The sequence below is a fragment of the Puma concolor genome, chromosome E1 (assembly GCF_028749965.1).
Source record: "Puma concolor isolate L17-30 chromosome E1, mPumCon1.1.hap2, whole genome shotgun sequence".
In the NCBI taxonomy this organism is placed as follows: Eukaryota; Metazoa; Chordata; class Mammalia; order Carnivora; family Felidae; genus Puma; species Puma concolor.
Genome location: NC_141680.1, coordinates 18,805,996 through 18,944,250, shown reverse-complemented (window position 1 = coordinate 18,944,250; position 138,255 = coordinate 18,805,996). Strand labels below are relative to the sequence as shown.

Here is a 138,255-nt window from a genome sequence, read left to right as displayed (position 1 = left end):
TGGTCTCCTCAAAGTAGTTGTAGACCCCGTACTCATCTTCTGGCAGAGTGAATACATCCCCACGCGTCACTGTGGGCACAGTGGGTGGTGGTGAGTCTCCAGCTGCAGAGGGGACCCCGGGCCCATCCAGCCCCTCCGGACGCACCTTGGGGTTTGCACTCAGCCACGTAGTCCTCACAGCAGCTCTGGTAGTATGAGCAGAGCTCGTCACACTGACACTTCCTGTCAGCGTTGAAGCCCTCTGTGCAGCGGCCCTTGCACGACTCTGTGGGGAGGAGATAGAGGGGATATCAGTTGGCACGGCCAAGCCCAGACCGCCCTCGCCCACCCTTCGTTGACCCAAACGACCACCAACACCCTCTTGCACCTTGGTCAGCCAGAACAACCCATGCCAGCAGGGCAAGTATCAGTAGGGGCCTTGGGGATGCCATGGCAGGGCCTCCAGCCTCTAGCCTGGCTGGCGAACTGGGCTCTGGGCTCCCTGCAATCTCCACTGTGATGCGGGAGAGCGGGGGACAGGGAGGGAAGGAGCCAGAGGAGAGGAGCTGCCTTCTCTGCTGCTCTATTTGCTCAGTCTCTGGCCCAGCCCCCAGTGCCCCAGACCCCAGTGACTGCAAAGGTCACATTCCTGGAACTCTGGACCCGAGAGAACAGTGAATAGGATCCTTGCCAAGCTCGGTCGGTGTCATGTCAGAAGGGGACTAGCACCATGGATCTGAAGGTCAGAAAGAAGGCCCACTGTGCCACTCAGAGGCTGCGTGACCTTGGGCAAACTGTTTTGCCTGCCTTGGTATTCTTTTTGGTAAAGTGAGACTATTAATACTTGCCTCATGATGTGTTGGGGGTTACATGAGCTAAAGCAGACAAAATGCCTCATGCCTGGAGTAGCGCCAACTTCATTCTCCATAAATGGTTGTTTATCTGCGATCTGTTTGAACAGGCACATCCCTGGCTGAGTGTGTCACCCACCCGTTGTGTATGTAGGGCAGTGAAAGGGGGGTTGAAGGAATGCTGGTAAGCACCCTGGGGGGAATTTTTTAAAACTCTGTTTAAAAAAACAATAACAGAGTTTCGTGTTTAGGTTCACCTCTTGGGTGCATTGATTTCCCCAAGCTGGTCTTCACAGCACAGCAAATTGGGTGAATATTAACCATTTGGACTGGATTTGATTCCTCGGTCTCCTGCTCATTCACTGCTCCCTGTCTCCACCTTCAGTCTCCCCATCCGCAAAGAATAGCCTAGTTCTTGGCACTTTTAGACTCTCTTGAGAAGTAGCATCCCTCTTTCCAGAAAACGCCCCTGGCACAGAACGCCTGATTTTGTGCCAAGGGTTGGGGTCCACAGGCTTCCTGAAACCCTCCCACTACCTGGAAGAAATGATTCTGAGTTTCCAACTGAATTTTTCTCTTCCGTAACCAGAGAGGTGGGTGACTTGGGGGAATCTCTTTTCTATGAGCTTCAGTCGGTTCAGCTGTTAAAATGGGAACACTAATCTCGACCCCCTAAAGCATGTTGCAAGGCTTGAGAAACGGGCCTAAAGGGTCTCGAGAGTTGTACCGAATCGTTATTATGGTTGATTTGACCACAGTTCGGGCAGGGCGCACGCTCCACGGTGTTGCCTTCTCGTTGCAGTGTCGGGGGCACGGGGGTCGGCGGGGGGGGGGGGGGGGGGTGCGTTGTGGGATAGTGAGGCTGTCCTATCGCTCTGCACCCTCTTCCCCAGTCGCCTAGCCCACCCCTCCGCAGGGCGTGGGCGTGGCTGGGGAAGCTCGGGTGCAGGCTACGCAGGCGGCAAGGGAGGAGTCCCACGTGACCGAGGGGCGGAGTGTCGGCTCCCTTGCTGCGGCTTGTCCGAGGCGGGGCTGCTGCAGAGCATCTTCTGGCTGGAGCCGCGCTTTGTTCTTGTTGCTGCCTCCCAGACCTGCTGACGTCTGGGTCCATCCCTCGCTCCCCTCTGGCTCCTCCTGCCCACCCTCTACATCTGAGCCTGCATCCTTTTACCCAAAAGCTCCTTTCCAGATCCCGCCCTCGCCCCTCCCCCAAACTTCTGGCCAGCGCCCCTGCCTGATACCCTTTTATCCATCCCTCTCTCCTGCACCTTCTACCTGGTCCCCATCTCCTGTCCTCTTCCCAAGTTCCGGCGCTCTGCCCGGCCCCGCCCCTCCGGACCGGGGATGTACCCCGCAGCCCCGCGCCCATGGTCCTGACGCTGCTCCTCTCCGCCTATAAGCTGTGCCGCTTCTTCACCATGTCGGGCCCAAGGCCAGGCTCTGAGCGTCTAGCGGTGCCGGGGCCAGACGGGGGCGGCGGTGCGGGCCCATGGTGGACCGCGGGCGGCCGCGGGCCCCGCGAGGTGTCGCCCGGGGCGGGCGCCGAGGTGCAGGGCGCCCTGGAGCGCGCGCTGCCCGAGCTGCAGCAGGCGCTGTCTGAGCTGAAGCAGGCGGGGGGCGCGAGGGCCGTGGGCGCCGGCCTGGCCGAGGTCTTCCAACTAGTGGAGGAGGCCTGGTTGCTGCCGGCCGTGGGCCGAGAAGTAGCCCAGGGTCTGTGCGACGCCATCCGCCTGGACGGCGGCCTCGACCTGCTGCTGCGACTGCTGCAGGCGCCGGAGCTGGAGACGCGCGTGCAGGCCGCCCGCCTGCTGGAGCAGATCCTGGTGGCTGAGAACCGGTAGGGTGCTCACGGGCTGAAGGGAGAGCGCGGGGTGCTGTGGGGCAGCAAGTGTGGTCGACAGCCCGGGTCTCTCGTGCCACTCTCTGTGCCTTTTCCTCCCTCACCTCACCACATCCCTGTACTACACCCCCTCTGGGGATCAGCGTGTCCATTTCACAAATGAGGCAAATGAGACTTCGGAAAGTTTAATGATTTGCCACAACAGGTAAACTAATAGTGCAACCAGGATTCACTCCCCAGACTGGTGACGTGAGGAATGAGACAGGGAGAGGAAGAATAGAGTAGTTGGACAGGAATCTGTTCCTGGTTCAGCATGGAGCTGCCAGTGCCCTCTAAACCCACAGACCTCCTCCCCACAGGCCCAGATGCCCTCCTTTGCTACCTTCACTCTGCCACTGAGAAAGGAAGAGAAAACAGTGCTCAGGAAATCGGGTAGGAGGAGGAGAAATGATTGCTGAAATGAGTGCTGACCTAAGGGTTACTTGCCCCCTTCGTGCCACCCCCAATCCACCAGCTGCTTCCTCCCTCTTCATTTTGGCCCATGTAACAGGCCAGACATGATCTCATTCTGCAGCTGCTAATGGGGAACAGAAGGTTTTCTACTGGGATGAATGGGCAAGAGAAGAGGAAACAGGTGCAGAGCTAGGCAGGGGCTGGAGTATGTGTTCTCTGCCGCCCCCCCCCCCCTTAGTGCCAAGATCCAGTAGGTGGGGTCCAACTGAGGCCTGGCTGCGACTCTCTTGTCTGCCTCTTGGGATCTCCCCTGGACTATGAGGACCCTCGCACTCATTTTCTCTCTCATCTGATGTCAGAGCAGACCAAACTGTCACGCAGCAGTCTCATGCTGAATTCTCAGGCCTCTCAGGTGTAGAAGGGTCTTGCAAGGGTCACTTTGAATTCATGCAGCTGTCACAAGTGTGAGGCCATGGGTTAGAGGTGCTTTCCTTGCCATTTTCAAAAATGAAAAATAACTTTGTGGATGGTGGAAATAGTACAGTCCACGAATGAAGCAAGTTAAGCTGGGAGAGCAAGTTAGGGTTCTGCTTGCTCAGAAAGTCATTGATTTCCCATCTAACATCAGTGAATTTGGAGGGCTAGCAAACGGAGTGGGTGCTCACTGGATGTGGTGCACACAGGTTGGCGGGTGTACCCTGTAGGTCTGATATGTAAGATGTGGCAGCTATAATGAGAACTCTTGGGGAGTGGGTGCAGCCAACACCCGAGGAAGAGGAGGGCTGCAAGATGCAAATTGCACTGACGTTTTTAAAGGTTGAAACTAACAACACTCCTCTGGTTTAGAATTACTAACTCCTGGTCTCAGGAAACAACGTGGTGGTGCTGACAGCCCTTCAGGACCAAGGACAGCGTCTAGCACGTCCTGTCACCCTCGAAATTTTGAGAGATGATACACTGAGAATTTGAGTTTATGAAATCTTGCCCTTCCTTCACCAACCAACCTCCTCTTAAAGAAAGTTCCTCAATCAATGCACACACTCCTTTTCCCATTCCCTTCTTCCCATAGTGCTGCCACACCCACTGCCTGGGAGCCTCCATCACAGTGTCCCTCACTCCCAAATGCCAAGAAAAACCCAACAGCGGAGGAACTTTTGAACTTGGTCCCATGACACCCAGTGAGGGTGTGACTGCTAGCCTTTGCAATTTACAGTGTAGCCCCTTCAGGGGACCATAATTAGGTTAAATGGCTTAACTCAGGTTAAATGGCTTTCCCAGAAATACACAGTAAATAAGGGAGGAGACAAGTCTTAAAAAAAAAAAAAAATCAGGAGTGCCTGGGTGGCTGTCATTTAAACCTCTGACTCTTGATCTCAGCTCAGGTCATGATCTCACGGTTTGTGAGTTCGAATCCGACATGGGGCTCTGCATTGACGGGGAACCTGCTTGGGTTCTCTCTCTCTCTCTCTCTCTCTCTCTCTCTCTCTCTCTCTTTCTCTCTCTCTGTCCCTCCCAGCTTGCACTATCTCTCTCTCTCAAAATAAATAAATAAACTCAAAAAAAAACCCCACAAAACCCAGAAAGCTATTGCATATAAATTCAAAAAGTGCAAAGATACAAAAAGATACACGCTTTCTACCCAGACCCCCTCCCTAGAGACAAACCAGGAAGCAAAACAAGTTTCTTGCACAGTATATCCTTCCAGAGAAATTCTGTGCATTTACAAGGATTTACACACATATGTATATTATATATACCTGCTTGTATGTGTATCTGTGTATGTGTACAATTTCCACCCTCCTTTGGAGTTGGGATTTGAACCACAGCCTCTGGGGCTGCAGAAGCTGGGATCTGAGTCAATAGTTCTCACAACAAGCACACAGTTCAAGTTCTCTGAGGGTGTCAAGTGCATAGGGAAAGGGGAGGGCTGGGAATTAAGAGACTAAGAATGAAGTCCTCTCTCTGAACTGATGTTCCTGAGCAAGACTTTCTCTTCAGTGGTTCTCAGGAAATGAAGGTGTTGGATCAGATGACTGCTTAGACACACTCTGGTCCTGATATTCTCAGAGTTTATGTAGTCAGATTGTTCTGGAAGCACAAAGTAGAGATCAAGGATCATGACCTCTGATCATCCTCTGAGCAAAGTTGTGTTGGCCTTATGCCATGTTAAGGGTTCAGCTGGGACCTGCAATGGACACAAAGTCACAAGCACTGTGGTCATTGTGGTGCTCATGGGGCAAGGACTCCATGGCTGGAATCTTCGGGGGTCATGTCACTTGTGGAGGACATCATTTGTGGAGGTCAGGAAAACAGAAAACTCTCACCTCTGCCTGGAGTGTGGCAACTCTCCTGCCTGCCCTGCTGGCATCCAGGCTCCCTCCCTGGGATCCTTCCTCCCTATAGCAGCCAGAGTGAGTTTCCTATGCAACTATGCAACCCAAGCAAGAGCAGACCACTCCCCTTCCTGAAGCCTTTCCGTGGCTCCCCATTTTTGATCAAGATGTGCACTTCACAAATGCCTCTAGATGGTTCAGAAGGCCCCCACCACTCTCCCTACTCCCTCCCACCTTGAAACTTCCACCTCAGCCACTAGAAATGGCTTCACTTCACTGTGGCTGCAGTGGGGACAGGTCCCCAAGTGCACCAGTTCTCAGATACCTCCTAGCGTTTGTATACATACATGCCTAGAATACAGTCTCCACAATCTTCCCTTCTCCTCTTCATTAATGTCCCACTACCTACCTTTCTTCCTTCCTTCCTTCCTTTACTTTTCCTTTCTTTTCCTTTCTTTCTTTCTCCTTTTCTTTTCTTTCTTTCTTTTTTCTTTCTTTCTTTCTTTCTTTCTTTCTTTCTTTCTTTCTTTCTTTCTTTCTTTCTTTCTTTCCTATATTTTATTTTTAAGTAATCTCTGCTCCCAACGTGGGATTCAAACTCACAACCCCGAGATCAAGAGTCTCATGCGCCACTGACTGAGCCAGCTAGGTACCCCTGTCCCACCATTTTTCTGATTTAATGCCATAGGCACCCATTCAGTATATTTAATGCATATCTTTATATCCTTATCCTGGTAAAATCTTTATTTTCTTGTTTGGTGTTCATATATTTTTAGTTTACTCAAATAGTGCTGTGTTACAAAGCACATTTCATTTCTTACTTTCACCCACTCATTAATATGTTTTTAATATTGTTGTTTTATCATCTGTTCAGTCACTTGTAACTGCTCCATAGTCCTCCAGAGTGGTCACCTGCCCGTGTTACCTCTCCACTCTCCAAGGCTTGACACCAGCCTGCTGCCATCTTCCCCCACCAAAAACAATCCTGCAGTGAACCTTTTCCACAGACTTTTGTGGACTGTGATACTTTCTTTGGCTATAAGCTTAAGAGCTCCAATTCCTGGCTTGTAGGATGTATATCTCCTTAATTTCACCATGCATCCCAGCCTGTTTTCCAAGTTGACTGCCCTAGTGTGCACCTCCACCCAGAGAGTGTCAGCATGTTCATGGCCCCACACCTCATCAACCTTCTGTGTTACCCAGCTTTGCTTTTTGCCTGTCCAATAGGTGTAAAGTGATAGGTGATTTTTATTTATTTGTTTGTTTATATTTTAGAGAGAGGGAAAGTGTGCGCATGTGCATTGGGGAGAGGGAGAGAGCAAGAGAATCCCAAGGAGGCTCAGTGCAGAGCTCCACAGGGCTCAATCCCACAACCCTGGGATCACGACCTGAGCTGAAATCAAGAGTCAGACGCTCAATCGACTGAGCCACTCCAGCGCCCCCATGTGATAGCTGATTTAATTTTCACTTCTCTGATTACTAAGGATTACAAATTATTTTGTTTGTTAACACTTTGGATTTTCTCTTTTATAAATTGCCATTTATATCCTTTGCCATTCCCTATTGAATTTGCTGCCTTTTTCTTGTTGATGTGAATATTTATATATTCTATATATGAATCCTTGCTGATTTTGTTTTCTTCCTTGTCGGTTATAAACATTGCAGATCTCTCTGGCCTTCTTTCTATTCCTCAAACATGCCAGACTCCCCAGCCCTCAGGGCTTTTGTCCTCGCTGTTCACTCTGCCTGTCATGCCCTTTTCCCAGACACTTTCAGGCAGGAGTCTCCAGATACTGAACTCTCTGATGTCACCTCCTCAGACATATCCCTCCACCCATGCACTATCCATTACATCACCCGGTTTTGCTAGCATTACGGCCACATCAGTATCAACCTGTTCATTCATTGTTCACCTGCTTATTATTTGTCTCCATATTAGCTGTGTGTAAGTTCCAAGCACTGTTAATTAGCCTCTAGCACAGCCTGGCACACAGTAGCTCCTCAATGAACATCTGTTGGGTGAATGAATAAATACACCCCAGTCACACTGCATGGAGTGAAGAGAAAGGTTTGAGGGCAAGGCTAAGAGTGCTGTACTTCAAGTGATACTTCAACTGATGACAAGTTAACGTCTAGTGAGTCTTCCGTATGTGCCAGGCACTGTGCAGAGCACTTTACGTGGATTATCACATTCGTTCTCATAATGACCCTATGGGGTAGGTATTCCTTTTATTTATGAGATGAGGAACAAAGGTAGAAAGATAAAGGAAGGCACTCAAGTCCCCACAACTTTCTAGAAGAAACTAGGACCCAGGGAATCTTCTCCAGAGTTAGGGTCCTTAACGGCTATATGCACTGTGGGGGAGGAGGTTAGTGGTAAGGGAGGAGGTGGGGCGGCCAGGATGGAGCATCCTTATAATCCGAGAAATCTGCTCCTCCCCAGACAGGAGATGAAAGGCAGAGGCAGGGAGGATAATGCTCTCCCTCATGTCCTATATGACACTAGTGAGGCCAGAGAGGTTAAGTGACCAGACCGTGGCCCCCAGGGGACAAGCCACCCCCTCCCCGGGACCGCAGCCACTCCACCGTCCCAGTGCCACTTTTTCTCGGCAGGGACCGCGTGGCGCGCATCGGGTTGGGCGTGATCCTGAATTTGGCAAAAGAGCGTGAGCCGGTGGAGCTGGCGCGGAGCGTGGCAGGCATCTTGGAGCACATGTTCAAGCACTCGGAAGAGACGTGCCAGCGGCTGGTGGCGGCCGGTGGCTTGGACGCGGTGCTGTACTGGTGCCGCCGCACGGACCCGGCGCTGCTCCGCCACTGCGCGCTGGCGCTGGGCAACTGCGCGCTGCACGGGGGCCAGGCGGCGCAGAGGCGCATGGTGGAGAAGCGCGCTGCAGAGTGGCTCTTCCCGCTCGCCTTCTCCAAAGAGGACGAGCTGCTGCGGCTGCACGCCTGCCTCGCGGTGGCGGTGCTGGCAACCAACAAGGAGGTGGAGCGGGAGGTGGAGCGCTCCGGCACCCTGGCGCTCGTGGAGCCGCTCGTGGCCTCGCTAGACCCCGGTCGCTTCGCCCGCTGCCTGGTGGATGCCAGTGACACGAGCCAGGGACGCGGGCCCGACGACCTGCAGCGCCTCGTGCCGCTGCTGGATTCGTCGCGCTTGGAGGCCCAGTGCATCGGGGCTTTCTACCTCTGTGCTGAAGCGGCCATCAAGAGCCTCCAGGGCAAGACTAAGGTGGGTGTGGGGTGAGGGGGAGGACCCGGGGTTAGAGAGAGTCTGGACCAGCTTCCCAGAGGGAGTGACAGGGACTTGAAGTACATGTTAAGAGTTAGGTGAAGCAAGGAGAAGGATGAGAGACCAGTCATTCTGGCCTTGAAGGCAAAAGCAAGGATTTTCAGCAGGAAACATGCATTTCACAAAGATTATCCTGGCTGCAATTGTAGAGATGGAATTGGCAAGGGTGAGGTCAGAGGCAAGGGAGCCAGATAGGAGGCCATGATGGGGACAGTTGGGAAGGTGGGCTGGGGTATGACAGCAGAGGCAGAGAAAAGCAGACAGATCTCAGAGGGGCTGAAGAGATAGAATTAGGACTTGGCGTGAGGTGGGGGTGAAGGAGAGGGAAGAGCTGAGGATGACTCCTGGCTTTGGACACAGACAGCTGGGTGCCTGGTGGCACCTGGTACTGAATTAAGGGTAACTGGAGAGAGGTTGTGGTGGGGGAGTGGAAGAAAGTGAGTTCACTGGGACAGGTTGGGCTTGGAGTGCATGAACGATGACCAGCTGGGGTACCTCAGTGGGCCATTTTGTCACATGGGTCTGGAGTGCAGGAAGGAGAGGGAATGCAGAGACAGGGGCTTGGCGGGGCAGAACATCAGTGCGTTGACCAGATAACTCCCACCTGTGTCCCAAGAGCTCCCTATGCCTAGGGCCTGATCTGAAGCTTTTGCCCTCTGCTTTAACTTGCTGTGTGACCTTGGCTAGCTGGCTTCCCCTTTCTGGGCCTCTCTATACTTCTTTTTTTATCCTGGAAAACTGAGGAAGCGAACCACGGCAGCAGTTCTTATCCTGCATGTGAAGCTACTAATAGCTAAATTATCAAAAGTTTGTGTTTTTGTTTTTTAAATATTGGAGAATCAAAATTATCCCTACAACACCCCTCTCCTCCTTTGCATTCCTCTGGGGGGTTGGAGTTGGTGACAGCTGGTGTAAGGGAGTTGTGGGCACAGTGTGGGCCATCCTGTCTGTACCACAGCTGTCATCTGGGCTGCTCGGAGGAGAGTGTCTCAGATCATTGTCACCTACTGTGTGTGTCCCCACAGATTAAAAAGAGACTGTTGTGTTGGGGGGTTCTTGGAGGCCTCTTCCAGGGTCTGGGGTTCTAGAAGCTTCTGATTTTCCCCTCTATGCCCCAGAGGTGGGCCATGGGAGGACTGGCTTTATAAATCAGGTCATTCTGCTTTGGGAGAAGGGACTTGAAGGGAAGTAGGGAGTGAGGCCCCAAGGATTGGGTCTGGGCAGCAGGCATGACCACCAGCTATGGCACCCCCTTTCCAACAAGGCCAAGTGAATGCAGTTCAGTAAAGAGATCGTCAGCCACCACTCTGTACCCTGCAATGTGCCAGGTACAGGACTCCAAAGGTGACTAAAACATGACGTCAGCTTATCATCCAGTGGAAGGTGCATTATCTATTAACAACAGTGGCATGTAGAGTACAAGGCCTAATTGGAGGTATGGGCCAAACTGTGGGTAAATCAAAGTAGGCTGCATGGAGGGGGTGCTAATCAATTTGAATTCCGATGGATGACTAGGATTCCCACAAGCAGGCCAGAAGAACTAAGGGTCTGGGAAAGCCATGACTGAGCCCAGAGATTGGAGAGCCTTAGTGGGTGGGTGTCAGCCAAGTGTGGGATTGTGAAAGGGCAGTTGAGCTGAGAAGGGTGGGCAGGGGCTACACTGTGCCAGGCCCGGCCTCCACACTGAGAGCTCAGACTTCATCCCAGGGAGATGGAAGCTGTTAGAGGGGAGACATGAGGTCAAGAGTCGAGAGAGCTTCGGGAGGCAGAATCCACAGAACTAGGTGATATATTGGATGCAGGCAGGGCTAGGGTAGATGATGGGAGTTTCAGCGCTGAGAAGAGGGGAAGGGAGGGACTGGGCACGTTTGGGGATGGCTGGAGAGCTGGTGGACCCAAGACACCCTCTCCCCATCCCTGCCTAGGTATTCAGCGACATCGGAGCCATCCAGAGCCTGAAACGCCTGGTTTCCTATTCCACCAACGGCACCACGTCGGCGCTGGCGAAGCGTGCGCTACGTCTGCTGGGTGAGGAGGTGCCGCGGCCCATTCTGCCCTGCGTGGCCAGCTGGAAGGAGGCCGAGGTCCAGACGTGGCTGCAGCAGATCGGCTTCTCCCACTACTGCGAGAGCTTCCGGGTAGAGCGGCGCATCCCAAAGGCGCGCGGCCGCTAGGGGCGCCCTGCACAGAGGCCACCGCGCCCCTCTTCCGCCTGCACGCCCGCGGCGCCAGGGGGCCATATTGGGGATGGGAGTCTGTACTCAGCCACTTTCGGGGTCATTCGGCTCTGAGTCCCATCCGCCTCACCAATCGCCCTCTACAGTTCCCTTTCCTTGCATGTTATGCTTGGGGTCCAAGGGCTGAGGAGGAGAGCCCTTCTTTACATCTGACCCCTCCCTCAGGAGCAGCAGGTGGATGGTGACCTACTTCTGCGACTCACGGAGGAAGAGCTCCAGACCGACCTGGGCATGAAATCGGGCATCACCCGCAAAAGGTACGGAGCCTCCTGCCTGTCAGCCCTCGCCCTCCACCACTAGCCAGTCCCAGGTTAGGACCTCAGCGTCCTCTTCTCCCCCCGGGGTACAGATTCTTTAGGGAGCTCACGGAGCTCAAGACCTTCGCCAACTACGCTACGTGCGACCGCAGCAACCTGGCCGACTGGCTGGGCAGCCTGGACCCGCGCTTCCGCCAGTACACGTACGGCCTGGTCAGCTGCGGCCTGGACCGCTCCCTGCTGCACCGCGTGTCTGAGCAACAGCTCCTGGAGGACTGCGGCATCAGCCTGGGCGTGCACCGCGCCCGCATCCTCACGGCCGCCAGAGGTCAGCCTGCCCACCCGGGCCCCTACCCCTGCCTAACCCAGCCCTGCAGGGTGAGGGGAGACACACGGTAGATGGTCTGAACACATCCCCGGTGCCAGACTGGATTCTGAGGATGCAAAGACCAATATGCTGCACTTTGCCCTCAAGAAGTTCCCAGTCTGAGCTGAATCGGGGGGGTGGAAGTAAGTCAGCTGTATAAGCAGGTCGGTGACCACAGTAGGAAGCATGTCCGGGATTCCAATGGGGGCTGCGAGGAAGCGCTGGCTGTCCACCCAGGTCTGGGCATTTAGAGGATGTCTGACCAGGTCTTGAAGGATGTATTGGGGAGGACATGCAGCAGAAAGAGCAGCTCAGGAGGAGGGAGCAGATATGCAAATGTGGAGGTAAGACAAGAAGGAGGGGGTCACATGGGGAGGGAGGCTTATGCCACTAGCCAGCAGCCTGCAGAGTATGGGTTCTGGAGGTGCTTTGGGGAGGTCATGAGGGCAGAATGGATTCTAGGGCTCTAGCAACCCTTTTCACTTACTACTTTGATTTGCTAATTTACTATTTAGCTGATATTTATCGTCAATTGTTATATGTACTAGGTTTTAAACAGATATTATCTCATTAATCTCTACATCCATTCTGCGCAGTGGGTGTTAATTTTTTAAATCAACTTAAAAAAATTGGAAGTAATAAAAGAGGTATAACTTAAAAGTGTCCCAATTTCAGGGCTCCTGGGTGGCTCAGTAGGTTGAGCATCCAACTCTTTATCTTAGCTCAGGTCTTGATCTCAGGGTCATTGAGTTCAAGCCTGGCATTGGGTCCCACACTGGGAGTGGAGCTTCCTGAAAAAAAAAAAAAGAAAAGAAAAGAAAAAATAGTGTCCAATTTGAAGAGTTTTGAAAAATGCTTATATGTGTAACTACCATCGTAATCCAAGATGAACATGGTCCTTGAGGGTGTTAATTGAAAAGATGATGAAACTAAGTTTTAAAGAATTTAAATACATTTCCCAACGTTATCCCTTGGGAAATCCCAAATACATATCTCAAAGCCCTTAAAATAACAGAACTGGGATTTGAACCTCTGTCTTTCTGCTTCATAAACAGACAAATGCTGTCTGTGAGTGTTAGGGCCGAATATTACATGAAGATGGATTCTTTGCATTCAGCAAGTTTAACTAAAGCAGATCAAGCCTTTATCATTTTTACATCGCAGTGTCCAATAAAACCCTAAGATTTCATTTTTTAAAAACAGGGAAGTCCTACTGCAAAGATAGCTTACACGTTTTTTAAAAAGAGCCGTGCACGTTTTTTTAAGTGGGGGCAATGACACACTCAGACTTAGATTTTAGAAAAATCCCTCTGGTTGCTGTACAAACAGATTAGACCGAGTAAGTGTGGATTTGGGGAGACCACTGAGAAGGCGGAGTTGGGAGCCTGGACATCAGGAGGGCCCTGGGAAGTAGGAAGGATACAGAGCTCGGAGTCAGGGGTTGTGAAGACTTGTCTGTTCTGTTCACTGCAGTAGCCCAAGCACAAGGGATAGTGTGAGGCATACAGTAAATGCTTAGCAAATACTTGTTGAATGAATGAGTGAGAGGTAGGGGTTCAGGCCAATACCCAGGTGCTGGCTGTGGTGGGAACTAGGAAGGGAGGGTCCCGGGAAGGACTTGGGACGTATTGGGTTTGCCATGTGTGGGGGCAGCTGGCCGTGTAGGTCTGAAGCTCCGGAGAGAGGGCAGGGCTGGAGGTGCAAATCCACGTCCCTAAAACACAATGCCCGCCTCCTGAGACGCGCTCACTAAGAGTTAGCAGCCCTCCTTCCCATAGGCCCATCTCGCTATCTTAGTGACCCTTTTTTGAAGCAAGCCACCCTGCCTGGGCTGGGCGGGGTTGGGCCGGGCTGAGAAGGCGGGTGTGCAGGAGATGATGTACCTCATGGTGAACCAAGCTGTCTCTTGTCTGCTTCAGAAATGCTACACTCCCCACTGCCCTGCACTGGCTGCAAGCCCAGTGGGGACATCCCAGATGTCTTCATCAGCTACCGCCGGAACTCAGGCTCCCAGCTGGCCAGGTGAGAAGGGGTGGGCAGGCGGACAGGCTGGGGCCTCGGGGCAAGGCCAAGGCAGTGACACGGGACCTCTTTACAGCCTCCTGAAGGTGCACCTGCAGCTGCACGGCTTCAGTGTCTTCATTGATGTGGAGAAGCTGGAAGCAGGCAAGTTCGAGGACAAGCTCATCCAGAGTGTCATAGGTGCCCGCAACTTTGTGCTGGTGCTGTCAGCTGGGGCACTGGACAAGTGCATGCAGGACCACGACTGCAAGGACTGGGTGCACAAGGTAGGCGCTGGCCTCTGTGGTCCCAGCCCTGGCCTGTGTCCAGGGCACAAGGTCCTCCTCCCGTTCCTCCTCCCCTGCGTCCACCAGCAACCTCCATGGCCTAGCCGGAAGTCAGGAGCCACAGCTCTGACTGTAATTGGTCGTTAGCAAGTCACTCAGGCTCTCTGAGTCTCAGTTTCCTCATTTAGAAAATGGGGATAACTTCTCTGTGTTCTTCGCCTTGTAGGATTGTTGTGAGAAGGATGAAAATGCTTTGAAAAATAACCTCTGTGAGGGGAGAGGGGCCAGAGAGCCTAGTGCCAGACGCAGCGGAATCATGAAGAGCACAAAGCTGAGTTTGAATGCTGGCTCTGGCCTTGGACAAGTTACTTAATTCCAGTGAGCTTCGTGATTGTTACTGGAAAGTGGGATAAGTGTAGTCTCTAACTCCCTAGGATGTTGTTATAAAAATTAAAAGAGCTAAAATGTGTGAACTGCTCAGCAGAATGCCTAGCTCTATAGTAATTGCTTTATAATGGTAGCAATTATTATTGCAATTATTATGAGTACTACCACTGTTTAATTAATACCGTTGTATTTTCAGTGCCTGACACATGGTAGAAACTTATTAAATACTTGTAGAATGGAGGGATGGATCCATATCACATCTGCAGGTTATTAATAATTAATCAGTGAGTAGGAACTGGGGGCCTGGGCTGAGAGATAAAGCAGTCATCTGAGATGGAGCCCTTGTCCTAAAACAGCTAAGAAGACAAAAATATGCCCAGAACGACCAGATCATATGTAGGGTGGTACCAGTGCTAAGCTAGGTAGGTGAACCTCCTACTTGCCATAGGAGTATGGAGAAGGGAGAAAACATTAAGGGCCAGAGTAACCAGGGAAGGCTTCACGGAGGAGGCAGAATTTGAGAAGAGTCTTAAGAATTTAGGTGAGTGGAAGAGAAGGCATCCCAGGCAGGAGAACTGCGTGAGCAAAAGAACAAAAGTGGGGGTGAGGAAGGTGCATCACTGGTAACTGCTTACAGATGAAGAAACGGAGACTCAGAGAGGTACAATATTTTTTCCCATGACCACACTGGTGTTGAAATCAGAAAAGCTGGGCTCTGAACTCCATCTGTCTGACTCCAAAGCCCACGCTCTTTCCCAGGACCTGACTGCGTTCCATGGCACAGATCTGAGGGGGTGTGAGGGGAGGTGGTGGGATAGGGCTGGGTTCAGCCGGCACCAGAAATGATTGTCTGCATCTCTTCCCAACTCCACGTTCAGTGACGTCGTGTTGGTACCTCGAAATCAGCCACGGTGGGAGCATCAACACTAAGGAAGTTGATAAACACTACGAATCAGGGTTTTATTTGGTTGATTGTCCCCCCCCACCCCACCCCCCGCCTCCCAGAGAGCTCATTGTTAAACATTGACCAGTACACCACTGGCTGGATAAGAACTACAGAACCAGTTTGCAGAGTACCTAAAGGCCAGGAGAAGACCCATGTTTAAAGCACAGGGAAGAGGGATCCCCTGAGGGCAGTGACGCCAGGCCAGGGGTTGTTGGGAGAAGGCTCTGACACCAGAGTGCATCCAGACTGACAGTGGGGAAGAGGGTCAGGCCCCAGAAGCCATGTCTTAGGGGCTGAGTATTGGGCTTGGTTTGGTGTTGGGCCAAAGAGACGCCTGGAGGATCATGGTTGATGGCCCAGCTTAGGTGGCAGGTGGCCTGCTCCATGGGAGTTCAGACCTTGCCGTGTTTACTCCATATCCCCGATGCCCACAACCACGCAAGCTGCAAAGTAGGCTCTTGAGTTTATGGAGTGATTGAATCAAAGATTACACAGGTGGAGCTGAGATTACTGGGAAAAGCAGACATGTCCACCAGGTTTACCAGGTCAACTCTAATCAAGTTTTCGTTCTGAACCTGCTGGGTGACCTTGAACAAGCCATTATTCCTCTCTTGGCCAGACTCTGAATCTGTGCCATGAGCAGTGTGCTGTCTTCAGTTGTGTGTAATTTTGGATAAAACAAATGTCTAAAGGCTCCCAAATAAATTTCTTCAGGGTCTGAATTCATACAGGTCCTCAGCAGAGAGGCAGAGGGCTTGGTTGAAAGAGCCCTGGACTTGGAATTTGAAGGCTTGATTCAGACACCTGGCCCCTCCTGGTCTGGGCATTTGTGTGACTTGGGAGCAAGTCCCTTCCCTTCTCTGGGCTTCCTGCTTCTCATTCATAAAATGGAGAGGTTCCCCCAAAGCCAACCAAGGTGGAAGCTCCTCAGGTTCTTTCCCCAGGAAGGCTCTGCTCCACAAGGGTACTGGACATCCAGCCTTGTCCCAGCAGATTGTAAGGAGGGAGGAGGCAGGCGGGGTGGCGGAAGCCTTTGCACTGGACCAGTCCCAAAGGCTCCATCAGCCTTCCTTGGTTGTTGTTAGTGCTTGATTGCCTCTGGTTTTAAAATTTCTTTCCCTGAAGCCACATTTAGTGAGTAATCAATATGGAAAACCACAAGTGAACTGCACTCAAAAAAGGCCAATCCCTGAGGTTCTCCCTTGAAAGGAGAAAAACATTCAATAAGCACTTACCAGAGCACCCATTAATAGTAAGTAATATCCTCAGAACAACCTTGTGAAATAGGTTTATTATTCTCCTTTACAGAGGAGGAAATAATAACACCTGTTATTTATTAAGCACCCACTGCATGCTGGGCACTGTTCTAACCACTTGTCGTGGGACATTGCAGGTATCCCCAACCATCCCACCAGACAGGGACTGTCATGAACCCTATTTTGAACCTTATTTTATATATGAGAAAACAGAGGCTTTGAGAGCCTGTTGTTTGCCTCAGGCCACAAAGCCTGTGTCAGAGATTCGATGTGAACCCCCATCTGATGATTCCAGAGTTCAGTCCCCACCTGCTATGCTATGTTATTTATTTTTCTTCCTTCCTTCCTCTTCCTTCCTTTTTTCTTTCTTCCTTTCTTTCCCTTCCTTCCTTCATTCTAACCAGTCTGCCTGCCTTCCTTCTTTCTTTCTTCTCTTTCTCTTTCTTTCTCTCTTTTGCTTGCTTGTTTTCTTTCTTTCTCTTTCTTTCCTTCCTTCCTTCCTTCCTTCCCTCCTTCCTTCCTTCCTTCCTTCCTTCCTTCCAACCATCCAGCCATCCATTAAGTATTTGGCAAGGGCTGACTTTGTGAAAGATGCTGAGATGTAAGATGGGTAAAAACCAGACATGTGGGGAAGACAGGTATTAAGCAAATCACTCATTAACTAATTTAAGTTTGCAACTGTAGCATATGCTGAAGGGCCTATTACAAGAGCCTACAATAGGGAGAACTGGCCTAGTCAGAGAAGTGAGGGAAGACTTCCCTGGGAAAGTATGGATTGAGCTCAGATCAGAAAAATGAGTAGACATTAGTTACGGGAAGGGGCAGGGAAGAGCATTCCAGACTGAGGAAACAGCATGTGCAAAGGCCCTGTGCAGGGAGGGAGGATGGCAAATCTAAGGGGCTACAAGATCTGTGTGGCTGGGAGAACAGTACAGGGGTAGAGTCTGAGAAGTGAGCTGTGGTCAACCACACAGGGCCTTCAGACCACATTAAGGAGTTTGAATTTTATTCTAAGAGCCATGTAAAATCCTGAAGAGTTTTAAGCAGGGGATGACATGATCAGATTTGCATTTTGCAAACAGCAGCCAGGTGAAAGGGCAACGCAGAGAACAAGTTAGAGGGGGCAAGAGTGGATGAGGAGAGACCTGGCAGGGGATAAAGATGAGGGGGGTCGGAGCAGGGTGGTGGTGGGGTGGAAGAAGAGAAAAATGGGTGGATTTGAGAAAAAAGTAAGAAGTACAAATTGCCAGGGCTGGTGACAGATCAGTTTGGCTGCAGCAGGTCATGTTTTTCTTCTGGCACCAAATCGTGTGGGTTTTTTCTAACACCAACAAACCAATTCTTGCAATTTGCCAACACCAACTGGGTGTTCCACAATTCAGTTCAATTCTGATGTTGACTTACCCAGAGCAAGTGTCAGACTCCAGAGGGTTAAGGACTCTGCCCCACAAGTCTGCCCTCACTTCAGATGCCAGTTGAAAGTCCTGGGTTCCCAGGCTACCCGCATTTGTCTGACTTGACTACCAATTCAGGAGTTCCCGGGACATACACATCCCTCCCCCGGCCAGTTCAATAATTTGCTAGAATGACATGCAGAACTCAGAAAGGACTCAACTATTACTGGTTCATTGTAGAGGATACGACTCAGGAACATCCAAATGTGAGAGAGGCCTAGGGCAAGGTACAGGGCATGCGGGCATGGGCAGGGGAGGCCCAGAGCTCCCATGCCCTCTCCAGGCCACCCTCTCAACACCTAGATGTGTTCACCAACCCATCTCATCCTTGGGGGGTTTTACGGAGTTTCATTATGTGGGCATGATTAAGTCATTGGCCACCGGCGAGTGAACTCAATCTCTGCCCCTCTCCCCTCCTAGGCAGTGTGTGTGTGTGTGTGTGTGTGTGTGTGTGTGTGTGTGTGTGAATGTTTGTTGGGTACTTAAAAGTTCCAACCTTTTCAACAGCTTGGTCTTCCTGGCAACCAGTCCCCATCCAGAAGCTGTCTAGGCACCCCCAACCCATCCTCCAGTCATCTGGGGATTCCCAGGGTTTCAGGAGCTCTATATCAAGGATCTGGGGCAAAGACCAAATATATACCACAAGTGGTGAGGGAGAAGTCAAGGTAGACTTCAGCACCAGCACCCCACCCCAGGCTTGGCCTTGGGTGGTTGGCCCTCCCAGCGTCTGCCTGGCCTCCCAGGTCCCTAGATGGGGACCTGTGTCTCTTTCCGCCTCCCCTCTTTTCTTTCTTCAGGAGATCGTGACTGCTTTGAGCTACGGCAAGAACATTGTGCCCGTCATTGATGGCTTCGAGTGGCCAGAGCCCCAGGACCTGCCCGAGGACATGCAGGCTGTGCTCACCTTCAATGGCATCAAGTGAGGAGGGTGGTGGGTATCCAGCCCCCAGCCAGCAGCTCCCTCCGGCAGGCCCTCTGACCCACCAGCCTCTGTGCCCACAGGTGGTCCCACGAGTACCAAGAGGCCACAATAGAGAAGATCATCCGCTTCCTGCAGGGCCGTTCCTCCCGGGACTCATCTGCAGGTTCTGACACCAGTTTGGAGGGTGCTGCACCCATGGGCCCAACTTAACCAGTCCTTCGTTCCCAAGCCCTGCCGTGACCCCCATTTCCATCGTCCCTCCTGAAGAAGCAGCTCCTCAAACCGGCCTCCCTCAGCCTGGGCCCTTCTCAGGAAATGACTGTCCCTCTCTCCCCACCCTCATGGGCCACCTCAAACCCAGCTTCCTCAGTGTCTGGAAAGGGAAGGGAAGCCAGGCATTGGGGGTGGTAAGGGTCAGACCCTCCCCCCACCCAAGGCCCTGCCACCAGGTTTTCTATCTCCGGTGTGGGAAAGGCACTGGAGATTGAGGGTTCACAGCACACTACACCCCGTCCTGCCCTGACAGCAGCAGCCAGCTTGCATAGGGGGAAGGCAGGCAGTCTCTGACAAGGGTTAGGGCCATGCCCACCTTCTCAGCTAACCCAGGGCCTGGGCCCAGCAGTCAGCCAGCACGAGGGTCCAGCGATGGCTCTCCGCCTAAATCATGCCTGGCTCTCACCACTTCCTGCCACCCTGTGGCCTTGACCTGTAACCACTCAGTGTCCTTAGCTGGCCTGGCCTGGTCCCAAGTCCCCTCTCAGCCTTTCTGAGGTGCAGCCCCCTTAGCCACATCCAAGGTCAGCGTTGAGCTGAACCTGCCCTCACTCTGGCTGGTCTGTGGCTACGGCCAGTTTCGCTGCACCCAGTGGTGCAAAGGAGTCCCATGCTTGGGCCTGCGCAGCCGAGGCCATCTCAGTGGGCAGCTAGCCACCCTACTTAGCCTTGTTGCCGTGCCTCAGGTTCCTACTGGCCTGGCTCAGCTGGCTTCCCTGGCCCCTCCCCCACCCACATGCTCAGGGGGAGGCCGGGGGAGGCAGCACTCTGGGGCAGCGGCAATAGCCTGGGCAGAACCTGCAGCAACACGTTGGAGAGGCAAGATCCTGAAGAAGGGCAAGGAGTGCAGTTGAATCTCCCCCGGGAATTTTGCTAAAATTGCATTCAAGAGACCTGGGCAGGGCCTGGGTTTCTGCATTTCTCACTAATTCCCAGGTGAGTGGATGCGGTGGTCAAGGAATGACCCACTTGAACTAAGCAAGGCTCTAAAACACAAATCCCTCACAAATATTTGCCATTTCCCAGAACCACCGGAGCAACCCTCCCCGGTATTATCTCCATTTTACAGATAAGGAAGAGAATGATGTGCCATTTCCCAAATCATTAGTGGCAGCCCCACGATCCAGACCTGGCCGCCTGGTGCTCCACCCACTGCCTGTCCTGAGAATCATCCTGGAGGTTGTGCCCTGGGCAGGGCTTCGGACTGACAGCTGGCTTCTCCTTTGTCCCAAGAGGCTAGCAGGGGGAGACAGGTTTGCACCAAGAAAAGCTGACCCAGGAGCTGTACAGAAATAAATGAGCAGGAATGTCCCTCAGCCCCTGTCTCCACTAAGGTAGGAGAGCAAAAAAGTATCCTCCCCCCAGTAAACCCAGGCTTCAGCTAATAGGGTCAGCTACAGCCTGCCCTGCCTCTTCCCTCCCTGGGGCAGTGAGTTCACACCAGGCTGCCTCAGCTTCCAGAACCACCTCCCACAGGTGCTGGCCGGGTGTAGCTCTTGAGCCACATCATCAGAAAGTCAAAGGTCTTCAGGCTTGGGACTCGTTCCTTCCACTCCCCCTCCTGCAGGAGACACTGTCTTTAGCGGGTCCTGGCCCCAGCTCTGGCCTTCACTGCTCTTGATGCCTTCATGCCACACGAGTGCCCTTCAGTGCCAGGCCCTGGGTGTGGTGGTGACTGAGGCAGACTGGACGCTGCCTTTGCAGAGCAGAGACAGTAACAATACAGTGGGATGACTACCCTCCAGAAGAAACTTTCTGTCTCTTTGTCCCCATCAATCCCACCCCGTCCTGAGGTGCCCTGTGGGCAGTATTCAGAGAGGTTGCGGGCTGTCTGGACACCCTCTACTGCTGCCCCATCCTGTCTCTGGGGAATCAGAGCCCAGCCGCCAATCCCACCAGAGCAGCCCAGGTGATGACCCCCCAGCCAGGCCAGTGTGTTCAGTGGATTGCCTCTCCTGCCATGACCAACGTTGCGCGGGTTACAGCCAGGACAGGCACCTGGACCTCGTCTTCCACCTGGGCCTGGCCCCATGGAGCTGGTCCTGAAACAGAGGGCTGGGAAATAGTCTTTCCCAAGCCTGCTCTGACGTAGGTCTGCAGGGTTGGGCTTTTCCGCTTGGCTGGGCATCAGCTAGGTCCCTACCCACCTCACCCCACCCCTCCCCAGGGACTAAGGACTGCATGCCAATGAAGAGGAATCCCATATTAGCATGTAGGAGGTGGGAAAGGTCTCAGAACATTATCTAATCTAGTGTTTCCTAACTTGTCCACCGGCAATCAGATAATTTGGGGCATTGCTGATCTAGACCTACATAGGAGGGCTTGCTCATGATCACAAGCAAGCCAGAGGCAGTGCCCAGAGTAGAGCCCAGGCCTGAGACCAGCCCAGAGCCTCTTCCTGACCCTCCTCACTGCCTCATGCTGGGATAGTCAGTGGAAGGCCCTCTCCTTGCTTTGGTCTTCCAAGGACAGAGACGGTGAGATGGGAATCTGGAAACAGGCCCAGGCTACAGACGCCACAGCTGACCATGCTTTGTTCTGCACCCACCCCCCACCTCCCCCCCCTCCCGCTTCACCTGTGATTTCTGGGGCAGGGGACAGAGAATGAGGGTAGCAGGAGCCAAGCACTATGGCCAATGCACGCCTGCAGTCAAGTGCCACCTGCTCTGGTCTGTGCAGGGGCTTGCAGCTCTCATCAAAGCTGGTGCCTGGATACTGAATCCAGTTCTGACTTCCAGCTTCCAGTCCAGGCTTTCCTAACACCCTAGAAACAAGCCCCTCATTCTCTGAGAAGCTGGGGCCCCTGGATCATATCGAGGAGTCACATCTCCAGGTTCCTATTGACCTACAGATAAAGGATGGCCCTGCTGAAATGGGTGGCAACAAGAGTGCTGGAGGGCTGAGCAGTGACAAAACCTGACCCTGCTTGGGCTGGTACAGCCGGGTCGACCAGTACAGGTGCCTTCAGGGACTGGATCTCTGACCCTCAGGAATGGGCTCCTGCCCGGATCTCCCCACGAGCCTGATGCAAGTCTGGCAGGCCTCTGCCCCGCAGCTCAGGGGAAGAGAATGAGCAGTCAGATGGAGGGGGAGGCGGGGGGCTGGCCATGCCCAGTACAATCCCATGGCAGCTCAGGGACTCCTGCCCAGCCCAGAGGCTGCTGCTATCTGACCTATGGTGGGCAGGCCAGGAACAGGAAAGCAGAGAGCCCCACAGCCCAATGCCTTGGGGGCCAGAAGGTTCACTTCAGTGTGATTATATGGATTTATTGTGATTGGCACTGTGAAGCCCAGAGGATGGATTCCAGCCAGAGACAGCAGCACTTTCCAGAAGGGACCCAGCCCCTCCCACCCCCCTCCCCTCAGAATCGCATCCAACCCCAGAAGTGACTGGTGGCTGCACACCAGGAACTGAGCCCTGTGAGCTGTGCAGTGTGGGCTGGAAGCACAGATGCCAGCCCTCATGCTTCAACTGGTCCCTGAGGCTTCACCTGCATTAGGGACCTCTCCTCTCCCCTGGAGGGTTCTATACGACTGATGGCATCAAGGGTAAACAGTCCAGATGGCTCCCCCGCTACCTCCTGGAGTGGGGCTGTGTGGGTTACAATTCTAGATTAGAGTCATAGGCTGGCACAGCAGTGTAGCTTGACCACTTTTTCCAAGGCAGACACTTGCCCTTTGCGGGGTGGTGCTGGCGTTGCTGGGAGCCAGATGCATGCTTTCAGCTAGTTAGTGTTCACTTTGCTCCCACTGCCCTCTGTCCTCGGGTCCAGGCAGATCAGGGGCTCTGAGGAAACTGCTGGAATTCAGGACGAGGATTAGCCTTTTCCAGCACCCTGTGAGAGACCAGAGAAAGGATTCAGATTTGACATGGGGGGACACCCTCAACTCTTACGAGATGTGACAAGATGTATCAAGGCCTTATTGGGTGGGCCGGTATAGGTCTTTCTCCCACAGTGGGGAGGAGGAAGACAAGGCAATGTACAGAGACACAGGACTCTGGAAAGCAACTCTTATGGCTATGGGGGAGGAAGTCAGTAGTTCAGGCTAGCCTGTGGCCCAGACATAACTAGCTGAGGAAGTTTCCAGGCTTCCCTTTAGAACATTTCTGCCACCATATTTCCATCTGCAAAATGGTAATGGAGGACCGGGGTTGCTGAGGGAGAGAACACAGCCTTGCCAACAAGCAGTGTTAGCCTGACCCTTCCTCTGCTGCCCCTCTGCCTTGCCCTTGGGCAATGGTTCTCAGATGATTAAAGCAGCTGTCTGCAAGGCAAGAATCAAGCAGAATGGTTCCAGGAGTGTTCGTTCTGGTTGGGAGGAGGAGAAAGAGGACAACTTTGGGGCAAAGCATTATGAGCATGGGTCAGAGCCCTACATTACCCAATCAGAATGGCCGGGATGAAGAGGAGACCAGCTCCCAGGAGGAAGGGGAACCCCTTCATAAAGTTCAGGGTGGCCGGGTAGAGCGAGTTGAAAATGCCAGAAGCCATCAGCATGGCCAAGCCATTGACGCAGGCCACAGCAGAAAAGAGAGCACCTGTGAAGAAATAAACATCACACACTGAGGTCTGAAAGGCCTAGATTCAAATCCTAGCACCCCTAGCTCGCTGTTGTCTGACCTGGGGCAAGTCACTTAACTTCTCTGAGTCTCATCTTCCTCAACAATAAATCCTACATCATGTGTTGTGGTAAGGATTCAGTGAGGTCATGCACAGAAAGCACTTCGCGCATGGGACTACAGAACAAATGGCTGGTATTAAATCCATGTATTAAAAGTACATGTGATATCTTCTACCAAAAAGCCTGATAAAGTGGTTTTTGGTTTATCTCCTTTTGAAATCATCTCCTGTTTGAGATTAATTGCTGGGTTAATTCCCAGTTCTAACACTTATTATCTGTGTGATCACTGAATCAGCTGCTTATCCTTCTGGGTTTCTGTTCCCCTTCTGTTAAATAAGGCTAATACCTATTTTTCATAGACTGCTGGCAACATTAAATTCACACGTAAATTATCCACCACAGGCCCCCTGGAGGTAGTAAGTTAGTAAGTGCTGTTCTTCTCTCCTGTTCCCCTTGGCATCTCAGGGCACAGTGAAGGTGCTAGAAAAAAAAGCTTACTGAGTGAATGAATGAAGGTACATGGGTTTTGGGAGGCAAGAAAACAAACCTCTACTGGGCTACATATGGCACCAGATCCTCCTTCCAGGGCAGATGGGGAAAAGTGCATGAGCCAGGTGTTTCCAGACTAGGGTCTAAGGACCCAGAGGCCTGAGGCTATTCTTTATAGATATGCCAGCAGAACCCAAATTTTGCAAAATGAGCAACAACCCAAGAGAAGTTGAGTTTGAACTCTGTCCGACCGTCAAGAGCTGGAAGGCCCTTGTCATCAAGAGCAAACCACTCATGTAACAGAGAACGGGTGCAGAGACAGAAAGGGACCTGCCCAAGATCTCACAGCCAGTGGTACCAGAGTCAGGACCCAAACCACATCCCAAGACCTGCTGCTCTTAAAAACAGACCCAGGTTTGCATCCCAGCTCCACCACTTACTGAGTGACTTTGCGTGACCCAATTTAACCCTCTGGGTCTCTGCTTCTTCAACTGTCACTCGGGGACAAGGAAATATCGAAAGGTTGTCTGCTTCCTCTAAGCTTACACACTGACCCTAGTGAAACATCATCTCATTCATTCTGCAGCTGGAAAAGCTGAGTTCTAGAGAGTAAATCCTGCACTTGGGATTTACCTGAAGGAGCAAGTGTGCTCCGCGAACTGCAAATTCCAACCCTGTGATCTGAAAATCCAAGGCACTGTGGCCCTCTGCCAATCCCAGGCAATTTGACACAAGTGCATTTGTCTCGGCTACTAACGTCTCCTGGGTGGAGGGGAGGAAGGTACGCAGCCTCCTGGCTCACAGCTGCCCTCTGCCCAGTTCAGGCAACACTGGGTATGAGGGACCAGATACAGGGTGACCCTGACACTCACCCTGCTCTGACTCGCCCACCAGCTTGGAGAGCTTGGCCCGGATGATGGGTGTGGTAACCAATGACAGGAATAGGAGCCCGTACCCTGCAGAGAAAGAAACAATCATCAAGGAAATGGAGTCAGGGAGAGGAGCACCCAAGCACCCTATGTAGCAGAACTCCTATACATACCTCATGTGGGACTCAGGTTGGACACAGGAAGGACTTCCTTACTGGTGATGGAGACAAAGACCAAGGAGGAAGGGAGACTACCTTTCTCAAAGCTTGACCTACCTGCTACCTGTTTCATGAATGAATGCTGATTCCCCACCAATTGTGTTCTTGTCGCAACACCTCTTGTGGTCGCAGCAGGCATCACCCAACCATCTTGCACTTAGAAGGGAGATGGCATGGTCCAGAAAACAAGCATGGGCTTTGGAGTCGGCCCCGAGTTCTAAATCTGACACCATCGCTTCCTAACTGTGTGGCCTTGGACATGACTCCTATCTGTGAAAGGATAACAAAGCCCTCCTCACAGGATGGCTCTGGGGTGTAGAAGCCCCCTAAGATTTCAGGGCCGAATCCCTGAAATTTGTAAATGTTGCCTTATTTGGAAAATGGGTCTCTGAAGACATGTTTAAATTACGGATCTTGAGGGGCGCCTGGGTGGCGCAGTCGGTTAAGCGTCCGACTTCAGCCAGGTCACGATCTCGCGGTCCGGGAGTTCGAGCCCCGCGTCGGGCTCTGGGCTGATGGCTCGGAGCCTGGAGCCTGTTTCCGATTCTGTGTCTCCCTCTCTCTCTGCCCCTCCCCCGTTCATGCTCTGTCTCTCTCTGTCCCAAAAATAAATAAACGTTGAAAAAAAAAAATTAAAAAAAAAAATAAATTACGGATCTTGAGATGAAGGGATTTTTCCAGGATTACCAGACTGGGCCCTAAATACAATCACACGAATCCTTAGATGAGGGAAACAGAGGGAGATGTGACACGGAACAGAGAAGGCACATGGAAGAGGAAGAGACCATGTCACCACTGAGACAGAGACTAGGGTGACATGGCCACAAGCCAGGAACTCCAGCAGCCACTGGAAGCTGGAAGAAGCAAGGGAGATTCCCTCCAAGAGACTCTGGAGCTGGAAGCAGCCAGGAGCGTGGCTCTGCTGCCCCCTTGATTTTGACCCCAGTGATACTGATGCTTGACTTCTGGCCTCCAGAACTGTGCCAGAATAAATTTCCATGGTCTTAAGCCATCCAGTTTGTGGTCATTTGTTACAGCAGCCCCAGGAAACGGTACATGAGGTAACATTTGTGGAGGATACACAGCAAATGCAAGTTCTTTTTCCCTTTGTATCTGTTACTCATAAGCTCACACTGCTTCTTCCATAACGATTTCTCTCCCTGTGGGACTGTTGCCTCCTAGAAGACAGTAGATCCTCCAAAGTGGGTTTATGAGGCAACCCAGGGCCCGTTTAGGTGTCAGGCCCTCGAACCCCACTCTGCTGAGGCTCCCCAGAGCAATGACAGTGCCTTCATCATCTCTGCACCCCTGAGGGCACTGAGCCCAGCACTGAGGCCAGGGGAGATGCTGTGGGCAGAAGAGGAAGGTCCCCGGTCCCCTTCGGCCTCGCTCTCCAGGCAAGCAGCCAAGTTAAGAAATCGGTGATTACTGGTCGGCTGACTTTGTAAACAACGTATTTTAGGACTCAATCAAAATTAATCTGTTCCTTTATTTTATTTTTTTAAGGTTTATTTATTTATTTTGAGAGTATGAGAGAGAGAGAGAAAGAGGGAGCATGTGTGCACACAAGTTGGGGAGGGGCGGAGAGGGAGAGAGAGAGAGAGAGAGAGAGAGAGAAAGAGAATCCCAAGCAGGCTCCACACTGTCAGTGCAGAGCCCTACACGAAGCTCCATCTCAAGAACCGAGAGATCATGACCTGAGCCGAAACAAAGAGGCAAGTGTGTAACTGACTGAGCCACCCAGGCACCCCTAATCTGTTCCTTTAAAAAAGTTAACTTCCTCATTTCCAGCTACCCCTCTCCTACCAGGAAAAAAAAAAAAAAAAAAAGAGGAACAAGAAAAAGAACTAACGCAGGCAGGAATCTGTTATCTGTGGTCTGAGAAGACTGGCTTTTTAAAAAACCCAAAGAAGCTGACCAAAGATACCGAGGTAGGGCCTGTGATTCTTATCAGAGAAGTGAGTGGCATTAGTGGCATGGACTTTGCTTAAGAACACCATAAATACTGGCTGTGGGAGGCCAAGAAGTGAAGCAATTAGCCTATGAGCCATACTTTTGTCTTTTGTCCCATCTTACTAACAACAATTTATTGATAATGTGGATTAACTACTGAGGCTACTGAAGGTCTGTCTTCTCCATTTGACAAAGATGGCATTTTTATGGAAGTTTCTTCGTCTGTCCTCCAGTGCAGGCAAGGAGCACAACAATGTTTCCAGACACAGGCCTGAACCTGCAGGGGCAGGGAGTGTCTGACCCCCAGTTTTCACCCAGTGCCTCTGGGACACACTGTCCCCAAGCCCACGCATTTTACCTGTGAACATGAGGGGTGTGATGGTAGCAAACGCAAAGACCACCATCCCCAGAATGTTGAAGGCCAGGCCAATCTCGGCCACCCAGGCGTCAGCCAGGCAGTGCTGCAGAAGCCGCAGGCCCAGCAGGCTGGTGAGGTACGGGAGGTGCTGAGCTGCAGAACCGTAGCCGATCAGCTTGGAGTCCCAGCAGAGGGGTTTGCTCAGTTCATAGAGGGTCAGGATGTCCTGGGCCCCAAAGTGCACAGTGACCACCATAAAGATGGCCAAGGAATACAGGGCTAAATGCCTCCTGGACTTCTCTGGGGCGGGAGTCACGTAGAGCCGGACAATGGATCGGTGGTGACGGACCGTGAAGAGCCGGGCAGGCATTGGCTCCTTCACCGTCTCACCAAAGCAGAATGCTGCATAGAGAGTCATGGCTATCAACAAGGCCAAGGCCAGCCAGAAGGGGTTGGCGTAACCCTGGGCCCGGAGCCAGTGGCCCCCGAGAAGGCTCGCCAACATCCCCGCCACCCCGATGCACGATTCCAGCAGGGCCATTCGCATGGTGCGGCTGCGGCTGGAGCTGACATCTGCCACGGAGGCAAAGCCAGCAGCCAGGAGGCCACTGAAGTCCCCAAAGAGAGCGCAAAGAATGCGGCCCAGCACGAAGTAGCCGACGTGGAGTTGCAGCTGCACGACAAAGATGGACACCAGGGCCTGCAGCAACAGGCCCAGTGAGGCCAGCACCAGCAGTGGACGGCGGCCCACACAGTCACTCCAGGCACCCAGCAGGGTGAATGAGAAGAGCCCCACAAGGAAGCCGCCCAGGTTCATGTAGAGGGTCCAGTGGGAGGTAAGGGTCTCCACTTCCTGTGGGGACATGAATCTTACCAGGGTGCTGTTCCTCACTCTGGGTTGCCCAACTCCCAACCGTCACCATCCTGGGAGAGACGGGGATGGGGACTATCTTTGGAGCCCTAAACCTCAGAGAACCGGTGCTGGGTTAAGTGGAATGGACTACGGTCCCAGGCCCTTACTTTTACTCCCTTTGCTAATCCTCCCGGCCTTGCTCTAGACCTAGAGGAACTTTAAGCACCCCCCACACTGCAGGGGTCGGTCCGGCGCCAACTAGGCTCTGGCCCCGCCCACTACCCAATCTCCATACCCACCCACCCCCCGCCCCCGCAGCTTGCCCGGACCCAGACGCAGGCCCCGCCCCATCGGCTGCCCAGCGCTCCAGCCCGGGGCCCACCCGGTGCCACGCTCCGCGCCCCTCCGGCGCCGCTACCTTCATGATGGGGTCCGCGCTGTGGTTGCTGCAGCTGCCTCTGTCGCGGGTGCCATTGTAGCCGAGGTCGGCACTGAAGCGGTGCCACAAGTACTGCGTGGTGAGCGGGCCCTGCAGGACTAAAGCGAAGTTGGCGAGGAATATAAGCGGCTCCACGGGGCCGCGGCACAGCACGGCCGCCGCGGGGCGGCCGCGGGCCTCGTCCGGGGGGCTCGCGCGCCCCTCCATGCGCGTGCGCGTCGGGGCCGGCGCGAGACAGATGGCTGGACGATTCTGCGCCTGCGCCCAGCGTCCCCTTTTTTAAAAAGCCTGGCGGGGCGGGGCCGCCGTTCCCTTCACTCTCGCCCCGCCTGCTCCGGCCGGTAAGGGAGGGAGAGGGGCCGCGCACCCCTGCCTCACTGGATGACCTCACCTGTAGTCTGCAAGGGTGCCGCCCTACAGCCCTCCATTCCAGGCCCAGAAACACTCCTAACAATAACAAAAAGTATCAATAATTAACATTTATTGATCGTTTCCTGTGCGCTGGGCACCGTACTAAACTGCGTGCATTGGTCTTCCGACAACCCTATAGGCTAGCCATTATTAATGCTCACGGTCTACAGATGAGGAAACGAGGACATGGGGCACCCAAGGCAGAGCTCGAAGAACACTTGACCTCTGACGCCTATGCTGATGTTCGGCGCTGCAGCAGAGGCAACTCAGTGCAGCCTCACGCTCTCGGCCTCGCTTCCCCGACCTAGACTCTGCTACTGGGTCGGGCAGTTACCTCCCTGTGCCCCATTTCTTCATCTTTAAAGTGAGGGTGCCAATACAACCTGCCTCAAAGAGCTGCTGTGGAAGAAGAGTGTCTGGTACATTCTAAGTGCTGTTATTGTTATTAATAGGCTGTTACCTGCTCCACTCCTGCCCTAGGGTTTTTTTCCTTGGGAAACCGGTCTTGTTGGGGGGCTCAGGACTGGCTCCGCAGTGACTGCGGAGGAGCAGAGGAGAAGACTGTGGAGGGCCCAGGAGACCATGGGTGTGGCCCTGTGCTCCTGGGTGCTCCAGCTATAGGAACTGGGCCAGAAGGCAGTCATACCTCCTGTCTGGGCATGTTTTATTGCCTGTAAAAGGGAAAAGCATTACCTGCCTTTCTCCTTTATCATTTACTCTTTCAGCCTATTTCTTGAGCACCCCTTATATGTCAGGGACCATGCCGGGGGTGCCTCTAGAACACAGCGGTGAAGGACACGGACAAAGCCTTTACCAGGCCCTGTAGTTCTTAGAATGGTGGGGTGGGGAGAGACCTCAAAGAATCCTACTAATCTGTGTAAGAGCTCAACTGTGGAAAGTCCTTTAAAGGAGAGGAGCCGTGGGACTCCAAGGCTGCTCATTCAGGAGCCTGGCCAGACCTAGGAGGAGCAGGGCCAGAAAAGGCTGCTTGCCTTGACAATAGAGCAGTAGAATGAATTTCCAGAGGTAAGCTCTGTGCCATGACCCACAGGCCTGAATTTGGGGATGGTGGGGACTACCCATTTCTGGCTACCATGACTGTGCATAGTCTTGTTGATGGCTTATTGACCATCCCCCACCTCCCCTGAGGCAGAAAGAGTCCTAGGCTCCCAAAAGATGGGTGCTGGCTAGATACTGGTGGACCGAATGAGGTCTGCACCCCCATGGGACCATTACCAACCTGTCTAGAAAATTCCACATTAAACACGCAAGCCCCTGGAGTTGACTCCCTCCCCTCTCCATCGCCTACACAAAAGTTTGGCCCAGTTATGTCAGCTGCAGGCAGGAAAGGGTGCCCAGCTGAAATTTTATTGTTATTTCCTGTAGAACCAAGAATGGGAGACAGAATGCCAAGGCCCCTCAGCTGGGAATGGGTCAGGGTGTAGCTCATCCCAGAGCTGAAGCCTGTGGTGCTCTTAAAAGAGGTCTCTCTTCCACCTCTTTTAAGACCTAGCTACAGTCAGGTCACTGCTCTGCGCAAAACCTTCCGGTGGTTTCCATTTCATTCGGTGAAAGCCACATCATTAAGAGGGCCCTAAGACCGTGTGCCCTCTCTGATCCCTTCCCTACATTATCCCTTTTGCTCCTTTGCTCTAGCCACAGTGGCCTCCTAGCTCCTTCGATTTGTCTAGCAGGCCCCTGCCTCAGGGTTTTTGCATTTGCTGTTCCCTCTGCCTAGAATGGTCTCCTACCAGATATCCGTCTGACTGGCTTCCTCACTTCACCAGCACTTCTGCGGTACTTCCTTTTCACAAGTCACCAACCACAGCTCCTGACGAGCTGTTCATGTTTTTGGATATTGAGAGGAAGGGCAGAGAGAGCCTGAGGGGAAAGCCATTTCCTGTTTTGAGTGTGTTCCTCACATGCCAGCTCTAAAAGTCAAAGCGGCATCCATGTCACAACCACCGGTGTCCAGAGCCCTGAGGTGGAAGCTGCAATTACATCTCCCTCGCTGCGAGACTTTGGCCAAGTGCCTTTTTGGCCTCCGCTTTCTCATCTGTGAAGGAATTTCTGGCCTCTGTTTCCTTGTCTGTGAAGAGTGAAGTCATGACATCTGTCTCTGGGGTGAGTGTCAGGATCAAATGAGAAGAAACCCCTGTGTGGCTGTGTCCAGGTGCCAGAGATGGTGGTTTCTGCTGAGCTGAGCTTGACGGTGGGGAGGGACCTCACCAGAAAGAAGTGAGGCGGTTGCAGGTGAGGGGATCAGCTGAGTCTTAGAGAGCAATGCTGGCCAGAGTCCAGAGAAGGGCAGGGCTGCCCAACCACTTACCCCACAGGAGCGAGTTCCCAAAGCACTTCCTGTCTTGGAGCTCCTGCTCTTGGACTCATTATTTTTAAAGCTTTTTGGGGTCCTTAACGCTTTCTTTTTTTAAGTTTATTGATTTGTTTTGACAGAGAGAGAGAGAGAGAGAGCGCGCGCACGAGCACGAGCAGGGGAGGGGCAAAGAGAGAGAATCCCAAGCAGGTTCCATGCTGTCTGCGCAAGCCCAACGTGGGGCTCGATCTCACAAAAGAGTTTACTCCGGTCCCTCCCCCTAGAGGATTTCCCAGGCCAGTGGAAGGTGCACCACAAATCCCAAATCACAATAATAAAAGTATGCAGCGGCATAAATCGGTTCAGAGGTTCCTCAAGAGGAAGTCAGAGGATTCTCAGCAGAGGAGCTGAATTTGAAGCAGGAAATGATGAAGAGAAGTCAGCAGGAGAACAGAGAGGAAGTGAAGAAGGGCTTTCTGTAGATAAGGTAGGTCATCTAATTACCCATGAATTGCAGTTAAGTAGTATTCTATTGTGTGCATGTGTGTGTGTGTGTGTGTGTGTGTGTGCATTTGTTAAATGGAAATGTTTAAAATATACTATAAAAACCTATCCTGGCAACTGTTCATTTTTAATTTGTCTGGATCCTCAAGGGATGCGGCCCCAGGCCTCTTGACCTCTGGGAGACCTTGCAGGCACTCCTCATGGCTGACACAGTTTTGGGGGTGACAATGTGGGTAATGTCTAGGGGTTCTCAGGAAGGATGTCTTTTGGCCAAGTCCTCCCTCTAGTTCCAGACTCAGAACCCCAGCTGTGATGGTCTGGGGCACCAGGCTTTTCTAAGTGCATCAGAGAGCTAAACACAAACCAGACTGGGGCATAAATCAGAAGGTTGTGCACAGACTGGCCACATGGCTCGTGTAGAGCTGCCCATTTCCAGTACAGGGGAAACGAGCAATGGAATTACTGAGCTGTGAGGGTTTGTGACTCAGTCTCCCCTTCCTTGGTGGTGCTCATATTCCCTATTGTCCTATGCTGACCAGGTAAACATGTCCTTTTTATAGATGTGTCAGTCGTGCTGATTAAGTGGCAATTGACTTCCATTTAGGGACTGCTCTGTGCTGGCCATTTTACAAATATGACCTCTCATCCTCGTTACAACTCAGAGAACTATTTGAGTTGGTGTCTGTCTGACTCCAAAGCCTCCACACCTTCTATTCTTTCTAGTTCACAGACCCATAACCCACAGGCTAGATATGGATATGGTTTTGAGTGATTCACGCAGTGTTCTTAAACAGCGCACATAGTGTATTTTGAATTTTGCATTTGTTGCTGACATTTCACAGTTGGAAGATTCACGTGAAAATCCAGATTTCTGGATTCTCTTGGAAACTCAGAGACTGTGGCAACATTCACGTGAGCATACACCGGGTAATGCTAGGAAGGAACTGTGTGTTTCAGTTCATCACCGCCCCGCCACTCACCTTCACTCAGAGGAAGGACTCCTGATCCTGGAAGTCATGGAGCTTGGGGCCCCTTTAGGGGCCCTGCTGTTGTCTGGGAATGGGATCCCAACGTTTCTATAGGTTCTATACTGAGGCTTTCTGAACATAGAGCAGATGGGACCACTGTGACGCAATGCCAAGCTGCTATTCTAAGGGTCTGAAAACATTCTGCTTCCTCCCATATTAGGTTGATTTAATTAGCTATAAGGCCACCTTAGGGTGGAGCCCACCACAATCTGGTATTGCTGTGGAGAGAGGGTGTGAAGCCAGAGAAGTCGGGAGGGACCAGATTATGCCCGTAAGGAGTTGAGTTCAGATCTTACTGAGTTTGAGGTGCCTGTGTGACATCGAGGGGGAGGGGGGCTCCCATGGGCAGCGGTACCCAGATTCATGAAGGGTAGGCCTGGGGGGCACCTGCATTTGTGTGATGTAACCATGGGAATGCACAGACCTTCCAGAGAGGACCCAAGTGACAGAGAGCCCCCGTCAGTGGGGAACACTGGACAGAGGAAGAAGAGGGAGGAGGAGGAGAAGCCGAAGAGAGTGTTGAAGAAGCCAAGAGAAGAGAATTCGTAGTCAAGAGTGGTGATGTGCTGGTTACTAAAGAGACGTCTAGGGAAGTGTCAGCAATTAGGGGGTCAGTGCTGGGCACGCTGGAAGTTCTAGCAACTTCCAGGGAAGGGAAGGAAATCGGATCACAATGGGCTAAGTATCAACTGGACGTTTAAGACAGAGGAACAAAGCAGAGGTGCCCCTTGAGAAGCTCACCCTTAGAGAATGTAACAAGCAAGATACAGCGCGCTCCGGCGTGAGGTCAGCTCCTCTCTCAAAGGCGCAGCTGAGGAGCCTCAGGGAGGGACAGGCAGGCCTCATCTCAGTGACCAATGCGATCTCAGAGAAGCATAGCTGAGGCTGAAACCTAGCCAGGGGGAGCGAGAAAGCGAAAAATGCATCCCTAGCTGATTACATGGATGACAGCAGCAGATGCCTTCTCGAATTCTCCACGGCATTAACCTGTCCAGGCAGCCAGCTGCCCTCCAGGGTCTGCTTTCCTACTTATGCTCCAACCCTCCTGGGTCACCGGTCGGGGGCTAAGCCGGGACACCTTCACAGCCCTGCCAAACCAATACTTCAGGCTGTCCCACGGTACCTTCCCCACTTTTAGCTTTTCTATGTGCTTATTTTGACATTTGCTTGGCATTTGCTCTTGTTCTGTAAGACTGGCTCGGAAAAGGGAAAACACAGGGCTAACCCCAGTGCCGTGTGCTTCGGATAAAGATGGAGATACTGGAAAGGCATTTTGGGCCACAGGTGAGTGCTCATTGCCCTGAGGGTGAGTGAGGGGTGCAAAGGCAAATTTAAAGAACATTTGTGAAGGGTGCCTGGGCGGCTCAGTCAGTTGAGCATCCGTCTCTTGATGTGGGCTCAGGTCATGATCTCAGGATCTTGAGATCAAGCCCTGAGTCAGGCTCCATGGAGCCTGCTGAAGATTCTCTGTTTCTTTCCCCCACAAACACACTCTCTTTCTCTCTCAAAACAAAACAAAGCAAAACAAAACACAAAAACAAAAACACGCGTGTGAAATGACGGGCCTGCCTTTCCAAGGGTGTGTCTGAAACATAACGAAATGGGATGTCTCTAAAAACGATGGATTAAGGATCAAAACACCCACCTGGATAAACCACTTCGATGATTAATGCCAAAAGAGGGTTCTTGCAGGATTCCTCATTTTTTTCCCCGGCTTTGAGATATAATTGACATACAGCATTGTGTAAATTTAAGCTGTATGACATGATGATTTGATATATGGATATATTACAAAATGATCACCACAATAAGGTTAGTTAACACATCAGTCTCCTCACATAGTTACCTTTTGTGTGGGTACGGTGAGAACTTTCCAGATCTATTCTCTTAGCGACTTTCAAGTATATCATACAGTGTTAACTATAGTCACCACACTATACATTACATCCCAGAATTTACTATTTTTTTTAAAAAGATTCCAATTTTAAGTAATCTCTCCATCCAACATGAGGCCAGAACTCGCAACCCCGAGACCAAGAGTCACATCCTCCACTGACCGAGCCAGGCAGGTGCCCCTGGAACTTATTCATCTTAAAAATACTTATTCATTGGCATGCCTGGGTGGCTCAGGCAGTTAAGCATCCAACTCTTGGTTTCGGCTCAGGTCATGATCTCACGGTTCGTGAGTTCAAGCCCTGCATTGGGCTCTGCGCTGACCGCGCGGAGCCTGCTTGGGATTCTCCTTCCCTCTCTGCCCTTCCTCTGTTAGCGCGCACACACTCTCTCTCTCTCCCTCTCAAAATAAATAAACATATAAAAAATACTTAATCATCTGGAAGTTTGTACCCTTTAACCACCCATTTCTCCAACGCCCCAGCCTTTGGCAACCACCAGTCTACTTTCTGTCCCTGTGAGTTTGGTTTTATAGATTCCACATATAGGTGAGATCATACAGTGTTTGTCTTTTCTCTGTTTGACTTATTTCGCTTAGCGTAATGTCCTCAAGGTCCATCCCTGTTGTCGCAAATGGCAGGATTTCCCTCCTATTTATGGATGATATTCCATAGCCTATGAATACCACATCTTCTTCATCCATTTTTTAAAAAGTGTTTATTTTTTCTTTCTATAATTTATTTACTTTTTATAATTTACACCAAGTTAGCGCATGGTGCAACAATGATTTCAAGATGTTTATTTATCTATTTTTTGAGAGAGAGAGAGAGAATGCACAAGCAGGGGAGGGGCAGAGAGAGGGAGAGGGAAACAGAATCCAAATCAGGCTCCAGGCTCCAAGCTGTCAGCACAAAGCTCGACATGGGGCTCGAACCCACGAATCGTGAGATCATGGCCTGAGCTGAAGTTAGACACCTGGGCCACCTGGGCGCCCCTCTTCTTCATCCGTTTATCCATCGATGGACACTTAGCTTGCTTCCACATCTTGGCTATTGTAAACAATACTGCAGTGAACATAGGGGTACAGATATCTCTTTGAGACAGTGGTTTCATTTCTTCAGGCAGATACCCAGAAAGGGAGGACCTGCCAGGATTCCTAGTTCTTGACCTTGTTTGCAGCTGCAGTTTGTGATGGCTATTGCCAGTGTCTCCCCACGTCCCTCTCTTCCCGGGGTCTCTCGGTGTCTTTAGAGCCTATCGAATGGACAGGTATAAACATGGGGCTTGTGTATCCTCAGGGAGAGGAAGATGAGCTTCCCATAATCACAAGCAAATGATATCAGACCTTCTGAATGTTAACAACACTGAGCGAAAACCGTGACTTTCTCTTTAAACGTGTATCTGAATTTCCTTTCAGGTACGTACTTTGCGCGCTGTAATTCCTCTTGTTTGCAAAATGTATATTTGAATCTCTTTTTAAGTCTACAGTTTCTTTATTTCCTCTGTTGTCAAAGTGTGCACTTGAATCGCTTCCCAAATATGTACTCTAAGTGTGTCCACCGAGAGTGCAAGGGGAGTGTAAGATCCCTCCCCGTGGATCTTACACCGATTTCTGGCAAGGTGGCTGTGGCGTGGAGAAATCGCGGGTGATTCCCGCGAGGGAGAGAGAACCCGAAAACGTGATATAGGCAGTCCAGCTTCTAGATAGTGGAATCTAACCCCACTTTTTCCTGTATCCATATTTTTTGAGAAAGTCATATTACCAAAAAAAAAAAAAAATTAATAATGACAAAGAAATGTCAGTGACCCAAATGTAGCAAGAATAATAACAGTAGCTAATGGTTCATGAGCATTTAGCATATGCCAAGCATAGAAAGAACTCATTCTAATAAAATTTTACAAGGTGGTTGTCAACATTCCCATTTATAGAGGGGGAGACTGAGGCTTTTTGAGGTTCAGTGATTTACCAAAGATCCTGTGGCTTATGAAGGCTCAGAGTCAGGACTGGAACTTCATGTGTCTGATTCCAAAGCCAGACTTCTCAGCCCTGCCCTCAGCCTCCTCCCAGGTCTGTAAAGCTGTTGGTGACAGCCAGCTCATTAGAGAATCTGTTCTCAAGAGAAGAAATAAATATTCAATTTCCTCTTGGAAATTTTCAAGAAAAGCCACTAAAACCCACCCACATCAGACTCTCCAGCACTATCTTGTGCAAAATTTCTGTTGAAAAATCAGCATCAGCAAGGCTTTAAAATGAATTTTTCCCGGGGCACCTGGCTGGCTCGGTCAGTGGAGCGTGTGGCTCTTGATTTCAGGATTGTGAGTTCAAGCCCCACGTTGGGCATAGAGATTACTTAAAAATAAAATATAAGAGGCACCTGGGTGGCTCAGTTGCTTAAGCGTCTGACTTCAGTTCAGGTCATGATCTCACAGCCTGTGGGTTCGAGCCTCGTGTTGGGCTCTGTGCTGACAGCTCAGAGCCCAGAGCCTGCTTCAGATTCTGTGTCTCCCTCTCTCTCTGCCCCTCTCCCGCTTGTGCTCTACCTCTCTCTCTCAAAAATAAATATTTAAAATTTTTTTAAATAAAAATAAATAAAATTTAAAAAATAATTTTTCTCGTCTCTTAAGTGAGGTGAGAGAATAAGAGTTGGGTGGTAAGAAAAACTTTAATTTTATGGCTACTTATATTTAATGTTACTATGTGATCTGTCTTTAACTTTTTTATGATTATGAAAATGTGCACACACGCACACACACAAAATAGAATGGTGCAACGAACCCCCATATACTCATAACTTCAACGATGATCAAATTTTGCCATAGATTCATCTATTTCTGTCCTTTGCTAAAGTATTTTAAAACAAATTCTAGACATTATGATATTCTGTCATTTCTAAAATATATAGACATTTTCTCACATAAGCACCATGTTATTATCACCCCTTAAAATTGAACAGTTCTGGGCGACTGGGTGGCTCAGTCAGTTGAGCATCTGACTTCAGCTCAGGTCATGATCTCACGGTTTGTGGGTTGGAGCCCTGCATCGGGCTGTGACAGCTCAGAGCCTGGAGCCTGCTTTGAATTCTGTGTCTCCCCCAACCCTCTCTCTCTGCCCCTTCCCCACTCACTCTCTGTCTATCTCTCTGTCTCTCTCAAAAATAAATAAACATTAAAAAATTTAAAATTTAACAATTCTTTGACATGATCTAATACTGAGTATTCAATAATTGTTCCCAAGAAATGTCTTTTTATAACAGCTGTGCTTGAATTCGACTTCAGATAAGCCCACACCATGCATTTTCGGGGCATGTTATGGCTCTTAAATCTCTTTTGTTCCAGAACAGTCTCTTCATTCCCCACCGTCCCCTGTGACTGCTTTTACTGAGTCGTACAAGAAAATACCCATAAACATTTACATAATAAATAGGGGTTTTATAGCACTTGTGGGTTCCAGGAACAGACTCCACCATATGACAGGTAAATCTATTTCCCACCTTTTGCATCCTTAACTGCCACAATGTGTGAGAAATAAGGCACTGCTTGTAGTGGGAAGATGTATCAACAGGAAAAAGTGGCCCAAAGTAGGGTGGGAGAGATGTCCAGAAAACGGAGACCAAAGGGAGAGATGGAATTTGGTAACTTACCCACTCCAGGGCGAGAGGCGTTGAATCCAGTGGGTGTGAGCCTTCCCTTCACAAGCATCATCGATGCATCAGTGGACAGCAGTCCTCACAGCAAGTTGCTCGTGGTCGTCATAAATAGCCTCGCAGTGTCCCCACACACCTATACCCATACCCACGTTTCATTCTCCTTCTCCCTTGGTGACCTCTGATGACCCTCCAGCCTCCAGGGTCCTTGACGAGTGGGTAGAGATGCCTGGTGAGTGACCCATGCACTCGGTCCCTCTGGGAAGATCTATTTAGGTTTTCTGAAGTTCGCTTTTCTTTTCTTTTCTTTTTAACATCTTATTTGTCTTGAGAGAGAGAGAGGGAGAGACAGTGCATGCGTGAGCAGGGGAGGGGCAGAGAGAGGGAGACAGAGAATCCCAAGCAGGCTCCACGCTGTCAGCACAGAGCCTGATGAGGAGCTCGATCCCACGAACCGTGAGATCGTGACCTGACCTGAGATTAAGAGCCAGACGCTTGACCAGACGCTTGACCTACAGGTGCCTCTTAAGTTTGATTTTCTACTGGGAGTTAACGCATCGGTACTTGAAACTATGAAGCGGTCCCTTATGGGTTTCCTTACTGCGTGTCAGCCTCTGACAACCAGACGGTCTGGCTGTTCTGATAAAGTGGCACTTGGCTGCCCAAGGTTCTGTTGCCACGGCCAGGATGGCTCTTTGGAAGACCACCTGCCAATCCTCATCACTAAATGTCTTACCTGCTGGACAGGCCTTCTGTGACCTCATCTTTTCCTTTCCTCCCCTTATGCTGCCACCCCCGTAACCTTCCAACGATTCCTTCCCTGTCCCCACTGCCACTGCACCAGCCCAGACCCTTCCCTCCTCAGACTATTCCAACCAACTCCTGACTTGTCTCATGTATTCTAGTCTTGCTCAGCTTCCAGATCTTTTCCACAGTGATTTTCTTTCATGTCGATTTCATTTGGTTTCTTCCTTCTTTAAAACCTTCAATGGTGGGGTGCCTGGGTGGCTCAGTCGGTTCAACATCCGACTCTTGGTTTTGGCTCCGGTCATGACCTCACAGTTTGTGGATTCAAGCCCCACGCTGGGCTCCACACTGATAGCATGAAGCCTGCTTGGGATTCTGTCCCTCCCTCTCTCTCTGTCCCTCCCCTGCACACGTGTGCACGCCCTCTCTCTCACACACAATAAATAAATAAAATCTTAAAAAAAAAACAAACCTTCAGTGGTTCCCTTGGCATGACATGACATCTAAGGCTTTTTCTGATCTGATGCCAACTCCCTCACACTCAGTCCCCACTCCATGAAAGACACCATGCCCGCTCCCCATACAGCCCTGGAATCAGCTACTGCCCTTGCCTAGAAGGCCCCACTCCCGTGCCCACCCCACCTGTCCATCTGCTGAAGTGACTCCTTCCTGCACATCTTTCTAGACTCACCTTAGATAGCCCCTCCTCCAAGAAGTCCACTCCCCATCCGGAGACGGCACTGCCACAGAGCCCTGTACCCCCCCACAACCCCATCAGGGTACTAGACTGTTAGTTTTCCAAAGGAGAGTATGTCTTGCCTTACCTAGCAATGCCCAACAAGCCAGGAATTATTGTCAGAGGACTGAAAAAGTGACATTTTAAGATTGCGTGCCTTCTTGGCTCCAGGCTTAACTCCTGGAGTTCAGCTCCTTCCACTACTCCTCCTTTGATGGGATTTCCAGATTCTTCCCCATAGTGGCTTTTCTCTTTTCTTTTCTTTTCTTTACTTTTCTTTTCGAGTCTGTTTATTTTGAGAGAGAGAGAAAGCTCATGAGCAGAGTGCAAGCAAAGGAGGGACAGAGAGAGAGAGGGAGAGAGAATCCCAAACAGGCTCCACACTGTCAGCGTGGAGCCTGACACGGGGCTTGATCCCATGAACCGCGATATCATGACCTAAGCCAAAACCATGACCTGAGTGGAAACCAAGAGTCAGATGCTTAACCAGCTGAGCCACCCAGGTGCTCCAAGTGGCCTGTCTTGCAGGGACAGAGCACTCTGCAGGAGCCACATGAGCATCATTTGGCTTGTCCAAATAAATGCCATCTTAAATGAAACCATAATTTGGAGGGAGAAAGGGCATTCTCACTGCCTTGCTGGCTTCTGCTGTGTTGTTCCTGAGAACCCCCCAACTCCCATCCCATGCTCTACTCCTGGGTCCATTTTTACCACCAGGCCCACATGCAGGTGGTTTGGGACCCTTGTCAGTCCCATACAAGTATCCCTTGCATGTGATGTCACCTTGTTAGATTCGGCCCATCTGTGTCACTTAGCATTCTCTAGTCTCAAGGAAAAAGAAATACATTCTGGCTATCTATTTTTTTTTAATGTTTATTCATTTTTTGAGAGAGAGAGAGAGACAGAGAGAGATACAGAGCGCGAGTGGGGGAGGGGCAGAGAGAGAGGGAGACACAGAATCCGAAGCAGGCTCCAGGCTCTGAGTGGTCAGCCCAGAGCCCGATGTGAGGCTCGAACTCACTGACCACAAGATTATGACTTGAGCTGAAGTTGAACGCTTAACCGACTGAGCCACCCAGGTGCCCCTCTGGGTGCCTTTTTAAAATGAATTTGTTTGAAGTCCTTGGAAGGGAAACTCTCAGAATAAAAGGATGCTGAACAGCCAGGTCACAATTAGGACAAGACACAGGACAGTTCTGGGAATCCGGGCAGTAGGAATAATCAGACACCTTTTACAGGGCGTCACCGTAACCCATTTCTATCATTCTCAAGATTCCGCTTCCCAGGAAACCCGCTGCTGGCCTGGCTGGGTCACATGCCCGCCCCCTGACAAGGAAGGAGGGAGGCGCCTTGATTCTTCCATGGCTGCACCCAGTGGGTGCAAGATGCTGTTATCAGAAGGTGAGTTAGGGGAAAACAATTATCTCCATGCTGCTGGCCTTTTGTTACAACTTGGATAAATTCTAGAGATCGAGGAAGCCAGGATGGGGAAGATTCCGTGCAATGCTTAAAGGATACTTGGGTCAGGCTTCACCAGGGTCCACCCAAGTTTCTCTTCTGAGTAGCTTAACACCGTGGCAAGTGGTCCTGAGGGCAGCTGGGCAGCCGTGTGGCTCTAGGACACCAGTCTACTCAGAGCCAAGCCCACCAAGGGACAAGCTAGGACTTCAGGAGTGTGCCTGGGCTCAGTGCTCACCACTCCACGGTTAGCACCAGGAACCAGGCTTCAGTAGCATGACAGTTCCAATCTCCACAGCCTAGGAGGTTTTCCGGCTTAGCTGCCTCCTTCTTCCTTCTCTCAGCGGGTCCTGCTTCTAATGGATTTACTCTTCAGACCCGATTCCAGCTGCTCTTGCCTGCTTCCTGGTGGCCATGCCTGGTATGACAATGCCCTCTGGTCTCAAAGAAAAAGTCCCCAACCATTTTGAAAGTGAGCCTAGCTGATGAGGCAAGCATACTTTCCCAAAAAAGAACTGTCAAGACAGAAGATTTTTTTTTTTTTTTGATGGATTGATTTGTGTAATGAAGGACAGTCCTATAAAGGTACGAATGAACAATTACATCCAGCAAGCCACAGTTTAGTCACCTACAAACAAGAAGCGCGTGACACCAGGACTCTCCTGGAGCGTTGCAACTGTCAGAGAGACCAGCCCTCTTGGCTCCACGGGGCTTTATACTGGGGAGAATGGTGCACACATCGAAATGTTAACCTATCAACACGTCGCATGCTCTTCTACAGAAACTTCTTTCTCAGCACACACAGCTCGTTTCCCAGGCTTCCTTGATCGCACAACCCCTCTTCCCCGCTCCAGGCTTGACTGCCAGTATTTCTTCTCTAGATCCCATCAGCCTTTGATTCATCCCATCTCGTCGCCAGCCCCCGTGTATTAGGCATGTCCGGAAGGTGGGTTATACCTCATCCTCAAAGAGAAGAAAAAGAAGGAAGATGAGGAAGAAAAGGAGGAGTAGAAACAAATATGTCACCAAAGAGAATATTCAAATGCCTGATAAACATATGAATAATTGGACAACTTCATACGTCACCAAGGAAGCACACATTGAAGCCACAACGCAGCCTCACCACACCGGAATAGCTCAAAGGAAAAAGAAAATAAATATAGGGGCACCTGGGTGGCTCAGTTGGTTGAGCGGCCGACTTCGGCTCAGGTCACAATCTCGCAGTCCGTGAGTTCGAGCCCCGCATCGGGCTCTGTGCTGACAGCTCGGATCCTGGAGCCTGTTTCGGATTCTGTGTCTCCCTCTCTCTGACCCTCCCCCGTTCATGTTCTGTCTCTCTCTGTCTCAAAAATAAATAAACGTTAAAAAAAATTTTTTTTAAAAGAAGATAAATATCAAGTCTTGACTTGAGTAGCCAACCTCTCTGGAAACAACTCAAATGTTCGTCAGTCGGACAGAGAAGTTGTGGGCATTCACACAAGTGAATATTAAATAGCAAGAACTACGAGGACATGTGACAACGTAGTGTTGAGTGAAAGAAGTCAGATACTGTACATGGTCTACAAAGAGCCAGTAAAAAATCTATTAACTATTAGGCCACTGGTTACTCTTGGCAGGAAGATGGCGGGCGGTGGTAACTGGGAGGCAGTTTGAGGGCAACTGGGAGGTGCTGCTAACGTCCCTTGATGTGAGTGCTGCTTACGTGTGTTCACTCTGTGGCAAGGCATTCAGTTGTGCACCCTTTATGGATATTTGATCTCAAGGGAAAAACATTTAATTCTCTTTCCTCCATTACTCTGTACCTTTCAATTGCCCCGATGTGTCTCCATTTCTGCCTCCCAGACCCCTCCTCCCCCATTCTCCTTGACACCAGTCACCCACTCAGGGCCTTCTCTTTCCTCCCCTCTCTCTCTCTTTTTAAAATGTTGGTTTGTGGGGCGCCTGGGTGGCTCAGTCGGTTGGGCGGCCGACTTCGGCTCAGGTCACGATCTTGCGGTCCATGGGTTCGAGCCCCGCTTCGGGCTCTGTGCTGACAGCTCGGAGCCTGGAGCCTGTTTCGGATTCTGTGTCTCTCTCTCTCTCAGACCCTCTCCCACTCATGCTCTGTCTCTCTCTGTCTCAAAAATAAATAAATGTTAAAAAAAATTTTTTTTAAATGTTTGTTTAATTTATTTTTGAGACAGAGAGTGTAAGCAGGAGAGAGGCAGAAAGAGAGGGAGACAGAGGATCCCCAAGCAGGCCCCGCGCGTTTAGCGCAGAACCTGATGAGGGGCTTGAAATCGTGAGTGGTGAGATCAAGACCTGAGCCAAAACCAGGAGTCGGATGCTTAACTGACTGAGCTGTCCAGGCACCCCCAAGATAACTAGCTGTTCCAAAGTAAGGAAGGGAAGAAGAATTGGAGAGAAGGGAACAAGAACAGCAACATTTCACAGGACAATGAGCATATGGGCCAAGTGACTTAGCAGAACAGAGACGCAGAATTTTGACATAGCAGCGGGGAAGCAATTTCACCGTAGGATTCTCACAATCGTTCCTGATCAGAAGCTGAAATTATGTCTGGAATTGAAGATGGAGTGAAATTTAAAATAAGGAGGATTGGGACGCCTGGGTGGCTCAGTCGGTTCAGGGTCCAAATTCAGCTCACATCCTGATTTCGTGGTTCGTGAGTTTGAGCCCCGCATCGGGCTCTGTCCTGACAGCTTGGAGCCTGCCTCAGATTCTGTGTCTCTCTCTGTCTCTGCCCTCCCCTCCCACTCATGCCCTCTCTCTTTCTCTGTGTGTGTGTGTGCGTATATATATATATATGTATATGTATAATAAAAATATATATCCATAACAAATAAATAAAATAAATAAATAAACTAAGGAGGATTGGGTGAAAGCTGAGAAGTGTCAAATTTCCTCTGCTACTCTAAACCATTGGGGTAACTCTCCGGCACCCCAGCTGATGAATGGGGGATTATTCTTTTTTTTAAATGTTTGTTTATTTTTGAGAGAGAGACAGCTTGGGGGAGGGGCAGGGAGAGAAGGAGACAGAGGATCTGAAGCGGGCTTGATGCTGTCAGCACAGAGCCTGATGCGGGGCTCAAACTCACAGACCACGAGATCATGACCTGAGCTGAAGTCGGACACTTAACCGACTGAGCCACCCAGGCGCCCCTGATTCAATTTTCAATTATAATCACACTTGATTTGAGAGAGCAAAATCTTCCCAATATAGTTGTATTGTAGTTTAAATTGTTCTCTAATAGGAAGCTGGTAGATAACATTCAAAATTGATGAATAAAATATGGGTGTATGAGGATACCTGGGTGGCTTTGGTTAAGTGTCTAAGTCTTGAACTCAGCTCAGGTCTTTTTTTTTTTTTTTTTTTTAATATTTATTTTTGACAGAGACAGAGCAGAGGAGGAGCAGAGAGAGAGGGAGACACAGAATCTGAAGCAGGCTCCAGGCTCCGAGCCGTCAGCACAGAGCCCAACGCGGGGCTCCAACACACAGACTGTGAGATCATGACCTGAGCCAAAGTCAAGAGTTGGATGCTTAACCGGCTGAGCCACTCAGGCTGTCCTCAGCTCAGGTCTTGATCTCGGGGCTGTGAGTTCAAGCTCCACATCGGGCTCTGTGCTGGGTGTGGAGCCTACTTTAAAAAAAAATTTTTTTTAATCCATGTACGCATTCCATTTAGAAACAGGGATCATATAAATACCAAAACAAATGGCTAAAAGATTTGAAAATGTCAGATGCTGAGGAGGGATACTAGGAAAGTGAGAAGGAGTGGGGCCAGAAACCTCTATATTTTGTTTTTAGCCTTTCAGAATATTTGGCTATTTGAATGTGTTATTTTGTATTTTGCTATTGAGATGTGTTATTTTGATAAAATAAAAATTAACTTGGAAACTCTATTCAATCCTAAAGAAAGCAGGAAAACATAAAAATTAAGCGTAGAAAAATCAAGAAAAGGGCGTCTGGCTGGCTCAGTCTGTAAGGCATGTGACTCTTGATCTCAGGGTTGAGAGCTTGAGCCCCATGTTGGGTGTGGAGATTACTTAAAATCTTAAAAAAATTTTTTTTAATGTTTATTTTTGACAGAGAGAGAGAGAGAGAGCGCGAGCATGAGCGGGGGAGGGGCAGAGAGGGGGAGACATAGAATCCGAAGCAGAATCCAGGCTCTGAGCTGTCAGCACAGAGCCTGACCCGGGGCTCGAACTCACAGACCGCGAGATCATGACCTGAGCCAAAGCCAGACGCTCAACCAACGGAGCCACCGAGGCACCCCTACTTAAAATCTTTAAAAAATAAAAATAAAAATCAAGAAAAATGGAATTGCAAAAGTAATATGATAGGAATATTTCCAAGTGTATTTTAAAAATATGTTTGTATCTAATAACAGATTCAAAATATATGAAGAAAAAAATATATAAGGGGTACCTGGCTGGCTCCCTCAGTAGAGTATGTGACTCTTGATCTCGGGGTCATGAGTTCAAGCCCCATGTTGGGCATGCAGCCTACTTAAAATAAAAATAAATAGGGGTGCCTGGGTGGTTCGGGCTTGATTTCAGCTCAGGTTGGTGAGTTCAAGCCCCAAATCGGGCTCTGTGCTGACAGCAGGGAACCTGCTTCTCTCTCTCTGTGTCCCTCCCCCACTCTCTATTAATTAATGAATTAATTAATTAAAATATGAAGAACTAAAGGTAGAAATAAATCCACAGCCATAGTTGGAGTTTTTCACCCTTCTCTCAGTAATTGATTAGAACAAGCAGTTACTAACAACGTGGATGGAACTGGAGGGAGCACGTAGGGCCCAAACTCAAGAACCATGAGATCATGACCTGAGACAAAGTTGGATGCTCAACCGACTGAGCCACCCAGGTGCCTCTAAAAAGATTTCTTTAATCTATACCCAGTGTGGGGCTCGAACCCACAACCCCGAGATCAAGAGTCAAATGCTCCACCGACTGAGCCAGACAGGTGCCCCAACTTATTATTTTTTTAATTTTTTTAAGTAATCCCTACACCCAACATGGGGCTCAAATGCACGACCTCAAGGGTAAGAGTAGCATATTCTGACTGAGCCAGCCAGGCATCAGAAGACCTTTTAAAACACATATGATAGGGGCGCCTGGGTGGCGCAGTCGGTTAAGCGTCCGGCTTCAGCCAGGTCACGATCTCGCGGTCTGTGAGTTCGAGCCCCGCGTCAGGCTCTGGGCTGATGGCTCAGAGCCTGGAGCCTGTTTCCGATTCTATGTCTCCCTCTCTCTCTACCCCTCCCCCATTCATGCTCTGTCTCTCTCTGTCCCAAAAATAAATAAACGTTGAAAAAAAAAAAAAACACATATGATAAAGCCAACATGGCCCTCCCAGGGAAATATATAAGTTTAAGTGCCTATACTGGGAAGCAAACGGGCTTATACTAAGCTAGGTCTTAAACTAAGAAATTAGGAAAAGAACATTGAAAAACATCCAAAGGAAGGGAGAAATGCTTCCATCAGAGAACACAGAGCGATTGCACTGAATTGGAAGTGAAACTGTCCCCTGGACTTTGTGGGCTTTTATGCCACCAATTGATCAGGCAAAAGATGGGATTTCAATGTTAGCTTAGACCATCGAATCTGTTTTCCAAGGAGAAATTGGTTGTGCAATGTGAGCAAAAAAGAACTGTCAGAATCCAGAGGAATTTCTGGGAGATGCCTCCTGATACTGCATGAAGGAGATCCTGGTAACTACTGCTCAGTGTTATTGGCGTAAACTGTCATGCCTGTGCCCAGGAATTGTGACAGCGTGCTCTGCTCGAGGAATCTTCTGGTCTGGTTTGAGTCTTCTTACCAGTGGCAGAGCCTCTGAACCTGACCTCTGGCCGTCCCAGGGACTTATCAAAGGCCTTTAATGAATTATTTTCTGCTAAAACAACCTACTTAAGAACGTTGATACGCACTCAAAAGTTGTTGTTGGGGTGCCTGGGTGGCGCAGTCGGTTGAGCGTCCGACTTCAGCCAGGTCACGATCTCGCGGTCTGTGAGTTCGAGCCCCGCGTCAGGCTCTGGGCTGCTGGCTCAGAGCCTGGAGCCTGTTTCCGATTCTGTGTCTCCCTCTCTCTCTGCCCCTCCCCCGTTCATGTTCTGTCTCTCTCTGTCCCAAAAATAAATAAAAATGTTGAAAAAGAAAAGAAAAAAAAATTAAAAAAAAAAGTTGTTGTTGTTTTTAATTACAAAAATAGGATCACCTTGCTTTGTTCATTTCATAGTAGACAGTGAACATTTTTCTATGTTCATTCATATGGGTCATTCTTTTTAATGGCTGCAAAGTATGTCATTGTATGATTACTTCATAATTTACCTATGTAATCATTAGTTCTTAAAAATGAAGTTTCAGGACGCCTGGGTGGCTCAGTCAGTTAAGCGTTCGACTTCAGCTCAGGTCATGATCTCCTGATTCGTGAGTTCAAGACCCGCATCGGGCTCTGTTCTGACAGCCCAGAGCCTGGAGCCTGCTTCAGATTCTGTGTCTCCCTCTCTTTCTTCCCCTCCCCTACTCTCGCTCTGTCTCTCTCTCTCTCAAAAATAAATAAACATTTTAAAAAACTGAAGTTTCAATGAATATCCTTGTACAAAAATGTTTGGACGCTTGAATAATTCTGTAGGATAGATTTCCTAGAAGGAACATTCTTGAGTTGAAGGGATTTGCATTTAAAATTTGGAAGGTTACTGCTACATTACTTCCACAGACAAGTTGTACAAGTTTATACTCCCACTCCTCACTCTTACAATTAAAACATTTTTCCAGGAAGTAAAAAAAAAAGAGGTTAGAGTGGGAGAGAGCCAAAGCATAAGAGACTCTTAAAAACAGAGAACAAACTGAGGGTTGATGGGGGGTGGGAGGGAGGGGAGGGTGGGTGATGGGTACTGAGGTGGGCACCTTTTGGGATGAGCACTGGGTGTTGTATGGAAACCAATTTGACAATAAACTTCATATATTGAAAAAAAATTTTTTTTCCAATCTGATGGGCAAATGGTGCTTTCTTTGACTATTTGCCTATTGCTGAAATTTCGTCTTTTTCATGTTTTTTGGTCATTTGCTTTGTTCTGCAAAGTGCTGGGTCTTTTTCTTAGTGATTTGTAGGAATTTAAAATACTTTTTAATTTTTTTTTTAATTTTGAGAGAGAGAGCACACATGCTCGTGCACAATCACGGGAGGGGCAGGGCGAGAGGAGAGAGAGAGAGAGAGAGAATCCCAAGCAGGATTTGTGCCGTCAGCACAGAGCCCAATGTAGGGCTCGAACTCATGAAGCATGAGATCATGACCTGAGCCCAAACCAAGAGTTGGGTGCTTAACTGACTGAGCCACCCAGGCGCCTCACTAAAATACTTTTATGTAGCAACTGGTGTTTGTTATGGATGTTCCATATATTTTTCTTCATAGCCAGTCATGGTCTCTCCTTTGTTTCTAGTCTTTAGCCTTAGAGAATTTTTGTTAAGAATTTTTGTCTTGAGTTCAAGCCCTGTGTTTGGCTCTGCACTGGGCGTGAAGCCTACTTAAAAAAGAAAAAAAGAAAAAAAGACTGTATGTCATAGGCTAAAAATCGAGAATAAGATCAGACCAAGGAGGACTAAAGGTGGAATATAAAGATGTGACCACAAGACAACTTAAGAGCCACAAATGCCTACAGTCAGTGGCAACCCAAGTCCACAAATGGTCCAAAAACATTCACACCTTTGTCAGGGAGTCGTGCTTAGGGCTGGCATTGTGGGGCAAGACCCCCCTCCCCAGTACTTACACTTTCCTGTTCGGTGGAGAGACTGCCTGTCCCCCCGCCTCCACCCCACCCCAGAGCTGCCCTGGGCGGGGAATTCTGTGGTGGCCCCTGCCTCTGGCCTGTGCCTCTGCAAAGTGACTCTGCGATCTGGGGTGACGGTGTGTCCCAGGAATCTCCCGATTCTTGCATGGGCCCCTGGAATACAAGCAGGTCACCTCTTGGAGGGAACACAACATGGAGACTTGGCCCTGGAGGAAGTGACCTCTGGGGTCCTGTCCCGCCCAGCACAGTGATGTTTGTCTGACAAGGCTGGCTCATCCTTTTTTTTTTTTTTTAAATATGTTTATTTATTTTTGAGAGAGAGACAGGCAGAGTGTGAGAGGGGGAGGAACAGAGAGAGAGGGAGACACAGAATCCAAAGCAGGCTCCAGGCCCTGAGCTGTCAGCACAGAGCCTGATGCAGGGCTCTAACTCACAAACCACGAGATCGTGACCTGAGCCAAAGTCGGATGCTTAACTGACTGAGCCACCCAGGTGCCCCAAGGCTGGCTCATCCTACTTGGGTGGGCTAGTTGACTCTAATGGCAACCAAGGTCACAGGGGCCCCAGCAACAGGGCCAGTTTAAGGCCCTCCTAGGGCCAGGACTTCCTAATTTCTGCTGTCCCACTTGACATCCCTAGTAAGTAAGATGTGCATCCCACATTAAGCAAACTTTGCACATTGAATTGAATTGCCCTGACAGGTTACTTTGGGGGGCAACATATAATTAATTATTAAATTGTTAATTTTTATTCTGCAATTTGATTTTTGTAAATTTTCTAGTGTTTTTATTTATTTTTGAGAGAGACAGAGACAGAGCATGAGTGGGGGAGGAGCAGAGAGAGAGGGAGACACAGCATCCAAAGCGGGCTCCAGGCTCCGAGCCGTCAGCACAAAGCCCCACGTGGGGCTCAAACCCATGAACCGCGAGATCATGATCTGAGCCGAAGTCAGATGCTTAACTGACTGAGCCACCCAGGCATCCCATGGATTATCTTTTTTTTTTTTTTTTTTTTTTTTTTTAGTAGGCTCCACACCCAACATGGGACTTGAACTCATGACCCTGGGATCAAAAGTCAGATGCTCTACTGACTGAACCAGCTGGGTGCCCCAGGGCTTATGGATAGTTTATATTCAGCCAGGTGGCTGTGGGCCCTTTTGCTTTGCTCTACATTGCACCGCTCAAGCCTGTTGTCTAAAAACAGCCTATACAGAAGAGTCACCAGCAAATTGGGACAACTGGTCACCCTATAGGCCAGCCACCAGCTGTCACAATTTTTTCTTTCTCACTGGGTGCGATGATACTTCATGGAATGCTGGTCAAATCCTCCCCCCGTCATTGGAATATATACATGCAGACACGCATTCTAACAGCACATTCTACCCACCATACACGCTAACATTTATAAATGCATTCACATAAGCACATACATTCCAGACAAATACAGACACACTATACTCACTGTGCATACATATATACATACACATATATATCACAGATCCCACATATATATAAATACATGCTATCTAAACATGTATAATAAAATACGTGTAAATACACCCCCCCCCCCCGCAAACACAAGCGTGTACATTTAGGCCATTGGGGAGATGGGGAAAAAAGCAAAGGTGACCAGTAAGTGGGCTCGTGTGGATGGAACCGGGATTGCAAAGGGAAGTGAGGCTGGTTACGGAGGAAGGACTTTGAATAGCAAATAACAAGAATGTTGCAATGCACGGAAAGAGCCCTCGACTTGGAGTTGGATAATCCTGAAATTAAATCTCCGCTCTGCCATTTACTAGAGGCGTGGCTAGAGCAACTGACCTAACTTCTCTGTGCTGCATTTTTCCCATCTGTAAAATGGGATGTTATAAAGATGTAACTAAGTTCCAGAACATTGCAGGTGCTTAAGTCCCAACTGTTGTTATTATGAGGCGTATGGGGGGACTAAAGGTATTTGAAGGGAGCCCTGATCCCCAGGAAGTGGTGTTTCGGGGCTGGGTGGGGGGACCTTCATAGAGATCATTATTTGCACCATCCCGTTCGAGACCAAGAAGTCAAGGCCCAAAGCAATTAAAATGGTTGGCCCTAGAACGGGGTGTGGAGGATGCTTGCACCGTAGGGGCATGTCCAGCAGATGTGAGCCACGTGAGCCAGGCCTGGGCCGGGCTGGGCACATGGGACCCAGCTGCTACCAGGAAGCCCTGATCGTCTGGACGGCCCAGTCACAGCCCTCCTGAGCCGTCTGGCAGCATTCCTGAGGACTTTGACGCCTGGTTTGCATGTTATGCAAAGCAGGGCCATATTCTGCCAGAAGGCCACTGTTCTGGACCCTTGCCATCATCGGTGGCACCCAATGTCTCCAATGGGCCTAAAACTTTACCCTTTCCACTGGGCATGGTGCCAACTCCCCTAGCTGCCTGTCAGTAGCAGAAAGGAGGGACTGCAGCCTTGGAGGAAAGGGCACTAAACTGGGGAATCCAGTTGAAGGGTCTGGATTCGAGTCCTAACTTGGCTACTCACTAGCTGTGAGGTGTTGGGCCAGTCATTTCCCTTTTCTGAGGCCTGAGGTTTGCTCCTCTGCCCAATGATAATAATATAACCTCAAACAGCATGGTAGAAGTTAATATGAGATGTGAAAATCCTAGCTTGGGGCTCCTGGGTGGCTCAGTCAGTTAAGTGTTGGACTTTGGCTCAGGTCATGATCTCACGGTGTGTGGGTTCGAACCCCGCGTCGGGCTTTGTGCTGACAGCTCAGAGCCTGGAGCCTGCTTCGGATTCTGTGTCTCCCTCTCTGTCTGCTCCTTTCCTGCTTACACTCTGTCTCTCTCTCTCTCTCAAAAATAAACATTTAAAAAAGAAGGAAGGAAGGAAGGAAGGAAGGAAGGAAGGAAGGAAGGAAGGAAGGAAGGAAGGAAGGAGAAAGAAAAAAAGAGAGAAAAAGAAAGAAAGAAAGAAAGAAAGAAAGAAAGAAAGAAAGAAAGAAAGAGAAAGAAAGAAAGAAAATGCTAGGTAGATCTGGGCCCACAGAGGGGACTCATTAATGTTGGCTGAATATGTGGAGTAAAACTGATCAAGGAAGAGACCTGAGTTCCGGTGTGGGATGTGCTGGCTGTGTGCAAGCCATGGGCCTCAGTTTTCTCAGCATGAAATGAGAAAATTGGCCCAGATAATCTCCAGCATCCTTTCCAGCAGTTCTGTTCTTTGATCTGAAACGGTCAGGATGGATGTCTTCTTATGATCCCTTAAGGGCACACATGTAGAGTGTGAATACGTCAAGGTTGGAGACAGACACAGAGGGCGGCCCCTCTTCGGGAGAGACCTGTATGCTTGGCAGATTACATGGTAAGGGGCTCTGCTTTGACATCTGCTTTGGCATCTGGGTGCTTGATAAGGGAAGCCAGTTGGTCTGTCTGGCCCGTACTGACTGCCAGCCATCACCGTCTTTCAGACCTCTGTTCCGAGAAGAGCGTGGGGCTACACACGGAACAAGTACCAGAGGTGGGCGAGTCGGATCCCTGCTCTGCTCCCCAGGCTCTCACAGTCTAGTGACACATGCCAGGCACAAATGGTACCACTAAAGGTACAGTTTATGCAGGAAACCAGAGCAGCCGATATATCCCAGAAGGAGTTCTGGGGACAATGATCAAGATGGGCCATGAACATCTGGCAAGGGTGACAGGTGCGATCTGGTCTTTTGGGATGGGGAGAGTTTTCATGGAGTGGAAATGGGGGGGGGGGGTGGGGGGGGGGAGGGGTGGGAGGCATATTCCAGAAGTTAAGTCTCTATTCTGCCCGGTGAGGGGTAGGGGTGTGCGGTGTCTGGTGTCCTGAGAATGTTTAACCAGGCAGGGTGTGCACCACATCCTCATTGCCATCCCTGCCATCCCCGTTTGAGAGCCCAGCAGGAAGCAGAGGCTCAAGAGGAAAGGGAGGAGGAAGGCAGTCTTTGCCTCAGGACCTCCCGTGTGCCGCATGTCCTCTCACATAAACTCCACACCAACACTTCCGGGCAGGTTTCTCTTGCGCTCATGTTGCAGATGGGACAACTGAGACTCACCGAGACCGAGCACCAGTTGTACTGCTGGTGAGGGGGCAGAGCTGGGATTGGAAGTTGGGTCCAGAACGCACAGCCCCTCCTCCTACCCCATCCTCTTGGAAGCTGCTTTCTAGGCTTTGAAAAGCTGAGGATTCTTTCACAAGGAGGGAACACAGTTTCTCCCCCTGGAGGACCAATCAGGCCTCGCTCCTCTTCTGGGCAGCTTTCCAGTTGAGGTCCTAGTCAGAGAGTTCTATGATCCAAACAAACGCTGTGACCAGCTCTATTAACCTTATCACCACTCCCCACCCAGGACAATCTGATTAAATACTGCTGTCACCAGTGAAAGGTCTTTTATAAAAAAAGTCTTCGCTTTCCACAAACACAGTCAACCCGCTTCCTCGCCAGCACACTCTCTACCTCCCAGCTTTCAAGGTCAGGACACAAGATGGGAGGGAAACTTTGTCATTGTCACAGCAGGGAAGAGGCTTGGTCAGCCAGAGTCCCGCTTAGATTTGTCAACAAGTAATGATCTCTTGAGCAAATAAACTGAAGTTGAACCCTAAGGGAGTGTTGGTTCCTTGATTCTGAGACTCAAGGGACCCTGGAGAAGGATTGCATTCACCCAGTACTAGCCAAGAAATACTAGTGACTACCATTTGTTTTTTTTTTTTAATTTTTTTTTTAACGTTTATTTATTTTTGAGACAGAGAGAGACAGAGCATGAACGGGGGAGGGGCAGAGAGAGAGGGAGACACAGAATCGGAAGCAGGCTCCAGGCTCTGAGCCATCAGCCCAGAGCCCGACACAGGGCTCGAACTCACGGACCGCGAGATCGTGACCTGAGCTGAAGTCAGCAGCCCAACTGACTGAGCCACCCAGGCGCCCCTAGTGACTACCATTTGTTGAGTGCCCACCCCGCTTGGCCTGTTTGCACACAGTGTTTCTAGTTCTTCCAACAATCCAGCAAGGTAAGTTCAAGTGTTCTCTTCTGGCTACATTTCCACTTTCTTTTCTGCTTTATAGAGAGAGAACTAAAGCTCAGAGAGGGTTTTCTGTCCAAGGTCATGTAGGTACTAAGCTTACAAAGCCAGGATTCAAACCCAGGTCTGTTTGATTCAAAAACTGCCATGCTCCTGTGTTTGCTGAATGAATGAACGAATGAATGAATAAATGAATGAATGTATACTGGATGGACAATGAATGGATGGGATCAGGTTCAGAGACCCAAAGATTGGAAGCTAGGATTAATCTTACCATCTCCTCCCAACTCTGTGGCCTCCTGAGATAGGTGAAATCAGGTTAAAATAAATGTCAAAACAAAGTTTAAATGAGAAAACAGGCCTCAAAAGAGCGGGGTATATGTATCTAAGGACACAATCAACAGAGTGAAAAGACAACCTATGGAATGGAAGAAAAATATTTGCAAACCATATATCTGATAAAGGGTTAATATCCAGAATAAGTAAAGGACTCCTACAACTCATCATCAACAAAACAGCAACAAAAACCAAATAACTTGATTCAAAATTGGGGAAAGGGTCAATAGACATTTCTCCAAAGAAAATGCACAAATGGCCAACAAGCATATGAAGAGTTGTTCAACATCACTAATCACTAGGGAAATGCAAATTAAAACTGCAAGGAGATATCGCCTCATATCCATTAAGATAGCTGCTATTAAAAAAAAAAAAAACCCAAAAACAGAAAATAACAAGTGTTGGCGAGGATGTGGGGAAATTGGAACCCTTGTGCGCTATTGGTTGGAATGTAAAATGGTACGGCCACTAAGGAAAACAGCATAGAATTTCATCAAAAAACGAAGAACTAGAATTATCATATGACCCAGCAATCCCGTCTCTGGGTATACAGCTAAAAGAATTGAAATCAAGGTCTTCAAGTGATTTGTTTGTATCAGCGTGATTCGCAATAGCCAAAAAAGTGGAAGCAACTCAAGTGTCCATGGATGAATGGACATATGCATATGCACACATATGCATACAATGGAATATTAGCCTTAAAAAGGAAGGGAGTTCTGACACATGGTATAACATAGATGAACCTAGAGAACATTCTGCTGAGTGAAATACACCAGTCACAAAAAAACAAATACTGGGGCACCTGGGTGGCTCAGTCGGTTCAGCATTTGACTCTTGATCTTGGCTCAGGTCATGATCTCACGGTTCGTGAGACTGAGCCCCATGGCGGGCTCTGGGCTGACAGTGTGGAACCTTCCTGGGATTCTCCCTCTTCCTCTCTCTGCCCCTCCCCTGCTCATTCTCTTTCTCTCTCTCAAAATAAACAAGCAAGCAAATAAATAAATAAACAAATGAATAAATAGATAGGTGCTTGAAAAAAACCTGAAAAGACAAATTTCACTTGTCTTGATTTCATTTATATGAGGTGTCAAGAGAAGAACCATAATGGGTGCCTGGGTGGCTTCGTCCCTAGAGCATGTGACTCTTGACCTTGGAGTCATGAGTTGGAGCCCCATGTTGGGGGTGGAGCCTACTAAAAAAAAAAAAAAAAAAAAAAAAAAAGAAGAAGAGTAGAACCCATAGAACCAGAAAGTAGAATGGTGGCTTCCAGGGCCTGGGGGAAGGGGAATTGGGAGTTAATGCTTAATGGGTGTGGAGTTTCAGTTTTGCAAGATGAAAAAGTTCTGGAGACTGGTTGCAAAACAATGTGATTACACTTAACAGTACTAGACTGTACACATAAAAATGATTAAGATGGTAACTTTATGTTATGTATATGATCTTACAATTTTTATTTTTTTATTTTATTTTTTTTTAAATTTTTTTTTCAACGTTTATTTATTTTTGGGACAGAGAGAGACAGAGCATGAACGGGGGAGGGGCAGAGAGAGAGGGAGACACAGAATCGGAAACAGGCTCCAGGCTCTGAGCCATCAGCCCAGAGCCCGACGCGGGGCTCGAACCCACGGACCGCGAGATCGTGACCTGGCTGAAGTCGGACGCTTAACCGACTGCGCCACCCAGGCGCCCCTGATCTTACAATTTTTAAAAAGAGCTAGGCATGGAAACTTGGAAGACAAGGAGAAAGGCTTGCTGCTCAGTAATGCAGGGAGAAGGTTTGTGGGTTGACTATATCAAAATGAACCTCAGGTCTCTATTAGCATCAGAATATTCCCTAGATTCTTGCCTAGGCTCAGACTCCAGAGTAGATGGGCAGGGCCAAATCCAGAAGGGTTATTCCCTATCTCCTCGTCATAGTCCTGATGGTGGTGAAACCCTGTTCACTTCTTTGCCTTGTTACCTGACCAATGGCCCCCTGTATCTTATCTAAAGATCCAGGGACCAGCTCCATAACATGATGGAAAGAGGGCTTGGTTCTCTGGCATGAAACTTATAAACTATAATATGGGCAGTCTATGCACCCATCCATCCATCTGTTTTTTTCAACCTGTATTTGTTGGGTATTAGCTCAAGAGGCTGAAGAGGTATATAGGTCTGTCATACAGACAGACCCTGCCCTCACAGAACTTGTAGTCTGGTGGGAGAGAATGAAATGCAGTGAGCCGTGTGTTGTGATAAGGTCTTCTAGAGCACTTAGCAGGGGGCCTGTTCCAGTTGGTGACGAATGTTCACAAAGGAAGTTCAGTCTTAGGCTGAGACTTGAAAAGTAAATAAGATTCAACCAGTAGCATGGGGAGGGGGAGGAAGGGAGAGTATGCTTAAGGGAAGCAAGAGCATAGGCACGTCCTGGAGATTTTAGTAAATGCAGGGCCAGGTGAGGATCTGGAAAGAGCTGAGGCAAAGAGGAAAGCAAGTGAGACGGGGAAACTTCAGGGACCCCATGAAAAACTGCTTTTATGGCTCCTTTTCCTTCTTCTATTCTTCCTAGGACCTACACCGCACCCCCCACCCCTTACACCTGCCTGATCGCCCAGATAATGTCTGTCCTTCTTCGAAAGGCCAAGGAGTGAATGATGTCTCTGGAGTCTTCCATGCAATAAATAACATCTAAGGAGTGACCTGGCGAGGTCATCACGAACGTTTTCCAAGACCACTGACTCGTCAAGACCCCTGGCTCCAGGGCACAAGTGACTTACAGAGAATACCCAAACACTCCTCTTTGTTCCTGAATTACTGAGAAGACAGGTGCATGGGATCGCCATCCTCAACAAAAACCCCGGACCCCAAGCAAAGACAAGACTCACTCTCCTATCTTTCAGAGTCTCCCTGACACTCTATGCCTACACTTTCTCCATATCTTTAATACACTGCTCCCACTTCTTGGCTTATGTAGATTTCTATCCTGCCAGAAGCCAAGGAACTTCTTGGATGGTTGAGCAGGACCCGTTCTGCATCCTCAGATAAGCCAGCCTGTGTCACAGGGATGGGGTCTTGTAGGGTCACTTAAGCACCTTGTGAGCAGCCTGCAAAATGCTGTGAGGGGATATGAACATGTAGAAGATAAGATGAACACACCCGGTTGGAGAGGCAGTGGAAGACAAGGGCCCCTGGAGTCAGATTCCGGGTCTGGGATTCTCAGAACTCTGAGCAGGATGCCTGTCCTCTGACTTAGTGTAGGATCCCTTCCACCTCTCCCTCCTGCCTCAGGGCAAGCTCGCCACCCAGGAGGGGCATTTCCAGTGCTGGGACACATGGCCCTTGAACAAGCTGTCGTGTGCCTTCTTACCTTGCTCTCTGTGGTTCTCTCTGTCCACGAGGACACCCCTGCCCTCTTCAATCAAGGATTTGACACCCTGTCTTCTCTCCTTTTAGGTCAGGCGGCTCCAGGTCTTATAAATCATTCCTGGTGCTCCCTGCCATGTCCAGCCTTTCCCGCCCTTCCAGAACCACTTGGATGGTGTCCCTGTGGGTTCCAAGCCCCACCTGCTCAATCCCAGTTGCCTCGAGGGCCTTTGTCTGAATACCTGCCCACGCGTCTATGTCTGAACTTCCTAAAAGCCACCTTTGGGCCCTGTCCCAGCCTTGGCTTTATCTCCAGGTTATCTGCCTCTTGATTTTTTTTTAAGTTTATTTATTTATTTTGAGAGAGAGAGAGAGAGAGAGAGTGAGAGCATGTGCTCATGAGTGGGGGAGGGGCAGAGAGAGAGGGAGAGAGAGAATCCCAAGCTGGCTTCTCACTGTCAGTGCAGAGCCTGACATGGGGCTCGAACCCACAAACCGTGAGATCATGACCTGAGCCGAAATCAAGACTTGGATACTCAACCGACTAAGCCACCACCCAGGCACCCCTATCTGCCTCTCGATTCTGAGGATGGGCTGGTTCTTGCAAGTTGGGGACCATCTCCTGCCCCACTTGGACTTTCTCAGCTGTTCTCAGGTGGCCCTCTCCAGGAGGGTCAATGGTCAAAGTACAATGTAGGTATTTCCTGGTCAGGACTCCTCCCGGAGATAATGCCTGTCACAGGAGGGGTGCCAACGAGGACTGAAGAAGGATAGCCACAACATCCTGCCACGAGTTGTTTACAGCCCACGAGAAGCCATGAAGAAAAAAAAAAACACAGCTATTGAAGCATTCATTGAAGGAAATAGAGGTGGGGCAAACTGTAGAACTGAACAAGGCCTGGGAGAATGAGGCCGTGGCTGTGACTGCCACGTGAGGGGAAAGTTCTTATACTGTAAGTGTTGGCTGGAGGCTTCCTGCCAGTCTTAGGACTCTGCCTTTGAAATGAATTGATCAGTGATGGGGCCTGCCTCCTGAGGATGCAATACCACCAACCTGCCATTGCTTCTCAAAAGAGGGTCAGCAAGGATCCCAAGAGTCTAGGACTCCAAAGGGAAGCCTGGGTATGTGTGTGTGGGGGGGGGGGGTGGGGGGGTGTCTCAGGGAAAGACTAGCCATCTAATTTGGAATAACTGAGTTTTGTCCCAGTGCTGTCCTAGAGGCCCAGGACATGGAGGGCTGTGCAGATGATAAGAGAGCATAAGGCAAGCTGAGGGCAAAGTACAAGCTAACAACACCCTCCCCATCCCCCCCCCCCAGGTGAAATAAGGGTGACATTCCTTTGGCACTCCTGGCTGCCCAAGAACAAAGAAAAGGATAACAAAACAAATGGTTGAACTGATAGAGATCACAGGACATGAGTCTCTATCACTTTACAAATATCTTAGTAAATTACAAGGAAAAAGCAAGCTTATCAATAGCCTAATCTCCAGAAACCTATAGCCCCAACATCATCCTCCCCTCCATAGTGATGTGGGGAACAAAGGCAAGAAGGAAATGGCAGGTAAAATTAAATTTCCTTATAACCCGCAGCCCATTGACAAATACTTGAGGCAAATACAGAGTATAACATTTCTCCAGGAACTCTTAATGTTAATGTTTTGCTAGAGGGAAAAACAGCCTTAGCTTGACAATATCTAGGCCTCCAGTAATCTGTGAGTCTTCCTTAGCATGTGGAAATCCCTTTAAGAAACTTCCTCTTGATTTTATCTCCTCCAACTCCATAGTATATAACTAGTCACTCTTCATAACCCCAGTGCAGCTCTTTCTGCCCAGGGGTCCTGTCCCTGCGCTTTAATAAAACCACCTCTTTGCACCAAAGACCTCTTGAGAATTCTTTCTTGGCCATCAGCTCCAGACCCCCACCACTCCTGAACAACCACACCATTTGGCAACCAATGTGGGGCTTTGAGTCTTTTCATCAGGACTCAGCTTTGGCGCAAACTTGGTGAGTACTTTCTCTTTTCTTCCTTTACTTTCATTTCAGGGGCTTTTTAAGGAGTAGGGTCTTATTGGAACACTTTCCATCGCTCAGGCTGCAATCCTCTGGTCCATCGCTACTCTACTTGGAGGAGAAAGCCTGCCTTTTGGCTGGAAGTTAGGGATGTGGAAAACAAAGGCAGAAGGAAATGGTAGATAAAATTACATTTCCTTATAACCTGCAGGTGACAGATAAATAACTTGAGGCTGGCAGAGTAAAACATTTCTGCCTTAACGTTAATGCTTTGCTACAGGGAAAAACAACCTTAACTTGGCAATAGCTAGACGTCCAGTCGTCTGTGAGTCTTCTTTAGCATATGAAAATCCCTTTGGAAACTTCCCCTTGACTTTACCTCCCCCAACTCCATAGCATATAACCAGTCTCTCCTCCTAGTCCCGGGTCAGCTCTTTCTGCCCAGGGGTCCTATCCCGGTGCTTTAATAAAATCATCTTTTTGCACCTAAGACATCTCAAGAATTCTTTCTTGGCCATCGGCTCCAAACCGCCACCACTCCAAAGTCCCATCAGTTAGTACCCTGGCCAGAATAGCAATAAGACCTAGAAACTTGATGCCCTCTCTTTATTTCTGTCCTTATAAAAGTTGTCTTGGGCACGGGACACCTGAGTCACCGGGATGCCTGCCAATCTTAAGACTCGTGTAAGGTTCCCTCCTCCTTGGTCTAATGTGTTCCCCTTCACATTTCTTGTCTAGCTGCTTCTGGCAGCGGAATCTCCACTGAGAGCCAGCCAAAACGATTACACAATTGAATTAAAACTCAACCAGAACCATTTCCTATCAAGTTGGCCGTAAGGACTACATTCTAAGCAATGTCGCTTAGATCACGGTGGATTTCTATCTTTACTTTTTTTGGTTAATGTTCTTGATGAAGTTTTAGGGTGATGAGGGATCACGTGGGGTCCAGAGCCATTGACCAAGAAAGAATTCTTGAAGATGTCTCTAGTGCATAAAGGTGATTTTATTAAAGCATGGGGTCAGGACCCATTGGCAGGAGGAGCTGCACTGGGGTTGTGATGGGTATCTCGTTATATACCCTCAGGTTGGGAGGGGGTCAGAGATAGAGTTAAGTCTCTAAGGAATTTTGGAAGCAAGGTTTCTAGGACCCTGAGGGGCTACGTGTTGCTAGGGAAACACCATTTATCGACGTTTAATAAAACCTCAGTCATGAGCCCCTTCAGATGCATATCGAGGGGCCATAAGCTTGGAGTATAATTGCCAGCATAAATCTTGGGGCAGTTAAGATAAAGGAAGTAGACTCACAGGATCCTTACAGTGAGGATCCTTAACATTGGACAACGTTAAGCTAAGGTTCTCTTTTGCCTCCAGCAAAGTGTCATCATCTAGGCAGCTGAGCTCCTGGAGGGAGGTCACCCTGCCGGTTTCAAGGACTTGTCAATGGGCTGTAGGCAGTAAAGGAATTTAGTTTTTCATTTGCCTTAGTTTCCCACATTACCATGGCAAGCACTTGAACCCCTTTCCTTTGTTCTTGGGTACCTGGGAGTGTCTGAGGAATCACACAGATCCCACCCGGGGTGTAGGGGTGAGCGCTAGCTTGTGCTTTGCTCCTCAGCCTGCCTCATGATCCCTCATCATCCTCTACTAACTACTTAAATTACAAAATTGGGTAATTTCACCTTGAAAAACTTTTCTAGTGCTTTCCATGGGTTAAAAACAGCAGGTTCTTCAAAACACTAAAGCATGGCCTCCACAGAATGCTCTTCAAAGACTAGGTAAGCCAAGGCATGACCATCAGGGCATGTTCTTTAAGGCACAGACTTTTATGGCACAACTTTCAAGGTACGGTATTTCGGTTCATATGCCAGGCACCCATTTAGCCTAGGATGCAATGGGGAAGTGGAGGGATGCCGGTGTCCCTTCCTCGAGGGCCTTTTACAGGACAGGACCTTCCCTGGGGCAGGACTGTTTTCAGTGGTAAGGTAGTATGGTGATCCATATTGATTTTCGTTCAAGGGATGCCTTGGGTCACTTTTGACACCAGGAACCTCTGACATATCCTGCACGGAATGCCACCCAGGAGTCAAAGGGGGTGATTTTTGGTAATGGACCCTAAGAAACACTGGGGCTTATTCTTCAGTCCCCAAGGGCTCTCTCTTGGGATGCCTTTTAACCCACTGGAAATAATTCAGATTGCAAAATTTAGGAAAGAACTGATCTCCTGTAACACTGCATGGCATTAGTAGGATCTGACAGTCAGATCTCTTCTGCACAAAACAGGGCAAATGGTCAGAGATACCTTAAGTCCAGGTCTTCAGGGCTCTAAATCAGCACCTGGACCTAAGGGCTTCTTGCGGAATGTGTTTGCCCAAATGTATTTGGCTAGTAGACTCCCTCCTGACATATTGGATGATAATTATCTAACTAGGCCTCCTCCTGATAGAACTCAGGTTGCTGAGGAAACCCAGGCCATCCCTGACAATGGGGACACTGACTTTCTCTCTCTGTTCCTCCTAATAGATGTGAGGGCTTCTCCCTCATTCATTTCCTGGGTTAATGGCTATGACAATTGGAGCCAACTGCGGTTAGTCTAACTCAGGACAGGGACGTTAAGGAATATTCCCGAGCAGCTGCCAAAACTCCCTTTGTTTCAGGGAAATTCCCTGTCTTCTCTGGCCCGACATGGACTTCATATTTCCGCTTTGGTGGAAAAAAAGAAAGAAAAAATAAGTAAACATGCCATCCACTCCCCTGTCTGAGCTGACGAGGTTTAGAACTGGAAATCCTCTTTCTTGGCCTTCTGCTAGCACCTTGCCTCTTCTGCCTTCCCCTCCCCCTCCTCCTATTTCTGCACCACCTTGGGTGCAGCCTGCATAACTGGTTCCTACAGCATCTTCAGTGCCTCAGAACCATTGGCTCCTCCTCTTCCCGCCCTCAATATCAAGGAGCAGAGAGCAACCCCCTTGGAGCGCCCACTTCAGATTTCCCTTCCTGTGTCCCAGGTAAACACGGACCATGGGGAATAATTGATTAACTTTTAAGTGGATGCAGGTGGGACATATTCGGTGTTTGAACTGATTTAAGTTTGTTGGCTTAATTAAGACAGACATGTCTTTAGAGTTATCAGCATTAAATATGAAACATATTTTCTCCAGATTTGCTGAAGGTCAAAGAAGCTCATGTTATCTCTGTTGCCATTTGTTAGCAAAAAAGATAACTTCAAGCAATGGTTAATTTTGTCTGCCTCAAAGTTTTCATGGGTAATTGTTAAGATAGCTCTCAAAGTCTTTGGTAACCTGAAGCTTTAAAGCTTTGCTTGCATGATAAATGGGATTTAATTCACTGGACATCTACGTCCTTTTGAAATAGAATGGAGTGCTAAAGCATTGATTACTAAACATAGGTTTGTGATTTTAACTTCTTGTTGCAGAGAAACTAAGCCTATTTGGATCTGTTGGTAAACATGCTTAGTACTTGATTCATTCATAAATTTGCCATCAAAAGTTTACCATTGGTAACTACTTAGTTTTCACCAGAGACTAAGGTTTCTAAGAGTTAAAATTTTGCTAAATGTAGTTAAGACTGATGAAAAGAAGAGAAGCATTCTATGTAAAAAAAAGTTGGAGATGTGTAAGAAAGTTATAAAGAATGGAAATGATGAAGTTTTGGGGCGATGGTGGGGTGGTCCGGAGCCAATGACCAAGAAAGAATTCTTGAAGATGTCTGGTGCATAAAGGTGATTTTATTAAAGCACAGGGACAGAGGGGCGCCTGGGTGGCTCAGTCAGTTGGGCGTCTGACTTCGGCTCAGGTCATGATCTCACAGCTTGTGAGTTCAAGCCCCGCATTGGGCTGTGTGCTGACAGCTAGGAGCCTGGAGCCTGCTTCGAATTGTGTCTCCCTCTCTCTCTCTGCCCCTCCCCGGCTCACACTGTCTCTCTCTCAAAAAATAAATAAGCATTAAAAAAATTTTTTTTATTAAAGCACGGGGACAGGACCCATGGGCAGGAAGAGCTGCACTGGGGTCCTGACAGGTAACTCATCACATACCCTCAGGTTGGGAGGGGGTCAGGGATAGAGTAAGTCTCTAAGGAATTTTGGAAGCAAGGTTTCTAGGACCCTGAGGGGCTAGCTGTTGCTAGGTTAATAAAACCTCAGTCATGAGATCCTTCAGATGGACATCGGGCCCATGAGCTTGGAGCATGATTGCCAGCACAGATCTTGGGGCAGTTGAGATAAAGGAAGTAGACTTACAGGATCCTCCAGGTTGGACAATGTTAAGCTAAGGTTCTGTTTTGCCCCCAGCAAAGTGTCATCATCGAAGCAGCTGAGCTCCTAGAGGGAGGTCACTCTGCTGGTTTCAAGGACTTGTCAGTGGGTTTTAGGCAGTAAGGGAATTTAGTTTTTCATTTGCCCTAGTTTCCAACATTACTATGGCAAGCACTTAAACCCCTTTCCTTTGTTCTTGGGTACCAGGGAGCATCCGAGGACTATCACACTTATTCTACCTTGGGGAGTGGGGGGTGGTGGCAGCCTGTATTTTGCCCTCATCTTGCCCCATGCTCCCCCATCAGAAATACATTTTTGTTGAAGGTAAAAGAAAGTAACTCTGTCCTAAATTAGATTGGTCGTTTGGAGACAAATGGCTTGGGAGAACATCGAAATGCAAAGGAAAGTTGTAGAAGGTTCGTGATGGAAAAATCTTAAAAAGGAATTGTGTTTGTGGTCTCAGGAAGGACTAAGGTTAAAATGAGTGGATTTTTAAAGTTACACTGGTATAAGATTGACATTCTGTTTTTCTCTCTGTTAAAAAAAAGTTTTCTTGGATTGTTGATCTGCTCTTGATAAAAAAAAAAAACATATGCAAAGGTTTTTTTTTTCTCTTTTGACAGCCAAGAAAACCATAGCTTATGCTTTGTCTTTATCAACTCTTTTTTTTTTATTTTTTATTTTATTTTTATTTTTTTTTCAACGTTTTTTATTTATTTTTGGGACAGAGAGAGACAGAGCATGAACGGGGGAGGGGCAGAGAGAGAGGGAGACACAGAATGGGAAACAGGCTCCAGGTTCTGAGCCATCAGCCCAGAGCCCGACGCGGGGCTCGAACTCACGGACCGCGAGATCGTGACCTGGCTGAAGTCGGACGCTTAACCGACTGCGCCACCCAGGCGCCCCTATCAACTCTTTAATCACTTAAAGTTAAAACTTCTCGGGGCGCCTAGGTGGCTCAGTCGGGTAAGCGGCCGACTTTGGCTCAGGTCATGATCTCGCGGTCCGTGAGTTCGAGCCTCGCGTCGGGCTCTGTGCTGACCGCTTAGAGCCTGGAGCCTGTTTCCGATTCTGTGTCTCCCTCTCTCTCTGCCCCTCCCCCGTTCATGCTCTGTCTCTCTCTGTCTCAAAAATAAATAAACGTTAAAAAAAAAATTAAAAAAAAAAATTCTCAATGTTGGGGCACCTGGGTGGCTCAGTCGGTTAAGCGTCCAACTTTGGCTCAGGTCATGATTTCGCGGTTTGTGGGTTCAAGCCCCGTGTTGGACTCTGCTGACAGCTCAGAGCCTTGAGCCTGCTTCACATTCTGTGTCTCCCTCTCTCTCTCTCTGCCCCCCCGTCTGTCTCCCAAAAATAAATAAACGTTAAAAAAAATATTTTAATAATCCCTCAGTGTTAAAGGAGCTAAGTTTTGCTAACAGTTATATCACCCTACATATTTGCCTTTGGAATCTTTTATTGACACCTTTGTTAAACAAATAATTAAGATTTTTAATGATCTGTAACCCTGTTTAGGATGTGCTTTATAACTTTCTAAGGTTTTAACAAACTTCCCAAGATTTAAATTGTAAATGAAGTCTCTGAGTCCTTTTTATCTGGTAGGTTAAGTTACTCCGGAAGCACTGTCAAACAAATAATGGTAAACCTTAGGTTGTATTGCTTGGGCAAATCCTCTAACTGTACATATATATAAATGCAATTCCTAAAGTTTTAATGTGTTTTGGTAATAAGGTCGTCACTTGATATTCTGTGTATCGAAGTGTTATGTGTCACAGAAATAACTGCATTTGCTGGTCAATTGCATCGTCATGAACTCTCACCAGATCTTTCACCATGCTCATTTTTTTAGTCTTTTTGTCTTTTATATTTTTGTGACTCTTGCTTAAAATACTGCTGGTTGTCGGGGCGCCTGGGTGGCTCAGCCGGTTAAGTGCCCGGCTTCAGCTCAGGTCATGATCCCACGGTTTGTGAGTTCCAGCCCTACGGGCTCTGTGCTGACAGCTCAGAGCCTGGAGCCTGCTTCGGATTCTGTGTCTCCCCCTCTCTCCCTGCCCCTCCTCTGCTCATACTCTGTCTGTCTCTCAAAAGTAATTAAACATTTAAAAAAAATTTTTTTTTAAGTAAAATAAAACACTGCTGGTTCTCTAATGTTTGCTTTTCCCAGATTAAGGAAACTAAGATACCCGTGCTATACAATAAGAGGGTCGAGTATCTCTCTGTAAACAAACTAAAGTGTTTAACTTTTCTCTCTGCCTGAACCCTCTGAAATTCACAACCTCTCAACGAGTTTTCCCTTGGCAATCACACTTATTTGCATAAATTCAAGAAGAATCTGTTCTCCTTGTAACAGGACACCATTGAAAATACTGGTCACTTCACCAAGGCTTTGACTGGAATGTCCTATTGGAGAGTGACATTCATAGACTCAGATATGACCAGACAGCTCTAAGGAACTAAGGTTGACTTTATGAAACATGGAGCCATTAAGCCCTTGGAAATGGTGGGCTGATACCTTACAGGGTTCCCAGCAGCCTTACCAGGTGAATAAAGAATGTCACTTCCTGGCAGGTGCAGGAATCTCAGGACACTTTAGGGACCTCGTGAAGAGGAATTTGCTAAACTCTACAGGCATTGCAGGCATGAGTGGCAAGTACTTGCCTTGGCTCCTGGCCTGGAGAGGGTACTATTCAATCTAGAGATTCCTTATAAAAAGTTCCGGCAAAGCAAATTTTAAGATCTATAGGACCGACCAATTGCTGTTCTTGCTGAGCTTATGTAAAGAATTAGGTCGGGGCGCCTGGGTGGCTCAGTCAGTTAAGCGTCCGACTTCGGCTCAGGTCATGATCTCACGGTTCATGAGTTCGAGCCCCGCGTTGGGCTCTGTGCTGACAGCTCAGAGCCTGAAGCCTGTTTCAGATTCTGTGTCTCCCTCTCTCTGACCCTCCCCCGTTCATGCTCTGTCTCTCTCTGTCTCAAAAATAAATAAACATTAAAAAATACGGGGCGCCTGGGTGGCTCAGTCGGTTAAGCGTCCGACTTTGGCTCAGGTCATGATCTCGCGGTCCGTGAGTTCAAGCCCCGCATCGGGCTCTCTGCTGACAGCTCAGAGCCTGGAGCCTGTTTCAGATTCTGTGTCTCCCTCTCTCTCTGCCCCTCCCCCGCTTGCGCTCTGTCTGTCTCTCTCTCTCTCTCTCTCTCTCTCAAAAATAAACATTAAAAAAAATTAAAAAAAAAAAAAAAGTTTGGCAGTCTAACACAGAAGGGGATTTAACCCCAGAGTGGAAGGGCCCCTAGCGGGTCATATTATGTACTCCCACTGCAGTAGTACAGGGGCTCTCTTCATGGGCTTGTATATCTAGAATAAAGCCTTCTTTATTACTCCTTCACAGGAAACCAGTGAGCAAACAAATGTGCCTTCTTATTCGTTTATAGGAATAAAGTTTATAGCTATGGAAGATCCCAAACTTCTCTTCAAACAAAATTGATGGTTGCACCTTTCCTTTTCATTCTCCTTTCCTCAACTTATATTAACAGATGATCCTTTCTCCTCCAGGAGGTTCAGGCATGTTGTCCACATTGGATTCAGCTGCCTCCGCCTTCGTAACTTCTCTACACCTTCCCCGACTGACCAATGTTGACCCATAGGTAGGGACAACTCTACACCCCTACTCAGCAGGAAGAAGCTGCGGAAGATGAGACCTTCCACCTTCAGCAACTGTAGAGACTTAAGGGTCAAAATTATGCAGGGGGGATATGATGAGGGAGCATAAGGCAGGCTGAGGGCAAAGCACCCCACCCCAGGTGGGACAGGGGTGATATTCCTCAGGTAGTCCTGGCTGCCCCAGAACAAAGGAAAGGACAGAAAACAAATGGTTGAACTGATAGCGATCACAGGACCTGAGTCTCCATCAGTTTACAAATAGCTTAGTAAATGACAAGAAAAAGGCAATCTTATCAATAGCTTAATCTCCAGAAGCCTCTAGCCCCAACACCACCCTCCCCTCTGTAGCGATGTGCGGAACAAAGGCAAGAAGGAAATGGCAGGTAAAATTGAATTTGCTTATAATCTGCTGCCCGCGGGACCTATCCCCGGGCTTTAATAAAACCACCTTTTTCCACCAAAGACGTCTCAATAATTCTTTCTTGGCCGTGGGCTCCAGATCCCCACCACTCCAAACACCACATCACAGAGAGCACAGACGGGCCTCGAATATGAATCTGGGTTCTCTCTTAGTTACTCACAAGCTGTTTGACCCTGGGTGAGTGTTTTCACTGCCCTGAGCCCAAATCACAGCTTGGTCTGGAGAGCTGTGGAGAGGGTAAATTGGGATGTAGATTATACACATACAGAATGTCTTCCCTCTGCAGGAGTCCCAGGTCTGCTCCCTCGGTGACTCCTCCATAGCCCCAGGCCACAGGAGAGGCCACCTGCCGGTTGAGACTGAATTCTGGTATTGTCCTGAGTATCTGAAACCTTTTGTCTATCCCTGTGCCTCCAGACTGCTCCTCACCTTGCCCTAAGCAGGTGGCGGGTTGGCTGAGTGGGAGTGGAGAAGCCATAACCTGAATAGGGCTGTAGGGAAGGCCAGTCTGTCCTGTCTTACTGTACCTTCCCACCAGCTCGGCCCCAGCAATCCTGCAACCTGATTCTGTCCAAAGCCCTCTGCTGTCCCTGCAGAGGGCACCGAGGGTCTCTCTCACACAGACCTCACTGGCTCCAGGAGTATCTCGTGGACGAACAGCCCAGGCCATGCTGTTTTACACCTTGCAAGTGGGGTCATCAGCTCTCCATCCTGCCCCCACACACCCATATTCCAACCACAGAGAAGCTTCTGTTCTCTAAACTCCACCACGGTTCTGCATCTTTGCCCGGGCTGTGTTTCCATCCTGAAATACTCTCCCTGCCTTCTTATCCAGGCACACATCAATCATCAACAGAACCACGGAAATATGGATCGAGCGTCTCCTGTGTGCCCTCTGGGGTGGGGAAGGGTGAGAGCACAGAGAGCCTGAGGCTCTAGGTAGACAGACAACCAGCAAGTCCTTCCGACCCACAACCTGCACCCTCCTACACAAACACCTATACACACACACACACACACCCCCTCCAGGTCTTAGCATGCTCTTCTCTCTGCTAGTGATCGTCCCTTCAGCACCTGGTGACCACATTAGACGCGACTTGCCGGGTTTAGCTCACATGTCACTTTCTCCGGCAGCCCTTGTCCCAAGCTCCTCATTCTCTCCTGTCACCTGGTGCCACTGGGTTTGGACTTCCCCACAGGGCACTCAGAAAGCGTGTTAGAATTCTGGCTGGCTCTGTGTCCTGGGGCCTCAGTTGTCCCACCCGTCAAGTGGAATAGTTACGTCAACCATAGTGTTTGTACAGAGCAAATGAAATAGTACACTGACCAGCTTGTACTGAATGTGAAACGAACACTATTACCAGCAGCATCCTAATTTCTGCATCCTTAGCCCTGAACACAGGACTGACTATATAATTTGGGGCCAAATGCTTGTTTGGTGAGTGGATGGATGGATGGATGGATGGATGGATGGATGGATGGATGGTGTATAAATGGGGAGATCTTTGCCGGTCTTCTACGGCAGTTTGGGGTGGGGGTGAGGAACCAGGAAGGACTTTAAAAAACTAATCTTTATGATCCACATACCACAGATTGTCTAAGATAAGCCTCACAATGGGAAGATATGACAGCAGAACAAGGAAGTGGTTGTTCAGAGAGGTTAAGTCAGCGAAGCAGCGTCACACAGCAAACAAGCGTCAGGACTGGCAGTTTCCTTGATACCTGGAAGGAGGAGGGCTTGCTTCAGATTGGCTGTCCTCAATCTCAGACTGGAAACTCCTGAAGGGCAGGGCCTCTGTGGGGGCAGGGCTGCCCCTGGGGCAGTATAAACTGCTCTGCGGAGATATAGAGTAAAAGGAGAGAGGGGAGGCTGGGCTGGGGAGGGGGCTGTGGGTCTTGCCCCGCAGAGGCGAGGCGAGCTGTGGGGCTTCCCAGACACCCTTCCTTCTCCAGCCTCTCCCGAGGCAGCCCTCTGCCCAGAAGGGGTTAACTCTGGGCTTACCTTCTCGAAAGAACCTGAGGCTTTTATTCCTTGATCTTGCCTGCTCCCTTTCTTTGCAAAGTCTTCCTGATCTTTATACCTCCTGCAAGTCCCTCCTCCTTACTCTCACCTCCTGGACTCCAAAAACAGTCCGATTGCCAGAGCGGGTCAATGGTTAACACTCAGCCGGCTTTATATAAACTTGCCCCGGCCGGCCGCCTACCCTCTGCTGCGTTGCTCCTTCAGTTCCCTGGATCCCGGAGGCAGTGGCTTCAGCAGCCCTCGTGGGTCCCCACCATGGCCACCTGCTGGCAGGGCCTGTGGGCCTATCGCTCCTACCTGATTGTGTTCTTGCTGCCCATTTTCCTGCTGCCTCTGCCCATCCTCGTCCCCACTAAGGTAAGGACTTGGGGCTCTGGGCACAGACAAGCTCCAAAAGGGTGGGGGGAGGGCATTCCGGGCCAGAGCTGGGCATCCTTAGGACCAGCATAGCTCACTCATCACCCCCTATCCTGTGAGTCGAGACTGTGACCTGAGGCTGAGGGTGACGAGAGCAAAGGGGGCTTTTGCTTGGCACTCAGCGTAGTAGCCCAATGTTAATTGCTCGGGTGCACTTGAAATCTACCGCCTCGGGAGACAGGAAGCCACTTCCACAAAGAGGGTGCAGGTGGCAGCAGATGGGGTTATCTGCCTCCTGGGTGCTCCCCCAGCCCTGGACTGGGCTCAGCGGGGCGGGAGAGAGGGGTAGAAAGGGAGTAAGGAGGAAGCTGGCCTCAGGCAGTTTGTGCCATTAAGGGTGTACGTAGAAAGAGAAAGAGCTCACCTGGATCCCAAAGGCTAAGTCAGCTGAGGGAGAGGAGTGGGAACTGGACGGACAGGACCCAACCAGTGGGCCCGTAGACCCCATACCCTGGATGGCGGGAGAGGTGCCACAGGGTCCCGCTGCCCTCCACCAGGCAGCAGGAGCCATAACTTGGGCTCCCATTTATCAGAGCCCCCACCACATGCCCCGTCCCATGCACCGAGTGACCCTTCCACTCATCTTTCCGTGCCCCCCTCCCCGCCGCCGCCGCCCTCCGGCTTCCCTTCCTCTCATCTTTAACATTTTATTTATTTTTGAGACAGGGAGAGACAGAGCATGAACAGGGGAGGGTCAGAGAGAGAGGGAGACACAGAATCGGAAACAGGCTCCAGGCTCTGAGCTGTCAGCACAGAGCCCGACGCGGGGTTCGAACTCACGGGCCACGAGATCGTGACCTGAGCCCAAGTCGGCTGCTTAACCGACTGAGCCACCCAGGCTCCCCCCCTTCCTCTCATCTTAAGAGGTGGGTCTGACTGTCCCATTTTACAGATGGGAAAAGTGAGGTTAAGTCCCTTACCTGCATCCCAAGGCAGATCCTGGTTTCATGGAGCTTGGAGATTATACACTTTGAGGGCCGCCTTGTAAGGAAAAGTACATACAATTATAAATCTGAAATAATGGGGCTTTGGGAAGGGTCAGTTCAGGAGGGCCTTGAAGCTCAAGCTTCATAGCAGGTCACAGAGTTAGAAAGTGGCAGAGCTGGGGGTGTGGTCTAGCTAACTTCTCTCCACCCTGCTGCTTCCCAAAAGGCTCAGACAGAATCCAGCCTCTGGCCCCACCCCACAATCCCAGCACAGCCCACTGAGCTCTTTTCTTTTGTTACGGATAGAGAAATCGAGGCAGGCTTTTTGTTCAGGGTATCCCAAAGGGGTGAAGGACTGGGGATGTAGGGGCCCAGGAGTGGGCCCAGGACACTTGGTAAGTGATAAGGCCTGGCTGACCCTTGAGACAACTCTCATCTCGGGCCAAAGCCGGTGACATCTCTGTGCTGGGGACCCATCAGATGGGTTTTCAGACAGGTTGGGTCAAGTGTGCTAACCGCAGGAGGAAGGACAGACAGGGACCATGATTCCCATTTTGCTCCCCAGGTAAGTACAGCCCAGAAAGACCCAGCAACTTGCCCGACGTCACACAGGGAAGCCTGAGTCAGAACTAGAAGCCAGGCCTCCTGGTGGGAGTGCTGTGTGTCAAGCTCCCGTCTTCCCTGTGCTGCTCCCAGCCCTGCTGCCCGCCTCGGCCTCACAGACTATGTCCTGACTCAGACGAACTGTTCCTGGTCCTATCTATGGGGCCCAGCCCCTCCGCTGGGGCCCTGGATACCAGCTCCTCTCAAGGACTTTGCTCCCATAATTATCCTCTCTCTCTCCTGCCTCATCAATGTCTCCCTCTCTGCCTAAGCTCTGCCATTAGCATACAAACAGGCTACACTATCACCTTAAAAACCAAACCCTCCTTGAATCCTACATCCCGCTCCAAAGGCCTGCTTTCTCTGACTCTCACAGCAGAAGGCCTCAAAGCCTGTCTGCACCGCACCTGTCTTTCCTTAAGACAGCTCCAGTCTCAGGGGCACCTGGGTGGCTCAGTTGGTTAAGCGTCTGACTTCCGGCTCAGGTCATGATCTCACGGCCTGTGAGTTCGAGCCCCGCATCGGGCTCTGTGCTGACAGCTCAAAGCCTGGAGCCTGCTTCAGATTCTGTGTCTCCCTCTCTCTCTGCCCCTATCCCGCTCACATTCTGTCTCTCTCAAAAATAAATAAATACTAAAAAAAAAAATTTTTTTTTTTTTAAAGACAGCTCCAGTCTCGGGGGCACCTGGGTGGCTCAGTCAGTTAAGCGTCCAACTTCGACTTAGGGCTTGATCTCACAGTTTGTGAGTTCGAGCCCCACGTCGGGCTCTGTGCTGACAGCTCGGAGCCTGGAGGCTGCTTTGGATTCTGTGCCTCCCTCTCTCTCTGCCCCTAACCCACTTATTCTCTCTCTCTCTTGCTCTCAAAAATAAATAAACATTAAAAAAAAAAAAAAAGCTCCAGTCTTCAAGACCCTACCTTCCAGAGGGTTCTCGAGGCCTGGCTTTGTTGACACCTCCTGGCTTTCCTCTCCCTTGGCCACTTTTCCTGTCTCCCTCCCTGTTCTCACTCTCCCCCTAGATGACCTTTTGCTGTTTCACTGGGGAGACAGCTCCCCAATCTGCAGCCCCAGCCCTAACCTCTAAGCCCTTATTACTCAACTAACATTAGACTCTTGTTCCTGAATCTTTTCTTTTAAATAGCATATGCTTTTACACATCCAAAACAGAACCCTGATTGCTCATCTTTTCCAGCTGGCTCTTCCTGCAGCCTTACTCATCAAGAGTGGTTCGACTTCCTCTTTCGATGCCATTCCTATTATTTTTTTTTTTTTAAGGTTTTATTTTTAGCGGGGCACCTGGGTGACTCAGTCGGTTAAGCCGCCAACTTCGGCTCAAGGCATGCTCTCACAGATCATGAGGTCGAGCCCCACGTCGGGCTCCGTGCTGACAGCTCAGAGCCTGGACCCTACTTCAGATTCTGTGCCTCCCTCTCTCTCTGCCCCTCCGCACTCACACTCCGTCCCTCAAAAATGAATGCACATTAAAAATTTTTTTTAAATTTATTTTTAAGTAATCTCATATCCAACATGGGGCTCGAACGCACAACCCCAAGATCAAGAGTTGTATGCTTTACTGAATGAGCCAGCCAGGTGCCCCTAGAGCCGTCCCTGATTCCTGTTTTCCCTTCATTTCCACATGGCACCAGTGGGTCCTGTTGACTCGGTATCCACGAAATATTTTTTTTTTTTTTGAGAGAGCGAGAGGGGGCACAAGTGAGCAAGGCGCAGAGAGAGAATCCTAGAAGGGGCAGAGAGAGAGAGAGAGAAGAGAGAGAGAGGCGGAGCTCTCTGGAAGTGGGGCTCAAGCTCACCCAGTATGCGACTCAAACCCATGAACCATGAGATGACGACCTGAGCCGAAGTCAGATGCTTAACACTGAGCCACCCTAGTGCCCCTCCGTGAAACATTCTGAATGGAATCACCTGTCACTGCCTCCACGCCAGTCCAGGCCGCCATATCTCTCCTCTCCCTGTTCCTCCCCAGACCATTCTTTACCCAGCCACTACCCTGTGTGAGCCCTTACACAGGCTTCCTGTCAAACTTGAAACAGAACCCAAACCTCTTAGCGTTTAGAGGGTAGACCCCATGGTCCCCAAAGCCTCATATCCTACCTCTCATTCACTCTTCTCCAGCCTCACCAGCTTTCTCTGGTCTCCTCAAATTGCTCATCTCCCCTCCTGGAATGTTCTTTCCCAGATGAGTGCTTCTCATTCCTTAGGTTTCAACCTAAATCCATGGCCTCAGAAAAAGCCTTCTCTGACTGCCGCCAGGTGCGCTCTATTACGAGACCCCATTGTTTTATTTAAAGGGCTTTCGCCATCTGAAATGATACATTTGTTTCTGATTTATTTATTTATTTAAAGTTTATCCATCTTGAGAGAGAGAGCATGAGCAGGGGAGACAGAGAGAGAGAGAGGAGACAGAGAGAGAATCCCAAGCAGGCTCTGCACTGGCAGGACGGAGCCTGATGCAGGGCTCGAACCCATGAACCACAGAATCGTGACTTGAGCTGAAACCAAGCATCAGACACTTAATCAACTGAGCCACCCAGTCACCCCTGATGTATTTGTTTCTTTTCTATTTATTCTCTGACTCCCTATCCTAGAATGTAGGCTCCGTGAGGGCAGGGACTTTGTCTTTTTTCCTTGCCCAGTCCCCAGTAGCTGGCACACAGTAGGTGCTCAACAAATATCTGCCAAATGAAGGCATGAATGTGGGCCAAGAGGACTCTTGAGTCCCTGCCATCTGCAGTGAGTGTCCAAGCTTACCCCTGGCCCCTGAAGTGGGAGGGCGGGGCCCCAGACTAGGCTCAGACTGGTGTCTATATTATAAAAGTTGACATTTATGGAGTAGTTCTTACGTGTCCGTCTTTGTGCCAAGCACTTCAAAGCACAAATGCATTTATTTCTCACAAAAACTTCTCAGTTACTGTGAGATTACTGCTATTATCCCATTTTATAGACATATAAATTGAGGCCCAGGGTAGTCAAGGAATTTGTCTAACACCCCAGCTAGAGAAAGGCAAAGTCTAAACTGGAAGCTGGCCTTGGGGTCTCAGCCTGGGACTGTCCAGGGATACAGGGTGGTGGCCTCGTTGTAAGTCACCTCTTAAGCCATCTACTCTCACATCCAGCCAGCCATCGGCCAATCCTTCCACTCTGGTGTAGTCAGGGATGTCTGAGCGCCTGCTCTGTGCTAGGGGTTCCTGAGAAGGAACACAGGGTTCTGTCTCAAGTTGCTATTAGTGTAGAGGAACATGTGTTCACCCAGAGGTACAGCCAGAAGGCTGAGGAGCTCAGAGGAGGGAGGAGATTCTTCCGAATGAGTCAGGGGAGAATCCAAAGCAGGTGGCGTTTGAGTTGGGCCTTGAAGGCCGAGTGAGATTCCGTCAGAGGCATCCGTAGAGGGCAGGCCAGGTGGAGACAACTGCGGGAGCAAAGGTGTGGGGGCTGGAACAGTGGGGTGTGTTTGAGGGGGAGCAACAGAATCCTTGAAATGCTCATCACCCTCTGGTGGGACGAGCAGATGCTTGTTCCAGAGCAAGACAGGTTAAATCCTTCAGTGACTTTTCCAAAAGGCAAAACATGGGTTATTAATGAATCCAGTAGAAACTTCCTAGCCATAAGATCAGCCACCAGTGTGGGGACAGTGGGGCCTGGGGCTTCCTCACTGCTCCCCCAACCCTGTAATCAGACAGCAAAGAGGCCCTATCAGTGAGCCAGAAACCTTATGTCCATCCATTCAGTCACGCGTTCATTCCCTCATTAGGGAACATGTACTATGCGGCAAGGACTGTTTAGACGGTGGGGGATGGGAAGGCGGGGGGAAGACACACAAAAGCATCTACTGTCCTTGTTGCAAAAACTGTAACGGACAGGCTGCTCTGGATAAGGTGGTCAAGGAAGGCCTCCCGGGGCAATGATATTTACCCTAGGACCTGAATGGCAAGTAACAGGCCAGCCAAACACAGCTCTGGGTGAAGAGCTGTCCAGGCAGGGCACGCGGTGCAAAAGCCCAAGGCCACGGGTGAGCTTGGCAAGGTGGAGGGATAAACAAAGGCCAGTGTGGCATGGGGAACAGAGTGAGGACAAGATGGTATAAACTCACTTAGGGAGGCAGCGGGGGAGGTCAGCCAACGTTGTCAGCCCTGAAAAGCCAGGAGAAAGGAGTAAAGATTTTTAGGGTCAAAACGCAGGTGCCTGGCCCTGCCCCGGGACCCGATGGGACCATCTGTAAAAACAGTCTCCTAGGGGCACAATGTTTGCCCGGACAGAGCTTAGCTGAAATCCAGATTGTAGGTACAGGAAGAACAGAGGGCAGAATTTCTTCATCTGAATCAGCTGCACTCCTAGAATACACGAACAGTACGTTGTGTATATGCATGTGTGAGGTTTAAAGTCTGTGGAATTAGGGGCACCTGGGTGGCTCAGTCAGTTGAGTGTCTGACTTTGGTTCAGGTCATGATCTCACGGTTGGTGAGTTCAAGCCCCACATCGGGCTCTGTGCTGACAGCTCAGAGCCTGGAGCCTGCTTCGGATTCTGTGTCTCTCTCTCTCTCTCTGCCCTTCCCCCGCTCGTACTCTGCCTCTCTCTCTCTCTCTCTCTCTCAAAAATAAATAAAATGTTAGAAAAAATTTTTTTAATCTGTGTAATTAAAACGCCCTTACTATAAGCTGTTCCTGAATCCCAGAGACAGAGCAGGACTCGGATGATTCACCCTAGGCATGAAGACCGTACAAGGAATTTGGACCTCAGTTCTGGGGCCCACCTCCATCTTCTGAGACTTCCTGGCTCTCGGTCAAGAAGGCAGAGTCCATGGAACAAAACAGGGGTTTGGGAGTCAGACAGATGTGGGTCCAAATTCACTCTGTAGTATGAACAGCTGTTCACCTCACCAGCCCTCTCCCCCTAAGGTGCTGCACTGAAGATAAAACGAAATAACCCGTGTACATAAAGTGCCCGGTACCCAGGGCTCAGTAACGGGTGGTTCTCTGCGTCTGCCCCTTGTCTGAATTCCTAGCCCCTGGAAGACACAACTAGCCCCCGGCACTTTCTTTCTTTCTTCCTCTCTCTATTTATTTTTGAGAGAGAGAGACAGTGTGAGCAGGGGAGGGCAGAGAGAGAGGGAGACACAGAATCCGAAGCAGGCTCCAGGCTCTGAGCTGTCAGCACAGAGCCCGTCGCGGGGCTCGAACCCACAGACTGGGAGATCATGACCTGAGCCGAAGTCGGACACTTAATCGACTGAGCCACCCGAGCGCCCCTAGCCCCAGGCACTTCTTTTCCAGAGATGACTTCTGTTCACGTGAGCTGTTGTCCTCACGAGGGGGGCCTCAGTGTTCCCACCTATGAAGTAGGAGGGAGAGGTGCGGCTGGTCACCCCCACGAGAGTTGTGAGGTGTAATCCCAAATTGTGGCCGCCAGCAGTGCTGGGACTAGTTGGAGACAGGTTTTCTGGTCTCTGAGGGGCCTGGGAGGAGGATTAGAAGGACCCAGCCTCCAAGTCCAGGGGAATCCCTGGGAGAAATCTCCCCGGCTTGGACTTTTTGCCCAAACGACCAAATTATGTCCATGCCTATCAGCACCTGCTCAGTGAAGGTCAAGAGTGGGAAAGCAAGGTAGAACCTTAGCCAGGACAGTTTCCAGCAGCAAGGCCTGGGGCTGTGGTGGGAATCAAACCCACGGAGTGTGGGAGTGCTTTGCTCATAGCACTCCTGCCTGCTGTTTTGCTCTTCTGTGGACTCAGGCGGACTTGGCCCCAGCCCAGGCTGTGAGGTCAGGACTCTTCCCCCAACAGTTTGTCTTCTCTGACACTCAGAGCCCCATTGTTTCCCCTCGGCCTCTTAGAACAGAAGATGATGTAACAAACTCATTCCCATTATGGTGCAGAAATAAACAAAGATCTCCCAAATGAGATCAGGCAAAGGATAGGAAGGGAGTCAGCCACCATCGCTTGCTTTTCGCAGAGCCTCAAAGGTGGGCGGGAGGTGGGAATGGTTTAGAGTGGAAAAGGGTAGGCTTCAGGTCCGCCCTGACTGGAGGCTGTTGGCAGGGGAAGCTGGACGGGGGCTGACAGACGCGGAGCGTCCCGTGTGATGGGTTAAGGATGTATATTTAGCTTTCACTGGTTGGTCCTGAGTTGGAAGTGGGGGTAGAGAGTGGGGACAAAAATGAGGGAAGCTGGCGGTCATTGAGCAAATCTAGACTGTTTGGGCCATTGTTGGAGACGTTGTGGTTGGGCTAGCCGGGCTGGTTGCTGCAGAGGTTTCAGGGCATATTTTTATATGTGGAGTGGCCATTGTCCACTTTGTATATTCAGTGTCTCAAAAAGATTAGGCATGTAGCATGGACGGGCCTATTATTCCCGGAAAGAATATCACACGCCCCAGCCCACTCTGCACCTCCTTCCTCAACCCCCTTCAGCCTGTCTCCCCTCCTTGTGGTCCCTGCCATGTATGTAGACACCCAGGACGAGCACCGGAGAGTTTTCTCCGCCCACTTCTTCTGCCCAAGCCACGAACCATCACCCAAACCCTGTCTTCTCCTAATATCTCCGGAGTCCATCCTTTCCCTCTATCTTCACTGCTATGACCTGCTCTGAGCCCCCGCCATCTGCCCACTGGACACGCAGCACGGCCTCTTGGAGCCTCCTGGGACCCCCTGGACTCCCATCCTGTGTCTTCCAATTCATTTGCCGCAATATAGCAGGTGTAAGCTCCCCATTTTACTTATTTTGTTAAAAAAATTTTTATTTATATTTATTTATATTTTTTTGAGAGAGAGGGTGTGCGTGCATGAGCAAGGGCAGGGCAGAGAGAGAGGGAGAGAGAATCCCAAAGCTGGGCTCTATCCTGCCACTCTAGGATCATGACCTGAGCTGAAATCAAGAGTCGGACGCTCGACCGACAGCTGCTCAGGTGCCCTGCTCGCTGTTTTCATCTTTAGATGATTTATCTGTGTCGTTAGATGGCATACTGACATCGTACAAAATTCAGCAGTACCAAAGAGTGAAATGGAGAGGCCTTCAGCCCACTCTCCGCCCCAGTGCCCTTTCTGAGGGCAGTCTCAGTGGCCAGCACGGTGTGCATGCTCCAGAGCAGGGACTCCTCATCCTTGGGAATCTGTGGGGAAAATTCAGGACGTCTGTGTACTTGGATAGAAAAAAAAACAAAAAACAAAAAAAAACACCTGTATTTTATCATCAATAACCTAAAGAAAATTTACTTCTGTCATGAATGTAGATAACAAATCACAGTAGTGTTTGTTTGTTTTTAACATTTATTTATTTAGAGAGAGAGAGAGAGAGACAGAGTGCAAGCTGGAGAGGGGTAGAGAGAGAGGGAGACACAGAATCCGAAACAGGCTCCAGGCTGTCAGCACAGAGCCCGACTCGGGGCTCGAACTCACCAACAGTGAGATCATGACCCAAGCCCAAGTCGGATGCTCAACCGACTGAGCCACCCAGATGCCCCACAAAGCACAATAGTATTAACCATGTCTTTGACTTCGCCACCGGTAGAAATCACAGATGTTTTCACATTGCATTACAGCTGTTGCAGGTACCTTGAAATATTGTTTGTTAATCGTGACTTTGCAATTACAGTAGCTGTTAGCCAGTGAAGGTCTTGTTAGCTAAGAAAGAGTAACATATGTCATTATCTAGCCCATCTTTCATATTGCAATCACTGTATTTCAATGCAGTTGGTCTCCTTTGTGATTCTATGCATTTTATTTAACAGATTTAAAAACATTATTCTTTTATTTTTTAAGCTTATGTATTTATTTATTTTGAGAGAGAGAGTGAGAGCGAGAGAGCACCCATGCAAACAGGAGAGGGGCAGAGAAAGAGGGAGAGAATCCCAAGCAGGCCCCACACTGTCAGCACAGAGCCCGACATGGGGCTTGATCCCATGAACCATGAGATCCTGAGCTGAAATGAAGAGTCGGACGCTTAACTGACTGAGCCACCCAGGCCCCCCTAAAAACATTATTCTGAGAAAGAGTTAGAAGACTTCATCAGGCTGCCAAGGAAAACTTGGTACAAAAAATGGGCAAGAATCTCTGAATCAGAGATTTTCCCATGTATATACAAACACTTGTGCACATATTTTTAAAAATCACAAATGGTTGGGGCGCCTGGGTGGCTCAGTCGGTTAAGCATCTAACTTCAGACCAGGTCATGATCCCACGCTTCATAGGTTCGAGCCCCGTGTCGGGCTCTGTGCTGACAGCTCAGAGCCTGGAGCCTGCTTCAAATTCTCTCTCTCTCTCTCTCTCTCTCTCTCTCTCTGTCCCTCCCCTGCTTGCACTCTGTCTCTCAGTCTCCCAAGAATAAAGAAATATTAAAAAAAAATTTTTTTTTAATCACAAATGGTAGCATCAGTGTAACCTGACCATGTCACTCTCTCCTCTTAAAACCCTTTAAGGGGCCCACTTTTTACCCCCGTCTTCCAGATAAAGTCCTAGATCTCCCTCAAGGCAGACAAGGCCTTTTCCAAGCATTACACTCCTCCAAGAATGCACTGAAATCTTTTATGCCTCATTCTGTTCCCTCTCTGCTTACTCCCTCACCTCAACACCATTTGCCCACCTGCCCACCAAACTCCTATTCATCCCTCAATACCCGTTCAGTGTCCCCTCTGAGAGCCTTCCTCAGCCCAGACAGATGGAGGCTCCGGGAAGGGGGCCCCTTCTCCTCTGGGATCCCACTCTGATCTCTCCTTTGCCATGGTGCTTGGCAGGTGAGCACTAGTGCCTCACCTCCCTCCCCAGACCCAGGAGTGCTTCCTGCCAGCGGCATCCCTACTTACCGGGGGCAGAGGGGCAGTGGGAGTGATCCGCTGTGTGCCAACCCATCCCCCCTCCCTGGGTTAACCTTCAATCAGCAGGAGGAGTCAGTTGTGATACCTCTGAGACTACAGGCACATTCTCTGCTGCCCAACAACCACGGGCTGCTCTATGCCCATGACGGGTAAAGGCCGTGATGCCCTCAGGTCCCACACCTTGCCCACACCCCGGGTCCAGAGTCTGCCCTGGATTATCTGGAAGTCGCATCTCCATTTGTGCCTCGTGCATCCACCCTGGTTCCCCAGAAGCCCAGGAGCACGTTCATCTCCCAACGCCAACCCCACCATCTGCTCACTGTCATCTGTGGTCCTTTATGACATATACCTACGCATTCACATCCTTTATCCTTACGATTGCCCAGCGAGGTAGGTGTTTCTTTTATTCCCATTTGCAGATAAGGAGATAAATGTGCGTACAGCTGGAAATGATCAATGTTGCTTGCAGAAAGAAAGAAAGAGACAGAAAGAAAGAAAGAAAGAAAGAAAGAAAGAAAGAAAGAAAGAAAGAAAGAAAGAAAGAAAGAAAGAAAAGACAAAGGCCGAGAGAGGTTAAGTAACTTGCCCAAGGACACAGCCATAAAGCTGGGCCTGGACACACAGATTTCCTGACCTCTGACCTGTGTTTCCCATTACAAAAGAAGCGAGCTGCCATTCTTGGGGTTTGGAAGCCCTCTGAGCCTTATCTCTTCTATCCACACCCATCTGTGGCCCCACGGGCCAGCCCACATGGGGGCATTTGGAGTCCCTGAAGGCCAGGGCCGGGCCTGACTCACGTCTGTATCCCTAGTGCCTAATATTCATTCTCCATATAGTGTGTGTGTGTCCCCTCCATATAGGTGCCTGGTGGGGTGGGCAGAAACAGACTCAGGCTTTGTACTCCCTAGAGAGTACAGTCTGATGAAAAGGTGGACGTTCATCAAGAAATTCATGAAACGAAGTGTTTCATTACAGACTGTGATGGGTGCTATGCAGGAGGTACAGGGGCCAGGTGTGTGAAAATGGGGATTATAACCGAGCCTGGAACCCTTGGAGGATTCTCTGAAAAAGGAATACTTGAGTTAAGAGCTCAAAAGTAAATAGACATCAACTAGGCAAAGTGGGGAGAGAAGAGAGGAAATTATGTGCAAAGGCCCTGTGGCTGCAGGAAGGATGGAATATTTGAGGAACTGTCAAATGAGTGCCTGATGAAGGGTTTCCCCCCGAGGGGCTCCCGGTACAGCGACTCCCCAGAGGTTGAAGAAAACGGGGATCCAAACGGGATGCTTCCTGGGGCAGGTGTTGGGGTGACACAGGCAGGAAAGGAGGGCTTCACGCCCAGGCCAGCACCAGCCAACGAGCCAGGGGCGAGAGACGCGGAGGTGAAAAGCCTCACTCCCCGTCCTCGGGAGTCCATAGACGGAACTGAGAGAGGAGCAAATCCTCAGCTAAGGAACAGATCTGGGGAACCCCTCCCCTACTGCTCTGCGCAAGGTAGTGACTGAGGCAGGAAAAAGCTCTTGCTGCCAGAAACAAACTCTTCCCTGGTGGTATCTGAGCTCCAGGAGGGCCACCTTGGACAGCAGCACCTGCTGTGACTATGACAAAGGCATGCGCAGCGCCTGGCCTGCCGCAGCCTGGGGAGCTGCCGGTGGCCAGAGCGTCCCGGTCCCACGCCACAGGTGGCCAGCTGAGTTTGGCCAGCCCAGGTTCCTTCCTCACCTCTCAGTGCGCGTGGGGAGAGCCACTGCCCCGTGGAGATGAGAGGAGGAAAAGAGAGAGAACATATGCAGAGCGCCCACCCGACCTCCCCACCCTCCGTCAGTTCCTCACTCTGGCTCCCACCGCATTGCTGGGACTAGTAGAGACCCCTGCTCCCGCCCAGAGAGTAATTCCACACAGAGATGGACCTAGAAGTTTGGAAAACTCCCAAGGAGATTCAGGGAAGCCCCGATAGTTGCTGCTAAGTAAATTTTTTGTTCTTTGCCTTAGGGTGGGGATGTAACTGGGTCCCAGGTGTGCAAGAGCACCCGGCTCCGGGGCTGCAAACAGACCAGGTTGGGTGACTCGCTGCTGACAAAATCCAAAGGCAGAGGGACAGGGGCGCCTGGGCGGCTCAACCGGTTAAGCGTCCGACTTGGCCTCAGGTCGTGATCTTGCAGTTCATGAGTTCAAGCCCCGTGTCAGGCTCTGTGCTGACAGCTTGGAGCCTGGAGCCTGCGAAAGAAATTAATTTCAGTGAGGCCACCACCCGGAAGACAGTGGACTAACATCTCAAAGACTGTCTCCAGGTGCTGAAAATACTTCCAGGTTTATATAAGGAGAATGTGGGACAAACATCGGTGGGTATGTTTGGGTGGGCAGGGAAGGTCAGGTCAATCACTTTCTTGGGGTCAATCACATGAGGTCTTGCTGGTGTCAGGGCTTTCCTTGTTGCTGGGCGGGGCGGGGCAGGGGGCAGTTTGAGTCCTCATCACGGGATGCTTTGCCACTCAAGTCTTTTGCCTGAGCTAAGAGATACGCTGGAAAGAAGAATTTCATCAGTTAGAAAGTACAGATTGAGGTCAAAATGGAGGAGGCTGAAAACCTCTCTCAGGGATTCTAACCCATGTCTGAGTTAAGAATACCTTTGACTATCTAGTAAACACTATGTACTCTTCTCAGAATATTGCTTTAAAATGCGCAAAATAGGGGCGCCTGGGTGGCTCAGTCGGTTAAACATCTGACTCTTGACTTCAGCTCAGGTCATGGTCTCACGGTTCGTGGGTTCGAGCCCCACCTCCAGCTCTGTGCTGACAGTGCCGAGACTGCTTGGGATTCTCTCTCTCCCTCTCTCTGCCCCTTCCCCACTCGCGTTGTCTGTCTCTCTCAAAATAAACAAATAGAAGCTTTAAGAAATAAAGTGAAATGCACAAAATAAAACGAATAGGATTATAAAGGAAACCAATCACGTTGGAATACGGTAATGAAAACATGAAAAAACATCGCACTTCAGAAATATAGGCGATTATTAATGCATTAAGCTTCTAGCGTTGGTGTAACTACTATAATTTCAAAACCAGTGATGGATACAAACACTCTTTTGAGATAACAGCAACAAGCGATCTGTGCACGTATCCGATGGCTGGCAGCCACGATCGGGCCTGTGACAAAATCACCAATCACCATGGCTTTACCGCCTACGTTTGGAACTTAGATGTTAGCGCAAAGATGAAATATCTTTCCTTCAAATTCCTTGGGACTCCATGCCCCAGTTAAGAATCCTATGACCCAGGAAGAACAGGTCAGCAAATTATGCCACATCCAGACAAGGCTGCCCACAAGGGTAAGATGGAGAAACAGGGCCAGGGCCACCAGGGCCACCGAAGGCTTCTGGAGAGAACTTTGAAACCGGTTTGGGGTTTGATCCAGAGACAGATAGACGTATGAGGAGGAGGAGGGGGAGGAGGGGAAGAGACGTAAAGGGTTAGGGGAGCCAGAGACTGAATACGCTGGAGCGTGGTGGGCAGGGCTTCACTATTAACAACTCTCTGTGGTCTCAGAAGAGAAGGAACTTACCTGGAGCTTGATGACAGGAAGTGGCAGGCCCCCAGGAAGATAGTTCTCTCTCTCTCTCTTTTAATGTTTACTTATTTTTGAGAGAGAGAGAGCAGGGGGAGGGCAGAGAGACAGGGAGAGAGAGAGAATCCCAGGCGTGCTCTGCGCTGTCCGCGTAGACCCCAACACAGGACTCGAACTCATGAACCTTGAGAATGTGACCTGAGCCGAAACCAAGAGTCAGATGCTCAGTTGACTGAGCCACCCAGGCGCCCCTGGAAGGTAGTTGTTTGAATTCAGAGCCCCAGATCACCCTCATACACCCCACTAGTCACAATGAACCTGAGGCTGTGGGACACCCTGTGACTGTGAGGGACCGAGCTCACGGTAGAAGGCAAAAGCTGAGGCTCAAGACCCAGATGGCCTGGCTTCTTCACTTGCTAGTGTGTGACGCTGAGCCGTTTACTTCGTTTACTTGTGCCTTCGTTTCTTCATCTGTGGAATGGGAACAAGAGTCATTACCTCCCAGAGCAACTAAACTCGACAATCCTCTGAAGCATGGAGGGCGCGGAGCCTGGCACGCAGTAGTCCTGGGGATGCTTCTGCTGTCGTTAGCAGCACTTTCTTCTTGCATCAGCAGTGATCATCTACCCCAGCCCCCTCCTTGTCTCTGGCCAGAGAATTCCCAGGGGGCTGGGGGAGGGGGGACACCAGGGTCCAGAGGGGCTGGCCTGCCCTTAGCCCCAGGGGAGGATGAGTAACCATCCCTGCAATTCTTGCAAGTGAGAAAGTGCTTGAGGAACAGCAGCTTCAGCAAAACGGGCCTCCTGGGGGGGGGGGGGGGGGAGGGGCGGGTCTCTGGGCGAAGGTCAAGGTGGCCCCACCCCTGGGGCCCAAGAGTTCACGTCCAGGGTGAGGAGAGATGGTGGAAATTTCATGATGAGAAAGTGAGCCTGGCATCACCTGGCCCTGCAGCTGCGTGCTGTTCCAGTCGAGGGGTGCCCTCTCCCTGGGACACTGGGGAAACGCTCTTGGAATCCTGCAATCTAGATACCTTGCCTGGGTCTTCCCTGCTCTGCTCGGCCCCAGTTCTGTGACCTTGAAGAGCCACTTACCTTCTCAAGTTCCTCTATAACCTGGGACCACCACACCCACCTTAATGGCTGTTTGAGTTTCTTGTAACCACAGGTAGGAAAACACCCAGCTCCTAAGAGTTGCTCAATAAACAGCAGCTTCCTCTTCCCCCTGGCTACCGCCAGGGACCCTTCCCAAACTTAGGGTACTAAGGGCATGAGGTACTAAGGGTCGTGAGGACGGCCTGCACCAGGTGGAGAAAACAAGAGGGCCAGGGACAGCTGAGACAGGTCAGAGAGGAGGGGCCTCCCAGCCCACTGTCCCAGCACACAGCTCCTTGCTTCTGAACACAGCCCCTTGCCTCCGCCCACAGAGCCAGCTGGTGCCCCGGGGGAGCCTTGGATGTGCACACCTGCTCCCCTGGAGGCTTCCATGTCACTGGGGCCCCAGGACGCCGGGGCGACTGTCTGACTTCCATTTCTGCTCCAAGTCCCCTCCCACGTCTGAGGCCAGCCCCCTCTAGACCTGGGGGCCCTGTCAGAGAAAGGAGAGCCTCTGGTACCCAAAGGCTTGCAAAACCGTGTCTCAGGGTTTACCCCTCCCACCAACTCCCTGCACAAGTCGGGGATGGGGGAACCTTTCACGTCTTCTATAAATGTGAATGGCACCCCCTGGAAATGTGCGATGCAGTGGTCAGGCCAGGCTTGCTCCCACTATTCCAAAACTTCCCAGTGATTCAGTCTTTCAGAAAAAATTTGCTCTGAAGCCTGCTGGGTTCTGAGCTCCAAGCACCTAGATGCTGCAAAATGGAGTCTGTCCTCACGGAGCTCACCTTCTGGGAGAGGGAACAAACATGCATTACCTCGTCATACAAATATATTCTTACAGGCTCTGAAAAAGCCAGGGAAGGCCGAGGTGCCAGGCTGGAGTCTACACTGGCCAGGCCCCGGGTCTTTTCTAGATGAGCCCCATCTCCTCCGCAGGATCCTCACTTTGGCCCACTGCAATGCCCTCGGGCTGAGTGGGGCTTGATTCCCAAATCTAGACTCTTCAGTATGGCTGGATCATAATGCCTAGCCTCCTCAAGGTCAAAGACAAGGTGGTGAGTGCCTTGCTTTGTTTTTTATTTCCGTTTTGAAATGGGACTTAGACTCTGTTATCAGTGACTGTGGGTTTCACACGCTCTCACTCCGCTGTTACAAATGGCCTGTTTTCTCTGGGGGCAGGAGGTGACGTGACTCCGGGACACAGGCCTGCCCCAGCAACAGCTCTGCCACCCCTCTCTCGCCCACAGGAAGCCTACTGTGCCTACTCCATCATCCTCATGGCGCTCTTCTGGTGCACCGAGGCTCTGCCCCTGGCTGTCACCGCCCTCTTCCCCATCATCCTGTACCCCATGATGGGCATAATGGATGCCTCCGAGGTAAGCCTCCCCCCTTTCCCAAGAGGAAAGGCTCCCCGTATGGAGGGGGTCTGCTCTAAAACACTGGTGAAGGAAGAAGACTCCTCACAGGCAGCGCACACGGAAGAGGGGTCCTCGCCTCTGCTTGGCAGGTCAGGGAGCACTAAAGGAGGAGTCAGCTAGAAGACGCAGGGGAGCAGGGGTGGGGGGCGTGCGTTCTAGAAGTGCATGGTTGGTGTTGAGAGCTAATTCAAAGCGGACCAGGTGTAGGCCAGGGAGGTGGAAAGGCCTGGTCACCCAGGAAAAGGGGCCTTGGAAGTCAGCTAAAGAACTTGTATTTTCTGGGTTCAGTGACTCTGAAACATGAGCGTGCGTCAGGATCATCCTCGGGGCTGGTTGAAACAGATTGCTGGGCCCTACCCCCCAGAGTTTCTGATTCAGTGGATCTGGGGCAGGGCCTGAGCATTTCATTCCTCGCAAGCTCCAGGTTGGTGATGATGCCAGCTTATGGACCACACTTTGAGAACCACTGCCGTAGTTTCCAGAATCCGCACTAAATTCTCTAGCTCCTAGTCAATGGCTTGAAACATGACTGGGATCAGGCTAGATTACCTCGCACTCGTTCCTGAGGCGAGAAAGAAGGAGTTTGGCAGGAAGACAGGAACTGGTTAATATTAAATGGAAGATGATCCAAAGACCATTTCCATTTGGTTCCGAGAGCCCAGAGACCAACCCCTGTTTGTGGGAATGTCAGTGACTGTAGCTTCTGCCCAGGGGCACAGGGGCACAGGGGGAGACCCCTTCCTGCCTCTCAGCTGTCCCTCCCTGCCAGGTGTGCATCGAGTACTTTAAGGACACCAACATCCTGTTCGTCGGGGGGTTGCTCGTGGCCATCGCTGTGGAGCACTGGAATCTGCACAAACGCATTGCCCTCCGCGTGCTCCTCATCATCGGGGTGCGGCCTGCCCTGTGAGTGCTCACCAACCAGGACTGGGGAACCTGGAGCGGGTGGTGTGCTGGGTATCCAGTCCCCGCAGGCACACTGGAACACCAGCCAGTGTGTCTGTCTGTCTGTCCCTAGGCTGCTGTTGGGCTTCATGTTGGTCACGGCCTTCCTGTCCATGTGGATCAGCAACACAGCCACCACGGCCATGATGGTGCCCATCGCACATGCTGTTCTGGAACAGCTGTACAAGACGCCCACAAGCAAGGATGTAGAGGAGGGCAGCGACAACCCCACCTTTGAGCTCCAGGAACCAAGTCCCCAGAAGGACGTGACCAAGCTTGGTGAGAAGGATGAGGCTCGACCCTGCCCCGCCCCCAGCCCCGGCCCTTGGGGAGGGTCTGAGATGATGTCCACGACGGGAGTGGTCATCTTGGAGCCCCCAGGGAGACAAAAGGGAGGCAAGATGTACAGTGACCAACTTGTCCTGGTTTGCCCAAGACTGTCTTAGTTTTAAAACAAAAAGTCCCACGGGGCGCCTGGGTGGCTCAGTCGGTTGAGCGTCCACCTCTTGATTTCGGCTCAGGTCATGAGCTCAGGGTCATGGGATCTCACACCGAGTCAGGATCCACTGTGCGTGGAGCCTGTTTGGGATTCTCTCTCTTCCTCTCTCTCTCCTCCTCCCCTGCTCACACACTCTCTCTCTCTCAAAATAAATAATAAACATTTTTAAAAAATAAAATCATAAAAAATGTTTTGAAGTCCCATGTTCCGGGACGCCTGGCTGGCTCAGTCGGTTAAGCATACAACTTCGGCTCAGGTCATGATCTCACAGTTCACGGGCTCGAGCCTCGAGTCGGGCTCTGTGCTGGCAGCTCAGAGCCTGGAGCCTGTTTCGGATTCTGTTGTCTCCCTCCCTCTGCCCCTTCCCCCACTCATCCTTGTCTCTCTCTGTCTCTCAAACATGAATAAATGTAAAAAAAAAAAAAAAAAAAAAGTCCCATGTTCTGAGAATCCCTTCAGTCCTGGGCAAACCAAGATGCTGGGTCACCCTGGGAGGCAGGGAGCCAGAGTCTGGGTGGGCCATCAGGGATCCAGGCTCCGTTCGTCCTGTTTGAATAGTCCTCTTCCATTCTCTGTGTCTCCATCACCCTCTGTCAAGAGAGAGTTTGGGCCACATGGTGTCTGAGGACCCACCCGGCCTGAGCCTCCCTTGCAAACCTGGACGCACCCCTGCCCGCTCCCCTCACCTGGGGGGGGGGTCTCAGCTGTCCACTGACAAGGCCCCCGGAGGCTGCAGAACATTCCGGCCATGCTCCCCAGAGGTGGCCCTGCGCCCACCCCCCACCGAAGCTCTCCCTCGTTCCCAGATAATGGGCAGGTCCACCCTGTCCCGCCTGCTTCTTCAGAGCCGAAGGCACAGAAGGACAGGCAGCGGGTCCGCTTTAGCCAGGGCATGAGCCTGTGTGTGTGCTACTCGGCCAGCATCGGGGGCATCGCCACGCTCACCGGCACCACCCCCAACCTGGTGCTGCAAGGCCAGGTCAACTCGTGAGTGACTGGGGCTGGGGGGCGGGGCACCTGCCCTTCCCCAGGGAGGCCGGTCACCGGGCAGGGTCACGCAGCAGCCCGTATCCCCCTTCAGGCTCTTCCCCGAAAATGGCAACGTGGTGAACTTCGCCTCCTGGTTTGGCTTTGCCTTCCCCACCATGGTCATCTTGCTGCTGCTTGCCTGGCTGTGGCTGCAGGTGCTCTTCCTGGGGTTCAAGTAAGTGGTGGACTGAACGAAAGAAGCCCGGGCACCCGCCCTTACCCTCTGGGAGCTTCCCGTTGGGTAACCAGGTGGCTGGCCACTGTGACAGAGGATATAATCCCCTCCCAAGGCCTATGTACCTAGCATCCCCATTTGAGGGACTTACTGGATGGAGAGTATGACCCCATTTAGCAGATGAGCAAACGGAGGCTCGAGGGGAGGTATTCAACTAGATTTGTCCATGCTGACATTGAAAACCAGGTCTCCTGATGCCCAGGCCAGATCCATCCCATAAGGCTCCACAGTCCTTTGGTAAATGCTTGAGTGCACCGTGAACATGGCCACTTACAAAAGCATTTGTTGCTCTCTACTTACATCTGGCCCCGTATTAGGCATGGAGAATGCTAGAGGACATTAGGCACGGGCCCTGTTCTTGGAGCTCACCATCTAATGGGTGATGGTATGGCAGGGGCCGTGACAGAAGGAAGTCCGGGGGTGCAGGAACACGGCCCAGGATAGTGGAGATGCCAGAAGGCCCCCGGAGGACATGCTGACCGAAGTGAGTCGTGTAGAACTAGAAGCCAGCCAGGTAGAGAATGGGGTGAAGACATTCCAGGCAGCAGGAACAGCTTGTGCAGAGGTACAGAGGCAAGAAAGACCATGTGTTTGGGAAAACTCTAGTTTTGTTTGGTTGAAACGTAAAGAGCAAAACGGAATATTAGGAGTTGAAGCTGGAGAAGTAAGCAGGGGAAGATTATGGAGGATCCTGTGTGCCACATAAACAGTTTGGACCTTGCCCTTGAGACCAAGAGTAGTAAATAGGCTTTATTCTTACTTCCAACCCTGGGTTACTGGTAGTGACTAGAAGTCTGAGGAAAATCTTGTGAGGCCTTGGGGCACCTGCGTGGCCCAGTCGGTTGAGCGTCCGACTTCAGGTTGGCTCAGGTCATGATCTCGCAGTACCCCGGTTTGAGCTTTCGAGCCCCACGTTAGGCTCACTGCTGTCAGCCTGTCAGCACAGAGCCCGCTTTGGAACCTCCGTCCTCCTCTCTCTGCCCCCCAACTTGTGATCTCCCCCAAATAAATAAATATGTTTTAAAAAGAAAAGAAAAGAAAAGAAAACCTTGTGAATGTGAGACCTTGCTAGAGCTCAGTTGGAATTGGGTCTGGGATTGACTGGTGATGTCTGCTACGAGTACAGGCTCGGAGTAGTGATATGAATGGTATTGTGGTATGAGTTGTTATTTGCCCTTCCTGTCCAGGTGGTGGTGGGGAGGGAGGGAAGTAAGGGGGGGGGGGACATTGAATGTTTTTTGGGTTTTTTTTTAATGTTTATTTGTTTTTGAGAGAGAGAGAAACAGAATGCAAGCAGGGGAGGGGCAGAGAGAGAGGGCGACACAGAATCCCAAGCAGGCTCTAGGCTCCGAGTTCTCAGCACAGAGCCCAAGGTGGGGGCTCGAGCTCACACACCACGAGATCATGACCTGAGCTGAAGTCGAATGCTCAACACCCAGGCTCCCGACACATTGAAAGCTTTTAAGTATTGCTGCTGTCCTTTGGAAAATTCGCTTGGGCAGGTGCAAGGAGGCTGGGTTGAGGCTGGGCACTGGTACAAGGCGAGGTGTAGTCAAAGAGACCAGCATATGCAAGGCACCACAGGGGATTCAAAGATGTGTGAATTGTGGCCTTTGCCATTGAGGAATGCACAGTCCCTCGGGGAGTTGAGATTTGCCCAAGAGAAAAGTCAGAAATAAACCTGAGTGAAGCAAGGGGCACACAGGAGCGAGTGGCAGCCTCTGTGCCTCTAAGAGTGATGTTGGTGGGGCTCAGGCTGGCAGGAGTTGGATGCCCAGAAGCAGGTAGGAGAGGGAGGGGAGGGTTTCCCGAAAGGCTGTTGGAAGAGGGGAGGGTGATCTGGAGTCAGAAGGAACCGTGGGGTCCAGGCCTCTAGATCCACCTCACTCTGAGCAAAGGACGGCTTAGCACAAGAGAGTTTCTGGAGGGACAGGGAGTCAATGGGGCAGATGGAGAGATCTGTCCCTGGAGCCCCAGCCTTGCCTCTGCTAACTAAGAACCGTGACGCCCTGAGAGTCTTCTACTCTTCTTCCAGAACCTTGGGTGGGTCCAAGGCCTTCATGTGGCAACACTGAGGTGGTCTCGGCAGTATAACACAGGCACTCAGAACCCCTTGCTTCCCCTGCCTGGTGCGGGGCCCTCAAGAACTGCCCCCCATCCCCCCCCCCCCCCCGCCCCCTGCCTGCAGCTTCCTGAAGAACTTTGGCTTTGGCGGACACGAGCGGGAGCAAGAGCAGGCAGCCTTCCACATCATCCGAACAGAACACAAGCTACTGGGCCCCATGAGCTTTGCAGAGAAGGCTGTCTCTGTCCTCTTTGTCATCTTGGTGGTGCTATGGTTCACTCGGGAGCCCGGCTTTTTCCTTGGCTGGGGCAACCTGGCTTTTCCCGACAAGGATGGGAAAAGGTGAGCATTCTGGGGGAGACAGGGAATCCTTCTGGGGCTCACCTCCTGGCGCCGACCAGGAGGTAACACGGTGGGGAGGACGTGTCAAGAGGACTTGGCACGTCTGTGGGAGGGGGCTCCTCTCCACCGCCTTTCCACCCGATGACCCTGAGCAGACCTGAGCCACTAAGCCTGCCCTGCTTGCCCTGCCCACAGCATGGCGTCCGATGGGACAGTGGCCATCTTCATTGGCATAATTATGTTCTTGGTGCCCTCCAAGATCCCAGGGCTGACTCAGGATCCAGGTAAGAACCTGGACTGGGGCAGGGAAGGGGCTCTGGGCAGCCTCTGCCTTCTGTCATGAAATGTGCCTTCAACCACACTTGACAGGAGTGGTAAAAGCCCAGAGAAGCGGGGATGAGTTGCCAAGGGTGCAGGAGCTCAGGGGCAAAGTAAGGATGTTGCCGAACTGAGGGTCCCTCTCCCACGTGCATTAAAGTCAGATAGGGACCCAGAGACAGACCCAAGTGGAGGGGAGGGAAAACCTGTTGGCCCTTGGTGACCCATCCTCCTCTGCCTGGGAAATAGACAAACCAGGGAGGCTGAAGGCCCCTCCTGCCCTCCTCAACTGGAAGACAGTGAATGAGAAGATGCCCTGGAATATCGTCTTCCTTCTGGGTGGTGGCTTTGCCCTAGCCAAGGGCAGTGAGGTGAGAAACCACTGCCCTCCCCCCAGACTGTTTGAGGGAGACCCTGGCACAGGGAAAGAGGTGCCCTGCTTCTATCCCACACGGGGGAGACCTGATCCCCACTAAGGAGCCTCCTCGTGGGTAGAGTCTTTGCAGCAGCTGGAGCGACAGGTCAGAGCCCCGGCTAAGAGAGGGGGCGGACACACAAGCCACAGGCACCTCTCCCTGTTCGGGTTCTCAAAGCCAAAGGGAAGGCAGGCTTCTCTGCAAGGCAGGGACTGTTCTCAGCAACCACCAGACAGAGGATGCAATAGCTTTAGCACCAGGGAGTAGCGAGCATTGGGTGGACCCAGTTGACCCACTGGGGCCACCAGGGGGCGCCATGATCACACCCAGCCAGGCTTTGGGGATCAAGCCCTCATTCATTCCCCAGAGCCTCCATCCAAGAGGGAAATCCCTGAACCTGCGCCCCTGGGCCTCAGTGTTCTGGCTAAGCTCTTTCAGTGCGCAGACAGGAGGCAGCTTCCCCGGGTCGGAGAGTGGTGCCAGGGACTCCTGGATCTCAGGTTGTTAGTTCAAGGGGCCAAGCACTGTGCTGGGGGCTGGGTGGGCAGCATTGTAGGAGATAAAGTCCCAGCTCCCTGGGACTCACAGTCTGGTATAACAGATGTGGACAGGGAAAGACCTTGGAGCCCTTATGACTCTGTGGACTGTCCCCATTCTTCTGTCAGCCTCTTGCCCAGCCTTTATAGCAAGGGCCCTTCCCCCTTCTCTCTCCTGCCAACCTGCTGGGCTGGAGGAGGCGGGGAGAGGGCTGAAGATGGCCGGGGAGCTCCTAAGAGAGGTTGGGAGAGCGGGAGTAAATGGAGTTAAAGGTCTTTCCTCCCACCAGGCCCCCGGTTTCCCAAGAAGGCCCTTTGGCCCCCTCTTCCTAGCTTCTCATCTGACCCTTCTCCCTACATCCAAATGTTCTTCAAAATCACTTTGAGGGCACCTCCTGGTTCTGCCCGGGTTTTACCTTCCTTCCCAAGCTGCCCTGACTCTGAAGACTCTAGAGAGGTCTCTCTAGAGAACCTCAACCTCTCACACAGAGAACCTGTCCTCTGCCACAGAAATCAGGACTGTCCGAGTGGCTGGGGGACAAGCTGACCCCGCTACAGAATGTGCCACCTCCCGCCATTGCCTTCATCCTCTGCCTGCTGATTGCCACCTTCACTGAGTGCACCAGCAACGTGGCCACCACCACACTTTTCCTGCCCATTCTGGCCTCCATGGTGAGCTGGCCCTGCAGACACACTTCCTCCAGGCAGCCCTCCTGCCCACCCCATCCCACCCAGGGGCCCCACCTGCGGGTTGGAGTGACCTGTCTGCACCTCGTCTCATTTCCGGGAGAAGACCCCTGAGCTGCCGCCCTTCCCCAGACTTTTCAGCTACCTCGGGCCACAAGGCCCTCTGGCCCCTGACTCACTCCATCCCTGGTGACGTTACCCCTTGAGTATCCTGATGGGCCTCACTGGTGGCCTCGCCCACCTCCCGGGCCCAGCCCCTGTTCTGGTCAGTCCTGAGGTGACAGGTTGAAATTACTCCCTGGAGCGTCCCCAGCCCCTTCCTCCCGTGGCGCGTTCCCGCAGCCTTTGATGACACCCCAGAGCCCCTTTGAGATCCGTTTTATGGGCCCCTCCCCTCACCACGCCCCGCTGGGCAGGGCCGCACACTCATCCCCTCCAGAGAGGTCAAGGGGCCCTTCCCAGGTCACCAGTGCCTTCTGGCAGAAGTGGTGGGGTTCATGGCCAGAGTCTATGTTGTTGGGGGGCGGGGAAGGTTGTCCCCCAGAGAGAGGAAGGGGGAGAATTGGGGGCCACCTCTTCCTCTCTGGGATGAGGACTGGGATCAGTTCTGCCCACTGTCTCCCCGTCCAGTCCCAGGCCATCTGCCTCCACCCTCTCTATGTCATGCTCCCCTGCACGCTGTCTGCCTCCCTGGCCTTCATGCTGCCTGTGGCCACCCCACCCAACGCCATAGTCTTCTCTTTCGGAGGCCTCAAGGTGTCTGATATGGTGAGTAGCAGTGGGACCTGAGTGCTTCAGTGCTCCTTTCTGCTCTGTCCTCCCTTCTTGGTGGACCACAAAGAAGCCTAAAGCCACTGAGATTCTCAGCGTCAAGAGCAAAGCCTGTGCAGGCTGGGGGACAGCAGGAGGGTTGTGCCATGATCCCCAGCCGGAGCATCTTCAGACCCTGCCAACCACGCGAGAGGGAGAGGAGGGGGTGAGGAATTTAGGGAAGGCTCCCAGGTGCTAGGGCACCTGTACCTGGGGAGAAGGACTCGAACGAAGCCCAAGGCCCTGAACGCTCAGGAAGGGCTTCCTTTTCCCTTCTTAGCATCGGGATTAAAGCAAGAGGGAGGGGGCGCTGCCTGGTGCTGCGGGTCAGACCCACAGGCAGACTTCCGGGGAGAGTGTTGCTGGTAAGAGAGCTCTTGAGCACCCGTGAACACCAAGGGCTGGGTACTGGCCCGGCTCAGCAACGGGTCGCTCAGACTGGCTCTCCTCACACCAGGCCCGAACGGGATTCCTGCTCAACATCATCGGAGTGCTGGTCATCACGCTGGCCATCAACAGCTGGAGCTTCCCCATCTTCAGCCTGTACACCTTCCCCTCCTGGGCCTACTCCAACACCACAGCCAACTGCATGGTCAACCAGGCAAACACCACAACAGCTCGCCCCTAGACCAGGGTATCACCTGGCCAAGACCAGGAAGACCCACCTGTTCTCATTCCTCTGAGCCAGGACGGGACACCCGGGCTCCAGGCCAAGCCCTGAGAGAGAGGCACATATATACAGAACCTCGCGCGTGTCTGTAAGGAAGGGATGGGAGTGCTCCGCCCTGTGTACCTGAGGATAATGTGTATATATATATATGGATGGATGTGAGTGTGTATGTGAGGATGGTGTGTCACGTGAGGATGCCTGAGAGGGGGTTTCTTGTGTGTGCACACGATCCTCGGTGTGTATGTTTCTCAGTGTGTGCACGTGTGAGCTCACAGACCATGCGACCTGCCCTCTCTAGCACTCCGGGTCCTTGTCTCCCCTGCTGGGTGGGTGCCCAGACTTTGCACTGTATTTATTGAAACTTGGGGTTGGGGCAGCCTGGGGAGCGGCATCTACCAGCAGTTGCCATGGCAACAGCCTCTGGGACCAGCCCGGCCACTGAGGTCTCCCCAGCGTCTCAGGTTTGGGGGGAAGGTTGGAATATTAGCCCCATTAAAGTCTTTTTCAGTAGAATCCGGGCTGGTTCTTCGTGACACTTTCCAGGGCTGGTCCACAGCGTGGTTCAAGCCTCAGGTTGAGGAGTACGTGCGGTGGGAGGGGACTTGGCCCCCGTCCTGTATGGTGGCCCCCTCGGCACCCCTCCCACTCGAGGAAGAAGGTAATGGCCAGGAACCCCTGCCAAGGCCGATTGGAGTGGGCGCAGCCACCCAGGAAAGCAGCACTGACATCACCAGCCCCGGCTAATTGGGAGCGGCCAGTCCCTGCGTGTCTTTGGGGAAACCGGCCTCCCCGTTCCCAGAGCACTCCCTGGGCATTTACATAAAACTGTCTGCCTCTGCCAATTCCTCACCGACCCTTCCTCCAGCTTGAAAAACCAGTCCCACCAGACTAGGGAAGGCAGACTGACCCATGCTAGGTGTCCAGAAAGAGGGACCCTCACCCAGAAAGGCAGCCTGCAGCAAGAAGGACGAAAGTGAGACTCACAGGAACGGGTTCGAAACTGGCATGGCCTTTGGAGTGCAGGACCAGGCAACACTCTGGATCATTCTGCCTCCCTGCCTCACCTCCGACCCTCCTCTGCTCCCGGCCCCCCCCCCCCCCCCCCCCCCCCCCCCGCCATGAACTCCAGAGTCTTCCTTCATCTGGCAAGGTGGGGGGAAGAGGGGGGAAGGGCAATGCCACGCCCACCATCCGTTCTAGGCCCTTCCTGGGGCCGGAAGCTCATCTTTGTTTCAGTACCAAGTCTCTCACTGTGGACAGTGGCACGTAAGCCTTGGGTTCATCTGGATGGAAGTTTCCAAAAGTCTCATCCAGTTGCCTCCTGCAGCAGTGGGAGAAAAAAGAGCCATTTACCATCACTGTCATGCCCACTGACAGAGGGGGCTGGTTTGTGAAGACGGGAAACCAGAAAGGATGCAATTGTGGATTCCCCCTCTGCTGGGCCGTCACTCAGTCCTCCCGGAGCTGGAGGTTCGAGGTGCAGATGGGAGGGGGCTGCCGCGTGTGGGAGAACATGGCTGTCCCCGGGGGACAAGAGATCCTGACAGGACACGCCAGACACCCAGCAGAGTGAGGAGTGTCAGGCAAGTGCTCCTCCCCCCCCCCAGCCCCCCAGGCTGGCATTCCTCACTCGTGAAGCACAGTCATAAATCACGGCTCTCTCCCAGACCCACACCAGGACTCCCAAGGCCCAAGGCAACAGCATCCCTCGACTGGGAGTGGGCCAGTCGCTCCAGAATGGTGGGATTTTTCCAGGGGCTTACCCACAATGCAATAGGTTCTTAAGGAGCAGCCCCAGCCTCATCTGCAAGGAAGACCCGCCTGCTATCCTTTCTTCTGGATCCTAGTTGGGTACCCACCATCCAACCTTAGCTGGGGAAGAGGTGGGTGTGCTTCTCAGGGGCACATGCCCCCACCCACTGTTCTCAGCTTCCCTTCATACCTACCCAGATCCCCCTCAGTCCTACTCAGAGAGGGCCAGATGGGGACAGGGGGCACACAGCAGGGGAGGACCTGAGTTCTCTGGGGATGAGGTGGGCAAAGGCTGGGCTGACAGTTGAGGGGTCGGTGGCGGTGGGTGTTCTGGCAGAGCTCGGGGCAGGCGTCCCCCAGGTGCTCAGAAACCACCCTTCTCAGCAGGCGGGAGGGCGGATGGGAGGCAGGGAGCACCTGTCGGCCTAATCACCGTCATTAGCTGGGCAATAAAGTGGCACGGACTGGGCCAGCCTTTGAAGGAAGGGCCTGTCGGCCCAGGTCCGGTTTGCACAGGCAGCCTGGCAGCTCGTCTCCTCCTGCACACACTAGGGCTGTGGCAGGCGGATGGGGCACCGCAGGGACGAGGGTCTGCCCCCTCTCTACCTGGGCACCCGCACCCTTTCTCCCACTGCTTCCAGAAAGGTAAGGAGGTGGAGCTCTGGGTGTCTCCCCGAAGCTGAATCTGCACAGTGCTGGGACTCAAGAACTTCTGTGGTAGTGAACTCCCTGTTGCTAGAGAAGATGAGTGAGGCCAGACACAACCTAGGGACAGTCTGCCTCATGCAGCTGTGTCCCCAGTTCCCAGGACGGGGCCTGGCCCAGTGACTGTTGGGTGAATGAATGCATCCGAAGGGGGGCTTCTTGCTCCCAGAGGGAAGTTGGACCCGCTGCCCTCAAAGCCCCTTTCTAGACTGCTGGGTGTGGAGTGCTTGCTGTGTGACCCTGAACTGGTGTCACCTTTTTAAAAAAAATTTTTTTTAATGTTTTTATTTATTTTTGAGAGAGAGACAGAGAGACAGAGCATGAGCAGGGGAGGGGCAGAGAGAGAGGGAGACACAGAATCCGAAGCAGGCTCCAGGCTCTGAGCTGTCAGCACAGAGCCCGATGAGGGGCTTGAACTCACAGACTGTGAGATCATGACCTGAGCCACCCAGGCGACCCTGAACCGGTGTCACCTTTAAGCTCAGCACATAGGCCCAGATTTCTGAGCCATCTCCTACCGCTTCCCCTGTCCCCTAGGGCCCTGTGAGTGTCCTGTTTGCCTCACCCCTCCTCCTGCTGGCCAGCCCCAATCTCAGGGACAACTGGCAGCCAGAGAGCCCAGGAAAGACCTTCAGAGCCAAGTTTCCAAAGAGAAACCTGGCGGGGTGGAAAGGGGGCACTAGTCAGGGAGATGGAGAAGGTGGAAGCAGGGTTGTTGACCCCCCTCTCTGGGTTCATCTTGGCTTGGCCCTTAGGTCAAAAGCAGCTCTGGGGGTTAGGGTCCTCAAATCCAGGTTAGACCCCTTGGGGGCTCAGGCCGTGACTTCTCTGTCTCCCCAAAGTCTCAGATGGGAGGCTACTTCCTGAAGAGGAGGGGTGAGCTGCATAGGATGGAGGGTGGTAGAGCCAGGGGGTGCAGGGTGAAGGGTGGGGGAGGACTGGGATGGGCGAGGTCCTGGTGGGTACCAGCCTGAAGAGAGTGCCGCACGTAGCCTCCGCCCCAGTCTGGGCCCCATTAGTCATGATCGCAGAGCCATGAGGTTTTACTAGGGGCAGCCAGTCAAAAGTGAGCCCTCGACTTCAGGGAGGGGAGCGGGGGCGGGGGGGGGGGGACAGAGTCAGGGGAAGAGGATAGAGCAGACTGATTGGAAAGATCAGGATGCACAGTGTCAGACCTGAGTGTTCTCACCAGTACGCAGGTGTTCACGCACATCAGGACATACGTCCTGCATTGGACACGCCCAGCATCACAGTGTAGCTCCACGGACTTAATGCACACTCAGAGCATGAGCACAGAAATGTAAATACTTGCACGCTCACACACAGGGACACCTGTACTTCCAGAGACACTGACGCCAGTGCACACACACACACACACACACACACACACACACCCTGGCATTACTCCCCGCCCCCGCTCGCTCACAGCTCACAACCTTGCCTCCTAAAGCAGGAGGGATTAAGACTAGCCAGGAGAAGCCTGTCCTGCTCACCCAGCAGGACTCTAGCCGTGTCCCTCCCTCCCGAACCCCCCCACCAAGCTCTCGGCTTGGAAACTCCCTGAATTTCCCAGAGGGTCAGCCAACCAGAACAGGCTCAGACCTCCCAACCTGGTGCCCCCGCCACACGCCCTCCACAACTCTGGCCGGTGCTCCTCTGCCACCCACAGCCAAGGAGCTGCCCGCTCTCCCCCAGGAAGCCCATCCGGATTAACCTCAGATCTCTCCAACCCTTCTTTGACATGGGGTCCTAGGGCCTCAGAGCCTCAGTTCCTCTGCAGATGTTCATCAATGTCTTCCATGCCAATGGAGCGAGACTTGGAAGCCCTGGGGAGTGGCAGGCTCAGTCCTGGGAACCCATGTTGGGAAGACAAGTCCGGCTCACGTGAGCAGAAGCGGACAGAAGATGGCTAGTCCCGATGTGGGGTGCAGGGAGGGGGCCCCTCCTGCATCACACTGGGGCCTCCAAGGGTGGAAACATGTTCTTCCTTCTCCCTGGGGTCACCAGAGTCGTGCCCGAGACTAGAGCATGGCAGACATTGGCACCAGGGATTTCCATCCCCAGTTAGGGCTGCTACAGGCTCAAAGCAGCACAGCCCTGGGCAGAGCTCAGCGGCAGTCCGTGAACTGATTCTGACGTCCAGTCTCCAGAGAGAATAAGAGTTTCCCCTGGTCCCCATCTGTTTGAACACCCAGCTACGGTCCCACCAGGCCAGATCCCAGCTCAGCTACATCCACAGGCCCCGAAATGAGGGTGCTGATGTGTGTGGCACCAAACCTCCAGACACAAGTCCCTTCCAAGGGGAGCAGAGCTAACAGCCCGGCAGCTAGAGTTGAGATTAGACAGCAAGACAGACTTTCTGAGTCTAGGAGAGAACTCTGAGGAGCCAGTGTGACGAGAGAAGGAGACGGTGGTCCTGTCCGGAGGTGGAGAATGTGAGAAGAGAGACCTCACAAATCCCCTTTCAGTCCAAAAAGCTGCAACTCCCAGGCTGCCTGCAATGAGGAAGTAATACTTCCCAAAGGAAAGAGGGAGCCCGCACCCATTCCTGGGGCAGAGGTGGATCCTGTCTCCAAAGAAAAAGAAGTTCATCTCACCATCAAAAGCAGAGTCCCATTGTGCAAGAAGGTGAAAACCACAGTGTCTCCGGCATCCCATCAGAGACCCTCTGGGACCCTTGGCCCCTGAATTAATTTGCATTTCCTTGATTTCGAATGAAGTTAAAAATCTTTTCATTTGTTTATTGGCCATTTGTATTTTATCTCTGAATTGCTTACTCATGTCCTTGGCCTATTTTTCTATGATCATTTTATCTATTTAGAGGAGCTCTTTATATATTACGGATATTAATCCTTTGTCTGTTATATATGTTGCAACACTTTCTTCCAGGCTGGTTTTTTTTTTTTTTTTTTTTTTTTTGTCTTTTATCTTTGTTTATGGTATATTTGGTCTAATAAAATTTATACTTTTTACCTTGTCAAGTTTATCAACATATTCCTTTATGGCTTCTGGATTTGATGTTGTGCTTAAAAATGCCTTCTCTATTCCATAATTATTCAAATGTTTTCTATATTTTTAAAATTTATGGTTATGGCTTTCATTTTATGTCAGGTCTTTCATCTGCCTTTTTTTTTTTAACTGTTTATTTTTTTTAAGTTTATTTATTTATTTTGAGAGAGAGAGAAAGCGAGCACAAGCACGGGAGGGGCAGAGAGAAGGAGAGACAGAATCTCAAGCAGGCTCCTCACCATCAACACAGAGCCTGATGTGGGGCACAAACTCATGAACTGTGAGATCATGACCTAAGCTGACCTTAACCGAATGGACCACCCAGGCACCCCTCTGCCTGAATTTTTTTTTTAATTTTTTTTTCAACTTTTTTTTTTATTTTATTTTTTGGGACAGAGAGAGACAGAGCATGAATGGGGGAGGGGCAGAGAGAGAGGGAGACACAGAATCGGAAACAGGCTCCAGGCTCCGAGCCATCAGCCCAGAGCCTGACGCGGGGCTCGAACTCCCGGACCGCGAGATCGTGACCTGGCTGAAGTCGGACGCTTAACCGACTGCGCCACCCAGGCGCCCTTGAATTTTTTTTTTTAATGAATAGTGTGAAGTAGGATTTAATTTTACTTCTTTCAAATAGAAAGTCCATTATCCCAAGTCCATTTATTGAAATTTTTTCACGCTTTCCTGCTGCTTAAAACACTTGCTATTATATACCGAATTCTCACAAATACCTATTTATTCTGAATTCTATTATCTTCCATTAATTTATTTGTTGGGGTGCCTGGATGGCTCAGTCAGTTGAGCATCTGACTCCTGATTTTGGCTCAGGTCATGATCCTAGGGCCGTGGAATGGAGCCCTGAGTCAGGCTCCTTGCTGAGTGTGGAACCTGCTTAAGATTCTCCTCTCTCTCTCTCTCTCTCTCTCTTTCCCTCTGCCCCTTTCCCTGGCCCATACTCTCTCTCTCTCTCACTCTCTCTAAAATATATATAAATAAACAAACAAACAAATAAATAGGGTTTTTGATTTATTTGTTAATTTGCACCAAAATCACACTGGTTTTTTGTTTGTTTGTTTGTTTGTTTGTTTGTTTTGAGAGAAAGCACATGCGAGCTGGGGAGGGGCAGAGAGAGAGGGAGAGAGAGAATCCCAAGTAGGCTCCATGCTGTCAGCCTGGAGCTGGATTCAGGGCTTGATCCCCTGAACTGCAAGATCGCGACCAGAGCCAAAATCAAGAGTCAGTTGCTCAACTGATTGAGCCACCCAGATGCCCCTAAATCACACTGTTTTAATTACAGAAGCCTTATCAAACATTTTGAAATCCGGGAGGCAAGTTCTCCCGACTAGTCTTCTTTTCCAAAAGCTCTAAGCTATTCTCATGTATTAACTCTTTCCCAAAGTTTAGAATCAACTCATCAGGTTCAAAGGGTGAAAAATTAGACTTGACTTGAATTACATGTAGTTTATAGATTATTTAGGGCAGAACTGACATCATTATAATATTATATTGAACTTTCTATTCAGGAACATGATTGCCTTTATATTTATTCAGGCTTTATTTTATGTCTGTCAATAAAGTTCTATTTTCTTCAAAGAGATTTTTTTATACTTTATTTTATTTTAGAGAGAGAGAGAGCATGTGCATGCAAATGGGGAAAGGGGAGGGGAGAGAGAGAGAGAGAGAGAGAGAGAGAGAGAGAGAGAATCTTAAGCAGGATCCATGCTCAGTGCAGAGCCCAGTGTGGGACTTGATCCCATGACCCTGGGATCATGATCTGAGCCAAAACCAAGAGTCAGACGCTGAACCAACTGAGTCACCCAGGCGCCCCTCTTCAAAGTGATTTTATGTACTTCTTATGTTCTCTGTGTTTCATTTTGGGTTATTTCTATTGTTAAGTCTTCAATTTACTAATATTTTCTCCTGCAATGAATGTTGACGCCATTCAGTAAATCTTCCATCTGATGCATTGTAATTATCATCTCTATAAGTTTAATTTAGATTTTCCCCCCCATTTTCCATGTCTCTAACTTTCTGCAACTATGGAATTCAGATATAATAACTCTTTTTAACGTCCTTGCCTGCTAACTCTAACAGCTTTGTCATTTGGGTTTGGTATTAATTGACAGATTTATCTTCTCATTACAGGTTAAATTTTGTTTCTTATTGCTGGGTACTGTATTTATTCCTGGGTACTGTATGCTATTGTTACTATTGTGAATGGGATCTTGTGTCTCCTTTTATTTTCCACTTGGCTGTTTTAGTTGCATAGAAATAGTTTTCGTTTTTCTATACTTAACATATATTCTGGTATCTTACTAAATTCTCTCATTAGTTCTAAGAGCTTTTCAGCTGATTCTCTTAGATTTCCTAAGTAAACAATCACATCATTTGTAATTTTTGAAGGTTTTGCCTCTTTCCTTCTCATATTTATGTCCCTTATTTCTTTTTCTTATCTTACTGCACTCGTTAGGACCTTCAGAATAATGTTGATTCATAGCAGCCTCCAATTTACAACTTTCATGGTTCCCTGTGCCCAGGCTATCCCTATGGAAACATCCATGAGTCAAAAACTAACAATTTGGGGCACCTGCACCTGGGTGGCTCAGTTCAGTTAAGCATCTGACTCTTGATTTTGGCTCAGGTCATGATCTCACAGTTCGTGAGTTCAAGCCCCACATCGGGCTCTGTGCTGACGGCTGGAGCCTGCTTGGGATTCTCTCTCCCCCTCCATCTGCCCCTCCCTGCTCTCACGTGCATGCGCGCTCTCTCTCTCTCTCTCAAAATAAATAAACATTTAAATAAAAAAATAATAAATAATAAATTTTTAAAAAGCATTAAGGGACCTCTGGGTGACTCAGTCAATGAAGTGTCCGGCTCTTGATTTTGGCTCAGGTCACGATCTCACGGGTTCGTGAATTTGAGCCCCATGTTGGGCTCTGCGCTGGCAGCATGAAGTCTCCTTGGGATTCTGTCTCTCTCTTTCTCTCTCTCTCTGCCCCTCCCCCACTTGCACTGTCTCTGTCTCTCTCAAAATAAACAAACTTTAAAAAATAAAAATTTAAAAAAGCATTAAAAGTAACAGTTAGCCCAGCATACATCAGATAGGAGTAATTAACAAACACACTAGAAGGTCTTGACAGCTGCTCTTCACTACGAAACTTCACTGATGATCAGGTTAAGGGAACGGGGCTTTGATTGCCAACATGAGCCCCAGAGAAAGGTGGCTTGAGTCAGGGCCCCTGTTCTAGCCCCAGAATACAATTCCTATAGCCAAGCGGGCAAACCAGCAATTTCCCACCCAGCACCACTGGGCCTGGTGAAGAGAAGGGGGGCACGCGTTTATTGAACACCTACTATACACCGGAGATTGTGCTAGGGACTTTAAACATAACCCGGAGTCCTCACAACAACTCTATGGGTAAATAATTTAACAGATGAGGAAACTGAGGCCCGAGTGGTCGGTATGGAAGAGGACACAGCTAACCGTCACTCACAGATGGGTTCGTTATCATCTGCCTCTGCACTCTCTTTTCTGAAATGATTATTCCCTGCCTAGACCAGAAAGTCAGGAAACGTTTACGTGTGCTCCGCACCGGTGCCCGATGACCACCACCATCCTCCAGCCCAGGTTAACATTACCTCCCTTCTTGGAATAAGAGTAAGTGGTGAGGAGCTGCCCCCTCCGTACTCTTAGGCCAGAAGCCAGACCCCAGGCCCCGCTGGGGAGCAGACCCACCGCTAGGTCCCTGGAGCCTCCAGCTCCAGGAAGAGATACAACTGGGTTTAGAAGCCAGGACGAGTGGGAAGAGGGTGGAGGGAAAGGATGGCCAGGAACGGGAGACAGGGGTGGGGCAAAGATGAAAAGGGAAGCAGCGAGAAGGGGGTGGGGCAGGATCCCAGGCAGAAGCAGGGAGGACTGTCAGGGAGCCGGAGATAGGCTGCAGGGCCTGGGTCCAGGTGGGAGCCGGGGGGGGGGGGGGGGGGGGACCAATTCCCAGGGCTCACGAGGCACTCCACTCTAACCAAGGGACGCCCGTCTCCACCTGCACCGACACACAGATACACGGAGCCAGACCTCTGACCCAGAGCACAGACCTGTGCACAGACCCAGATGACCTACACGCGGACAGGGACATAGGACATAGGGTGACGGACCTGCACACAGACGTGGGGGAAGACGTAGCTGCAGGGGCACACTGCCCCAGGTGACGAATGTACAGACACATGGAAAGACTCACGTGCCCACGGACACATGGAGGGAGTCACAGACACAGAGGCATGTGGGTGCACACACCCACACACACCCACCCACACAAGGACACACCCTGAAAGTATCAGAGGGACCGGAGAGACAGACAGACGGATGGACCCCATGGACAGACAGTTCTCTGCACCTCTGTGCTTGTCGTCCACATTAGGCTGCAGAGAACCCTGGGCTGCCACGCAGAGCTGCTCCCTGGAATCCCTTTGCAGGCGCCGTGAACATACATGTGGTGGCCCAGCTCTCCTGACACACGTGTGCGTGTCCCGACAGGCCTGTGCCCCACCCGTGAGGGCTGACATCCCCCTTCTGGGGTGCAGGTGGGGGCCACGGGACAACCCCCTCCTCCGCGGGCCACAGGCCGTGCCCGCTGGCAGAGATTGGGGGCCAGGGCTGGCCCAGGAGAAGGGAGGGGTTGGGGGGAGCCGGGGTGTGGCTGGGGCGGGCACAGGAGCCGGTACCTGTCAAACAAGAGCCAAGGAGCAAACTAGCTTCTTAGTCACCTTGCTCTTCTCCCCGTTTTGGCAGCAGCCCCTCGGGGCAAGGGGAAGCTGATATCATAATTATTGGCTCACCCAGCAGCTGCCTCCCCTCACCTGATGTCAGCACAGACCCAGGACGGCCAAGCTGACGGACTGACAGGCGGACGGAGCTCCTGGCCCCCCAGACCCGGGCCCCCACGCCGACCTGCTTCACTGAGCAGGTAAGAGGAGACCTGTCCCAAGTCAGCCGTGGAGGCCAGCAGGGCCGGGCCAGAGCATGGGGTGGGGGGTTGCCTTTTTAACGGGCCCTGGGAGAGACTGGGAGCCCCTGGGTGCTCCCCATCTTCTCACTGCAGCTCAAGGGAGACTCAGGAAGCAGGGTGAGTGCCTGGAGGTCAAGGAGGACCCCCTCGTGGTCCTCCCTCTAGTCCCTGTCCCAGGCCGTCCAACTCCAACCCTTCTTGCTGTAGGAGGGCTTTTCATTCTGGTGTTTTGTTGGATTTTGTGTGCGGCTCTGTGCTTGGAGAGGCTTTGCTTTGCCACCCCGCGCTGGGAGAAAATGAGGACTTGGCAATGCTAGAACTGGAAAACAAGAGCTGAAAGACAGGGAGGCAGATTCCCGACGTTAGTGGCTTTCTGGGGGAGAGGGGGGACCCCAGCTCTGGGAGCTGGGTGGTGCCAAGGGGGTGTGTTGATCAAGAAATCGCTCAACATCTCTGGGCGGCCTGGGCTGGGGTCTAGATGCCTGGGGGCTCCGGGGAGGCCTGGGGTGCAGGAAGGGGGTGGTGCACCTGGTGGAGAAGCAGACAGGTGGCAAACAGGTGCTGTGGCCGGTTGCTGATGCTGAGCTCAAGGCAGAATCCCCTGGAGGTCTAGGAATACCTCTCTCCATCAAGACTTCTGAAATCGGGGGGCCCAGGGAGCAGACCCGGGAGAGGCAGGCAGCTCTAGGACCCCTGAAACCCAGAACTGGGAGTCCGGGAGGCAAAGGCCCTTAGGGAAACGGCTGGACCGGCAGGAAGCCCTCTCTGGCTCCCAGGGCTTCTCCCCACCCCCTCCCCGCATCAGGTAAGCTTCTGGCATTCCCCAGGGAGTCCCCCAGGTCCTCCCGAAGTGTTGTTCGAAGAAGCAAGTTAGATAAAGCATGGACTCTAACAAGTGTTTGCCTCTTCTCTCTATACCCAGAAGTGTGTGTGAGGGGGTATGTTTGTGTGCGTCCCGTGGCCAGGCACAGCTGGCCGGTGGGGAAGGACCCAGGGGAAGAGGGCACACCCCAGGGAAGTCGCTTCATCCCTCTCCCTGCCTCTATACCACACATCCCCCCTGCCCGCAGGGGTGCCCTCCTCACTTTGCTAATCCTGAGGGAGGACGTTTGGTCAGCTCCCTCGAAGTCATGAAGTCTCCACTGCCACGGAGTCCAGCTCTGCTTGACCGTGGCCTTCCCCCACTGATGAAACCCAGCTCCTCTGGGCTGAACTGGAGGGTGTGGTGGAGGGATGGCATCGCACTCCAGCCCATCCCCGCTCCCGCCCCCCGCAGGGCCTGGCTCAGGCCCTTATGCCACGTTGGTCATTCTCTGACCCCCAGGACACAGGCGGTAGGGGGGGCGTCCCCAACTGATGGTGTGAGGGGGGGGATGGGCAGCACCTCCTGTCCCGGGACCTCTCTCACGTGGAGGGCCAGGCAGGGCCACAGTCAGGCTGGGACTGGGGAAGCTCGGGATCGTCGGGGGCCACGGTGCCATGGGGAGAGGCGCTCATCCTCCCAGCTCCCCGCCCGGCCCCGCCCCATGCCGCCGCCTGTGCGGAGCTGAGCTCCCGGCTCCAGGGCCTGCTGAGGCATGCTGCCCCCCCAGGCCCGGCGCCTCACTCACCTCCCAGGGCCAGGAACCTGTTCTCCCGGGAATGCCAGGGAGTTCTCAGAGGACTTTATTTCCCAGGGGCTCGGGGAGCCCCAGAATCCTCTCAATTCTGCTCTTGGGAAGGAGGGCAGGACCCCTCCCTGCCCCCATCTTTGTCTCAATCTCACACCGAGCCCACATTGGCCCCCTACCGACAGCCTTTGCCATTCCTTGTGAGAGAGGGAGGCGGCCTGGGAAAGTTAAAGACAAGGGTAAAGCCCACGGGAGACGCGTGCCTTCTGGGAAGTTGTGGTGTGCCAGCCCCCACCCCCACCCTGGTCTCAGGGAGAGCCTTTTTCTTTAGCCCCCAAGGAGAGTCCCATCTGCCTTCTAAGAAAGCGACACCTCTTCCCATGGGCTCTGTCCGTCCTTCCCAGGCAGGAAATCCTTCCTGATGTCTAACTTCCTCCTCCCAGCCGGAGTCTTCATGTATCAGCAGAATATGCCAGCACAGGGCTCACGCGGATAGCCAGAGACTGTTCCTAAGTCACGCTGAAATTTCCTGAGACCTTGTGTACAGGAAGGGACGGAAGGAAGGCCCCCTGTCCACTGCCCCTCTAATGGTCTTTCCAGCTCCGTATTCTCATGAGGTGGGGCTGCTGGGAGCCACTTCTACACGCCTCCCCTGATTCCCCCATAACAGAGGGATGCAAGGGACAGGGGTCCCAAAGGTATGCCCTCCCCTTTTTCCTTCCCAGTCACAGCCCGCCATCCCTGCTCGGCCTGCAGGGAGCGAGTCCAAAAAGCTGAGATCGGCTTCTGCCACAGGAGAGATTGGCATTAGACATCATGACATGTTTCAGTATCGTAACTTGAGTTTGGCTGGACTGTGTGACCACAGGAGGTGGTTTCCTGAGTGGAGAGACAACCATTGATCTGGGGTGGGTGTGGTTCGGCTGGCAACATGCCCAGGAGCAGGGAAATGACAAGATGACCTCTGGGAGAGTGCATTTCAAAGTATCAAACGTCCCTGAATAATTTTGGTCTTTCCAATTTATTACCCCTTCCTCCACCTCTGTGCCCGCCTCCAACCTCATCCCCAAACCCATCTTCCACCACCACCTCCCCGGAATGGATCTCTCCATACACCAGAGGTCCCGCTCGGAGCCCAGCACCCCCTCATCATCATCCTCACTACGTCCTTCTGTGTCCTTCACATTCTCCCAGTGTTCAGGAAAAGCCCAGAGCAATGCCACTAGAACAAAGTGGACTGGAGGGGGTCATCCCTGGAGAAGCCCTCTCTACTTCCTGATCCTATCCAGGCCTTAAAGGCCGGGTGTTGACCAAACAGTAAAAAATGAGACCAAATGCAGCAAGACAAATTGAGGTCTGATGTCCAGGTGGACCTCTCCACACTGCAGGTGGGTGGCAGGTGGAAGGGGAAGATGGAGAGACATGCCCGGAGGGCCCCAAAGGGAGGCAGTGGCAACCTTTCTTGGGGGCTGCAGGTGTAACCGATCCAATTAGGCACGACCAGGCCCAAAGCAGGGAAATGGACAGAGGCTGAGGCAAGAAGGCCTGCGGGGTTAAGAATGACTGCTGTCGTGAGCGTCCCCAGGTCTCTACCCTGCCTGTGGCTCTTGCTTAGTCAGCTCAGATGAATGGGGCCGGGGAGAGAATTAGCTGAATCGTGATCGCTCAAGGAACTTGACTTGAGAGCCAGCTGTGAGTCACAGAGAAAAGGGAACCCTTGCTCTCACGGTTACTCTGGCAGCTCCAGGGGGTGGGCACCCCTCGAGATGCAACAAGAGAACCCACTGGGAGGTCTGGCCTGAACCTCCACCCCATGCTCAGGGGAAGATGCATAATCAGTCAGCTTCAAGCCCTGCTCCTCTAGCCTGAAACTATTGCTTCTGACAAACTACAGCCGGCTTGGGCACCATCACACGCGCGCGCGCGCACACATACACACACACACACACACACACACACACAAACACACACCCCTAGAACGGGGTGTGTCCCTAGAACTGGATCGCCCGGAGACAGTTGGAGATTCCACCTACACTTGTAAATTCCATAGCCATGTCCCAGACTATACCAGCCAAGGCATAGGATGTGCTCAAGGACACACACACACACACACACACACACACACACACCCCACCATGCTCAGAAAACCCAATTATCAGACTCCACTTAGCAGAACCAGAGTGATCTAAGCAGAGACAGAGCAGAAGTGTCCACTGTCAGAGACATCCCCAGCTCCTTCTGGGAGGGGTTCCTGGAGCCCCCACTGAGCCCCACAGAGCATGTGGTTTTGGAGAGGAGGCTCGGCCTCTCTGGGCCTTCCCATAAGTATGCCCAATCTCTGAGGCAGGAAGGGTTTTGGAGAGAAAGTTCTTTGGGATGACCATGCCAAGCCAATCCCAGGGGGATCTGGAGGTGCTGAGGGGAGAAAGGTGGGGGCTGGAGCCCAGGAGCTGTATGGGCTTGGGGGAATACCCCCCAGAACATGCCCCTTCTCCACATCCTTCTCCTCAGATGAGCAAGGGAATAAGTAGGCACTCAGCCAGCTTCACCCAGCCCAGGTTCCTGGAGGAAGGGTCGGTGCCCAGGTACCTACAGAGCAGAGAACGATCTCTTCCACAATCCCTTCAGTTTCCTTATCTGTCAAATAGAGAGGGACTTGGGGGGAGGGGGAGGGGAGGGCCCCTCAGTGCTCTTTTCACTCCAGTTCAGTAAATTCAAGCACTAAGCTTACTGTCTGCCTTGTATGTGCTCGCACGTGCTCAGGTTGGCTTGGGGGGAGGGGCTGCACAGTATGTATTTGTCTGGTACTAGATCTGTATTATTAGTAGTGGTGGCAGAATTAATACCCCTAATGATAGACTGGTAATAATGAGCAGGGCTTCCGGAAATGATATGTACAGAGCACAAGAGGCCCCTGGCCCCAGGGATGGCAGGAACCTGAGCCCCCACTAGGGTGGGCAGGCAAAGAGGGGGCCACCCACTGGATGTGAGCACTCCTTTTTTTTTTTAAGTTTATTTATTTTTTGAGACAGAGAGAGAGAGAGAGAGAGCGACAGGGGAAGGGCAAAGAGAGAGGGAGAGACAGAGGATCCAAAGCAGGCTCCCCACTGATAGCAGAGAGCCTGATGCAGGGCTTGAATCCAAGAACCGTGAGATCATGACGTGAGCCGAAGTCGGACATTTAACTGACTGAGCCATTCAGGCGCTCCTATACTTTTTTTTAAGTTTCTTTCTTTTTTGAGAGAGAAAGAGAGAGCACGTGAGCAGGGAGGGGCAGAGAAAGAGGGAGACAGAGGATCCAAAGCAGGCTCTGCACTGACAGAAGAGAGCCCCATGTGGGTGTGAGAGCTCTTGACCACCCCCATAGGGAACAAACACCCTGGGAAGGGCACATGGTTGAAGGGGAAAAGATCTCAGCCCTCCTCCCTTTCCTGAAATCCCATGGGCCCAGAATCTGAGGGGAGGACACAGGAGCACCAGAAAAGATGGTGTCAGTTCGTCTTCCTTCAGGCATTTTTATGGCCTGGTTCTCACTCTGTCCCCAGGATAGTCAGGTGAGGTACGTAGGGCAAAGATGAGCCCATTTAATAAAGGAGAAAATGAGATTCACTTCCCCACTAGCCGATGCTGATGGCAGAGCTGGGAAAAGGACACTTCTGGGGTCCTTGATCAGAAGGATGATGGGGCTTATGAGATGATAAATGCCAGACTAGGGGATGAGGTAAAACAGGGCTCCAGTCACCCCTATTGGTCTCACAGCTCAAATCCTCAGCTGCCAATCATACCACAGCCAATCAACTCTGCAGCCAGTTATCAAAGCAGCCCACAGGGGGAGAACCACAGGTTCAGCTCAGGGACTTCCTGATGGGGGTGGGACTTCCGGACACAGGACTGTAGCGCTAATGGGTGCTCAGAGGCAAGCAATGTGGTCCCATCCCTCAGCCCATTCCTCTACCTCCCTACAGATGGCATGGCTGGAGGAAGCTTGTTGTAAGGGAAAACAAGGCCATATTTCATAATCTGTGAAAAATCCTCCTGTTCCTCCCATCACTCCACACCTCACCCCCACTCTTCGGTCCCTTTCACGGCTGGGCAGACTGAGGATTGGAAGGAGCTTGCTTCTCTGGGAATCAGTGTCTAAGGCCTCAGACCACTGCTCTCTTCACACTGTGCCCCAGGGGGGATTAAGCAGACAAGAAGTCCCCCCTTTCCAAGAGCCCAACTCTCTAGTCAAGCCACCAATGGTTCTGGGTCACTTTGTCTACCCACAAGTCCCTTGTCGAGCCTGTTCTCACCATCAGACCCAATCATGCTTTTAAAAACCTCTGGGGAAGGTAAGAGGCGAGGGGCATCTTCTCCCTAAATTGCCCATCTAAGGGGCTCATGGTTTTGGAACTGAGAATTTTGCTTCCCTCTTCTCCTGCTAGCCTTGGAGGGCAAGCTGACCTTGCTTCTGGGAGCAAAATCTGGAGGTGGGCTCACAGCCTCAGAGCCTGGACTCAGGAATAGGCAGGAGGAAGGAAAAGATGGTCCGTCAATGATCCCCAAGAGTAAGAGCAAAAGATCTTTGGGGGTTGGGGTATTTAGGTGAGAGGTCTCCGGAAAGGGGCATCCGAGGAGAAGGGAGACCCAGCAGAGCCAATCCCTCAGACTAGGTGGCCAGTCTTTTCTAGGAGAAAAGGGGTCCTGGGAAGTGTGTCTTAGAAGGGACTGGATGGGAGCGTGAGGGGTAGTATTTCTTATTTCCTTAAAACCAAGCATCCCTTATTTCCCATCTACCAAATGAACATCCACAGGCAGTTCAATCTGTCCCCTGTCTATTCATCCATCTGTCTGTCCATCTATCCACCTATCCAGCTTTCCATCCAGTCATTAGTCCATCCATCAATCTGTCCATCCTTTGATCTGTCCACTCTAACCATCCGTCTACCCTTCTATCCACCTGTCCATCCACCCATCCATTGTCCATCTATCCAGAAAGGTCAAGCCCCAATTGGTCTCCCCAGGGCTGCTGGGAAGGGCCTGTGGTCCTGTGGCATTTATGGGGCATGTGACCTGCCTGCCAGGCCTGGGGAGGCAGCCCCGCCCCAGCCCTCAGGCAGGGGGCTGGTCCAGGCATGTGGGAGTATTTATACCTCGATGGAGGCTGCTGGCTTGTCGCTGGGCTCAATGACTCCCCGAAGCCGTGATGGTGGCCATGGCCCAGAGCCCACTGTGAGTGCTTGGATTCAGCTCCTCTGGGGCCAGAGCTGGGTGGCAGGGGCTGGGGACGGGCTGGGGAGATGGGGAGGTGGCCAGGGATGGTGGGAAGGAAGGGGTGCGGGGCCAAGGAGAGTGGGAAAGCAGGAAACTGTCGGAGTCAGGCATCCACAGCAAGGCTGTGGAGAGGGGATGAGTCCATTGCCATTTAACAGCCTCTGGAGGATCCCTTAGTAGATGGCAGGAAGAACAGAGCGGGAGGGCTAAGATGACATGGGAGATTAAGGTTAGATATCTGGAAGAACTTCCAGGTCAGCCCCAGACACGGAAGGAGGCTCAAGTACTTTCTCAGGATGGGCCTGCCGAGTGATACTCTAGGACCAGCCTACTTCCAGAAGCAGGGGAATGGCTGAGATGGCTTTGGGTGAGCTCTGCTTTGGGGGGTGGGAATGGCTCTGCTGTGGGTGACAGCGGCTCAGACTTGAAGAAAGTCTCACAGCGGGGACACGCTTGCTCTTGTCGCTCTGTTCTTCCCCACTCCACCCACCCCCACCCCCCCCACCACCCCCTCTGCCCGTAGCTGCTTCTCCAAGCACTTGAATCAGATCTGAAGGCAGGGGCAGCTGCCACTTTTCCTGAACCCGAGGCAGGGCGAAGAGCCAGAGGGGCCAGAATTTTGGCTTCAGAACCCCCAACCTTGACGGGATGAGAGGATCTAGAAATTTCTTCCTTGTTGGCACTCTCAGACTCCCGCTGTCCTGGGGTGCTCAAGCCTCAGGAGCAGGCCCCGGGCCCTCCAGTGCCAGCCCCAACTGGGTAATTACTGAGCTGCTCCAGGGGCCCCTCCCAGCAGCCGGGGCGGGAGGAGCCCCGGGTGGGGCCACAGGCGCCCTGGGCACGGCCCGCCCCTCATAAAACATGCTGCCGCAGCCAGTGACAGAAACCATTAAGGCGGAACTGCGCCATCTCCACCTGGCTCATGAAGGGCGGGTAGGAGGCTGCCCGGTGGGAGGGAGAGTGGAGAGAGCCCGGTCAGGGCCCTCGGTGTCTTCTGTGACTCAGCTGCCCACAGAGGACACAGGGACAGACCCTCCCCAGGAAACCTCCCACGTTGCCCGCCTCCCCCGCCCCACCAGCCGCTCTGGCTTCCAGGGGTGAGCGAGGAGGCTAATGTGCTCCCGAGGCTCGGCCGTGTAGCCCACTGGCTTTGAGACCTGTGTCTGAATGCTGGGGAGCAGAATCTGGTAGCCGAGGGAACTCAGGCAAGTCAGGCTAACCTCTTTGAGCCGGTTTCCTCATCTATAAAATGAGGATGATGACACTCTTCTGGGGTATAAGTCACCCAGCTATTCCTGATCCCTTTGAGGATCTCCTCAGGGAGGTCCCTCCTGAAGGCAGGCCAGGGGTGCCGGCCCTGTGGACCGTAGTCACCTCCATAGGACCCGCCTCTGCATCTTCAGATGCAAATGGTCCCAGCCTTTCACTGTACTTGGGAACAAAGGTACGAAAGAGGATGCCACTTGCCCAAGGGCCCAGCTGTTTGCGGGAAGGGCACAGAGCAAGGATTCATTGATGTGCCTTGTGGGTCCTCTTGTCATGCCTTTTGGGGAATTTCTTTTTTTTACTTTGTTTTTTTAACTTTATCTATTTTGAGAGAGAGAGAGAGAGTGCAAGAGCTGAGGAGAGGGCAGAGAAGAGAGACAGAATCCCAAGTAGGGGATGCCTGAGTGGCTCAGTTGGTTGAACGTCTGACTTTGGCTGAGGTTATGATCTCACGGTTCTTGGGTTCGAGCCCCGCCTCCAGCTCTGCGCTGATCGTGTGGAGCCTGCTTGGGATTCTTTTTTTTTTTTTTTAGTGTTTATTTTTGAGAGAGAGAGAGAGAGAAAGAGACAGAGTGCAAGCGGGGGGAGGGGCAGGGAGAGAGGGAGACACAGAATCCGAAGCAGGCTCCAGGCTCACAAACCTTGAGATCGTGACCTGAACCAAGATCAAGATCAAGAGTCAGACGCTTAACCACTTAACCGACCGAACCATCCAGGCACCCCCCTCCTGGGGAATTTCTTACCATCATGCTCCTTACTCAAGTTAGGGAGCAAGGACTCTGCTCTGACTTCCCTTTGACTCCAGGGAAGATCAAGTCTACTTCTTCCATCCCCACCCGTGCCCTCCTACTCTCCAAGGGTGACGGACAGAGGAGAGGTAGTTCAAAGAGCAGAGGGTAGACAGAATTGCCCAGATACTGAAATGGTCTTCGGCTAATGTTTTGCCAGGGTTGCACCTCAGGAGTGTGTGTGTGTTTGGGGGTGTGGTTGGGGCTCTGAAGGCCTGAGAATCAGATGTGATTTTCAGCTTTTAGCTATGTGGCACTGGGCAGGACATTTCCCCTCTCTGGGCCTCAATTCTCTCCTCTGAAAAATGGGGTTAATGACCTTGCTCCCCTACTGGGGGTGTGCTGATCAATGTTCACCAACCAGCTCTCAAAAAAAAAAAAGAGAGAAGGCTCTGATTTGTAGCGTTTGCTGGTTTCCATGGGTAAATACTTACACGATGGCCAATTTGGGCTCATTGGACTGAACCAGGAGTTGGAAAGAAGTGGGTACAGATGACCCTTGCAAACCCATAGTAGGTGTCGCCAGCACACCTAACTGCCTGTTAGCCTCTAGGGCAACAGGTGAATGAAATGAGATAACAGATACAGATACAAGTGCTTGGTAAGCCACAGAGTGCTTTAGAGATATAGAGTTGTGAGAATGCTCGTCCACACAGTCGAAGGGAGCTCAGGGCACAGTCCACCATTGAGAGTCCAGGCCTGGCTCCAGTCCAGGAAGGGGGCAAGCTGTGGGGTGGGGAAGCCTACCCTAAGTGAGAGGGTCATGGGAGGGGAGCTCCTGGGATCTGGGAAAGGAGGAGAGCAGACTGGACTTCCCACACTGATTTTCTGATCTTTGCAAATACACATCCCATCATGCTTCTTGGAACAGAAGCAGATAGGGCAGAGGTTAGACTTCAGTGAAAAATTGCCTCTGGGGACGCCTGGATGGCTCAGTCAGTTAAGCGTCCGACTTCAGCTCAGGTCATGATCTCATGGTTCATGGGTTCGAGCCCCGTGTCAGGCTCTGTGCTGACAGCTCTGAGCCTGGATCCTGCTTTGGATTCTGTCTCTGTCTCTCTCTCTCTCTCCCTGCCCCTCTCCACTTACATCTCTCTTTCTCAAAAAATGAATAAACATTAAAAAAAAAATTCCCTCTGAATGCAGTTGCAAGCCTCAGGACACCGGAGCCATTAGCAAAGCCTCCTGAGGGATCCAAAGCAATAGAGTAACGCCCCTGCCTCCCACCTTCCCTGGGAGTTTCTATAGGCACTAGCTCTACCACAGGGGAAGAGCTGGAATGATCTCTGAGGCCGGAGAATCAAGCGGAGGGAAGTTTAGCCTCTGCCAATGCAGGAGGATGAAGTCATGGAGACCGAGGTGGGAGGCAGGAAAGAGGAGTTCCCTCTGTTCTCCTTCCCCCACCCCACCCCCAGCTCATGCTTTAAATTAACTCTGTCCCACTGCTAATTATTAATAATAGCTATTCTTTATTGAGCATGTACTATGCATTAAGCGATTTACAAGCAATATTTCATCTAATGCTCCAGAGAGGTACGTATTATTAGCCCTCTTTTACAGATGAGGAAACTGAGGCCCAAGGAAGGAGGTTAAGCAACTGGCTCAACCAAAGTCCCACAGTTACTGGACTCAAACCCCATCCTGACTCTAGAGCTTCTGAACCAGATCATCCAACTTCAGGGGCAATGCTGGCTACCCCAGGGAGGGGTCAGGGACCAAGGCAGCTTCATCCCTCTCCCCACAACGAGCTCTTCCCTGTGCTAGACAAGAGCGTCCCATATACACCCATCAGAGCCCCACTGCTCAGCCCCTGAGGCAGGAGGGCCCTTTTGGGTTTTTTTGGGGTTTTTTTTGTTTTTTTGTTTTTTGTTTTTTGTTTTTTGTTTTTTTTTTTTTTTAATATATGAAATTTATTGTCAAATTGGTTTCCATACAACACCCAGTGCTCATCCCAAAATGTGCCAGGAGGGCCCTTTTGAATGCAGTTGGTAGAGGCTGTGTGGTCTTAGGCAAGTCACCTAACCTCTTCTCTGGGCCTCCTTTCCTTATTCGTAAAACAGAGCTTGGGCTGAGGCAACCAAGGGGGTGCCACTGAATCGGGAGTCGTCACTTATAAAACCAACCCAGAGGAAGCCCCACACCGAGGACCATTTGAGGGCTTCTGCATCCTCCGCGCAAATAGAGGGGTGGGCCTCTAGCTCTGTACTCGCTCCTTAGTTTTAATCCTGTCCCTGGGGGCCTGGAGGTGGAGGGTGAGGGGTGGGGTGGGGAGGTATAAAAGTCATGGCTGTAAACTAAAGCATTCAGTCAGGGCGTCTGAGATGCAGGAAGTCAGACAGGGCTACAGATAATGTCCGGGGACATAGAGGCTTGTATAAGGTTGGGGGTGAGGCAGCTGTGGCCGCAGGGCTCCTCCTGGGAAGGCCGGACCCTCAGCAGGAGGCGCGGCCCAGGCTGCGGCTCCGAGAGGCCTCCTCAGGTTCATGTCTCAGAAGAGCAAGGGCAGCCGCCAACTGGGGCTCATTAGCCCATGTCCCCAAGCCTGCCAGGCCTAAATTTGAGACCATCGGGAAGCTAGGGTCTGGGGTCAGAGGCCACAGCCACATCTGACATAGGTCCTTGAGCATGTTCTATGTGCCGGGCATCTTACACGCATCGTCTCTCTTAAGCTTCATGACAGCAACCCTGTGAGGTAGGTCCTCGTGCTCCATTTATCAGAGGAGCAAGATGCAAAGAGTTACACAGGTACACAACTGGGGCTCAAACTCAGGCCAGACAGACCAAATCTACCCCCCTTGCTGTCGTAACCATGCACAATTCTGCCTCTGGAGAAGGGGGTGACCACCACCGGTTACAAGCCTGAGACCTGGGGGGGGGTGGGGGGAGGGGCCGGGAGAGGCAGGGAGAGCCCGGGGGCCTTGCCTCTGGAGGTGCTGGAGAACAGCTTGGGAAAGCGGCTCTGGGCCAGATCCAGGCGTGGCAGGCAGGCCCCAGCTGTCCCAGAGCTATCCGGGGAGCAGCGGCCAGGCCTGCGGTCATGCGGAGCCAGAGATGGGCCGCCCGGCACCTTGGGCCCCATGCCTGCTCCCCTGTGGTGTCCAGTTACGGCCAGCTCGGCGCTTCCCTGGTCACGCCACATTTAGCATTGCCGAGTGAGAGGGTGCCGGGACACGGAGAAGGGGCGGCAGAGACTCTTGAAGGGGAGGGAGAGCCTCCCACCAGGCCCCCACCTGGACCCCAGCTAGTAGCCTCCTCTGTCACTGATCCCCTGAGGGACTTGGGGCAAGTGCCTTCCATTCCTAATCCCCATTACCCCCAATCAAAGAGAGGAGGTAGTTTATTCCCCAAAGGTGTGCCAACCCTAGGCTGGGCACCATGGGGCCACCAGGGCCATCCCTCCCTCCCAGAGCTCCCAGGAGATCATGGCCTGGGATATGAAGTTATCCTGATCTGCCTGGTAGAGGTCTTGGACGGGAGGGGTAAGTGTAAACCTCACACGTTTCTTGTTGTTTGGCCCACACCCACTCTGACCCCCACCAAATGATGAAATAGTAAGAGTACAGCCTCCAGAGTCGAACAGATCTGGGTTCAAATCCTTAATTTTTTGTAATTTTATTTTTGAGAGAGAGAGAAAGCAGGGGAGGGGCAGAGAGAGAGAGAGAGGGAGACACAGAATCTGAAGCAGGCTCCAGGCTCTGGGCTGTCAGCACAGAGCCGGACACGAGACTCGAATTCATGGACCGCAAATCATGACTTGAGCCGAAGTCGGACGCTCAACCGACTGAGCCACCCAGGCGCCCCTGGGTTCGAATCCTTACTCTATTAAGGATTAGCTATGTGATTTGGGCAAGTCAGGTAACCCTTCTGCGCCTCAGTTTCCGTATCTGTAGAGCGAGGGTAATGATGTACCTTCCTGACAAGTTTGTTCTGAGAAACCAGTGAGAAAATTCTCCAAACTGTTTACACAGCAGCCAGCCCAGAGCAGGTCCTCAGCAAATGGCAGCCTTTATCGGAGACTACTTGGCAAAGAGGAGGACATTCAAAAAGAAATGCCCTTTGCAGGTGGTGGAGAAGGAAAGCAAAGAGCTGAGGATGATAATAGTAAGGCCGTACTGATAATGATATTAATAACGAGAGCTGGCATCTACTGAGCACTTACAATATGGTAGGCACTGTGTTAAATTCTTCCTATGCATGATTTCATTTACTACAGCATCTCCATACGGGAGGCCCTACCTCCCTCCGTGTTTTGTAAATGATGGGGTTCAAGCTCAGAGAGCTTCCCTGACACAGCGAGCAAGGAAAGGCTTGGAGCTGAGTCCTCTCAAACTCTTGGGCTGTGCCGGGGACAAAGTGCTATAATTCTAGAAGGTCTGAGCAGAAAGGGCCCTCCGCTATCATCCAGTACAAGCCCCTAGTTTTTCAAATGGTGAAACCAAAGCTCAGAAAGGGCGGTGGCCTGGGGCACTTGGCTGGCTCGGTCTGCAGAGAATGTGACTCTTGATCTCAGAGCTGTGAGTTCGAGCCCCACACTGGGCGTAGAGATTATTTAAAAATAAAATATTTTAAAAGGGGGGGAGGGGCAGTAGCCTGCACAAGGTCACAGGTACGAGATGCAGTTTGGAGGAGGTAGGAGAAAACAGCACTGGCCCGTCACTGCACATTGGGCCAGTGGCTACAGCCCGGCGTCATGCCAGGCTCACAGGGCCACCAGGCAACCGGGTCACCTCAAGTCCCCGGTGGCACTTGACACTTTCAGGGTCATGCCAGCCCCTGAAATGGCACCACAGGCCCAGCCTCTACTGAGGGCTGGGTCACCTGCAGCGTGAGGGTCACTCCCACCCTCCGCCTGGGCTTGACCCACTCTCCCCAGCTCCCCTTCTCTCAGGACCACCTGCTTGCTCAGCCACTGAGCAGAGACTGCTTGTCACGGTCACCTAGCCCAGTCCCGCGCTGGGGAGACAGGGGCTGGAGGCAGGGTCTCCATCTGCCACTGAGCCCCCGAGCAGCCAACTCTCCTTCCTGGGACTGTGTGGGTGGGGGGTTTCCTACCTGGTGTGTTTTGTTCCGTCTCCACCAGTCTTCTCTCTGTGCTTTCTTCCTCTGCCTCTCGTTTATCTGCTTCTTTCTGTCTCTGATGTTCTCTCACTTTGTCTGTTTATCCGTCTGTCTATCTGTCTGTGTCTCACCGGATGTCTGGTGGGAGTCAGGGTCCCAGCCCAGGGAGGGGGTGGGTGGGGAGGTGGTGAACTTGGGGTCGGTCACCGCAGGACCCTGGTCCTCACTCTCATCACAGCCGGCTTTCTTCGAGGCCAGGACCGGGTGATGGTGTCGCTACTCCCGCCGCAGTCTGACGCCACGCTGCCCGGCCCCGCCAGACTGGAGGGCGAGCCCCAGGGGGACCTCATGCAGGCGCCGGGCCTTCCAGGCTCTCCTGCCCCACAGAACGTGAGTATCTGGCACCTAGGCCCCACCCCCAGAGCCCTCCCGGGGTCTGCCTTGTCCCTTCCACCAGCGAACGAGTACCCAGTGACTCCAGGATCCAGAAGTGTTCGATAGAGGCCTCTGGTTCTCCCTTCCATCTGGGGCTTTCCCGGGGCAAGGCTGTATATATCCATCTGACTCAGGGCACCTCAGATCTAAGAGCAGCGTACCCTCACAGACGAGGGCTTCCAAAAGCAGGCTATGTCTCCTCCATCGTTTGGGAGCCCCCGGAGCTCAGCCACAGACCCCTTTACCCTAGCACAGGGCAGGGTCCTGGTCCAGCATCCACTCACAGGCTCTCTACCCTCTGTCCACCCCAGAAGCTTGCCGGCTTCAGCTGCTCATCATTTGTGCCCGACGGCCCCCCAGAGAGGGCATCCTCACTGCCCCCACAGAGTCCCAGTGTCGCGTCACCTGGCCCTGAGCAAGTCCACTGCCCAGCCGGCCCTGGCCCGGGCCCCTTCCGGCTCTCACCCTCAGATAAGTTCCCCAGCTTCGGCTTTGAGGAGGGCCCAGCAAGCAGCCCTGGGCGCTTCCTCAAGGGCGGCCATGGGCCTTTCCACCCATACAAGCGGCATTTCCATGAAGACGTCTTCCCTGAGGCCCAGACCGCCCTGGCCCTCGATGGACACTCCTTTAAGACCCCGGGGGCACTGGAGACCTTCGAGGAGATCCCCGTGGATGTGGGGGAGGCTGAGGCCTTCCTGCCTGGCTTCTCGGCAGAGGCCTGGTGCAACGGACTCCCCTACCCCAGCCAGGAGCACAGCCCCCAAGTCCTGGTGAGTACCAGTGGCCGCTGGGCATCCCACCTACTCCTGTCCTAGTTCCCAGAAGCCCTGAGATCAAACTCCGCCTTCCCTTTCCAGACTTTTCCACTCAGGGTCAGTTTATGCCAGGGAAGCGGCAAGTTCAGAAAGTTGGGGTCTCGGCTTCATTCTGGCCTCCAGGTCAGCTGGGGAGGGGATGCTGACCTGGCCTGGCATGGAGAGGGCAAGGTGGGGGAGATCAGGCTAAGGAAGCTGGCAGCTTCCCAGAGGCTCCTGAGTCAGGATTCCAGTGTGTGACTTCTCTGTTTGCCTAAGTGTCAAGAATCCCCAGCCAGACCTACCCGCCCATATGCAAATGTGAGAAGGAAAACACATTCCAGACGTCAAGAGAAAGGGTTTGGGGATAAGCCACGGAGCACAATGTTCTCCTCTCTAGCATCAGCATAGAGTCTTGAGAGAGGGCTTAAGTCTTCTCAAAGGATTTTCCAGGCCCCATTCTTTGCCCACAATGGGGCCTGGGTATATTCATAGAAATACCTTGAAAGCACCTTGGAAGGTCAACCAACATATCCCTTTCACTGCCATACCCACAAGCTGTATGATCTTGGGCTAGTTACTTAACCTCTCTGGTCCTCATCTGAAAAGTATGGTTACGAGGACCTGCCTTATAGGCTTGTTGCCTTGGGCAGAGGAAAGCTAAAGGGAGGTTTGGAGATCCCTGAGATAGTGAGCACTGAGTGGCCTCAGCCTGGGTTGAGCTTTCTCCAGATGCCCACCAGCTCTCCTCACCTCTTGCTTTCTAACAAGCCATTCCATCCCCAAGCCACCCCCAACAAAGCCTGATTCCTAGACTTGGAAGATAGAGAAGGGCTTGGGTACCTACCAGCTGTGGCCAAGTCAAGAGCCTTGGTTCTGGGGCCCTTTGATGGCTTTTCCTCAGACCCATTGAACACGACAGCAACTCGTGGTGAGGACACCATCATGTTAGTTTCTGCCTCCCAAATGTCCACTCAATGCCAGCCCCTGCTTGCTGTGCCAGATCTTCTCTTTCAAGTGGTCCATTTAATCCTCACAACAACCCTCTAAAGACTCCTCACTACCCTCGTTTTGTAGGTGAAGAAACTGAGGTTCCATAGAGGCCAAGTGACTTGCCCAAGGTGTCCCTTGGCCTGTGAGGCTGAGATTTGAGGCCACTCCCTTACTCCCTGCACAGTGGAGAGGAGCTCAGGCCCAGAGAACCAGCTAGCTGGTCGATTCACTGGGTGACCTTGGACACGTCACTTCCCCTCAGTGGGCTCAGCCCCATCATCTTCCAAATGAGGAGGTTGGACATAGTGCTCTTGGCCCTTCCAGGCCTGAGATTCTATGATTATGGCTATCTCTGCATCAGCAACCCCAGGGCACATCCAGAAAGAGCTAACCGTTGAATTTGACCCTCTGGGCCCAGATGCTGGCTCCCAAGGCCCCTGATAACCCAGGAAGAGTGGTCCACCTCCTCCTGGCCTGGTTCGCCTTCCAGGACTAGCTGTGCACGCTTTCTGGCCCTACTCAGGGTAGAGATTGTGCTAGACTCTGGGGGCTCCCTGTGGAGCTCACAACCCCTGGGAAGCCAGAGTCTGGCCACCACCACTGGCAGCAGCTCAAGACAGGTTCCCTGTGCCGGGGTTGAAAGTGTGCCATGGGGCTCAAGCAGACCAGCTGCTTTGAGTTGAGGGTGGCCAGAAGGTAGAGCGGAGAGGACTCACTAGCCCCCTCCAAAGAGCCTGCTGGAGGTCCCTTAGGCTTTGCCGAGGAGGAAGTACAGAGCTTGGGGTCATGAGCCGGACCAACCTGTCTGGCCACTTCCTGTGCTCCCCTAAATATGGCTCTGCGATGGGAATCCTAGAGCAGTGGCCTTTTCCAGATGTCCTTCACAGACCCGCTCTGAGAGGCTAGCAGCTCTGAACGCAAGCAGGCCCCAAACCAGGCTTGATGAGTGGACTCATACACTGTATCCTTGTGCCATTCCAGGGAGGTCTCTGACCCTACCCACCCTCACTGTGACCCAACTCCTCTGGACAGCCCAGCCTCTGCCTCTTACCTGAAGTGAGGTGGGGTGTGGGGGGTGGCGAGTGCTGTTGACTCCGGCCCCAGCTCCACCACTAACTTGCTGAGCTCCCTCAGGAAAACCCCTGACCTTCTCTGTCCTCTCTTTGTTCTCTAGGAATAAGCTTTGGGGGAGGCAGAGTAGAGGCTGCATTTGTGTTAAGTTTCAAGCCACAGAAGAGCGGGAGGAAGAAAACTAAGGCCCAGCCTGGTCATCTGTTTTTTCTTCCAGCAGGGATCAGAAGTCAAGGTCAAGCCCTCAGCTTTGGAGACTGGTCCTGGGATGTACTGTTACCAGCCCCCCTTGCAGCACATGTACTGTCCCTCCCAGCCCCCCTTCCACCAGGTGGGTCAGGGACACGTGGGCATGCTTCTCTGGGGCCTCAGGATATTATGTGGTGTGAGGTGGGCAGGCGTGTGTTGTGGGTGTGCACACCTGGATGGGCAGGTGGAGGCAGCAGGACCCTGGACCTCGGGCCAGGCCACCGGGGCTGGGGGGACAGGGGTTCATGGGGAAGGAAGGAAGCCATTGCCCTTCTCTAGGAGTAGGTGGGGTTCCTCTGAGAGTCTCTGAAAAGCGAATGGGGCCTATCGTGGGACAGGGCCCAGATGTGAACCAAAAGGGGAGGGAGGAGGAGGGCCAAAGACAGGGGCAGAGAGAAAAGGGTTATGTGGGGTGACACACAAGACGGAGCAGAAAGAAAACAATGGGCTCCCGTCTGGGTCAGCCACTGTCTCGCTATGTAACCTTGGCTCCAAACTTCCCTTTCACCTCAATAGGGTGGGACCGGGTATGGAGTTAGGCGGCCTTCCCACCTGGAGGGCTCCAAGACCCCCTCATCTTTGGTCCTTCCCCCCCTTCCCCACCCCACTGCCCAGCCTCTGCGATTTGGACCTGTATAGGATGCCAAGTACTTGTCCCACATTGGCATGGGATGCAGGCTTTTAAAAAGAGGCAGAAGAGAGCCCCAGAGCAGCCAGGCAGCTCCCAGGAGTCGCTGGGCAAGACGGAGCAAGTGACTGCCCAGCGCCCCAGCTCCATCCACCTGCAGCCTGGCACTGAGACAGGCCCTGCCTGTGGAGCAGGTTCTACTCCCAGCTCTTTGGCTTTGGCCCTGATCTTGGCCAAGCCAGGGAGGCAGGCACGTGGGGGGGAGTGGGGAGGTGGTCAGACTGCTTGCTTTGTGGGGGGAAAGAAAGAGACGGAGGGAAGCCGAGGGAGCACATGAGGGGTCACCCTCGCTGCCATGAGGAGCCTAGCTGGAGAGGCTAAAGCCATCCTGAGGCTCAAGGTCTGGCCCCGGGTAGGGGGTGTCCCTGAGGCAGCCTAGACCATCAAGGACTGAGCCACAGCATGGTTCAGGGGCTGCCAGACCTTAAATGGCCTCACCATGCCCAGCCTTGCTTTGATGCTTTCTGCATTCCGCACCCCCCTCCAACAAGATGGCCGCACCCAGGCCTTTATGGAGCCTGCACAGAGGGTGACTCAGGCACTAAGTGTCTCTCGGGTGACCTGGAAAGAGCACTTCAGCCTGGAGCAGATGGGGGAGTCAGAGTCTCCCACCCCCATGGCCCCCATAAAACGCCACCCCTGGCACCGCAGCCACTCCCTTTGCCGTAAAACCACCTCCTACCCCCACCGGCCCACCACCATGACCTGCCCTTTCAAAGAGCCACTGAAACTCATAAAAGGTGGCAGTGCCCAGCAAACGAACGCCCAGGCTGGACACCCTGCTTCCGACCCAGCCGTTCCGGGAAATTCCAGGGGAGGCCTGGAGGCCCTCACACTCTCTAGCCCCGCCAGGCTGCTCTCCCATCACCATGGCAACCAGAGCACCTAGATGGCAGGAGAGGAAGGAAGCCAGGAGTGGGGGGGGGGAAGCTTTGAGGGCTCTGAGACCCCGAATTTGGGAACGTGGATCACCTCAGAGCCCCTCAGATGTCCACACCCTTGGCCAGCCCCCTCAGATTGTTCTGCTATTGGAGCCCATGACCAGGGAGAGAAGAGTCTGGCTTCAGCTCCCTCTCTGGATGTATATGAATGGGGCGGGGAGGGGATCACCCCCACCTTGGGAAAGACTGGTTACCATGGCAACCATTCTGCCCCCTTTGACCTCTACAGTACTCACCAGGTGGCGGCAGCTACCCCATACCATACCTGGGCTCCTCACACTATCCTTACCAGCGGATCGCACCCCAGGCCAGCACCGACGGGCACCAGCCTCTCTTCCCAAAACCCATCTACTCCTACAGGTATGTTTCCCAGCACCCCTGTGGTGGAAGGGAGTGGGTGAGAGGAAGAGTGGAGAAGCTGAGGCATGGAATCCTCAAGGTATAAGGTGATGCCAGAGGAGGGAAGTCATACCCCGCGGGTTTCTAGAGGATGTGAAACCTCAGGCAAGCTATCTGACCTCTCTGAGCCTGTTTATTCATCTGTTTAAAAAAAAAAAAAAAGTGGAGGGGGGACAGCAATATTCAGGCCTTTGGAAGGATTAAGTGAGAGAATACGCCTGGCACATTGCAGGGGCAGGGGCTCAAGGAACCTCAGTTCCCTCCCTTACTATCCAACATTCAGTGTGTGATTGGCTGAGGGCTGACTGGTAATGACAACTTCCATTTAATGAGTGCCTTCTATGTTCTAGGCATCATCCTTAATCGTCACAACTCTGAGGTAGCTATTACATTTTTTTTTACTTCAAAGCTGAGGAAACTGAGGCTCAGAGAGGTTAAGGCACTCACCCAAGGTCACATAGCTAGTGAATGGCCAAGCCAGGATTACAACCCAGGGCTCTCAAGATTCCACAAGACCCTCGTATAGCCGTAATTCCTGGCTTCAGCGGACGCGTCCTCACCCTTTCTCTTTCCAACCTCATAGAGCCTCTCACCTAAATCTGCGGCAGGTTCCTCCCTCAACCACTCTGGCCGGGGCGGGTGGGGTGGTGACTGGGAGACTCCCAGCCTGCTCCCAAGTTCAAACTCAAGGCTTTCTCTGCCTTCAGCATCCTCATCTTCATGGCCCTTAAGAACAGTAAAACTGGGAGCCTTCCTGTCAGCGAGATCTACAATTTCATGACGGAGCACTTTCCTTACTTCAAGGTGAGCCCAAGATCCACCCCATTCCCGCCATCCCCAGGTCCTGGGCAGGCCAGGCCTCTCTGGAGCCAGAGGCTTCCGTTGGAAGGTGGAACAAGGGTTAGAACGAAAGCCAGGAGAGGGTTTGCCCCACTTCCTCCATGCTTCCCCTTGTCTCCATGTCAAAAGGTCAGACTTCCGTGTAAGGAGCAGAGAGCTCAAGCCACTCACACAAGGTTACACAGCAGACTGGAGTCAGTCCTTAGGCTGCTGGAAAGTGGACATGTCCGTCCTGACAGGCTTCCAGAAACATCCACCTACCCCAAGTGGGGAGAGACACCTTGGGAAGAAATGAGAGCCTTTCCCCACCCCTGCCCCCAGGCTGCTGTAGGGCTAAAGGAATTTGGGTAAGAGCTAGCCAGCCAAGGTGGCATGGGATGCTGGGACCACAGGACCCATTGCCTTCCAGGGAGAGATTAAGATCTGCCTCTGTGGGCGGCAGGCTCAGCTACAGTTCTGCCAGAAAGCGGGGTGTGGGCTTCACGGTCTTCGAGAGTTCCAGAGAACTGAGTGGCTTACCTGTACAGTACCTAGGTCCTGTCACCCACTCAAGGGGCTTCTGAGGGCTCTACCAGACTCCCTCCGTAGAGGCAGGACAGACGTCCTTCTCTCCAGAGGGGCAAACACATCAGAAAGGGTGATCCACCTGCTCAATGTCACACAGCAGGGGGAGCCGTTGTTGCCTCAAGCTGTTTGGTTTCACACATCTGCCCACCCCCCCCACCCCCCCCACCCCCGCCCCCAGACCCTCCAGCATAGACCTCTTCTTCCAGGGTGGGTGCAGGGGAGACCAGAGTTTGTGTGTGAGGAATGCCTTCTCCAAGGTCTACATCCTGGGGGATACAGTCCCATCCGCTAACCGGACAGCAGACAGGAGCTGAGGCCCGGGTCCAGAGCTCATCTCCACCTGCCAGTAGGTGATCCCTGGCTTCACTGGCTTCCCAATGGTCCTGCCTGGGGATAATTAGAAGCTGATATTCAGACAAGTTTATACTTGCTGCCTTGCCATCAAATGAGCGGGCAAGATGGCCAGAGTGGTCTGGCCGGGAATGGCAAAGTGTGGTCATCTGCCAGAGATTCTGGGAGAGAAAGGAAGAGCGGGGAGAGTTGTCTCTGGGATTTGAGAAGCATCAAAGCCAGTATCCAGGGCTGCCCCTGCATCCCAACTGGCCTGGAGACCAAACTCTTCCTAATCCCTGTAGATCTGGAGGGCCTTCTCTAGGGCTTCCAGGGGCCAGGCTAGAGAGAGGAAATTGAGGGCCCTGCCCTGTTCCTCTCAGCCATTCCTCCCTGCCAACTCCCAGCCTGGCCCCCAGCCCCTCCCTGCATCTCATCTTCCTGGCTTAATTATTTTTCCTGGGAGCTGTGTAATCCCTGTTTTATGGGGCTGAAGAGTGAAGAGGTCTAACAGCTTTTTTTTTTGTTGTTTTTGGTTCTAGTTGTTGTTCTTAGCCAGTTGCATCACCCCCTCACTCCCGAGTTTACATTTGACTTCAGAGAGAAAGCATCTGTGAGGCTGGGACGGGCCCCGGTGGTGAAGCCAGCCCTATAGGGTGACCTGGGCAGGGCCCTTAATGAGGGGACAGGGCTGGAGTCAGCTCTGTCACTGCCTCCTGTGTGATCTAGGGCCAGGCCCTTTCTTCCCTGGACCTCAGTTTCCCAATCTGTAAAATGGTCAGGTTGGACCAGTTGGCACATACATTCCTTCCAACTCTGACAGATCCCCTCTGACCTGCCCAAGGAATTAGTTCAAAGATCCTCTGCCCCCTTTATCTCTCACTCTCCATTTGAAGGTCATGTTTCTGGGCAAGAACAAGGTGGACCCTGGGGTGCATAGCACTCATGCCCAAGGCAGCTGAGGTGGGTGTCCTGTAACCCCATGAGTCAGGGATGTGGGACCGGGGAAGTGTCCATCCACTGGACATAATTGCTAGTGCTGACCATCCCTCTTCCAAACAGGAAGTGGCTGGGGTGGGGGCTGTCCTGGCATCCCAAAGTCACAGATTTATGGGCCCATAAAAGGGCCCAGTGCCCATTAACTCTGCCCATCAGGCGACACAACCTCGACTCTTAGTAGGGACAGTCGTGGGAGTTGAAGGCAAATCCCCAGCTGGCTGGTCTGGTGGCTCCAGAATCCTCCCTTATGACCCTGGGATCCTTGGGGGTCATCTCAACCAGCCCCCTGTCCCAGGCCAGCTGCCCCTGACAAAGGCTCCCGCAGCTCTTGCCAGCAACTTGCCGTGACGCTGGCATCAGGACCCAGTTCTGCTGGGCGTGATTCAGCCTGGCTGCTCCCTGGGGCAAGTGAGCCGGGGAGGAGGGAGTGGCCGCCCCTCATTAACCAGAAACTGCAAGCTGAAAGGGAAAAGGGACCAGGGACTAAGGGCATAGGGGCCCCGCTGGCTGGAGCAGATGTCCTGCCCATAGTTGGCCCCTGCTGGGCCCGGGACCGTCACAGAGGCTGGAACAGAGCTGGAGGTGGGGAGGATGGGGGTGCCCACTGGCACCCCCGCCACCGCCTCTCACCCAACTGAGTCAGCCTAATGGTTTTTACAACCCTCCCTGAGCACAATTACCGCACTGGTGGCATGACTGGGCCTCCTAATGGGTGTTTATTCTGTTGGCACGAGCCCCCCCACTCCCCACCTGAGGGCTGGCCTCCCCACCAGGGCACGCCCCCCCTCCCCGGGCACACTCATGTGAACACTCACACCCACACACGCATGCAATCATGAGTACCCCCACACACCCAGAGAGACTTTCTCACACACACATCCTTACGCTCAAGGGAATTCGCGGCCCACCAACCCAAGAGAAGGCTCACACCAGGGAGACATATTCAGGGACACTCGCATGCGCGTATGCAGAGCCAATCTCTCCCTCTCTCCCTCCGTCACCAAAACCCAGGTATTCAGGCCACATGTGTGCAACGTGTGCACACAGTCAAATACAACCTCACCCCTCTTTCTTTGCTTCTGAGTTTGCCCCAGCAGGGATGAGGCAGACCCAGGAAAGGAACGTTCCGTAGCTTCCTCCTAATTCCAAAACTGGCATCCAAGACCTGAGTAGTGAGTTCCCCGTCCACAGAGGGGTCCCAGCATGGGCCCGAGGACCCAACTCCAGATAGGGAACGGGCCCTCCCTTTATGAATCACTTCAAGAAGCCTCTGAAGGGTCGCCAGAGGTGGGAGCGGGATGAAGACAGATTTTAAGCGAAAATAGTTTGCAGTCAAGATTCCTGCCCACCACGGAAGGGGGTGCCAAGCATGGGCTGGGCGCCGAGGAGGATGACAAGCTCCAAACGGGTGGCAGTTCTGTGCCCAGAGGGAGCAGGAAGAGTTTCCCGGAGCCCAGACCCCGCCCTGGCTACTTGACCCCGGCCTGAATTCTTGTCTTGCTCTGCTCCGGCAGACGGCGCCCGACGGCTGGAAGAATTCTGTTCGCCACAACCTGTCTCTCAACAAGTGCTTTGAGAAGGTGGAGAACAAATCAGGAAGTTCCTCTCGCAAGGGCTGTCTGTGGGCCCTCAATCCGGCCAAAATCGACAAGATGCAGGAAGAGCTACAGAAGTGGAAGAGGAAAGACCCTATTGCTGTCCGCAAGAGCATGGCCAAGCCAGGTCGGAGGCCAATGGGCAATGCAAGGGAGCGGGGGAGGGCCTGGCATACCCGCTAGCAGACAGAGAGGGAGGGAGGGAGGCTAAATAGGTTGAGAAAAGCAAACCTGTCAGTAAGGGGAGGGCCTGAGCGGTTCCAAGGCTGGGGAGGGATTGTGGGGAAAGGGAGGTCTCATGATGTGCCTCTCTCTTGGGTCTTTTTAGAAGAGCTGGACAGCCTCATTGGAGAGAAGAGGGAGAAGCTGGGCCCCCCACTGCTGGGCTGCCCAGCCCCCGGGCTGGCAGGCTCAGGCCCCATCCGGCCCCTGGCACCTCCAGTTGGGCTCTCCCAGCCACTGCATTCAATCCACCCAGCCCCAGGCCCCATTCCTGGCAAGAACCCCCTGCAGGACCTACTTGGAGGACATGTGCCCTCCTGCTACGGGCAGACATATTCGCACCTCTCACCGGGCCTGGCCCCTCCTGGACCTCTGCAGCCATTGTTCCCACAGCCAGATGGGCACCTTGAGCTGCGGGCCCAGCCAGGCACCCCCCAGGACTCGCCTCTGCCTGCCAACACACCGCCCAGTCACAGCGCCAAGCTGCTGGCTGAGCCTTCCCCGGCCAGGACCATGCATGACACCCTGCTGCCAGACGGAGACCTTGGCACTGACCTGGATGCCATCAACCCCTCTCTCACCGACTTTGACTTCCAGGGTGAGCTGGGGGTGGGAAAGGGAAGGTGGGACAGGACTGGAGAGGTACGTCCGGCAGCACGGCCCATCCCCTCCAAGTCTCCAGGCTGCAGCCCGGAGCTGCCAGGCTTCTGGTCAGTTGAAGCAGACAAGTCTCGAGCTGGCGAGGGATGCCAAGGGGCAAAGAGGAAGGTCCTTGCCTCCACCTCCCTCCTCCTGGTGCCCCTGAACATGTTCCGACTGACCCCGTCATCAAACCACCCTCAGCTCTGGGTAGGTGGGGAAGAGCCCAAGTTCCATTCCATATTGACGGTGAGCAGATGACAGTCGGAACATTCCGCAGAAGCGGTTGCATTTTCTCAGAGTTCATCTTTTAATACAGAAGGAGGAAAGAGCTCTTCCCCCAGGAAGAATGTAAGGCCTCAGAACGAGGCCAGTCCCGGAGAGCTTTGGGGACAGGAGTCTGCGGAGAGGTTCTGTCTATTCCATTCCACCTTGCCTGCTCCACCTCTGCTCACGGCCAAGCCCAACCGTTCTAATCTAAACTTCAGTGCATGCCCAGGCCCTGGTCCCGGCCACAGGACATTTGGAGGAGGGTGCTGACCCAGGCCTCAGACCTTCTGGGCGCACCGGGTTGGGGGCATCCACAAGCAGGTGGAGACACCTGGCCCTCATAGAGCTCCCAGTCCTGTGGGGAGACAGCCCAGGTCTTGGGAAGCTCATTAGAAACGTACAGGTAGATCCTCAGCCCTGTCCAGAAGTGGGAGTCTCAGAGGAAGCCGTAGACATGTGGGCTCCCATAGACACGCATCTGAGCCCCTAGTAACAATCAGGCATCATGTGAGTTGCTTTACCTGTGCTCTGTCATTTGGGCCTTTAAAGAAGGAGCGACCGTTAAACCCATTTCACAAAAGCACGCTGAGGTTACGTAACTTACTGAAGGTCACTTAGCTAGAAAGAAGGAGAGTTAGGATTGGAACCCAAGCAGCCAAGTTCAGTCCAGGGTTTAGTCCGGCCGCCTTCCTCCATCCCCGCAGCCCCGATACCCAAGCCAGGCCCTGGCCTGCCGTGACGGTGACGCACGCAGGACACACAACACCAAGAGGAGGTGGGGGGCAGCATTGTCTCCTCCCCAGAGTCAGTGTTCCCGGCTCCGCTCCTCTCCCTTGGGCCCGCAGTGGAGGAGGCCCAGAGAGCCGAGCCCAGCCACCTCATCAGGTCCTGCAGTGCATTGTTGGAAGATCCTTAGCCTTGGCTGTGTAACCACCTTCCTCGGGAGCCTAGGCAGGAGCCAGGGGGAAGAGTTCCAGGGGCTCCCTCTGCAGGCTCGCTCCAGAGTGCGCAGCGTTAGGTATCAGCCCTTCCAATAGGCAGCTCTCAAGTCCTTGACTCCTCCACTCTCCCTCCCCTGACCTCCAAAAAACAGAGCCCCAGAGATCATTTAGGCTACAGCAGAGGAATCTGAGAGTTCCGGCAACTGCCTGGGGTCACACAGCGAGTGCCAAGGGGCTGCTCCCCAGCCAAGGTTACCCCAATCCTGTTCTCTTTAGCATGTGAGAGCCATGGGGTCAAGGGGACAGACAGGGCTCCTTTGCACCTCCCAGTGACACCTGTTCTCTCCACCACCTAGGAAACCTGTGGGAACAGCTGAAGGATGACAGCTTGGCCCTTGATCCCTTGGTACTGGTGACCTCGTCCCCGACATCATCTTCAATGCCACCACCTCCGCCACCACCCCATTGCTTCCCACCTGGGCCCTGTCTGGCAGAGACAGGCAGTGGGAGTGGCGACGTGGCACCATCAGGCGGTGGAGGCTCCGGGGCTTTGGGTGACCTGCACCTCACCACCCTCTACTCGGCCTTCATGGAGCTGGAGCCCACACCCCCCACGGCCCCCGCTGGCCCCTCTGTGTACCTCAGCCCCAGCTCCAAGCCCATGGCCCTCGCGTGAGCCACACCCAGAAGCCTTTATGTGGCCTGGAAGTCCCAGCTGGCCGCCCACGTCGGGCTCACCTTAAAGGTCAAGGAAGGAAAACCATCCCTGCCCCCTGTGCCACTAAGCCAACTGTTTGTTAGCTGGCAGCCGGGGGGTGAAGAAGACACCACCCACGATGCTGCCCCTCACACATTTCCGCCAGCTGAGCGAGCCAGCTCCTCACTCAGGGTCCCTGAAGACCCAGTGTCTGGGAAAAAAAAAACCCACAAACACTCTCCTTAGCTCACACTCATCCCCACTTAAGCGCTTCTGCGTTAATGTGTACATGCATATGCACCACACACACACACACACACACACACACACACACAGTCTTTCAGACATACACCCATCCACATACCTTCTACCCAGAGGAATCAGAATTACACCACTGAGAGCCTGGCTGCTCCATTCCTGGGGCAGCTGAGAGCTGAGGGCTCAGGGTCCTCATGCCAGGCCCAAGACCACCCTGAAGCCCTATTCTGATGTCCACATTTTCTGCAGGCGTGGCCCCTCCTAGCGTGTTCTCTCCCAGAAGCCCCCTGTATTTATTCTCCCAACTTCATCCCAGCAGCCTGTCAAGGAGGAGTAGGGATGGGGCCTCTCCCCAAGTTGTCTGTGGGTCCCCCACTGTCTGAGTAGCAGCCCCCACTCTGCCAGGCTCTGCCCATCCTCAGTAAACACTCTGTCCGACCTCCCCCAGAAGGACACACAGGAGGGGCAGCGTCCACCCAGGACCAAACTGAGCCCAATTCTGACACAAAGTGTTTGGAAAAGTCCTTGCCCTTGGAAACTTAAAAGTGTCCTCTCTTCCCAGCCCTGGGTGCAGGAAGGGCCCCTCCAGATCACTACAATCTCACCCCTTCTGTAAGAAATTCATGTAGTTTAGGTCCCAACTTACTAATTACTTCCAACCGTCCCGGGCAGTCTCTTCCTTTCAGGGAAGGGAAGCCTGATGCAGGCTGGCAGGGTGGGGGGTGAGCACCCACGCTCCCCTCTCTCTGACTGCTTGGCAGACCCAGGATGTCCCTGGAGCTAGGGGGTGTGTCCAGGCTGCCCGCCATGCCCTAGCGGAGAGCCCAACCCACACCAAGTGGGAGCTTCTGCCTACCCTGGAGGCCTGGGGGTGACAAGAACCCCCAGAGGTTTTCCTGGGCTCAGTTAGGCACAAGCAGATCCCTGGATGGCCTGCCATTATCCCCTGACCTGGAACAATAAAGCAAATGCCTTGTAGTCTTGGCTCCCGAGGCTTCATTTCTGGATTTCCCCTCCCTGGACAGAAAGGCCAGGCCTCACTAATTGTCGATGCCCTGGGTTTGTGTTGTCACCCTGACTCTCGTTCTTTGCTGTCAAGTTTCCAAATCTAAACAGTGAGACATTTAGGAGGACTTCCTGATCAGCCTGGGGAGGATGAGAGGGCAGGACAGTGGGGCCTCTTCCTAGAAGAACCGCCAAAAGGATGCAAGGAAGCAGCTGACCTGCCCACAAGGAGGAAGAGGATTCCCTCCCCCTACACCCCGTCCTACTGCGATCGCTTCCCCCCTCGAACGCTCCCATCTCCTCACACAAGAAGGGGTCACTTCCCCATCCAGCCTGTGCCTTCTTGCCACCATCTTTCCCTGGCTGGAGCTCTGGGTTCCACAGGTGACATGAATGGAGCACAGTCTGGTTCTATTCACACTGTTGGCCCTGGACGGTGACCTCTGGAGGGTAAGGGGCCCCCTCAGTCGCACTTCAGACTCACCTCCCAGGTGCCACCTTGGTGGGCTGCTGTCACCAAAGGACAGCCTAAGAGGAAGCCCCACGCTCTGCCTGAACAGGGACAGGATAGGTGTGGGAGACAAAAGCACATACATGAACCTCAAGGCTTGGAAACTTCTTCCAGGAGCCAGGCAGCACCACTTGCTTGCCCCAGAGGACAGCTCTGTAGAGATACCATAATAGAGCCCCATCCCACAGCGGCACCCTCCCTAAGAGGCTCTAAGCCTGTGTCCAGGACGGCAAGGATAGGGTGCCGAGTGCGGGGAGGCATGGCCAGCCGGTGCACCTGCCCCAGCCCAGCCCTGGCTGTGAAGGAAAGGGGTGAATCCCCCTACTCTACACTTCCATCCTAGGTGGTAAGCAGAGGACATCTCCAGAGGTACTCAGACCTTTGTCCCATGGGCCCCTTTAGCACACCTACTAGTGAGCTGGGAACCACCCGAGTAAGGCAGGTGGCAAACAGGATCTGGGGTCTTGTGTTTGTTTTTGTTTGGAACCAGACTGGCCCTTCTTTTAAACCTGGGCTGTAGCTACTCTGAGCTGAGCAGCACACTCCCATTCATATGCTGCCCCCTGCTGGTCACCTCACACGAACCGTTCACTCATTTGAGCTGAGTGGATGTAGGGTCTGGAAGCGCCGCGTTTGCCGGGAGTTAACTTTTTTTTTTTTTTTTTGCCCAGGGGCGGGGGGGAGGGGGGTTGCTAAACATACAGGTTCTAAAACTGGTTAGAATTCATGGGTTTATCAAATTGGATGAAAAAATTATACCTTCATTTTCATTCATCTCTACCTCATATGTATTATTTCCCTCAATTACAAATGTCCACAACAAACCACAATAGCTTTAGTGGAATCTGTGACTTTGTCATATAAGGTAGAGAAATCACAGATTAGAAATCACAGATGCTGGGGCGCCTGGGTGGCGCAGTCGGTTGAGCGTCCGACTTCAGCCAGGTCACGATCTCGCGGTCCGTGAGTTCGAGCCCCGCGTCAGGCTCTGGGCTGATGGCTCAGAGCCTGGAGCCTGTTTCCGATTCTGTGTCTCCCTCTCTCTCTGCCCCTCCCCCGTTCATGCTCTGTCTCTCTCTGTCCGAAAAATAAATAAATGTTGAAAAGAAAAAATTTTAGAAATCACAGATGTTTTCATGTTATATTACAGGTATTGCAGAATAGATATATAGATTTCTATTATATAGTGTGTTGTGTTTAGGATTGCCATATATTTTGTACTCATAAAAAAAAAAACAAAACAACCCTTATTGTCTGTAGGCTTCAGCAGACGATAACAAAGGGGTCTGTGACACACAGAAAGGTAAAGCACCCTTGCTTTAGTTGCAGGGTGATGAGGGATGGAGGGTGGCTCTTAAGGGGAGGGGCCAGGAGAGGGAAGAAGGCACTAGGGACTTGAGATAGCAGCTCTTCACCAACTGGAAGGGAAGCATCTTAATACCTTGCGGTGGGTTTGGCAGCCCCAACGTGCTTCACCCAGACCAGCCTGGGTCGGCATGAATGGTGGGTCTCTTGGGCTTTCTTGCTCAAGCCAGTAATGGGGTTCCCATGACATTCCTGAAGAGTCAAAACAAAGAATTCTGGCCCACTTCAGAGAAATGGAATCTGAGGCCCAGCCCTGGCAGGGTCAACAGCTCATCAACATCAGAGCCAGGACTAGACCCACCCCCACCCTATCTTCTCCCTCCTTCTTCTTCCTGGGGATCCTCTAGGTTCCTCGGGAAAGTGCCAGGAACCGAGTGCAGAACCAAATGCCAGGAACCATTAGCAGCAGGACCAGTGCCAGAGACAAGAAGGCTTAAAAGGAGGCAGGGGGCCAAGACTTCTCTCATCTGAGCTCCTCCAGGCCCTCTCAGGGTAAGTGCTAAACTGCTACCCGTGTCAGGGATGAGGACCTCAGCCCAATCCAGAACCTCAACCCAGATCGACTTAGCAGGCACAGTGAAGACTGTTACCAGGGTAGTGGTGGAGAGTCCTCTTTCTAACAGCTGTAGGTCTGAAAGTCCCTCTTGCTTGCTACAGCTTCTCTGTAGCTTTTTAACCCCATCAACAGCACCTCCAACTCCAAATACTTTGTATACTTATACAGCTTCATCTGCAAACCACCCCCCACCCCACCCCAGGCCCCTTCCTCACTTTTGGGACAACTGACAATTCCTGACCACTCACTTCTTGGTAAAAGTCTTTCTTCCCTTAGCTTCTAACATATCCTACTACAAAAGAGGCTTCTCTTCCTCCCTGTCTGGCTGCTCTTCCTTTCTCCATCATGGATTCCTCTCCCTTTGCCCTGTTCTCAAACACTCAATGGCCTTGCCTAGGGTTACACACTCCCATTCAGTGACCCTTAGTTGGGAGGTGTGGACTATTGGCATGGAGCACTCCATTGATTGGAGGGCATTTAGCGTTCCTGCCTCCTGCTCACTAAACACCAGTGGTGCCAGTTGGGCGCCCCATAGCTCAGCCACCATTGCAGCCTCTGCAATTGTCTTGTGGCCAATGACCTCCAAGGATCACCATCTCCAGCCTGCATTCACCTCCTGGTATCAGTGCCTGAATTTTCTGTCCTCCCAGTCACCTCCTTCAAGAAAGCTGTCCCACACCACAGCAGATCTCAACCTGAACTCATCACCTCCCCCTAGCTCCCACCCTGATCCAACTTGGGTTCCCAAGCCCAGTGACAGCACCCCTTCCCACCCCAACATTCCGGCTGTGGACCAGGGCTTCAGCCTCGACTCCTCCCTGTCTCCAACCACCTCATCAGCCACCAGCCCCAGAGAGATTCCCTCTTAAAAATCTCAACTTCACCTATCTCTCTCCATCTCTGTGGATATTGATCTAATTCAGGGTCCCTTCAGCGGTCAGTCAAATGACTGCAACACCCTCCTCGGCGGCCCCTGCCCGTAGCATGGTCATCCAGGGACTCCAGAGCCAGACTGCCGGGGTTAGGTTGGACTCCTGATGCCACCACTTAATAGCTATGCAACATTGGCAGGGCATGTTACCCCCTCTAGGCCTGCATTTTCTATAAAGTGGGCATAATAACAGTGCCTTCCTCACAAATGACTGTGAACATTCCAGCACATATAAAGCGCCCAGCCAGAGGTCTGGCACCCACTATGTGTTGGCTGTTAGTCTCACTCCTTCAGATCCAGCCTTCTGGAGATCATCTGAACAGGTCATTCCCGATTAATCCTTCCCCCTCCCTCAGGAGAAGCCTCACCACCTTTACTACAAGGCACCTGTGTCTTCCTTCCACATCATAAATACCCACCTTCCCAAATGCCCTGCATAAATCTTGCCTCCAAACATTTGCTTTGTGCTGCTTCCTATGCACAAATGCTTACCCCACCTCTTCTGGCCAGTCATGCTGAGCCATTCAAGCACCTGCTGCAATGCTGCCTCCTCCAAGTGTCCTCCTGA

General features: G+C 51.9%; 5 protein-coding genes and 2 long non-coding RNA genes across 14 annotated transcripts in view; 4 read left to right on the top strand and 3 right to left on the bottom strand.

The window, feature by feature from the left end:
- Positions 1 to 575, bottom strand: part of VTN (vitronectin) — a 3,018-nt gene extending 2,443 nt beyond the window's left edge. Inside the window, exons 1-3 of the mRNA XM_025916978.2 lie at positions 368 to 575; positions 146 to 265; positions 1 to 69 (exon numbers count right to left, since the gene is read on the bottom strand). The exon at positions 1 to 69 is cut by the window's left edge and continues 249 nt beyond it. Coding sequence (XP_025772763.1) covers positions 1 to 69; positions 146 to 265; positions 368 to 431 — 253 coding nt within the window. The 5' untranslated portion in view covers positions 432 to 575. The remainder of the gene's footprint in view (positions 70 to 145; positions 266 to 367) is intronic.
- A 1,105-nt stretch (positions 576 to 1,680) lies between these two features.
- On the top strand, positions 1,681 to 20,886 carry SARM1 (sterile alpha and TIR motif containing 1). Its single transcript, XM_086686521.1, has 9 exons — positions 1,681 to 2,667; positions 8,070 to 8,688; positions 10,674 to 10,886; positions 11,151 to 11,242; positions 11,335 to 11,570; positions 13,529 to 13,631; positions 13,708 to 13,897; positions 18,738 to 18,859; positions 18,943 to 20,886. Exons 1-9 carry the CDS (start codon positions 2,198 to 2,200, stop codon positions 19,070 to 19,072), a joined length of 2,175 nt encoding a protein of 724 aa, XP_086542647.1. The 5' UTR covers positions 1,681 to 2,197; the 3' UTR covers positions 19,073 to 20,886.
- Positions 20,887 to 22,386: 1,500 nt separating this feature from the next.
- Positions 22,387 to 29,199, bottom strand: SLC46A1 (solute carrier family 46 member 1). Its single transcript, XM_025916480.2, has 5 exons — positions 28,917 to 29,199; positions 27,646 to 28,498; positions 25,120 to 25,203; positions 23,519 to 23,675; positions 22,387 to 22,971 (listed from the first exon to the last, which is right to left on the bottom strand). The coding sequence occupies exons 1-5, from the start codon at positions 29,142 to 29,144 to the stop codon at positions 22,914 to 22,916; spliced, it is 1,380 nt and encodes a 459-aa protein (XP_025772265.1). The 5' UTR covers positions 29,145 to 29,199; the 3' UTR covers positions 22,387 to 22,913.
- Positions 29,200 to 31,421: 2,222 nt separating this feature from the next.
- On the top strand, positions 31,422 to 57,759 carry LOC147574174 (uncharacterized). The gene is made up of 2 exons (XR_015243972.1): positions 31,422 to 32,149; positions 57,368 to 57,759. It is a non-coding gene; the product is annotated as an uncharacterized LOC147574174 (long non-coding RNA).
- A 10,688-nt stretch (positions 57,760 to 68,447) lies between these two features.
- On the bottom strand, positions 68,448 to 72,043 carry LOC147574173 (uncharacterized). The gene is made up of 3 exons (XR_015243971.1): positions 71,884 to 72,043; positions 70,111 to 70,245; positions 68,448 to 69,757 (listed from the first exon to the last, which is right to left on the bottom strand). It is a non-coding gene; the product is annotated as an uncharacterized LOC147574173 (long non-coding RNA).
- On the top strand, positions 70,683 to 96,457 carry SLC13A2 (solute carrier family 13 member 2). 2 transcript variants are annotated; one of them, XM_086686520.1, is made up of 12 exons: positions 70,683 to 70,903; positions 87,154 to 87,350; positions 88,162 to 88,298; positions 88,411 to 88,616; positions 89,643 to 89,823; positions 89,918 to 90,040; positions 92,289 to 92,507; positions 92,703 to 92,791; positions 93,075 to 93,196; positions 94,288 to 94,449; positions 95,095 to 95,232; positions 95,732 to 96,457. In XM_086686520.1, the coding sequence occupies exons 2-12, from the start codon at positions 87,252 to 87,254 to the stop codon at positions 95,900 to 95,902; spliced, it is 1,647 nt and encodes a 548-aa protein (XP_086542646.1). In that variant the 5' UTR covers positions 70,683 to 70,903; positions 87,154 to 87,251; the 3' UTR covers positions 95,903 to 96,457. The 2 variants fall into 2 exon arrangements, with proteins under 2 accessions (XP_086542646.1, XP_025771758.1); XM_025915973.2 differs by having other exon boundaries at positions 70,684 to 70,903; positions 87,222 to 87,350.
- A 9,697-nt stretch (positions 96,458 to 106,154) lies between these two features.
- On the top strand, positions 106,155 to 134,297 carry FOXN1 (forkhead box N1). 7 transcript variants are annotated; one of them, XM_086686517.1, is made up of 9 exons: positions 106,155 to 106,371; positions 120,650 to 120,781; positions 121,138 to 121,596; positions 123,902 to 124,015; positions 125,792 to 125,922; positions 126,669 to 126,765; positions 130,212 to 130,419; positions 130,621 to 131,112; positions 132,721 to 134,297. In XM_086686517.1, the coding sequence occupies exons 2-9, from the start codon at positions 120,659 to 120,661 to the stop codon at positions 133,038 to 133,040; spliced, it is 1,944 nt and encodes a 647-aa protein (XP_086542643.1). In that variant the 5' UTR covers positions 106,155 to 106,371; positions 120,650 to 120,658; the 3' UTR covers positions 133,041 to 134,297. The 7 variants fall into 7 exon arrangements, with proteins under 7 accessions (XP_086542643.1, XP_086542644.1, XP_086542641.1 ...); XM_086686518.1 differs by having other exon boundaries at positions 120,645 to 120,781; XM_086686515.1 differs by having other exon boundaries at positions 120,630 to 120,781.
- Positions 134,298 to 138,255: the final 3,958 nt, after the last annotated feature.

Excerpts from the sequence above, each read along its gene's own strand:
- SARM1 (XM_086686521.1), top strand. The coding sequence starts at position 2,198 with ATGGTCCTGACGCTGCTCCTCTCCGCCTATAAGCTGTGCCGCTTCTTC. Across the intron at positions 10,887-11,150 it reads ACTACTGCGAGAGCTTCCGG|GAGCAGCAGGTGGATGGTGA; the intron begins GTAGAGCGGCGC and ends CCCCTCCCTCAG. Across the intron at positions 13,898-18,737 it reads GCAAGGACTGGGTGCACAAG|GAGATCGTGACTGCTTTGAG; the intron begins GTAGGCGCTGGC and ends TTCTTTCTTCAG.
- SLC46A1 (XM_025916480.2), bottom strand. The coding sequence starts at position 29,144 with ATGGAGGGGCGCGCGAGCCCCCCGGACGAGGCCCGCGGCCGCCCCGCG. Across the intron at positions 23,676-25,119 it reads GGTGGGCGAGTCAGAGCAGG|GTGCTCTCTTTTCTGCTGTG; the intron begins GTGAGTGTCAGG and ends ATTTCTTCACAG. Across the intron at positions 22,972-23,518 it reads ATCCCGGCCATTCTGATTGG|GGTGCTGGAAAAGGCTAATC; the intron begins GTAATGTAGGGC and ends GGTCTCTCACAG.
- SLC13A2 (XM_025915973.2), top strand. The coding sequence starts at position 70,802 with ATGGCCACCTGCTGGCAGGGCCTGTGGGCCTATCGCTCCTACCTGATT. Across the intron at positions 90,041-92,288 it reads GTGCTCTTCCTGGGGTTCAA|CTTCCTGAAGAACTTTGGCT; the intron begins GTAAGTGGTGGA and ends CCCTGCCTGCAG. Across the intron at positions 92,508-92,702 it reads CCCGACAAGGATGGGAAAAG|CATGGCGTCCGATGGGACAG; the intron begins GTGAGCATTCTG and ends CCCTGCCCACAG.
- FOXN1 (XM_086686513.1), top strand. The coding sequence starts at position 113,193 with ATGACTCCCCGAAGCCGTGATGGTGGCCATGGCCCAGAGCCCACT. Across the intron at positions 120,782-121,137 it reads GCTCTCCTGCCCCACAGAAC|AAGCTTGCCGGCTTCAGCTG; the intron begins GTGAGTATCTGG and ends TGTCCACCCCAG. Across the intron at positions 130,420-130,620 it reads CAAGAGCATGGCCAAGCCAG|AAGAGCTGGACAGCCTCATT; the intron begins GTCGGAGGCCAA and ends GGGTCTTTTTAG.